General features: G+C 46.7%; 2 long non-coding RNA genes across 3 annotated transcripts; both read left to right on the top strand.

Moving 5' to 3' along the window:
- The first annotated feature begins 527 nt into the window (after positions 1-527).
- Positions 528-74473, top strand: LOC139235636 (uncharacterized). 2 transcript variants are annotated; one of them, XR_011588485.1, is made up of 5 exons: positions 528-770; positions 5190-5378; positions 43357-43545; positions 61129-61317; positions 73991-74473. It is a non-coding gene; the product is annotated as an uncharacterized lncRNA (long non-coding RNA). The 2 variants fall into 2 exon arrangements; XR_011588484.1 differs by lacking the exons at positions 61129-61317; positions 73991-74473 and adding an exon at positions 53932-53973.
- A 21955-nt stretch (positions 74474-96428) lies between these two features.
- Positions 96429-108911, top strand: LOC139235637 (uncharacterized). Its single transcript, XR_011588486.1, has 2 exons — positions 96429-97334; positions 107337-108911. It is a non-coding gene; the product is annotated as an uncharacterized lncRNA (long non-coding RNA).
- Positions 108912-121896: the final 12985 nt, after the last annotated feature.

Genomic DNA, 121896 nt, shown 5'->3' with positions numbered 1-121896 from the left:
TAAAGCCCCCTGTAAGCTGACCTATCAAACACTCCCATGGCAGGACAGCACAGGTTAAATACACAATTAAATGCACATTGTCCCATCAACTATTCCCAGGGCACTTGCAACGCAGGTTAGATGCAGAGTAAAGGTCCCTCTACATGGTCTCACCAGACATTCAAAGGCAGGTACAGCACGGGTTACATAATGATTAAATCTCCCTCTAGCCTGTCCCAAACTCTCCCAGGTTAGGTACTGCATTGGTTAGATAGAGTTAATCTCCCTGTAGCTGTCCCAAAAAGACTCTCAGGGCAGGTACAGCACGGGTGAGATACAGAGTGACGCTCCCCCTCGACTGTCCTGTCAAATGTTATTGAATGGGGAGCAGGCTCAGGGGTCCGGGTGGCCCACTCCTGCTCCTATTTCTCACGGACTTATGTATCCAGCATGCCCCGCGGGGGAGAATGTGCCGCACCCAGACTACAGGAGCTCAGTGCGCAGGCGCGGACTCTGGCTATGTTTGGAGCATGCGCGACGCGTGTAATGGCGGAGAAGACGTGTTTTCGACAGTCTCTTCAGAAGTGTCCTTTTCAGCCGGACTGAGGGAAGTAATGGACTAGCGGGAGCCGGCGAGGCTTCATAAACAACCGGTGCCCGCCACAAGCCCGGAATAATAACCGGAATATCGGCGGTTGCAGCTTCGGGGCTTTCTCCTGGTCACAGGCCCAGGCTAACGGCGGCCATGTTTGTGCAGGAAGGCAGGTTCAGCGCTCCACCATCGTGATTCAGTGAGTAGCACAGCGCATACGCGGCCATCTTGGTGCAGGAACAAAGTGAAGATGTCAGTGTCTGCAACTGAACCCAGCCAGAGTCAGCACCTTCAGGGGAGGGGAACCAGTGAGTGTAGAATAATTTTATTTTGCTTCGGTCTTCACAGTGGAAAACACAAAAACCATGCCAAAAATTGCTGGTCATAGGAATGTGGGAAGGGAAGACCTTGAGAAAATCACTATCACTAGGGGGTTAGTGCTGGACATGCTAATGGGACTCAAGGTAGACAAGTCCCCTGGTCCTGATGAAATGCATCCCAGGGTATTAAAAGAGATGGCGGAAGTTATAGCAGATGCATTCGTTATAATCTACCAAAATTCTCTGGACTCTAGGGAGGTGCCATCGGATTGGAAAGCAGCTAATGTAACGTCTCTGTTTAAAAAAGGGTGCAGACAAAAGTTATAGGCCGGTTAGTTTAACATCTGTAGTGGGGAAAATGCTTGAAGCTATCATTAAGGAAGAAATAGCGGGACATCTAGATAGGAATAGTGCAATCAAGCAGACGCAACATGGATTCATGAAGGGGAAATCATGTTTAACTAATTTACTGGAATTCTTTGAGGAGATAACGAGCATGGTGGATAGAGGTGTACCGATGGATGTGGTGTATTTAGATTTCCAAAAGGCATTCGATAAGGTACCACACAAAAGGTTACTGCAGAAGATAAAAGTACGTGGAGTCAGAGGAAATGTATTAGCATGGATAGAGAATTGGCTGGCTAACAGAAAGCAGAGAGTCGGGATAAATGGGTACTTTTCGGGTTGGAAATAGGTAGTTAGTGGTGTGCCACAGGGATCGGTGCTGGGACCACAACTGCTTACAATATACACAGATGACTTGGAAGAGGGAACAGAGTGTAGTGTAACAAAATTTGCAGATGACACAAAATTTGTGGGAAAGCGGGTTGTGTAGAGGACACAGAGAGGCTGCAAAGAGATTTAGATAGGTTAAGCAAATGGGCAAAGGTTTGGCAGATGTTGGAAAATTTGAGGTCATCCACCTTGGCGGGGGTGGGGGCGGCGGAAAAAACAGTAAAAGGGAATATTATTTGAATGGGGAGAAATTACAACATGCTGCAGTGCAGAGGGACCTGGGGGTCCTTGTGCATGAAACTCTTTTGGAGTTTACCTTTAAAACATAAAACATTAAACCGTGCCACCCGCCCTGGATGACACAGCAGACATTTACAAGGCCCTTTTTTTTTCTTTGTGGTTTTTTTTGTGTTCTTTTTTTTGGGCGCTAAAATCACATTTTTTCCAGTGCCCCCTATAAAAGGAGAGGGGGACACTAAAAGCACCGGCAATTAAAACAAATTAAACTTTAAAACATAAAATCAAATTAAAATTTGGTTGCCGGGCGTGATGATGCACTCCAGTCCCTCCGGTGCCCACCTCTCGCGGAAGGCCGCGAGCGTACCGGTGGACAGCGCGTGTCCTTGTGCATGAAACTCTTTTTGGAGTTCACCTGCAAAAACATAAAACATTAAACCGTGCCACCCGACCTGGGTGACACACCAGACATTTACAAGGCCCTTTTTTCCTTTTTTTGGTTTTTTTTTGTGTTTTTCGTTTTTTTTTTTGGGCGCTAAAATCACATTTTTCCAGTGCCCCCTATAAAAGGGAAGGGGACACTAAAAGCACCGGCAATTAAAACAAATTAAACTTTAAAACGTAAAATCAAATTAAAATTTGGTTGCCGGGCGTGATGATGCACTCCAGTCCCTCCGGTGCCCACCTCTCGCGGAAGGCCGCGAGCGTACCGGTGGACAGCGCATGTCCTTGTGCATGAAACTCTTTTGAGTTTACCTGCAAAACATAAAACATTAAGACCATGCCACCCGACCTGGGTGACACAGCAGACATTTTCAAGGCCCCTTTTTTTTTTAAATTTATTTTCTTTTTGGTTTTTTTGGGGCGCTAAAATCAAATTTTTCCAGTGCCCCCTATAAAAGGGGAGGGGGACACTAAAAGCACCGGCAATGAAAACAAATTAAACTTTAAAACGTAAAATCAAATTAAAATTTGGTTGCCGGGCGTGATGATGCACTCCAGTCCCTCCGGTGCCCACCTCTCGCGGAAGGCCGCGAGCGTACCGGTGGACAGCGCATGTCCTTGTGCATGAATCTCAAAAAGTTAGTTTGCAGGTGCAGCAGGTAACCAGGAAGGCGAATGGAATGTTGGCCTTCATTGCGACAGGGATGGAGTACAAAAGCAGGGAGGTCCTGCTGCAACTGTACAGGGTATTGGTGAGGCCGCACCTGGAGTACTGCGTGCAGTTTTGGTCACCTTACTTAAGGAAGGATATACTGGCTTTGGAAGAGGTACAGAGACGATTCACTCGGCTGATTCTGGAGATGAGGGGGTTACCTTATGATGATAGATTGAGTAGACTGGGTCTTTACTTGTTGGAGTTCAGAAGGATGAGGGGTGATCTCATAGAAACATTTAAAATAATGAAGGGGATCGACAGGATAGAGACAGAGAGGTTGTTTCCACTGGTTGGGGAGACTAGAACTAGGGGGCACACCTCAAAATACGGGGGAGCCAATTTAAAACCGAGTTGAGAAGGAATTTCTTCTCCCAGCGGGTTGTGAATCTGTGGAATTCTCTGCCCAAGGAAGCAGTTGAGGCAAGCTCATTGAATATATTCAAATCACAGATCGATAGATTTTTAACCAATAAGAGAATTAAGGGTTATGGGGAGCGGGCGGGTAAGTGGAGCTAATTCCACACCCAGATCAGCCGTGATCTTGTTGGGTGGCGGAGCAGGCTCGAGGGGCTACATGGCCTACTCCTGTTCTGAATTCTTATGTTCTTATTAATGTTGGGGAAGTCCAGAACCAGGGGTCACAGTCTAAGGATAAGGGGTTAGCCATTTAGGACCGAGATGAGGAGAAACTTCTTGACCCAGAGAGTGGTGAACCTGTGTAATTCTCTACCACAGAAAGTTGTTGAGGCCAAAACTAAATATATTCAAAAAGGAGTTTGATGTAGTCCTTACTACTAGGGGGATCAAGGGGTATGGCGAGAAAGCAGGAATGGGAATACTGAAGTTGCATTTTCAGCCGTGAACACATTGAATGGTGGTGCAGGCTCGAAGGGCCGAATGGCTGACTCCTGCACCTATTTTCGATGTTTCTATGTTTCGAGAACTGAACCGAGCCAGAGTCAGTACCTTCAGGGGAGGGGACAGAGTGGAACCAATGAATGCAGGTTGATTTCGGAGATGAAGGGGTTGACTTTTGAGGATTGGTTGAGTAGGTTGGGCCTATACACATTGGAGTTTAGAAGAATGAGGGGTGATCTTATTGAAACTTATAAGATAAGGAGGCGGCTCGACAAGGTGGATGCAGAGAGGATGTTTCCACATGGAGGAAACTATTACTAGGGGACATTGTCTTCAAAGAAGGGGCCGCCCATTTAAAACTGAGATGAGGAGGAATTTCTTCTCTCTGAGGGCTGTAAATCTGCAGAATTCTCTGCCCCAGAGAGCTGTGGAGGCTGTGTCATTGAATATATTTAAGGCGGAGATAGACAGGGCGAAGAGGTGTTCACAATCAGGAAGGCTTTAGATTGAGTCAGGGAACAGTGTGGTTCTGCTCACACAATCAGAGAATGGTTACAGCACGGAAGGCCATTCGGCCCGTCGAGCCCTTGCCGGCTCCCAGCTCGTCCCACTGCCCCGCCCTTTCCCCCGGCCCTGCAAATGTTTTCTTTCAGATACTTATCCATTTCCCTTTTGAAAGCTGTGATTGAGTCTGCCTCCACCACCCTTTCAGGCCGTGCTTTCCGGATCCTAAACACTCGCTGCATAACATAGATTTTTATTACGTTGCCTTTGGTTCTTCTACCAATCACCTTAAATCCGTCTCCTCTGGTTCTCGACCCCTCCACCAATGGGAACAGTATCTCTCTATCTACTCTATCCGGACCTCTCATAATTTTGAACACTTCTATCAATTCTCCTCTTAACCTTCTCTGCTCCAAGGAGAACAACCCCAGCTTCTCCAGTCAATCCACGGAACTGAAGTCCCTCATGTCGTGAATCATTCTTGTCAATCTTTTCTGCACCCTCTCTAAGGCCTTCACATCCTAATGTGCGGTGCCCAGAATTGGACACAATGCTCCAGTTGAGACCGAACCGGTGTTTTACAAAGGTTCATCATAACCTCCTTGCTTTTGTACTCTGTGATGCCCAGGATCCTGTAAGTTTTTTTTAACTGCTTTCTCAACCTGTCCTGCCACCTTCAGCGATTTGTCCACATATACCCGCAGGTCTCACTGTTCATGCACCCCTTTAGGATTGTACCCTTTAGTTTATATTGTCTCACCTCATTCATTTAATCATGCTTTTCTAATTTTATTTCTTAACTCAGATTCACGGCCTCATTTTATTTCTTCCTCTGAGCCTCTCAACTTAATGTGGCAGTGTAATGTTGGCGAGTGGTGTTTGATTGCCCTGGGAACCAACAGGAAGAGAGGTCAGAGGCCGGAGGGCCCAGGGAGCAGCGTGTTCTGCAACCAATCGCGGTGCTTGAGGGGTGGATCCTGAGTCAGCCTATCAGGTGAGTCTGTGTGAACCCTGTTAAACAATTCTTCTTTCAAAAGTTAAATCGCGATTTCTTTTGTCAACAAAGCTGTTTAACATTTGTCAGTATTTTGTTTCCCTGGAGTTCCTATTATGAGTTTCAGACACTTCAGTGCCAAGTGGACCTGGTGTTTAAAGGTCATTCATTTCCCTCTTGCCATGTCGCTGTTAGTTAAAGGGACAGAGATTGATTTCCTCGCATTATGCATCTTTAGTAGTTAACGTAACATCCTTCCTGTTGGTAGTGAGTTACATTCTGTGCTGGGCGAGATGGCTGGTGGCATCAGCCTTTAAAATACTCATTCTCTTGTTCAAATCTCTCCAGGGTCTCACCCTTCCCTATCTCTGTAACCTCCTCCAGCCCACCAACCCTCTTAATAGTTTGTTTTCTTTGGAACAGAGGAGGCTGAGAGGTGACCTTAATGAGGTGTATAAAATTATGAGGGGCCCAGATATAGTGGATAGGAAGGACCTATTTCCCTTCGCAGAGGGGTCAGCAACCAGCAGAACTTTTTAGCCAGTACGTAGCAAGCCCAACAAGAGAGGGGGAAGTTCTGGACTTAGTATTAGGGACTGAAGCTGGGCAGGTGGAAGGGATATCGATGGGACAGCATTTTGGTGCTAGTGATCATAATTCAGTTAGATTTAGGGTAGATATGGAAAAGGACAAAGATAGACCAGGAGTAAAAGTTCTCAATTGGGGAAAAGTCAATTTTACTAAGCTGAGATGTGGTTTAGCCAAAGTGGACTGGAAACAGCTACTTGAAATGGTGAGAGATTGGGAAATGTTGGTGTTCAGAGGGACCTTAGTGTCCTTGTACACGAATCACTGAAAGTTAATATGCAGATACAGTAAGCAACGAAGAAAGCAAATGGTATGTTGACCTTTATTACAAGAGGATTTGAGGACAAGAGTAAAGACGTCTTACTGCAATTACATAGGGCCCTGGTGAGACTACACCTGGAGTATTGTGTACAGTTTTGGCTGCTTACCAAAGGAAGGATGTACTTGCCATTGAGGATGGCAACGAAGGTTCACCAAACTGAATTCCTGGGATGGGAGGATTGTCCTATGAGGAGAGATTGAGTAGACTAGGTATGTATGCTCTAGAGTTTAGAAGAATGAGAGGTGATCTCATTGAAACATACAAAATTCTTACAAGGCTTGACAGGATCGATGCAGGGAGGATGTTTCCTCTGGCTGAGGAGTCGAGAACCAGGGGTCACAGTCTCAAAATAAGGGGTTGGCCATTTAGGACTGAGATGAGCAGAAACTTATTTACTCATTCATCTTTGTAATTCTCTACCCCAGAGGGCTGTGGAGGCTCTGTCTTTGAGTATATTCAAGACAGAGATTGATAGATTTTTGTACATTCGGGGAAATGAAAGGATATGGAATAGTGCAGGAAAGTGAAGTTGAGGTAGAAGATCAGCCGTGATCTCCTTGAATGGCAGAGCAGGCTCGAGGGGCCGAATGGCATACTCCTGCTCTGAAATCTTATGTTCTTATGTTGAAGTAAAATCAGTCTCAGAGCAGTGGGAGGCATTCAATGAGGAGATAATGAGGGTTCAGAGGAAGTATGTTTCCTTAAAGAAATAGGAGCAGGAGTAGGCCATAAGATCCCTCGAGCCTGCTCCGCCATTCAATAAGATCATGGCTGATCATCGACCTCGACTCCCCTTTCCTGCCTGATCTCCATATCCCTTGATTCACCTCGAGTCCAAAAATCTATCTATCTCAACCTTGAATAGACTGAGCATCCACAGCCCTCTGGGGGAGAGAATGACAAAGATTCACAACCCTCTGAATGAAGAAATTACTCCTCATCTCTGTCTTAAATGGCCTACCCCTTATCCTGAGACTGTGCACCCTAGTTCTAGACAGTCCAGCCAGGGGAATCAACCTCTCAGCATCTAATCTGTCAGTCCCCTTCAGAAACGTGTATGTTTCAATGAGATCACACCTCATTATTCCAAATTCACGAGTGTATAGGCACACTATCTCCATCAGACAGCCCTCTCCTCCCAGGAATCAATCTTGTGAACCTTTGTAGCACCGTCTCCAAGGCAAGTGTTTCGTCCTTAGATAAGGAGACCAAAACTGTGCCCAGTACTCCAGGTGTGGTCTCACCAAGGCCCTGTACAGTTGTAGCAAAACCTCCTTACTCTTATACTCCAACCCCTTGCAATAAAGGACAAACCATTTGCCTTCCTTATTGCTTGCGTACCTGCATGCTCACTTTCTGTGTGTCTTGCACGAGGACACCCCAAAACTCTGAGAACTCCGACGTATAAAAGTTTCTCATCATTTAAAAGATATTCTGTTTTTTTTTATTCTTCCTACCAAAGTGAATAACCTCACATTTCCTGACATTATACTCCATCTGCCACCTTACTGCCCACTCACATAGTCTACCTATATATACAGATATCTTGCAGACTCTTGTGTTCTCACAGCTTACTGTCCCAGCTAGTTTTGCATCATCAGCAAATTTGGATACATTACACTCGGTCCCTTCATCTAGTCATTAATCATAAAATCATCGAAATTTACAGCATGGCAGGAGACCATTTCAGCCCACCGTGTCCGTGCCGGCCGACAAACAACTATCCAGCTTAATGCCACTCTCCAGCTCTCGGTCCGTAGCCCTGTAGGTGATGGCACTTTAAGTGCACATCCAAGTATTTTTTAAATGTGGTAAGTGTTTCTGCCTCTACCACCCTTTCAGGCAGTGAGTTCCAGACCCCCACCATTCACTGGGTGAAGAAATGTCCCTTCGTATCTCCTCTAAATCAATTATTTTAAATCTATGCCCCTGGTTGTTGACCCCTCTGCCAAGGGAAACAGGTCCTTCCTAGCCACTCTATCCAGGCCCCTCATAATTTTATACACTTTCATCAGGTCTCCCCTCAGCTTCCTCTATTCCAAAGAAAACAGACCCAGCATCTCCAATCTTTCCTCGTAGCCAAAATTCTCCAGTCCAGGTAACATTCTTGTAAATCTCCTCTGCACCCTTTTCAGTACAATCACATCTTTCCTGTAATGTGGTGACCAGAACTGCACACAGTATTCCGGCTGCGGCCGAACCAGTTCAAGCATAACCTCCCAGCTCTTGTATTCCATGCCTCGACTAATAAAGGTAAGTATTCCATATGCCGCCTTAACCACCTTATCTACCTGGCCTGCAACCTTCAGGCATCTGTGGACCTACACTCCAAGGTCCCTTTGTTCCTCTACAATTTTCAGTGTCGTACCATTTAATGTGTAATCCCTTGCCTTGTTAGACCTCTCGAAATGCATTCCCTCACACTTTGCCGCATTGAATTCCATTTGCCACTTTACTGCCCCCCTGACCAGTACATTGATATCTTCCTACATTGTGCAGCTTTCTTCTTAATTCTCAACCACACAGCCTATTTTAGTGTTGCCTTCAAACTTCTTAATCACACCCGCAACATTCAAGTCCAAGTCATTTTGATATATATCACAAAAAACAAGGGACCCAGCACTGAGCCCTGCAGGACCCCACTGGAAGGAAGGTGGTGCAGGGGTCCCCTGCGGTCATCCCCCCGCAAAACAGATACACCGCTTTGAGTACTGTTGAGCGGGATGACTCATCAGGGGAGGGCAGCAGCAGCCAAGTTCATGCCACCGTGGCTGGCACTGCTGCACCGGAGGGCAGGAAAAAGAGTGGGAGAGCAATAGTGATCGGGGATTCAATTGTAAGGGGAATAGATAGGCGTTTCTGCAGCCGCAACCGAGACTCCAGGATGGTATGTTGCCTCCCTGGTGCAAGGGTCAAGGATGTCTCGGAGCGGGTGCAGGACATTCTGAAAAGGGAGAGTGAACAGCCAGTTGTCGTGGTGCACATTGGTACCAACGATAAAGGTTTTAAAAAAAAGCGATGTGGTCGTACAAGAAGAATTTAAGGAGCTAAATTAAAAAGTAGGACCTCAAAAGTAGTAATCTCGGGATTGCTACCAGTGCCACCTGCTAGTCAGAGTAGGAATCACAGGATAGCACAGATGAATACGTGGCTTGAGCAGTGGTGCAGCAGGAAGGGATTCAAATTCCTGCGGCATTGGAACCGGTTCTGGGGGAGGTGGGACCTGTACAAACCGGACGGTCTGCACCTGGGCAGGACCGGAACCAATGCCCTTGGGGGGAGTGTTTGGTGAGGAGTTAAACTAATATGGCAGGGGGATGGGAACTAGTGTAGGGAGACAGGGAAACAAAATGGAGACAGAAGCAAAAGACAGAAAGGAGATGAGTAAAAGTGGAGGGCAGAGAAACCCAAGGCAAAAAACAAATAGGGCCACTGTACAGCAAAATTGTAAAGTGTCAAAGTGTAATAAAAAGGCAAGCATGAAAGCTCGGTGCCTCAATGCGAGGGGTATTCGGAACCAGGAGAGGGCTCTGAGGTAGTTAGAGTGGGTGAGAGCTCAGATGAACAGGACCCCAAGAAAGAATGCAAAAGGCGGGAGGCAACAGAGCAGAGTAGCACTGGGGTAAGTGAAAACCACAAGGTGATAGGAAGGCACAATATGTATGAATATAAAGGGGCTGCATGAGGGGACAAAACTAAAAATCATGGTTTAAAAACTAGTATTAAAACACTCTATCTAAACGCAAGCAGCATTCGAAATAAAGTAAATGAGTTGACAGCACAAATTATTACAAATGGGTATGATTTGGTGGCCATTACAGAAACGTGGTTGCAGGGTGGCCAAGACTGGGAATTAAACATACAGGGGTATAGAAACATAGAAACATAGAAAATAGGTGCAGGAGTAGGCCAATCGGCCCTTCTAGCCTGCACCGCCATTCAATGAGTTCATGGCTGAACATTCAACTTCAGTACCCCATTCCTGCTTTCTCGCCATACCCCTTGATCCCCCTAGCAGTAAGGACCTCATCTAACTCCTTTTTGAATATATTTAGTGAATTGGCCTCAACAACTTTCTGTGGTAGAGAATTCCACAGGTTCACCACTCTCTGGGTGAAGAAGTTCCTCCGCATCTCGGTCCTAATGGCTTACTCCTTATCCTTAGACTGTGACCTCTGGTTCTGGACTTCCCCAACATTGGGAACATTCTTCCTGCATCTAACCTGTCCAACCCCGTCAGAATTTTAAATGTTTCTATGAGGTCCCCTCTCATTCTTCTGAACTCCAGTGAATACAAGCCCAGTTGATCCAGTCTTTCTTGATAGGTCAGTCCCGCCATCCCGGGAATCAGTCTGGTGAACCTTCGCTGCACTCCCTCAATAGCAAGAATGTCCTTCCTCAGGTTAGGAGACCAAAACTGTACACAATACTCCAGGTGTGGCCTCACCAATGCCCTGTACAACTGTAGCAACACCTCCCTGCCCCTGTACTCAAATCCCCTCGCTATGAAGGCCAACATGCCATTTGCTTTCTTAACCGCCTGCTGCACCTGCATGCCAACCTTCAATGACTGATGTACCATGACACCCAGGTCTCTTTGCACCTCCCCTTTTCCTAATCTGTCACCATTCAGATAATAGTCTGTCTCTCTGTTTTTACCACCAAAGTGGATAACCTCACATTTATCCACATTATACTTCATCTGCCATGCATTTGCCCACTCACCTAACCTATCCAAGTCGCTCTGCAGCCTCACAGCATCCTCCTCGCAGCTCACACTGCCACTCAACTTAGTGTCATCTGCAAATTTGGAGATACTACATTTAGTCCCCTCATCTAAATCATTAATGTACAGTGTAAACAGCTGGGGCCCCAGCACAGAACCTTGCGGTACCCCACTAGTCACTGCCTGCCATTCTGAAAAGTACCCATTTACTCCTACTCTTTGCTTCCTGTCTGACAACCAGTTCTCAATCCATGTCAGCACACTACCCCCAATCCCATGTGCTCTAACTTTGCACATCAATCTCTTGTGTGGGACCTTGTTGAACGCCTTCTGAAAGTCCAAATATACCACATCAACTGGTTCTCCCTTGTCCACTCTACTGGAAACATCCTCAAAAAATTCCAGAAGATTTGTCAAGCATGATTTCCCTTTCACAAATCCATGCTGACTTGGACCTATCATGTCACCTCTTTCCAAATGCACTGCTATGACAAATTTAATAATTGATTCCATCATTTTACCCACTACCGATGTCAGGCTGACCGGTCTATAATTCCCTGTTTTCTCTCTCCCTTTTTTTAAAAAGTGGGGTTACATTGGCTACCCTCCACTCTATAGGAACTGATCCAGAGTCAATGGAATGTTGGAAAATGACTGTCAATGCATCCACTATTTCCAAGGCCACCTCCTTAAGTACTCTGGGATGCAGTTCATCAGGCCCTGGGGATTTATCGGCCTTCAATCCCATCAATTTCCCCAACACAATTTCCCGGCTAATAAGGATTTCCCTCAGTTCCTCCTCCTTACTAGACCCCCCGACCCCTTTTATAACCGGAAGGTTGTTTGTGTCCTCCTTCGTGAATACCGAACCAAAGTACTTGTTCAATTGGTCTGCCATTTCTTTGTTCCCCGTTATGACTTCCCCTGATTCTGACTGCAGGGGACCTACGTTTGTCTTTACTAACCTTTTTCTCTTTACATATCTATAGAAAGTTTTGCAATCCGTCTTAATGTTCCCTGCAAGCTTTTTCTCATACTCCATTTTCCCTGTCCTAATCAAACCCTTTGTCCTCCTCTGCTGAGTTCTAAATTTCTCCCAGTCCCCAGGTTCGCTGCTATTTCTGGCCAATTTGTATGCCACTTCCTTGGCTTTAATACTATCCCTGATTTCCCTTGAAAGCCACGGTTGAGCCACCTTCCCTTTTTTATTTCTATGCCAGACAGGAATGTACAATTGTTGTAGTTCATCCATGCGGTCTCTAAATGTCTGCCATTGCCCATCCACAGTCAACCCCTTCAATATCATTCGCCAATCCATCCCAGCCAATTCACGCCTCATACCTTCAAAGTTCGCCTTCTTTAAGTTCTGGACCATGGTCTCTGAATTAACTGTTTCATTCTCCATCCTAATGAAGAATTCCACCATATTATGATCACTCTTCCCCAAGGGGCCTCGCACAATGAGATTGCTCATTAATCCTCTCTCATTACATAACACCCAGTCTAAGATGGCCTCCCCCCTAGTTGGTTCCTCGACATATTGGTCTAAAAAACCATCCCTTATGCACTCCAGGAAATCCTCCTCCACCGTATTGCTTCCAGTTTGGTTAGCCCAATCTATGTGCATATTAAAGTCACCCATTATAACTGCTGCACCTTTATTGCATGCACCCCTAATTTCCTGTTTGATGCCCTCCCGAACATCACTACTACTGTTTGGAGGTCTGTACACAACTCCCACTAACGTTTTTTGCCCTTTGGTGTTCTGTAGCTCTACCCATATAGATTCCACATCATCCAAGCTAATATCCTTCCTAACTATTGCCTTAATCTCCTCCTTAACCAGCAATGCTACCCCACCTCCTTTTCCTTTTATTCTATCCTTCCTGAATGTTGAATACCCCTGGATGTTGAGTTCCCAGCCCTGATCATCCTGGAGCCACGTCTCCGTAATCCCAATCACATCATATTTGTTAACATCTATTTGCACAATTAATTCATCCACCTTATTGCGGATACTCCTTGCATTAAGACACAAAGCCTTCAGGCTTGTTTTTTAACACCCTCTGTCCTTTTAGAATTTTGCTGTACAATGGCCCTTTTTGTTCTTTGCCTTGGGTTTCTCTGCCCTCCACTTTTCCTCATGTCCTTTCTGTCTTTTGCTTTTGCCTCCTTTTTGTTTCTCTCTATCTCCCTGCATTGGTTCCCATCCCCCTGCCATATTAGTTGAACTCCTCCCCAACAGCACTAGCAAACACTCTCCCGAGGACATTGGTTCCGATTCTGCCCAGGTGCAGACCGTCCGGATTGTTCTGGTCCCACCTCCCCCAGAACCGGTTCCAATGCCCCAGGAATTTGAATCCCTCCCTGCTGCACCATTGCTCAAGCCACGTATTCATCTGAGCTATCCTGCGATTCCTACTCTGACTAGCACGTGGCACTGGTAGCAATCCCGAGATTACTACTTTTGAGGTCCTACTTTTTAATTTAGCTCCTAGCTCCTTAAATTCATTTCGTAGGACCTCATCCCTTTTTTTACCTATGTCGTTGGTACCAACGTGCACCATGACAACTGGCTGTTCTCCCTCCCTTTTTAGAATGTCCTGCACCCGCTCCGAGACATCCTTGACCCTTGCACCAGGGAGGCAACATACCATCCTGGAGTCTCGGTTGTGGCCGCAGAAACGCCAATCTATTCCCCTTACAATTGAATCCCCTATCACTATCGCTCCCCCACTCTTTCCTGCCCTTCTGTGCAACAGAGCCAGTCACGGTGCCATGAACTTGGCTGCTGCTGCCCTCTCCTGATGAGTCATCCCCCTCAACAGTACTCAAAGCAGTGTATCTGTTTTGCAGTGGGATGACCACAGGGGACCCCTGCGCTACCTTCCTTGCACTACTCTTCCTGCTGGTCTTCCATTCCCTCGCTGGCTGTGGACCCTTCTCCTGCGGTAAGACCAACTCGCTCCACGTGCTACTCACGTCATTCTCAGCATCGTGGATGCTCCAGAGTGAATCCACCCTCAGCTCCAACTCCGCAACGCGGACCGTCAGGAGCCGGAGGTGGATACACTTCCCGCACATGTCGTCGTCAGGGACACTGGTGTTGTCCCCGAGTTCCCACATGGTACAGGAGGAGCATATCACGTGACCGAGCTGTCCTGCCATGACTTAACCCTTAGATACACTTAAATTGGCGACAGTTGTCTATCTTACAATTTGGAAAGATAGACAAGAAGGGAAAGGAGGTGGGGTAGCTCTGTTAATAAAGGATGATATCAGGGCAGTTGTGAGAGATGATATTGGCTCTAATGAACAAAATATTGAATCATTGTGGGTGGAGATTAGAGATAGTAAGGGGAAAAAGTCACTGGTGGGCGTAGTTTATAGGCCCCCAAATAATAACTTCACGGTGGGGCGGACAATAATCAAGGGAATAATGGAGGCATGTGCAAAAGGAACGGCAGTAATCATGGGGGATTTTAACCTACATATCGATTGGTCAAATCAAATCGCACGGGGTAGCCTTGAGGAGGAATTCATAGAATGCATACGGGATTGTTTCTGAGAACAGTATGTTACAGAACCGACAAGGGAGCAAGCTATCTTAGATCTGGTCCTGTGCAATGAGACAGGAATAATAAACGATCTCCTAGTAAAAGATCCTCTTGGAATGAGTGATCACAGTATGGTTGAATTTATAATACAGATTGAGGGTGAGGAAGTAGTGTGTCAAATGAGTGTACTGTGCTTAAACAAAGGGGACTACAGTGGGATGAGGGCAGAGTTGGCTAACGTAGACTGGAAACACAGACTAAATGGTGGCACAATTGAGGAACAGTGGAGGACTTTTAAGGAGCTATTTTATAGTGCTCAACAAAAATATATTCCAGTGAAAAAGAAGGGCGGTAAGGGAAGGGATAACCAGCCGTGGATAACCAAGGAAATAAAGGAGAGTATCAAATTAAAAACCAATTTGTATAAGGTGGCCAAGGTTAGTGAGAAACTAGAAGATTGCAAAAATTTTAAATGATAGCAATGAATGACTAAGAGAACAATAAAGAAAGGAAAGATAGATTACGAAAGTAAACTTGTGCAAAACATAAAAACAGATAGTAAAAGCTTTTACCGATATATAAAACGGAAAAGAGTGACTAAAGTAAATGTTGGTCCCTTAGAAGATCAGAAGGGGGATTTAATAATGGGAAATGTGGAAATTATTTTGCTTCGGTCTTCACAGTGGAAGACACAAAAACCATGCCAAAGATTGCTGGTCACGGGAATGTGGGAAGGGAAGATCTTGAGAGAATCACTATCACTAGGGGGCTAGTGCTGGACAGGCTAATGGGACTCAAGGTAGACAAGTCCCCTGGTCCTGATGAAATGCATCCCAGGGTATTAAAAGAGATGGCGGAAGTTACTGCAGATGCATTCGTTATAATCTACCAAAATTCTCTGGATTCTGGGGAGGTACCAGCGGATTGGAAAGCAGCTAATGTAATGCCTCTGTTTTTAAAAAAAAAAAAGGGGGCAGACAAAAGGCAGGTAACTATAGGCCGGTTATTTTAACATCTGTAGTGGGGAAAATGCTTGAAGCTATCATTAAGGAAGAAATAGCGGGACATCTAGATAGGAATAGTGCAATCAACCAGACACAACATGGATTCATGAAGGGGAAATCATGTTTAACTAATTTACTGGAATTCTTTGAGGATATTACGAGCATGGTGGATAGAGGTGTACCGATGGATGTGGTGTATTTAGATTTCCAAAAGGCATTCGATAAGGCGCCACACAAAAGGTTACTGCAGAAGATAAAGGTACGCGGAGTCAGAGGAAATGTATTAGCATGGATAGAGAATTGGCTGGCTAACAGAAAGCAGAGAGTCGGGATAAATGGGTCCTTTTCGGGTTGGAAATTGGTGGTTAGTGGTGTGCCACAGGGATCGGTGCTGGGACCACAACTGCTTACAATATACATAGATGACCTGGAAGAGGGGACAGGGTGTAGTGTAACAAAATTTGCAGATGACACAAAGATTAGTGGGAAAGCGGATTGTGTAGAGGACACAGAGAGGCTGCAAAGAGATTTAGATAGGTTAAGCGAATGGGCTAAGGTTTGGCAGATGGAATACAATGTCGGAAAATGTGAGGTCATCCACCTTGCGGGGGGGGGGAAAAAAACAGTAAAAAGGGAATATTATTTGAATGGGGAAAAATTACAACATGCTGCGTTGCAGAGGGACCTGGGGGTCCTTGTGCATGAAACTCTTTTGGAGCAAACAAAAACATTAAACCGTGGCCCCCCGATCTGGGGGACGCACCAAACATTTACAACGCCCACTTTTCGTATTTTTCCTTGTGCATGAAACTCATTTTGGAGTTTATCTGCAAAACAAAACACATTAAACCGTGCCACCCGACCTGGGTGACACACCAGACATTTACAAGGCCCTTTTTTTCTTTTTTTGGGGTTTTTTTGGGGGTTTTTTTTTTTTTTTTTTCCTTTTTTTGGTTTTTTTTTGGGCACTAAAATCACAATTTTTCCCCAGTGCCCCCTATAAAAGGGAAGGGGACACTAAAAACACCGGCAATTAATGAAACTCTTTTAAGTTAACCTGCACCGGCAATTAATGAATCCCAAAAAGTTAGTTTGCAGGTGCAGCAGGTAATCAGGAAGGCAAATGGAATGTTGGCCTTCATTGCGAGAGGGATGGAGTATAAAAGCAGGGAGGTCCTGCTGCAACTGTACAGGGTATTGGTGAGGCCGCACCTGGAGCACTGCGTGCAGTTTTGTTCATACTTAAGGAAGGATATACTGGCTTTGGAGGGGGTACAGAGTCGATTCACTAGGCTGATTCCGGAGATGAGGGGGTTACCTTATGATGATAGATTGAGTAGACTGGGTCTTTACTCGTTGGAGTTCAGAAGGATGAGGGGTGATCTTATAGAAACATTTAAAATAATGAAAGGAATAGACAAGATAGAGGCAGAGAGATTGTTTCCACTGGTCGGGGAGACTAGAACTAGGGGGCACAGCGTCAAAATACGGGGGAGCCAATTTAAAACCGAGTTGAGAAGGAATTTCTTCTCCAAGACATTGGTGAATCTGTGGAATTCTCTGCCCAAGGAAGCAGTTGAGGCTAGCTCATTGAATGTATTCAAATCACAGATAGATAGATTTTTAACCAATAAGGGAATTAAGGGTTTTGGGGAGCGGGCGGGTAAGTGGAGCTGAGTCCACGGCCGGATCAGCCATGATCTTATTGAATGGTGGAGCAGGCTCGAGGGGCTAGATGGTCTACTCCTGTTCCTAATTCTTATGTTATGAAACAGCCTTCCAGTCACAAAAACACCCATGTACCATTACCTTTTGCTTCCAGCCTGAGCCAATTTTGGATCCAATTTGTCAATTATCCCTGGATCCCATGGGCTTTTACTTTTGTGACCAGTCTGCCATGTGGGACTTTATCAAAAGCTTTGCTAAAATCCATATACACTACATCATACACACTACCCTCATCGACCCTCACGGTTACCTCCTCTCAAAATTCAATCAAGTTAGTCAGACCTGACCTTCCCTTAACAAATCCATGCTGACTGTCCTTAATTAATCCATGTCTTTCCAAATGAAGATTTATCCTGTCCCTCAGGATTTGTTTCCAATAATGTTCCCACCACTGAAGTTCCGGGGTGATGTCAGGAAGCACTTCCTCACACAAATGGTGAGAATCTGTTTCTCTTGGCTCAAGAGTCTAGAACTAAGGGTTATTGTCTCAGGATACGGGCTCGGCCATTCAGGACTGAGCTGATGAGAAATTTCTGCACTCAGAGGGTCGTGAATCTTTAGAATTCTCTTCCCCAGAGGACAGTGAATGCTGAGTCATTGAGTATATTCAGGGCTGAGAGAGAAAGCTGTTTGGACACTAAAGGAATCGAGGGATATGGGGATAGTGCGGGAAAGTGGAGCTGAAGTACAAGATCATCCTGGATCTTATTGAATGGTGCAGCAGGCTCGAGGGGCCGTATGGCCTACTCCTGCTCCTGTTTCTTATGTTCTTAAAGGTTGTGGAAATCTGGAACTCTGTTCCCCATAAAACTGAGGCTGGGGCCCAATTGAAAATTCCAAAACTGTGCTTGATAGATTCTTCTTGGGCAAGGGTATTAAGAGTGATGGAACCAAGGCAGGTAGACGGAGATAAGATACTGATCAGTCACGATCTAATTGAATGGTGGAACTATGACTCAGTCACACTGGGTGGTGCCTGTGAGAGATGCGGTAAACCCTCACCAACAGTTCTTGACTTCAGGATTTATAAGAACAAAATACACTCGGCACAGGGTTTTGGCTCAACCTTAAACTTGTATATTTATTGAACTTGCGTTATTCCCCAGTACACAACCTCCCTGAGATTCCGACCGGAATAACACCGAACCCATAATACAAACCCCCTCCACAAGGTTACCTGAAACCTAACAGGAAATATCACAGTTTAACACCCTTCCGCGATTCGACTGTGATTATAAAACGACTCGGACAAATTTTCCGACGGTTTGACTGAAACTTATAATCACCCACACAGCTGGTGGTTGTGGTGTGGATTGTAGGCCGGGACCAGGTGACCACCCTGCATCCTCCTTCACTGCACTGCCCTTGCTCCGAAGTGGTCCTCTTTTTATGGGGCTTCATAATCACAGCATCAAATATATTTCCTGCTGTTCCTCTGTCAACTCTTCCGATGGTTAATAACCTCTTGATCATCAGTGTATTCCACTCCTTGGCCCAGACAGGGGCACGATCAGTTCTCCTGCTGTGTAGTACAATGCAAACCTTCCTTGGGAACAGATCTGGCTCCACAGTTGAGGAATGTGTGAATGTCCCTCTTCCTTCTTGACGGGGAACAGGGACCATTGAAGGTGTGCATGGCCGGCGTCTGGTGCTATTGCCTGTGTTGATTGGATCGATGGCGGGTATCCTGTATCATTGTCTCTGAGGATGTCCTTCCTGTCTCTCAATGAGTCATCGTTTTGCTGCAATGTTTGAATGAACCCCTTGCTGTATAGCCCACCCTCTGGGTGTTTGTACTGAGGTTTGTTTTTTATTAATCCGTCCCACCGTCCGTGGGTTTTATATTCCATTCGACAGTCCATTTTACAGTTGGGGTGAGGGGAGGTGGGGAACAGATCCTACATGCCTTTATCCACTGAGCCATTGGGAGGAGGGTCCGGTGGCCTTGCTGGAAAATGTACGTGTGAGGCCTCAGATGACGACAGTGGAATAGCAGTCGACACTCACTGTCGAGGTTCACACATGGAGTTTGGGCACATGGGTCACATATTGGAGAGAAACTGGTGAGTGTAGAACTGAACCCAGCCTAAGTCAGCACCTTCAGGGGAGGGAAATCAGTGAGTGTAGAACTGAACCCAGCCAGAGTCAGTACCTTCAGGGGAGGAGAGGGAGGGGAACCAGTGAGTGTAGACCTGAACCCAGCCAGAGTCAGTACCTTCAGGGGAGGGGAACCAGTGAGTGTAGAGCTGAACCCAGCCAGAGTCAGTACCTTCAGGGGAGGGGAACCAGTGAGTGTAGAACTGAACCCAGCCAGAGTCAGCACCTTCAGGGGAGGGGAACCAGTGAGTGTAGAACTGAACCCAGCCAGAGTCAGTACCTTCAGGGGAGGGGAACCAGTGAGTGTAGAACTGAACCCAGCATAGGATATTAAGGGAATCAAGGGATATGGGGATAGTGCAGGAAAGTGGAGTTGTGGTAGAAAATCAGCCGTGATCTTATTGAATGTCGCAGCAAGCTCGAGGGGCCGTATGACCTACTCCTGCTCCTAGTTCTTATGCATGTTCTTGTGTTCAGTCACGACTGGATGTGGCAGGACTGCAGAGCTTTGATCTGATTCATTGATTGTGGGATTGCTTAGCCCTGTTTATACCATGCTGCTCTCGCTGTTTATTATGCATGTAGCCCTGTGTTGCAGCTTCTCCAGGCTGGTACCTCATTTCTCGGTACGCCTGGTGCTGCTCCTGGCATGCTCTTCTGCACTCCTAATTGAACCAGGCTTGATGGTAATGTTAGAGTGAGGGATATGCCAGACCATGAGGTTACAGATTGTGGTGGAATACAATGCTGCTGCTGCTGATGGCCCACAGCACCCTAAGGATGCCCCGTTTTCAGCTGCTAGATCTGTTCTGCATCTATCCCGTTTAGCACGGTGATGGTGCCACACAACACATTTGAGAGTGTGTTCGGTGTGACTTTGTCTCCACAATGACTGTGTCGGTGTTCACTGCTACCAATGCTGTCATAGACAGAGGCTGCTCCATGTGGGACAGGCTCGATGTACCTGATGGTCTTTACCTGTCCGATATTTTTCGTATCCGTGACAGGTAGATTGGTCAGGACCAGGTCAAGTAGGTTTTTTCCTCGTGTTGGTTCTCTCACCATCTGCTGCAGGCCCAGTCTGGCAGATATGTCCTTCAGGACTCGACCAGCTCAGTCAGTAGTGGTACTACCGAGTCACTCTTGGTGATGGACATTGAAGTTCCCCACCCAGAGTACATTCTGTGCCCTGGCTACCCTCAGTGCTTCTTCCAAGCTTAAACCAGTGTGAGTAATAGAATAGATTAGATTATAACGTGATATGTTTATACCTATAATTGTGAAACTATAAGAACTAACAGCAGGCAGGGTAGTTTCGGGATAATGAGAAAATTACTAAAGAAAAGAAACTGCTGGGAACCAGGGAAAGTGTCCTTCTAAATCACAGATTAGAGAAGTTCCAGCTGTCTTTTCCTCACTTCCTGCCCAAACCCAGCAGAGAAGACAAAGAAGAGTCCGGTGCCAGAGGTGGATCAGTGCAGGGTATAAAAGTGAGGGGAGACTGATGTAAGGGGGCAGTGGGGACTGGAGACACCGGAGATCAAGCTCAGGGCGCCCGAGGTTCCATCCAGTGGGCTGACCTGGTGTCAGTTACTGTGGACACGCGGGACTTGCATCTTTACTCTGATTGGTGGATCAGTATAAGATACGGTGGATGACGGAGAAACTGCTCATCTTATATTTCTTATTAAGGTATTAAAGTTGCTGACACTGGACTCTGGAACTTGCTCATTAATAAGAAAAGGGACTTTTACATCCCCAAATCTCTCTACCCCTCCACTCCTTTTAAAATGTTACCATTTAATGTACATTTCCTCCATTTTTCTTCCAAAATGTTTTGCATCAGATTTCTCTGCACTAAATTTCATCTGACATCCATCCAGCCCATTTACAAACCTGTGCATTCAGACTGAACTCACTTACAATCCTCTTCACAGAGCCCCACGCTCCCCATTTTTGGCGTCATCTGGAGATTTTGATCACACTGCAGGGCTGATCACCGATTTTTAAAATAATTTATTTATTATTTATTGTCCCTCTGGCCCCAATCTCGATAGCATGACAAAATAAAATTCACTTCCCCCAGTTTGGACTTTGAATTATTGGAACAAATTCTGAGGGACAGGATAAATCTTCATTCAGAAATACCCGGATTAATCAGGGACATTCAGTACGGATTTGTTAATGGAAGATCGTGTCTGACTAACCTGATTGCATTTTTTGAGGAGGTCACACGGAGGGTCGATGACGGTGTTGTGTTTGACGTTGTGTATATTGATTTTAACAAGGCTTTTGATAAGATCCCACATGGCAGACTGGTCATGAAAGTAATAGCTTATGGCATACAAGGCAAAGTGGCAACTTGGATCCAAAATTGGCTGAGGTAGGAAGCAAAGGTTAATGGTCAATGGGTGTTTTTGTGACTGGAAGGATGTTTCTGGTATAAATCAATGATTTAGATTTGAATGTAAAGGGTATGACTATGAAGTTTGCAGATGATACGAAAATTGGCCGTGTGGTTGATAATGAAGAAGAAAGCTGTAGACTGCAGGAAGGTATCAATGGACCTGTCAGGTGGGCAGAGCAGGGGCAAATGGAATTCAATCCGCAGAAGTGTGAGGTAATGCATTTGGTGAGGGCTAACAAGGAAAGGGAATACACAATAGATGGTAGGACACTGAGAAGTGTAGAGGAACAGGGGGACCTTGGCGTGCTTGTCCACAGATCCCTGAAGGTAGCAGGACAGGTCGATAAAGTGGTTAATGCGACATACGGGATACTAGACTTTATTAGCCGAGACATTGAATACAAGAGCTTGAACTGTATAAAACACTAGTTAGGCCACAGCTAGAATACTGCGTGCAATTCTGGTCATCACATTACAGAAAAGAGAGGGTATAGAAGAGATTTACCAGGGTGATGCCGGGACTAGAAAATTTTAGTTATCAGGAAAGATTGGATCGGCTGGGGTTATTTTCTTTGGAACAGAGGAGGCTGAGGGGAGACCTTATTGAGGTTTATAAAATTATGAGGGGCCTAGATGGAGTGGATAGGAGGGACCTATTCCCCTTAGCAGAGGGGTCAATAACTCGGGGCATAGATTTAAAGTAATTGGTCGAAACGTAGAAATTTACAGTGCAGGAGGCCATTTCGGCCCATCGTGTCCACGCCGACCGATAAAGAGCCGCACGGCCCTCGGTCAGCAGCCCTGAAGGTTACATATAAACCTATGAGCAAGGAACAATGGCGGAAAGGTAAAGAGCACCCGGGCCAACCAGTCCGCCTCACACAACTGCGACAGCCCTTACACTGAAACATTCCACACTCCACCCCAACCGGAGCCATGTGATCTCCTGGGAGAGGCAAAAACCAGATTAAAAACCCAGGCCAATTGGGGAAAAAAAATCTGAGAAAATTCCTCTCTGACCCATCCAGGCGATCGAAACGAGTCCTGGAGATCACCCTGGCCATATTCGATTCGCTGCAGTACTTACCATCGTATCTGCGCCAGCCAACAGGAGGTTATCCAGTCTAATCCCAATTACCAGCTCTAGGTCCGTAACCCTGCAGATTACGGCACTTCAAGTGTCCATCCAAGCACCTTTTAAATGTGGTGAGCGTTTCTGCATCCACCACCCTTCCAGGCAGTGAGTTCCAGACCCACAGAACCCTCTGCATGAAGAAGCCTCCACTCAAATCCCCTCTGAGCCTTCCACCAACCACCTTAAAACTATGTCCCCTCGTAATTGACCCCTCCACCAAGGGAAATAGACCCTTGCTATCCACGATATCCAGGCCTCTCAAAATGTTGTCACCTCAATGAGGTCTCCTCTCAGCCTCCACTGTTCCAATGAGAGCAAACCCAGCCTATCCAATCTGCCCTCACAGCTAAGATGCTGCATTCCAGGCAGCATCCTAGTAAATCTCTGCACCCTCTCTCGTACAATCACATCCTTCCGATAATACAGCAACCAGAACTCCAGCTGTGGCCTAACCAGAGTATTATACAATTGAAGCATAACCTCCGTGCTCTTGTATTCTGTGCTTCGGCCAATAAAGGCAAGCATTCTGTCTGCCTTCTTAACCACCTGATCCACCTGGCCTGCTACTTTCAGGGATCTATGGACAAACACTCCAAGGTCCGTTTGATCATCTACCGCTTAATATGTATCATCATCATCATCATTGGCAGTCCTTCGGGATCGAGGAAGACTTGCTTCCACTCTTAGCCTGAGTTCTTTGGTGGCTTTACAGTCCAATACAAGACCCACAGTTTCTGTCACAGGTGGGACAGATAGTGGTTGAGGGAAAGGGTGGGCAGGGAGCCTGGTTTGCCGCACGCTCCTTCTGCTGCCTGCGCTTGATTTTTGCATGCTCTCTGCGATGATACTCGAGGAGCTCAGCGCCCTCCCGAATGCACTTCCTCCACTTAGGGCGGTCTATGGCCAAGGACTCCCAGGTGTCATTGGGCATGTCGCACTTTATCAGGGAGGCTTAGAGGGTGTCCTTGTAACGTTTCCTCTGCCCGCCTTTGGCTTGTTTGCCGTGGACGAGTTCCGAGTGGAGCGCTTGCTTTGGGAGTCTCGTGTCTGGCATGCGAACTGTGTGGCCTGCCCAGCGGAGCTGATCAAGTGTGGTCAGTGCTTCAATGCTGGGGATGTTGGCTTGGACGAGGACGCTAATGTTTGTGCGTCTGTCCTCCCAGCGGATTTGCAGGATCTTGTGGAGACATTGCTGGTGGTATTTCTCCAGCGACTTGAGGTGTCTACTGTACATGGTCCACGTCTCTGAGCCATACAGGAGGGCGGGTATTACTACAGCCCTATAGACCATGAGCTTGGTCACAGTTTTGAGGGACTGATCTTCAAACATTAATGTGTGTACCCTTTCCTTATTAGCCCTCCCAAAGTGCATTACCTCACACTTCTCCGAATTAAATTCCATTTGCCACTGCTCTGCCCACCTGACCAGTAGATTGATATCCTCCTGCAGTCCATGACTTTCCTCTTCATTATCAACCGCACAGCCAATTTTAGTTTCATCAATAAATGTCTTAATCTTACTCCCTAGATTCAAATCTAGATCATTGATATATACCACAAAAAGCAAGGGACCCATGACTGAGCCCTGCAGAACCCCACTGGAAACATCCTTCCAGTCACAAAAACATCCATCAATCATTACCTTTTGCTTCCTACCTCAAAGACAATTTTGGATCCAACTTGCCACTTTGCTCTGGATCCCATGGGCTTTAACCTTCGTGACCGGTCTACCATGTGGGACCTTTTCAAAAGCTTTGCTAAAGGCCAAATACACTGCATTGTGTGCACTACCCTCATCGACCCTCTTGGTTGAATTTTTTGAGGAGGTAATCAGGTTAGTCAAACACAATCTTCCCTTAACAAATCTGTGCTGACTGTCCCGAATTAGTCCTTGCCTTTCCAAATGTAGATTTATCCCCTCACAGGATTTTTTCCAATAATTTCCCACCACTGAGGTTAGGCTGACAGGCCTGTAATTACTCGGCCTATCCCTTTCTCCCTTCTTAAACAAGGGTACCACATTAGCAGTCCTCTGGCACCATGCCCAAATCCAAATAGGACTGGAAAATGATGGTCAAGGGATCTGCGATTTCCTCTTTTGCTTCACTCAACAGCCTGGGATGCATTTCATCTGGGCCTGGGAAATTATCTACTTCCAAAGCTGCTAAACACCTTAATACTCCTCACTCACTGTTTATTTCATCCAGAATTTCACACTCCTCCTCGATAACAATATCTGCAATGCCCCTTTCCTTTGTGAAAACAAGACGCGAAGTATTCATTAAGAATCATAACAACATCTTCCGCCTCCACACAAAGATTACCTTCATGGTCTCTAATAGGCCCTACCCTTTCTTTAGTTATCCTCTTGCTCTTAATATATTTATAGAACTTCTTTGGGCTTTCCTTAAGTTTACTAACTGTTAAGTCCTGACTCTAATGTACTGACTTACACAAGACACATGCTGAAGTCAAGGTCACTCAGGACCTGCACCTTTAATTCCAGCTCTCCAGTGCTGCACTTGCCTGAAATCTCCCTTTATATACCTCAGTGGGACAGGTATGGAGTGTCTCCTGCAAGTGCACCCCTGGTGGTAAGGTATGCTTATTGTTACAGGTCATATCCAGTTACAGTCATGAATAGCATGGTAAGATATAGTTATATACAGTAATGTGAGATACATGACATCACCCTCCCCCAAGGTCTTATTGCCTTTATAGATTCAGTCTCTCGGGTGGTCTGCGCTCTCGCGTGGAGCGTCTTGTTGTGGTTCAGTTGTTTGCCTTGGTGCCTGTTTTTCGTTCGGTGTGATTGCTGGTATCTCGCCTGGGCTGTCTCTTGAGACTGCCCTTTCTTCAGGTTGTTCCACTTGTCTGTCCACCAGGTGTGGTGTAAGTTCCATGTTGTAGTCTGCCTCTGGTTCTTCAGTGTTATCAGTGAATCTACTTTTTACTTGGTCTACATGCCTACGCCAGGTTTGGCCATTGTCCATTTGTACAACCAGTAGCCTGTTTCCCTCTTTGTCTGTTACTGTCCCTGCAAGCCATTTGGGACCATAGTTTAGCACAAACACTTTGTCCCCTATTTCATTCCACCTCCCCTTCGAATTTCGGTCATGGTACTCAGTTAGCTTTTGCCGCTTAGCCTCAATAATTTCATGCATGTCTGGGAGGATTAACGAGAGCCTGGTCTTTAAGGTTTGTTTCATCAATAGTTGCGTGGGGGGAACCCCAGTCAAGGAATGCGGACGAGATCTGTATGCCAGCAGCAGTTGTGACAGGCGGCTCTGCAGCGTGGGACCTTGGATTATGAGCATGACTTGCTTAATGATCTGCACTGCTCGCTCTGCCTGGCCATTGGAGGCCGGCTTGAAAGGTGTATTCGTGAAAGGTGCCGTCGTAACGTGATTTATACCATGGTCAACTATAAAATTGTGAAATTCTGCGCTGGTGAAGCATGGACCATTATCACTGACCAATATGACAGGAATGCCCTGCATTGCAAACATGGTTCTAAGGCTCTCCACAGTGGTGGAGGTGGTGCTCGATTTTAAAATGGTGCACTCGATCCATTTTGAAAATGCATCAACGACTGCAAGGAACATTTTGCCAATGAATGGGCCCGCATACTCTACATGTACCCGCAACCACAGTTTGGTGGGCCTCCCTGGGGGCATTACTGAGTTGGGCACAAAAGGTGCACCGACGGACGCAGAGCTCCAATTCCGCGTCAATGCCAGGCCACCAGACATGAGATCTGGCTTTGGCCTTCATAAGGACGATTCCCGGGTGCTCGCGATGGAGCTCCTGGACAAATGCCTCCCTGCCTCGTAAGGGCATAACTACTCGGCTGCCCCACATCAGGCAGTCTGCCTGTAGTGAGAGTTCATGCATGCGCCTACGGAAGGGTTTGACCACCTCGGGGTAGGCATCGTGAGCCTCTGCCCAGTCACCGGTTAAAATGCATCTTTTAACTAGAGATAACGTGGGGTCGCTGGTCGTGCAGGCTCTGATTTGGCGAGCCATAATGGGCGAACCTGTGGATTCAAAGGCATTGATTGACATGATCATCTCACAGTCCTGTTTGTCGGACCCTTCTGTGGTCGCCGGGGTAGCCTGCTAAGCGTGTCGGCACAGTTGTCTGTGCCTGGTCTGTGCCTTATCATGTAGTCGTAAGCCGCTGAATGCGCGCCGAGGTGTTGCCGTTGATCGCCTTGCACTCGAATAGTAGGGACGTGAGAGGTTTGTGGTCGGTTTCTAACGCAAACTTGGCCTCAAAGGTATTGGTGCATCTTTTTGACACCGTACATGTACGCGAGCGCCTCCTTCTCAACCATACCGTACCCGCGCTCCGCCCGCGAAAGTGATCTGGAGGCATAAGCAACGGGCTGCAATTTACCCACATCATTGACATGCTGTAAAACGCACCCGACCCCGTAAGGACTAACTTTTTACATGTGTCAAAAAAGGCTAAAACACTCTTGGAACATAGACAGTTGCGTGCCTTATTGAAGCGTCTTGGGCGTCTCCCCAAAACCAATCGCACCCCTTTCTGAGTTGCACGTGGAGAGGCTCCAGCAGCGTGCTCAAGTTCTGCATAAAGTTCCCAAAGTAATTGAGTAGCCCGAGAAAGGTGCGCAGTTCCGAGACATTCTGGGGCCTGGGTGCCAGGCAAATAGCTTCGGTTTTGGATTCGGTTGGGCAGATTCCATCAGCGGCAATCCTTCTGCCCAAAATTTCAACCTCAGGCGTGAAAAACAGACACTTGGATTTCTTAACTCTTAGGCCTACCCGATCCAATCGACTTAGTACTTCCTCAAGATTGCGGAGGTGAGAGTCGGTGTCCCTGCCCGTGATGAGTATGTCATCTTGAAACACAACCATCCCCGGGATGGACTTGAGCAGACTTTCTATGCTGCACTGGAATATAGCAGCTGCTGACCTGATGTCGAATGGGCATCGATTGTACACAAAAAGGCCTCGATGTGTGTTGATGGTGGTGAGTAGCTTAGACTCTTCGGTCAGTTCTTGCGTCATATAAGCAGATGTGAGGTCAAGTTTCGAAAAAAGTTTTCCTCCAGCCAACGTGGCAAATAGGTCCTCCACTCTGGGCAGCGGGTATTGGTCCTGTAGGGAGACTCTGTTTATGGCAGACTTGTAATCCCCACAGATTCGCACGGATCCATCAAGCTTCATGATGGGGACGATGGGGCTTGCCCAGTCGCTGAATTCCACGGGAGAAATTATGTCTTCTCGCAGAAGCCGGTCCAGTTCTTTTTCAATCTTTTCCCTCATCACATAAGGCACAGCTCTAGCCTTGTGATGGACCGGTCTGGCATTCTGTGTGATGTAGATTCTAACTTTAGCCCCTTTGAAGGTGCCCACACCTGGCTGAAAGAGATGTTCAAAACAGCTTAGAACTGTTGAGCAGGAGGTCCGTTCCTCTGACGACATGGTGTGAACATCATCCCATTTCCAATTAAGTTCTGCTAGCCAACTTCTCCCCAACAGGTCTGGGAGATCCCCGGGGACAATCCACAAGGAAAGTCGGTGCACCGTCCATTTGTGTGTGACTGAGAGCATGGCGCTGCCAAGGACTGGGACGATTTCTTTAGTATAGATCCTTAGTTTGGTGTCGATCTTTGAGAGTTTTGGTCTGTTGCTTTTGTGCAGCCACAGCTGTTCAAATTGTTGAACGCTCATGAGGGATTGACTGGCCCCCGTGTCCAGTTCCATGTTGATGGGTATCCCGTTGAGTAGAACCCTCATCATAATTGGAGGCGTCTTGGTGTAAGAACAGTGGACGTTGATCATGTTAACCCGCTGTACCTCGGTGTCCCGTGCACTGTTCCAACCGTTTTCTGGTCCGCTTTCCGACTCTTCCGATTCGTATACCAGCCGAGCTGCTGTTTTTCTGCACATGCGAGCCAGATGCCCTGTGTAGTTGCAGTTTCTGCAAACGGCATGCTGAAATCAACACCCCCTGGTTGAGTGCCTGCCCCCACATCTCCAACACAGACCGTTTCCATTGTTTCTGAAGGATGAGCTGCATCTGGCTGATCTCCCTTGAGCTTCTCTCAATCTGTTGTTGATTGCTCGCATTGAGGGTTGATGAGGTGTGATCGGCCGTTCATGTGGCCCTTGATTTTGATGGCTTCTGGCGCCACTGTCTGCTGTTGAAAGCCTGCTCTCCTGCCTTTGTCTGTGTGTGGGGGTAGCGGTTTCACAATCTGAACCCCTTGTTCTGATGCCTCGTTGGTTGTCGTACCCGAAGTATAGATCAGCCTCCTTTCTTCTTTGTCTGCCAAGAACATCTGTGCGACCAGTGCTGCTGCCTCTAGAGTCAAGTTCTTAGTCTCTATAAACTTTTGGAATATGCCTGCGTGGCCTATTCCTTCAATAAAAAAGTCTCTCAGTACTTCTCTCCTTAGTTTATCGGGGAACTCACATGAACTAGCCAGCCTCTGAAGTTCCGCCACGAAGTCGGGTATGCTTTGGCCCACACAGCGTCTGTAGTTATAGAACCTGTGTCTGGCCATGTGTAGGCTGCTCGCTGGCTTCAGATGGTCTCTCACCAGTGTGCTCAACTCCTCAAACGACTTGCTTGCTGGTTTCTCAGGTGCAGGTCTTTCATTAAAGCGTATGTTTTCGAGCCACAGCTGGTCAAGAGATGGGCTCTTCTCTTGTCTGCCTTATCGTCGCCCAATCAGTCTTTGGTCACAAAGCTTTGCTGGAGCCTTTCTATAAAGTCATCCCAATTGTCTCCAGCATTGTATTTCTCATTTGAGCTGTTGGTAGCCATTCTGTGGATTCTGTGATCCTGTAACTCATCGCCACTGTTAAGTCCTGACTCTAATGTACTGACTTACACGAGACACAGGCTGAAGTCAAGGTCACTCAGGACCTGCACCTTTAATTCCAGCTCTCCAGTGCTGCACTTGCCTGAGACCTCCCTTTTTTTCCCACAGTGGGACAGGTATGGAGTGTCTCCTGCAAGTGCACCCCTGGTGGTAAGGTATGCTTATTGTTAAATGTCATATCCACACAGTCATGTATAGCATGGTAAGATAGTTATATACAGTAATGTGAGATACATGACACTAACCAAGTATTTTTCATGCTCTGTCTTAACATTCCTAATATCCTTTTTAATTTTACCTCTTAACTTTCTATATTCCTCCAAAGATTCTACAGTATTTAGCCGTTGGTGTATGACATAAGCTTCCCGTTTTTTCTTTATCCTCCCCTGTAAGTCCCTAGACATCCAGCGGGTTTTAGAATTGTTATTCCACCCTTTTTCTTTAAAGTCACATGTTTGGCCTGAGCCTTCCAGACCTCCTCCTTGAATGCCTCCCACTGTTCCGACACTGATTTACCTACAAGTAGCAGTTTCCAGTCCACTGTGGCGAAATCACTCCTCAACTTAGCAAAGTTAGCTTTTCCCCAATTTGGGACTTTTATTCGAGGCCTATCCTTGTCCTTATCCATAACTAACTTGAATCTGACTGAATTATGGTCACTGGCACCCAAGTGCTCTCCCACTAATACCCCTTCAACCTGCCCAGCTTCATTCCCCAAAACTAAATCCAAAACCGCCCCCTCTCGTGTTGGGCTTGTTACATACTGACTAAAAAAGTTCTCTTGAATGCAGTTTAAGAATTCCGTACCCTCTATACCCTTCGCACTATATTTGCCCCAATCAATATTAGGATAGTTAAACTCCCCTACTATTACTGCCCTATGGTTTTTATACTTCACAGCAATTTGCCGACATATTTGTTCCTCTATCTCCCTCCCACTGTTTGGGGATCTATAATACACGGCCAGCAGTGCGATCACCCATTTTTTTATTTTTAAATGCGACCCATGTGGCCTCATTTGATGATCTCTCTTAACTATCCCTCCTCACCGCTGTAATAGTTTCTTTAATCAATACCGCGAAACCCTTTTTACCCCCCTCTCTCTCTTGTCTAAAAATCCTGTAACCAGGAATATTGATCTGCCAAACCTGCCCCTCTTTCAGCCATGTCTCTGTAATGGCTATAATGTAATACTCCCAAGTATCTACCTGTGCTCTTAGCTCATCTGCCTTACTCGCTATACTCCTTGCATTAAAGTATATACCATTTAGCACAGGAAGCCCTCCTTGATTACTACTTACTAACCCTTGTTTCCTGTTTTACAGATTCGATTTCTAAATTCTTGCTATCCAATTTCTGCTTTACTTCCTTCCCTATTGAATGTTTTCTCAGGTTCCCAGCCCCCTGCCAAGCTCGTTTAAACTCTCCCCAACAGCACGAGCAAAGCTCCCCGCGAGGATATTGGTCCCGGCACTGTTGAGGTGCAACCCGTCCGGTTTGTACAGGTCCCATCTCCCCCAGAAATGGTCCCAATCCCTCAGGAATTTAAAGCCCTCCCTCCTACACCAATTCTCCAGCCACGCGTTCATTCTCTCTGTCCTTCTATTCTTGTACTCATTAGCACGTGGCACTGGTAGTAATCCGGAGATTACTACCTTTGAGGTCCTACTCTTTAATTTTCTTCCTAGCTCCCTAAATTCTGCCTGTAGAACCTCATCCCTCTTTCTACCTATGGTGCTGGTCCTGATGTGGACCATGGCCTCTAGCTGTTTACCCTCTTTCCCTCCCCCAGAATTCCCTGCGTCTGCTCTGTCACATCCCTGACCCTGGCACCACGGAGGCACCATACCATTCTGGAGTCACGTCTGCGGCCACAGAAATGCCTCTCTGCTCCCCTAACTACAGAAACCCCAATCACTACAGCTCTTTTATTCTTCGTCCTTCTCCCCTGTGCAGCTGAGCCACCCGTGGTGCCTTGGAATTGGCTCGAGCTGCACTCCCCAGAGGCACTCCCCAGAGGCTCAGAAGTGAATATCGGTTTGAAAGTGAGATGGACTCACGGGGGGACTCCTGCACTACCTGCCTAGCGTTCTTACTCTGTCTGGTGGTCACCCACTTCCCCTGTGCCTGCACGCTTTTAATCTGTGGGGTGACCACCTCCTAAAAGGTGCTATCCACGGAGCTCTCAGCCTCGCGGATGCAGCGTATTGACTCCAGCCGCCGCTCAAGCTCCGAAACATGGAGCTCGAGTAGTTGAAGCTGGAGACTCCTCCTACACAGTCACTGACACCAATTTCCTCCTGTCTGATAATAAACCCACCCCACAGTAACTGACACCAATCCCCTCCTGTCTGATATAAACCATCATCATCAAAGGCAGTCCCTTGGAGTCGAGGATGACTTGCTTCCACATTACAAATGAGGTCTCAGATGTCTGTTAAGTCCAATGCGGGGGCTACAGTCTCTGTCGCAGGTTGGACAGACGGTGGTTGAAAGTACGTTGGTTGAAGTGCCGGTTTGTTGAAGTGCTTGGGTTGTCGTGTGCTCCTTCCGCTGGGACCAATGACACAGGTTGAAAGAGGGGTGAGGTCCTGCAGGCAGAGTTTAGAGCCAGGAGAGAGATTAAAAAGCAGGACCTCAAAGCTAGTAATCTCTGGATTACTCCCGATGCCACGAGCGAGTGAGTACAGAAATAGGAGGATAGAGCAGATGAATATGTGGCTGGAGAGATGGTGCAGGCGGGAGGGCGTTAGTTTCCTGAGGCATTGGGACCGCTTCTGGGGGAGGTGGGACCGGTACAAGCTGGACGGGTTGCACCTCAACAGAGCCGGGACCAATATCCTTGCGGGGCGGGGGTTGCTAGTGCTGTTGGGGAGAGTTTAAACTCGCTTGGCAGGGAGATGGGAACCTGAGAATAGATTCAGTAGGGAGGGGAGTAAAGCTGGAATTAGAAAGCAAAATTAAAGAAAGTGAGTTTGAAGGAGAGAGGAAACAAGTGGGGAAAAAAGGGGAAAAAAACAATCTTAAAGGCACTTTGTCTAAATGCACGGAGCATTTGCAACAAAATAGATGAGTTGACGGTACAAATAAATACAAATGGGTATGATCTAATATCTATTACAGAGGCATGGTTGCAAGGTGACCAGGTCTGGAAATTAAATATTCAGGGGTACTTGACAATCCAGAAGGACAGACAGAAAGGAAAAGGAGGTGGGGCAGCTCTATTGATAAAGGATGGAATAATGAGAAACAATATTGGCTCAAATGATAAGGATTTTGAAACAGTTTTGGTGGAGATAAGGAATAATAAAGGGAAAAAGTCACTGGTGGGCGTAGTCTATAGGTCCCCTAACAGTAGCAACTGTGTTGGTTGGAGTATAAACCAGGAAATAGTGGGGGCTTGTAAAAAGGGAACAGCAATAAGCATGGGTGATTTTAACCTCCATATTGATTGGACAAATCAAATTGGTCAGGGTAGCCTTGAGGAAGAGTTCATAGAGTGCATAAGAGATGGGTTCTTTCAGCAGTATGTAATGGAACCAACCAGGGGGCAGGCTATCTTAGATCTGGTCCTGTGTAATGAGACAGGATTAATAAACAATCTCCTAGTAAAGGATCCCTTGGAATGAGTGATCAGAGCATGATCTGAATTTCAAATTCAGATGGTGGGTGAGAAAGTTGGATCTCTAACCAGCGTACTAATCTTAAATAAAGGAGACTATGTAGGTATGAGGGCAGAGTTGGCTAAAGTGGGCTGGGAAAATAGATTAAAGTGTAGGATGTTTGATGAACAGTGGTGTACATTTAAGGAGATATTGCACAACTCTCAAGAAAAATACATTCCAATGAGGAGAAAAAGGTGTAAAAGAAAAGAGATCCATCCGTGGCTAACTAAAGAAATAAAGGACGGTATCCAATTAAAAGGGCATACAAAGTGGCCAAAACTAGTGGGAGAACAGAAGATTGGGAACCTTTTAAAAGCCAGCAAAGAATGTATAAAAAATGTAAGAAAGGGAAGATAGACTATGAAAGTAAACTAGCACGAAATATAAAAACAGATAGCAAGAGTTTCGAAAGGTATATAAAAAGGAAAAGAGTGGCTAAAGTAAATGTTGGTTCCTTGGAGGACAACACCAAGGAATTAGTAATGGGGAACATGGAGATGGCAGAAACTCTGAACAGATATTTTGTATCGGTCTTTACGGTAGAGGACACAAACAATATTCCAACAGCGGATAGTCAAGGGGCTATAGCGGGGGAGGAACTTAACACAATCACAATCACTAAGAAGGTGGTGTTCATTAAGATAATGGGACTAAAGGCGGATAAATCCCCTGGACCTGATGGCTTGCATCCTAGGGTCTTAAGAGAAGTAATGGTAGGGATAGTGGATGCATTGGTTGTAATTTACCAAAATTCCCTGGATTGTGGGGAGGTCCCAGCAGATTGGAAAACTGCAAATGTAACCCCTCTATTTAAAAAAGGAGGCAGACAAAAAGCAGGAAACTATAGACCAGTTAGCCTAACATCTGTGTTTGGGAAAATGTTGGAGTCCATTATTAAAGAAGTAGTCGCAGGACATTTGGAAAAGCACAATTCAGTCAGGCAGTCACCATGGATTTATGAAGGGGAAGTCATGTTTGACAAATTTGTTGGAATTCTTGGAGGATGTAACAAACAGGGTGGATAAAGGGGAACCAGTGGATGTGATGTATTTGGTCTTCCAGAAGGCATTTGACAAGATGCCACATAAAAGGTTACGCACAAGATAAAATATCATGGGGTTGGGGGTAATATATTAGCATGGATAGAGGATTGGCTAACTAACAGAAAACAGAGTCAGGATAAATAGTTCATTCTCGGGTTGGCAATCAGTAACTAGTGGGGTGTCGCAGGGATCAGTGCTGGGACCCCTACTATTTACAATCTACATTAACGATGTGGAAGAAAGGGCCGAGGGTAACATAGACACATTTGCTGACGATACAAAGATGGGAGGAAAAGCAATATGTGAGGAGGACACAAAAAATCTGCAAAAGGACATACAGACTAAATGAGCGTGCAAAAATTTGGTAGATGGAGTATAATGTTGGAAAGTGTGAGGTCATGTGCTTTGGCAGAAAAATTCAAAGAGCAAGTTATTAATTAAATGGAGAAAAATTGTAAAGTGCTGCAGTACAGCGGGACCTGGAGGTACTTGTGCATGAAACACAAAAGGTTAATATGCAGGTACAGCAAGTGATCAGGAAGGCCAATGAAATCTTGGCCTTTATTGCAAAGGGGTTGGAGTATAAAAGCAGGGAAGTCTTGCTACAGTTATACAGGATATTGGTGAGGGCACACCTGGAATATTGCGTACGGTTTTGGTTTCCATATTTACGAAAGGATATATTTGCTTTGGTGGCAGTTTCTTCTCGGAGGGTTGTAAATCTGTGGAATTCGCTGCCTCAGAGAGCTGTGGAAGCTGGGTCATTGAATAAATTTAAGACAGAGATAGACAGTTTATTAATCAATAAGGGAATAAGTGGTTATGGGGAGAGGGCAGCGAAGTGGTCCTGAGTTCATGATCGGACCAGCCATGATCGTGTTGGGTTATGAAGCAGGCTCGAGTATGGCCTGCTCCTGCTCCTATTTCTTATGTTCATTTGTTCTTATGTTCATTTGTTCTTATGTTCGACACTGTCTCATCAGACACTTCCAGGGCAGGTACAGCAAGGGTAAGATATAGAGTAAAGCTCCCTCTACATTGTCCCATCAAACGCTAAACCTTGCCCCTAATGAGCAGTGCTCAGGGAGGTTGGTTGCTAGGTACTGCAGTGATGTCATTAAGCTAGTTTGAACAGCTAATAGTTACTCCAAACTAACTTAGGCCAGCATATCTGGCCACACAGAAAAACCTTGTGGGGAGTTGAGAAAGCACCGAGCACTAAACAAAGCACAAAAATAAACATTCAACAACAAATAAAAAATACAAGGAAGCTGAGAGGACCTGCACCTAGCACCAAGATTTACAAAGCACGAAACAAAGCACAAAAAGTAATGAGCAATTAATTAACAAATAAAAAATAGAAGGAATCCTGCATCTAAAGCACCGAGACCAAAGTAATTGATGGGACTGAAGGCCAATAAATCCCCGGGGACTGACAGTCTGAATTCCAGAGTATTTAAGGAAGTGGCCCGAGAAATAGTGGATGCATTGGTGATCATTTTCCAACAGTCTATCGACTCTGGATCAGTTCCTATGGACTGGAGGGTAGCCAATGTAACACCACTTTTTAAAAAAGGAGGGAGAGAGAAAACGGGTAATTATAGACCAGTTAGCCTGATATCAGTAGTGGGGAAAATGTTGGAATCAATTATTAAAGATGCATTTGGAAAGCAGTGACAGGATCGGTCCAAGTCAGCATGGATTTATGAAAGGGAAATCATGCTTGACAAACCTAGAATTTTTTGAGGATAGAAACATAGAAACATAGAAAATAGGTGCAGGAGTAGGCCATTCGGCCCTTCTAGCCTGCACTGCCATTCAATGAGTTCATGGCTGAACATTCAACATCAGTACCCTATTCCTGCTTTCTCGCCATACCCCTTGATCCCCCTAGCAGTAAGGACCTCATCTAACTCCTTTTTGAATATATTTAACTGGTAGCGTGGACAAGGGAGAACCAGTGGATGTGGTGTATCCAGACTTTCAAAAGGCTTTTGACAAGGTCCCACACAAGAGATTGGTGTGCAAAATTAAAGCACATTGTTTGGAGGGTAATGTACTGACATGGATAGAGAACTGGTTGGCAGACAGGAAGGAGAGAGTCGGGATAAACGGGTCCTTTTCAGAATGGCAGGCAGTGACTAGTGGAGTGCTGCAGGGCTCAGTGCTGGGACCCCAGCTATTTACAATATACATTAATGATTTAGATGAAGGAATTGAGTGTAATATCTCCAAGTTTGCAGATGACACTAAGCTAAGTGGCGGTGTGAGCTGTGAGGAGGGCTAAGAGGCTGCAAGGTGACTTGGATAGGTTAGGTGAGTGGGCAAACGCATGCCAGATGCAGTATAATGTGGATAAATGTGAGGTTATCCACTTTAATGGCAAAACCACAAAGGCAGAATATTATCTGAATGGCAGCAGATTAGGAAAAAGGGAGGTGCAACGAGACCTGGGTGTCAAGGTACATCAGTCATTGAAAGTTAGCATGCAGGTACAACAGGCGGTGAAGAAGGCAAATGGTATGTTGGCCTTCATAGCTGAGGGATTTGAGTATTGGAGCAGGGAGGTCTTACTGCAGTTGTACAGGGCCTGAGTGAGGCCTCACCTGGAATATTGTGTTCAGTTTTGGTCTCCTAATCTGAGGAAGGACATTCTTGCTATTGAGGGATTGAAGCAAAGGTTTACCAGACTGATTCCTGGGATGGCAGGACTGACATATGAGGAGAGACTGGATCGACTGGGACTGTATTCACTGGAGTTTAGAAGGATGAGAGAGGATCTCATAGAAACACATAAAATTCTTTCGGGACTGGACAGGTTAGATGCAGGAAGAATGTTCCCGATGTTGGGGAAGTCTAGAACCAGGGGACATAAGGGGTAAGCCATTTAGGACTGAGATGAGGAGAAACTTCTTCACTCAGAGAGTTGTTAACCTGTAGAATTCTCTACCGCAGAGAGTTGTTGATGACAGTTCATTGGATACATTCAAGAGGGAGTTAGATATGGCCCTTACGGCTAAAGGGATCAAAGGGTATGGAGAGAAAGCAGGAAAGGGTACTGAGGTGAATGATCAGCCATGATCTTATTGAATGGTGGTGCAGGCTCGAATGGCCTACTCCTGCATCTATTTTCTATGTTTCTATGTAATAAGCAATCAATCAATAACAAATAAAAAGGTCGGAGAATCGGTTCTTTCTCACTGTGTTGATCTGCTCCTGGTGATATACCCTCAACCTCCTACTGACTGCAACTCAACTTGCATGTATGTCCAGTCAAAACTCAGAGAAAGCTCAGAATCTCTTTAGTGAACTTAAACTGGGGTCTCAAGAGATCTCTTACAACCCAGAGCGCGAAATGAAAAATGGACCACAATCAATCAATAAATGAATAAACACACAAAAAATAGAAGTCCTACCTTCAGCGGGCCGCCGATGAGGGAGCCCATTGGGCCAGGGATAGTGGCAGCGCGCTTCGGGCCCCTCCCACACAGCCTGCAGAGCACACGCAGAGATTCTGGGGGCGAGGAGCTACTGCACATGCATGCATACTCTAGCGGGAGCTGGTGAGCGGTCCCTTTAAATCTGCTGCACAGTGTCTCTTCCAGCGGTGGGAGCTGGTGAGCACCCTACGCGGGACCCTGCGATTGATGCGTGACCGTGCGGCCGCCCACCTTCGGGGGAACATTGGTGGGCGGCCCTCAACAGCTCAGCAAAACTTGTTCAGTGGCCCTCCAGCCCAAATAATGGCCCACCCCTGCAATAAACCATCTTTAACCGTCTTCTGCCTCCTGACGTAGCTGGAAAAGCTTTTGCAATGATTACCATAATTGAGCACTCTCTTCTTTTCCAAAGATCTCTGAGCTTCTCTTATGGCTGCTTTTGTCTCCCTCAGTTGGGGGTGATATTTCTCTCTATTCTTCTGTAAACTGAATTGATCTGGATCTGAACTGGGTTCAATGTGAAATAGTTCAGGGAATCAGGCATCATTCACCCCTAGGCCTACGCTGGACGGTTCCTTAGTAGAGAATCAGAGTGGTTACAGCACAGAAGGAGGCCATTTGGCCCATCAAGTCTGTGCCGGTTCTTTGCAAGGGCCCTTCAGCTAGTCCCACTTCCCGCCCTTTCCCCGTAGCTCTGCAAATCTTTTTCTTTCAGGTACTTACACAATTCCCTTTTGAAAGCCGCGATTGAGTCTGCCTCCACCATCCTCTCAGGCAGTGCATACCAGATCCTAACCAGTAAGGATTCCTCTGGTACCGCGCCGTATATTTGTCAGGATACCGAAACCCAGCTTTCTTACACTCCACTCCTGGAGGTCCCACTCCCTGAGCTTACAACCTTCAGCTGGGTCAGCGGAGTTCCACAGTGGAATGAACATGGTTCAGTCCTGGATGTGATTAACAGCAGCAACAGCAGAATCCAAACCCTGCAGTCACTTGTGAACTCGCTGGTGTCTCAGCAGGCTGAATGATCGAGTGAATCCCTTCCCACACATGGAGCAAGTGAACGGCCTCTCCCTGGTCTGATCTCGCTGGTGTCTCAGAAGGTGGTAATTGTTGTGCGTGTATACACCCTGTACACTCAATGTACAGTTACATAAGACCTATGAATGTATCTTCACACTGTATACAATATGCCTGTACCACCAGAGGGTGCAACAGGTGGAGACCTAGAGGTCACCTGCACACCGCAGGTATAAAAGGGAGCCCACCTTACTGTCACCTCATTCAGGAGCTGCAATAAAAGGACTAAGGTCACAACAGTGCAAGTGCAATACCTTACCTCGTGAAGTCATTACTAGAGTGCTGGCAAACACAACAGTAATTACTGTTGAATCTGTTTCCACACATGGAGCAGGTGAACGGCCACTCCACAGTGTGAGTGTGCTGGTGTGCCAGCAATTCCTTTTTGCTTTTAAAGCTCTTCTCACAGGCAGAACATTTAAAAGGTCTCACATTGGTGTGAACAAGTTGGTGTCTCAATCGGTGGGTTGAAGAAATGAATCCTGACCCACACACGGAGCAGGTGAAGGTCTCTCTCCCCAGTGTGAACTCGCTGGTGTGTTAGCAGCTCACATGACCGAGTGAATCTCTTACCACACACGGAGCAGCTGAACAGCCTCCCCCCGTGTGATTGTGTTGATGAGTTTCCAGCTCAGACGGGTAATTGAATCCTTTCCCACAGTCCCCACATTTTCACGGTTTCTCCCCAGTGTGACTGCGTTTGTGTTTCGCCAGGCCACAGGATTGGCTGAATCCTCGTCCACACACACAACACGTGTACGGTTTCTCCCCGCTGTCAACTCTGCTTTTTGCTTCCATGTTATGTTTGATGATATTCAGGTCCCGATGAATAGACTGGTCGATCTTGATGTGACGTTGGAGTTAAATTTCCCGTCTACAAGTCCTCCCCTTCTAATAACCTGTACAATGAATATAAAACAGATAAAAGGGAGTGAGAGAGAACCCAGAAAAACACAAAGGCTTGTTGTAAAATTGAGCTTAATAAATCGGGGAATTTGTGGGGCAGGCTCTAGAAAAACAGTCACCATGAAAGCTGCCGGATTGTCACTATAATCCCAACTGGCGCACTAATGTCCTCCAGCGATATGGGGATCGGGCAGGAGAGTCAAGTTGAGGTCGAAGATCAGCCATGGTCGTATTGACCGGTGGAGAAGGCTCGAAGGACCATATGGCTGACTCCTGCTCCTAATTCTTATGTTCTGATGGAAGGGAACCTGCCACCCAACCTGTCCCATGGCTTTTACCACCCAGAAGGAAAAGGGCAGCAGGTGAATGGGAACAGCATCATCTGCAAGTTCCCCTCCAAGTCACACACCATCCGGACTTGGTCATATATCGCGGTTCCTTCATCGTCACTGGGTCAAAATCTTGGAACTGGCTCCCTAACAGCACTGTGGGAGTGCCTTCACCACACGGACTGCAGCGGTTCAAGTAGGTGACTCCCCACCACCTTCTCCAGTGTAATTAGGAATGGCCAATAAATGCCGGCCTTGGCAGCGACGGCCACAGCCCGGAACAAATTTAAAAATCTGTAAATGTTCAATGGATTAAAAGTCTCTCCAGAATTACTTGTTCCTGAAACACTTTACATTGTGAGGACAATCTAATCTCCCCCAGAACCCACCTCCCCGGGGACCCCGCACGGGCCCAGAGCCCACCTCCCCGGGGGCCCCACTCGGGGAAAGGCCGGAAGCCCACAGCGATTGCGTGTGAAGCCCGCGGCCCCCCGGGGTTTATTAATCCGCTCCCTCCCTCCGCCCATCTCTCAGCCGCTGCCTCAGACAAAGCCGCCCCACTGCGCATGCTCGGTTCACGCTGCCCGGATGATTGACGGCGGCTCGGGCCAATAGGAAGAGCAGGGTCAGGGCTGGTAGACCGAGCGGGCGGAGGGTCCTCCAAGCAATCAGAGTGTGCGAGAGGCGGGGCTTGCGGCCCCACAGTGGGCGGAGCTGGAAGACCGTGCTGGAGGCGAGTTCTCCAACCAATCGGAGTGTACGAGGGGCGGGGCTGAGCCCGGATATCCCGCACTGAGCATGTGCGGGAGGCGGGGACGACAGTTGGTGGAGCCCGGATGATGTCGGTTGTCGGCGCGGGGCAGAAATTGGAGCCTCGCGTGGGGCTGGTGAGCGTCATAAACACCTGGTGTAGGGCCCAGGGCCAATCACAGCCCAGAGGCTGACCCCGGGCTTGATCCGCGGTGACAGGCCCGGGGTCAGCGGGGTCACCGGCCGCCAGCTGGGATTTGGGAAGGAGGAAAAATGGGAGGCATTCTAAAGCAAATGGTGCAATTTACAGGTGAACACAAAGCTGTGAGGGGCAGGGTCCGCTGATCAATCTGTTCCAGCATTAATAGCAGTATAGAGTACAACAAGCAAGTTCTGGTCAACCTTTATCACTCACTAGTTACACTCAGATATTGAGGGTTGGCCTCAATTCTGGGACATCAATAATAACTTTCAAAACCAGCAATGTTCAAAGGGAACATTTTCTGGTGTTTTGGGGCAGGTGCAGGGAGTGGGACTTTCAGTGAGTCGGACAGGTTCGATGGGCCGAATGGCCTCATTCTGTGCCGTATGATTCCCTGAAATGGTGAGAGTCAGGGAGTGAGTGGTCAGGGAGAGCCCATCACCAAAACAGAGATATTACAGATATATAGGGAGGGTCAGAGTGTATAAAGAGGTGACGGGAGCAGACACCCAGAGTCAGTACCTTCAGCGAAGGGGAACCAGTGAGTGTCGAACTGAACCCAGCCAGAGTCAGCACCTTCAGGGGAGGGGAACCAGTGAGTGAGAACTGAACCCAACCAGAGTCAGTACCTTCAGGGGAGGGGAACCATTGAGTGTAGAACTGAACCCAGCCAAAGCCAGTACCTTCAGCGGAGGAGAGACGGGAACCAGTGAGTGTAGAACTGAACAAAGCCAGAGTCAGTGCTTTCAGGGAGGAGGCACAGAGGTTTCGGGAGGGAGGTCCAGAGCTTGGGGCCTCGGCAACAGAAGACAAGGCCACCAATGGTTGGGCGATTCTAATCAGGGATGCTCAGGAGGGCAGAATTAGAGGAGCGCAGACATCTCTGGGGGTTGTGTGGCTGGAGGAGATTACAGAGATACGGAGGGGCGAGGCCATGGAGGGATTTGTAAACAAGGATGAGAATTTTGAAATCGAAGCGTTGCTTAACCCGGAGCCAATGTAGGTCAGTGAGCACAGGGGGTGATGGGTGAACGAGACTTGGTGCGAGTTAGGACACGGGCAGCCGAGTTTTGGATGAGGTGAAGATTACGTGGGGTAGAATGTGGGAGGCCAGCCAGGAGTATGTTGGAATAGTCAAGTCAAGAGGTAACCGAGGAATGGATGAGGGTTTCAGCAGAGGGTGAGCTGAGGCAGGGGTGGAGACGGCCGATGTTACGAAGGTGGAAATAGGCGGTCTTGGTTTTCTGGGGATATGTGGTCGCAGCATTCTGGATAAGATCATCCGCCATTTTCATAGAATGAAAGCGCAGGAGGCCATTCGGCCCATTGTGCCTGTGCTGGCTCTATGGTCGAGCTATCCAGTTAGTTCCACTCCCCTGCTCTTTCCCCATAGCTCTGCAAATATTGTCCCTTTAGTATTTATCCAATTCACTTTTGAAAGCTACTATTGAATCTGCTTCCACTGCCCTATTAGGCAGTGCATTCCAGATTGCAACAACTCACTGCTTATACAATGGTTCCTCATGTCGCCTCTGCTTCTTTTGCCAATCACCTGAACTCTGTGTCCTCTGGTTACCGACCCTTCTGCCACTGGAAAGTGTTTCTCCTTATTCACTCTATCAAAACCCTTCATGATTTTGAACACTCTATAATATCTCCTCTTAACATTTTCTGTTCCAAGGAGAATTACCGCAGCTTCTCCAGTATCTCCACATAACTAAAGTCCCTCCTCCTTCGTACCATTCGAGTAAATCTCTTCTGGTCCCTCTCGAAGGTATAGATACCCTTCTGAAAGTGTGGTGCCCAGAATTGAGCACAATGTGTCAGCTGAGGCCTAACCAGTGTTTTATTAAGGTTGAGCAGAACTAAACATCAAATGCTGCTATTTGTGTGATGGGATTTAGACGGGCGAGGTTTATCCAGTCAGTTGGATGTGAGCTGAAACATGTGCACTTGGAGCAGGGAGCCAGGGACACGCTGTGTAACTGGGCACAGACACTCTGCACAGCCCACATGTCACTTGTTTCCCACTTGACCCAGAAGGATGTATTAAATGCAACAATTCATTTGATTTGACTTTAAATAGTTTTGTTGATAAATTTAATTATGTTTCTGTAATTTTATTTCTTAACTCAGATTCACGACCCCATTTTATTTCTTCCTCTGAGCCTCTCAACTTAATGTGGCAGCGTAATGTTGGCGAGTGGTGATTGATTGCCCTGGGAACCAACAGGAAGAGAGCTCAGAGGCCGGAGGGCCCAGGGAGCAGCGTGTTCCACAACCAATCACGGTGCTTGAGGGGTGGATCCTGAGTCGGCCTATCAGGTGAGTCTGTGTGAACCCCTCTTAAACTATTCATCTTTTAAAGTTAAATCGAGATTTCTTTTGTCAGCAAAACAGTTTAACATTTGTCAGTATTTTGTTTCCCTGGAGTTCCTATTATAAGTTTCAGACACTTCAGTGCCAAGTGACCAGGTGTTTAAAGGTCATTCATTTCCCTCATGTCGCTGTTAGTTAAAGATACAGAGATTGATTTCCCCTCATTATGCATCTTTTGTAAGGAAACAAAAATCCTTTCTGTTAGCAGTGAGTCACATTCTGCACTGGGGGAGACGGCTGGTGGCTTTAAAATTCTCATCCTCTTGTTCAAATCCCTCCAAGGCCTCGCCCCTCCCTATCTCTGTAACTTCCTCCAGCCCGCCGATCCTCTTAATAAGGAGAAACAATTTTCAGTGTCAGAAAGTTCAGTGACCAGAGGCACAGATTGAATGTGATTGGCAAATGAACCAGATGCTACATGAGGGGACTAATGAAGCAGCGAGATGTTCTGGCCTGGAACACACTGCCTGTTAGGGTGGTGGAAGCAGATTCACTTGTAACTTTCGAAAGAGATAAACATGAGTTGAAAAAATTTTCAGCGTTATGGGGCAAGAGTAGGACAGGAGTCCCCTGAGTGCATCTCGCTCGCTAACCGGTTTTCAGTTCTGGATACTGATGAGGGCGATGGTTTCTCTGGGGAGTGCAGCCAGAGCCATGTCCACGACACCGTGGGTGGCTCAGCTGCACAGGGCGGGGAGGAAGAAGCGTGGAAGAGCAATAGTGGGAGTGGATTTGATAGTTAGGGGAACAAACAAGCGCTTCTGCAGGCACAGACTTGATTCCAGGATGGTATGTTGCCTCCCTGGTGCCAGGGTCAAGGATGTCACTGAGCGGCTGCAGGACATTGGTGAGGGGGGAGGATGAACATCCAGAGGTTGTGGTCCATATCGTGACCAATGACATCGGTAGAAAGAGGGATGAGATCCTGCAGGCAGATTTTAGGGAGCTAGGAAAGAGATTAAAAAACAGGACCTCAAAGGTAGTAATGTCCGGATTACTCCCGGTGCTCCGTGCTGGTGAGTACAGAAATAAGAGGATAGAGCAGATGAATGCCTGGCTGGTGTTTGGTGCAGGAGGGAGGGCTTTAGATTCCTGAGGCATTGAGAGCGTTTCTGGGGGAGGTGGGACCAGTACAAGCCGGACAGGTTGCACCTCAACAGGACCGGACAATATCCTCACTGGGGTTTTGCTAGTGTTTGGAAGGCAGAGGAAACAAAGGCTAGAAAATAGACAATAAGGGAGTTTGGCAGCGCTAAATGCCAGTGCCAGTGCGTTTCAATGAGATCACCTCTCATTTGTCTAAACTCCAGAGAGTATAGGCCCATTCTACACAAACTCTCATCATAAGACAGCCCTCTCATCACAGGAATCAATCTAGAAATACTTCAATGCCAATGCAAGGAGTCTTGGGATTAAGGCAGATAAGCTGAGGGCACAGACAGACATGTGGGGGTATGATATTGTAACTATTAGTGAAACACGGCTAAAAGTACTGCAGGAATGGCAGCTCAACATTTCTGGTTGCAGGGTTTTAAGAGGAGATAGAGACGGGGATAAAAAATGGAGGGCGCATCGCAGTGTTGATTAAAGAAACAATTCCAGCTGTGGGGAGGAATGATATGTTCGAAGGATCGTCAAATGAGGCCACATGGGAGAAGTGAAGAACAAAAAAGGGGCAATCACACTGCTGGGGATGTACTATAGACCCCCAAACAGTCAGAGGGAGACAGAAGAGCAAATATGTCGGCACATTTCTGATGCATGCAAAAATAATAGGGCAGTAATAGTCGGGGATTTCAACCACCCAAATATTAACTGGGATAGAATTAATACGAAAGATATAGAAGGAGCATAATTCTTAAAATGCATTCAGGAGAACTTTTTTTTTAGCCATTACGTAGCAAGCCCAACAAGAGATGGGGTGGTTCTGGACTTCGGTTTAATGAATGAAGCTTGGGCAGGTGGAAGGGGTATCAGTGGGAGAGCATTTTGGTGCTGGTGATCATAATTCAGTTAGATTTAGGGTAGTTATGGAAAAGGACAAAGATGGACCAGGAATGAAAGTTCTCAATTGGGGTAAAGTTAATTTTACGAAGCAGAGATGTGATTTAACCAAAGTGGACTGGAAACAGCTACTTGAAGGTAAATTCGTGTCAGAGCAGTGGGAGGCATTCAAGGAGGAGATAGCGAGGGTTCAGAGCAAGTATGTTCCCTTAAGATAAAGGGTGGGACTAATAAATCTAGAGCCGCTTAGATGTCAATATTAGAATATCAGAGATAGGAGCAGGAGTAGGTCATACGGCCCCTCGAGCCTGCTCCGCCATTCAAAAACATCATCGCCCTCAACTCCACTTTCCCACCTGATCTCCATATCCCTTGATTCCCCGAGAGTCCAAAAATCTATCTATCTCAGCCTTGAATAGACTGAGCATCCACAGCCCTCTGGGGCAGAGAATTCCAAAGATTCGCAAGCCTCAGTGAAGAAATTTCTCATCTCTGTCTTAAATGGTCTCCCCCTTAATTTGAGCCCCCGAGTTCTAGTCACTCCAGCCCAGGGGAATTGACCTCTCAGCATCTACCCTGTCAATACCCTTCAGAATCTTGTATGTTTCAATGAGATCCCCTCTCATTCTTCTAAACTCCAGAGAGTATTGGTCCATTCTACACAATCTCTCAATCGTAAGACAGCTCTCTCATCCCAGGAATCAATCTTGTGAACCTCCATTGCACCATCTCCAAGGCAAGTATATCTTTCCTTAGATAAGGAGACCGAAACTGCCCAGTACTCCAGGTGTGGTCTCACCAAGGCCCTGTACAATTGTAGCAATAGATCCTGACTCTTGTACTCCACCCCCTTACTGCTTGCTGTACCTGCATGCTCGCTTTCTGTGTTTCTTGCACAAGGACACCCAAATCTCTCTCAACACCAACATTTAAAGTTTCTCACCATTTAAAAGATATTCTGTTTTTCTATTCTTCCTACCAAAGTGAATAACCTCACATTTCCTGACATTATACTCAATCTGCCACCTTACTGCCCATTCACATCGTCTATCTATCTATCTTTGCACTCTTGTGTTCTGCTCACAGCTTACTGTCTCACCCAGCTTTGTATCGTCAGCAAATACTACACTCTGTCCCTTTAGGTCATTAATATAGATTGTAAATAGCTGAGGCCCCAGCACTGATCCTTGCTGCACCCCAATAGTTACAGCCTGCTGGAAGCCCTGCCCCTCACGCACTCCAATTGGTTGGAGGACCAACCGCCCATTCTGTCCTCCAGCCCCGCCCCACTCTTCCTATTGGTGGGGAGCTGCCGTCAATCACCCGGGCAGTGTGAGCTGAGCATGTGCAGGCGGCGGTGGCAGACGCTGACGCAGGAGGTGAGCGAGCTCCAGGGAGCGGGTTAAAGAAACGCTGGGGGCAACAACACCGAGTGCAGCCCCGGGCCTGGATATAAACCGGGGAACATTCTCCCCACACCGGGGGGGATATAAACCGGGGAACATTCTCCCCACACCGGGGGGGGGGATATAAACCGGGGAACATTCTCCCCACACCGGGGGGGGGATATAAACCGGGGAACATTCTCCCCACACCGGGGGGATATAAAACGGGGAACATTCTCCCCACACCGGGGGGCGATATAAACCGGGGAACATTCTCCCCACACCGGGGGGGGATATAAACCAGGGAACATTCTCCCCACACCGGGGGGAGGGATATAAACCGGGGAACATTCTCCCCACACCGGGGGGGGATATAAACCAGGGAACATTCTCCCCACACCGGGGGGAGGGATATCAACCGGGGAACATTCTCCCCACACCGGGCGTGGGGATATAAACCGGGGAACATTCTCCCCACACCGGCGGGGGGGGAAGGGAGGATTTCAACTGGGGAACATTCTCCCCACACCGGGGGGGGGGATATAAACCGGGGAACATTCTCCCCAAACCGGGGGGGGTTTATAAACCGGGGAACATTCTCACCACACCGGGGGGGGGGGGATATAAACCGGGGAACATTCTCCCCACACCGGGGGGGGGGGGGGGTGATATAAACCGGGGAACATTCTCCCCACACCGGGGGGGGCATATAAACCGGGGAACATTCTCCCCACACCGGGGGGGGGGGGGAGGGAGGATTTCAACCGGGGAACATTCTCCCCACACCGGGGGAGGGGATATAAACCGGGGAACATTCTCCCCACACCGGGGGGGATATAAACCGGGGAACATTCTCCCCCTGCCTGCCGGGTCCTGGGTCCGCTCCAGCCCGAAGGAACGGTCAGTGCATGCGCTGTGTCTGCGTTAAACTCTCAGGGAGCGTCTGTAAATTAACGAGAAATAGTGATGGACCAGGGAGCGTCTGTAAATGAAGGAGCAATGGTGACTGAGCAGGGAGTGTCTGTAAAGAATTCTAGAATCACAGAATATTACAGCACAGAAGGGGGCCATTCGGCCCATCGAGTCTGCGCCGATACTTTCGGGGAGCAATCCGGTTATCCCGCTTCCCCCGCTCTTTCCCCAAATCCCTGCAATATCATTCTGCTTCAAGTCTTTGTCCAATTCACTTTTGAAGGCTACTATTGACTCTGTCTCCACCGCTCCGTCAGGCAGTGCATTCCAAACCCTAACCACTCCTTGTGGGAAAATGGTTTTCCTCATGTGACCTCTGTTTTTGCCAATCACCTCAAATCTGTGCCCTCTGGTTATCAGCCGATAGAAACAGTTTCTCTATTTATTCTATCTCATCTTCATGATTTTTAACACCTCTATCAAATCTCGTCTTAGCCTTCTCTGCTCCAAGGAGAACAATCCCAGCTTCTCCAGTCTCCACATAAATGAAGTTCCTCATCCCTGGCACCATTCCAGTAAATCTCTTCTGTCCCCTCTCCAAAGCCTTTGTGTCCTTCCTGAAGTGTGCCCAGAATTGGGCCCAATCCTCCAGCTGGGCTCGAGCGAGTGTTTTATATAGATTTAGCATAACTTCCCGGCTTTAGTACTCTGTGCCTCAATTTATAAAGCCCAGGATCCTTTAAGCTTTATTAACAGCTTTGTTAACCTGTCCTGCGATCTTCAAAGATTTCTTAAAATCTTTAAATATTTCAAAAAATGTAGCAGAAATGGAGAGTGGTCAGGGAGCGTCTGTAAAGGAAGGAGAAATGGAGAGTGGTCAGGGAGCGTCTGTAAAGGAAGGAGAAATGGTGACTGGGCACGAAGCCTCAGTTTTAAAATTCCCATCCTTGTTTTCAAATCCCTCTGTGGCCTCGCCCCTCCCTATCTCTGTCACCTCCTCCAGCCCTACAACCCTCCAGGATTTCTGGCCTCCTGCACATTCCTGGTTTTAATCACACCACCATTGGTGGCCATGCCATCAGCTGCCTAGGCCCTAAGCTCCAAAATTCCCTCCCTCCTCCTTTAACACCCTAAGAACGTAAGAAATGGGAGCAGGAGTAGGCCATTTGGCCCCTCGAGCCTGCTCCACCATTCCATAAGATTATAGCTGATCTGATCATGGACTCCACTCCACTTCCCTGCCCGCTCCCCATAACCCTTTACTCCCTTATCGTTCAAAAATCTGTCGATCTCCACCTTAAATATATTCAATGCCCCAGCCTCCACAGCTCTCTGGGGCAGAGATTTACAGATTTACAACCCTCTGAGAGAAGAAATTTCTCCTCATCTCAGTGCTAAATCGAAGGCCCCTTATTCTAAGACGATGTCCTCTAGTTTTAGTTTCGCCTATGAGTGCAAATATCCTCTCTGAATCCACCTTATCGAGCCCCCTCATTATCTTGTATGTTTCAATAAGATCACCTCTTATTCTTCTGAACTCCAATGAGTATAGGCCCAACCTATTCAACCTATCTTCATAAGACAACCTCCTCATATCCGGAATCAACCTAGTGAACCTTCTCTGACAGCCTCCAATGCAAGTATATCCCTCCTTAAATAAGGAGACTAAAACTGTACACAGTACTCCCGGTGTGGCCTCACCAATATCCTGTACCGTTGTAGCAGGACTTCTCTGCTTTTATACTCTATCCCCCTTGCAATAAAGGCCAACATTCCATTTGCCTTCCTGATTACATGCTGTACCTACATACTAACTTTTTGTGTTCCATGCACAAGGACCCCCAGGTCTCTCTGTACTGCAGCACTTTGCAATTTTTCTTCATTTAAATTATAATTTGCTTTTCTATTATTTCAGCCAAAAGTGGATAATCTCACAGTTTCCCACATTATACTCCATCTGCAAAATTTTTGCCCACTCACTGAGCCTTTGCAGATTTTTTGTGTCCTCCTCACAATTTGCTTTCCCACCCATCTTTGTATCATCAGCAAACTTGGCTACATTACACTCTGTCCCTTCATCCAAATCATTAATATGGATTGTAAATAGTTGAGGACCCAGCACCGATCCCTGCGGCACCCCACTAGTCACTGTTTGCCAACTGGAAAAAGACCCATTTACTCTGACTGTGTTTTCTGTTAGTTCGCCAATCCTCTATCCATGCTAATATATTACCCCCAACCCAGTGAGCTTTTATCTTGTGCAGTAACCTCTTATGTGGCACCTTATCGAATGCCTTCTGGAAATCCAAATACACCACATCCACTGGTTCCCCCTTATCCATCCTGCTCGTTACATCCTCAAAGAACTCCAGCAAATTTGTCAAACCTGATTTCCCTTTCATAAAACCATGCTGACTCTGCTTGATTGAATCATGCTTTTCCAAATGTCCCATTACTGCTTCCTTAATAATGGACTCCAGCTTTTTCCCAACGACAGATGTTAGGGTAACTGGTCTATAGTTTCCTGCTTTTTGTCAGTCTCCTTTTTTAAATAGGGGCGTTACATTTGTGGTTTTCCAATCTGCTGGGACCGCCCCAGAATCCAGGGAATTTTGGTAGATTACAACCAATGCATCCACTATCTCTGCAGCCATTTCTCTTCAGACCCTGGGATGTAAGGCATCAGGTCCAGGGGACTTGTCCGCCTTTAGTCCCATTATTTTACCTAGTACCACTTCATTAGTGATAGTGATTGTATTAAGTTCCTCCCTACCTGTAGCCCCTTGGTTATCCACTATTGGGATGTTTTTAGTGTCTTCTACCGTGAAGACCGACACAAAATATTTGTTCAACGTCTCTGCCATTTCCCTGTTCTCCATTATTAATTCCCCAGTCTCATCCTCCAGGGGACCAACATTTACTTGAGCCACTCTTTTCCTTTTTAACCCTCTTTAAAATGTGCCTCTTTGACCCTTGGAGTCAAATTCTATCTGATAATGCTCCTGTGAAGCACCAGGGGCCATTTTATAGTGTTATTTCAAGGCTGAGATAGATATATTTTTGGTGTTTTGGGGAATCGAGGGATATGGAGATCGGGCGGGAAAGTGAAGTTGAGGTTGATGATCAGTCATGATGTTATTGAATGGTGGAGCAGGCTCGAGGGGCCGTATGGCCTACTCCTGCTCATAACTCTTATGTTCTTAAAGGTGCTATATAAATGAAAGTTGTTGTCGATAAAGGAAGGAGAAATGTGATGGGTCAGGGAGAGCATTTGATCAGGACTGGGAGATATGGCAGATGGACAGCTTATAGGGAGCGATAGAGTGAGGGAAAGGAGAGAGAGAGACCATGTACACAAGAAATGAACTGTAAAGTTGGGTGGGGAAGAGGAGGTGGGGAAGTGACAGCAGACAAAAGGAGGCACAATGGGAGAAGGTAGAGTAATAAAAGACATATAGAAAATAAAAAGACTTGCATTTATTTCGCACCTTTCACCACCACCAGATGCCCCAAAGCGCTTTACAGTCAATTAAGTTCTTTTTGAAGTGTAGTCACTATCGTAATGTAGGAAACGCAGCAACCAATTTACAATGTGATAATGACCAGATAATCTGCTTTACTGATGTTAAGGAAAAATATTGGCCAGGACATCGGGGATAACTCCCCTGTTCTGCTTGAAATAGTGCAATGGGACCTTTTACATCCACCTGAGGGAGCAGACGGGGCCTCGGTTTAACATCTTATCCAAAAGACAGCACCTCCGACAGTACAGCAGTCCCTCAGCACTGCACTGGAGCATCAGCCGAGATTTTTGTGTTCATGTCTCTGGAGTGCGACATCAACCCACAACCTTGTGACCCAGAGGCAAGTGTGTTACCCACTGAGTCACAGCTGACACAAATACTGACATAGTTAGAGCAGGTTAGCTCAGTTTGAGATGTTAGATGATGCATTTATCAATGCTTAGATATTTTGTCTATTCCTCAAAATCAGTAACATTTTGGAACGTTCAGGTCAAGGTTCACAGATTAACAATAAGAAATAGGAGCAGAAGTCGGCCATTGGATCCCTCGAGCCTGCTCTGTCATTCAATAAAATCATGGCTGATGTGATCTTGCCCTCAAGTCCACTTTCCTGCCTGCTCCCCATAACTCTTGACTCCCCTATATTTCAAAAATCTGTCTATCTCCGCTTTAAATATATTGACTGACTCAGCCTCTACAGCTCTCTGGGGTAGAGAATTCCAAAGATTCACGACCCTCAGAGAAGAAATTCCTCCGCATCTCCGTTTTAAAAGGGCGATCCCTTATTCTGAAACTATGCACCCTCGTTCTAGATTTGCCCACAAGGGGAAACATCCTCTCTGCATCTACCCTGTCAAGCCCCCTCAGAATCTTACACGTTTCAATAAGTTCACCTCTCATTCTTTGAAACTCCAATGAGTACAGGCCCAACCTGCTCAAGCTTACTTCATAAGACAACCCCTTCATCTCAGGAATCAACCTCGTGAGCCTTCTCTGAACTGCTCCCAATGCAAGTATATCCCTCCTTAAATAAGGAGACCAAAACTATACGCAGTACTCCAGGTGTGGTCTCACGAACACCCTGTACATTTGCAGCAAGACTTCTCTACTTTTATACTCCATTCCCCTTCAATAAAGGCCAACATTGCATTTGCCTTCCTGATTACTTGCTGTACCTGCATGCTAACTTTTTGTGTTTCATGCACAAGAACCTCCAGATCCCTCTGTACCGCAGCATTGTATAGTCTCCATTTAAATAATAGTTTGCTTTTTTATTCTTCCTACCAAAGTGCATAACCTCACATTTTCCCACATTATACTCCATCTGCCAAATTTTTGCCTACTCACTGAGCCTGTCCAGAACCCTTTGCAGATTCTTTGTGTCCTCCTCACAATTTGCTTTCCCACCTATCTTTGTATCAGCAGCATGTTTGGCTGCAGTGCACTCCGTCCCTTCATCCAAGTCATTAACACAGATTGTAAATAGTTGAGGCCCCAGCACTGATCCTTGTGGCACCCCACTAGTTACAGTTTGCCAAACTGAAAATTACCCATTTATCCTGACTCTCTGTTTTCTGTTAGTTCGCCAATCCTACATCTATGCTAATATATTACCCCAACCCTGTGAGCTCTTATATTGTGCAGTAACCTTTTATCTGTCACCTTATCGAATACCTTCTGGAAATGCAAATACACAACTGCTACTGGTTCCTCTTCATCCACCCTGCTCGTTACATCCTCAAAGAATTCGAGCAAATTTGTCAAACGTGATTTCCCTTTAATAAAACCACGCCGTCTCTGCTTGACTATTATGATTTTCTAAATGTCCTGCTACTATTTCATTAATAATGGACTCCAGCATTTTCCAAATGATAAATGTTCGGCTAACTGCTCTATAGTTTCCTGCTTTCTCCCTCCCTTGTTGAATAGGGGTGTTACATTTGAGGTTTTCCAATCCACTGGGACCTTGCCAGAATCCAGGGAATTTTGGTCGATTCCAACCAATCCATCCACTTTCTCTGCAGCCACTTCTTTTAAGACCCCAGGATGCAGGCCATCAGGTCCAGGGGACGTCCACCTTTAGTCCCAATAGTTTGTCTAGTACTTTTTCTCTCGTGATAGTGATTGTTTTAAGTTCCTCACTCCCTGTGACCCCTTGATTATCTATTATTATTGGGATGTTTTTAGTGTCTTCCACCGTGAAGACCATACAAAATATTTGTTTAAAGTCTCTGCCATTTCCCTGTTTTTCATTATTAATTCCCCGTCTCATCCTCCAAGGGGCCAACGTTTATTTTAGCTATCTCTTCCTTTTTATATATCTGTAGAAGCTGTGACTGTATTTATATTTCTTGTCAGTTTACTCTCAATCTATCTTCTCCCTCTTTATGATTTTTTATTAAGTCAATACTTAAAATCACACAGCAGAAGGAAAGAATGTTCCATAGAAACTAGAATTGTCTTTTCTGAATTTCGATCCTGTACTTACAGTGATGACTTTTGTAAAGTCCTTTTGCAGGGTGTTAGAAGGGGAGGATTTGAAGGAGGGAAACTCAAAATAAACATCACGTCAAGATCTGATAGAGTCACTCGATTCATCAGGACTTGAATATCATCGGCCTTTGAATGTGGAAGGAGAAATGTTAGTTTATTCTGTCTGTGGGGAAAGATTACAATCATCAGTGTGACTGTAAAAGCACTGAGACACACACCCGAGTGAGAGTGTATCAGTGCACTGATTGTGGAAAGAGCTTTAACCAGTTACATAGCCTGAAAAACCATCGCACCATTCACCGCGGGGAGAATCTGTAAACGTGTTGTTTGTGTGGAGGAGGCTTCAACTGATCGTCCAACCTGGAGAGACGGAAGCACACTCGCACCACGGAGAAACCGTGGAAATGTGGAGACTGTGGGAAGGGATTCAGCTGCCCGTCTGCACTGGAAATTCATCAACACATGCACACCGGGGAGAGGCCGTTCACCTGCTCCGTGTGTGGGAAACCATTCATTCAGTCATCCGAACTGCTGAAACACCAGCTTGTTCACACCGGGGAGAGGCCATTTACCTGCTCAGAGTGTGGGAAGCGATTCACTGGGTCATCCAACCTGCTCAAACACCAGCGAGTTCACACCGGGGAGAGGCCATTCACCTGCTCTGAATGTGGGAAAGGATTCACTCAGTCATCCGACCTGCTGGCACACCAGCGAGTTCACACTGGGGAGAGGCTGTTCACCTGCTCTGAGTGTGGGAAGGGATTCGCTCGGTCATCAAACCTGCTGAAACACCAGCGAGTTCACAAGTGACTGCAGTGGTTGGATTCTGCTATCATTGCTGCTGTTAATCACATCCCGACTGAATCATGTCTATTCCAACAGTTGAAGTTTGTTTCTGATGATAATAACCCCTATTACTGGGCTGGAATACAATATTTTGATGTTTCAATAACAGAGTGTGTCGATAGTTAATGTTCCAAGATAAGAGGAGACTAATTGATGTCCTGTTATTGAGTGCACCATTTTGGGGCCTTTCCTCCTTTCTAACTCTGGATTATTTCAGTTCTCATACCTTTGGTTACTCTCGTGGAAAAGTGCCAGTTCCCCATACGTTCCAGAGTGCCTCTCCGAGCCTTGGTATTGAGAGAACGTGTCGATAACATGCCTGGGATCACTGAACACAAAACCCAGTCTGTGAATCACTTTCAGATACTGGACTTAGCATGTGCCCCACAGCATCTCTCTCACCTTCGATGTGTGAATGGAGCATCACGCCTGCAAACCTGGGTTCAATTTAAATTTGAATCCACTCAGGAAATGTATTTAAGAAAATACAGATCACATCAAATAATTGGCAACGTTTTCGAGTCAACAAGATGAACAAGTAAATACATCCCGGCCCAATATTCCAGCTCTACATTCACAGGAGAAAGTCTGTTATCAAACTCCTCGAGTAGACAGAATAGAGAACAATGCTAACTCTAAGAATATCTAGCATCTGTTGTAAATATCTTTCAAATCCCAACTGATGCAATCTGGTTTTCCTTTCAGTTGAAGTGAATGGAAGATGTGAGGGGTGTTGGCATCGGGAACTCGGTTAATTCAGCTTCTGAAAGGTGTTCATGTTTAGTTCATTCCATATCGGGGAAAATGTGGTTGTTATCATTGGAGAGAAATTTCACTGAGCAACAGTTGGTGTTTCCAACCAACTGGCCGTGGATATTTTCATCATAGAATGTTTAGATTAGAAATATTGTGTTAGAATAAGAAAAGTTCAGAAACGAGTGATTTGTGCTTGCCACAGGAAGACCAGTGTTTTACGTGCTTCTAACATTGTTGATGTATGTTGAAGAAAATGCAGACTTGTGTCTCTGGACTATGCCGTAGCCAAAGACGACCAAATTAGGCAATGCCAGTTCCCGTTGGATAAGAGGTTGATGGCATAGCAAAAGATTCAGCAGTTAAAACAAAATTATCTCCAGTTATCTGCAAACATCGAATGTCGCAGCATGCTGACAAAGTTGGACTTAAGAATTTAAAGTATTGAGTTAAATTATTGGGATCCATTGTTATAGAATTGAATTGTTATAGAATGGAAAAGTAGTGAAGTTATGCTAAACTTGTATCGAACCTTGGTTAGACTTTGTGTGTGCAATTCTGGTCACCATATTCTAAAAAGGATACGGAGGCACTGGAGAGGGTGCAGAGAAGATTTACAGTATGATACCAGAAAGGCGAGCGTATACCTATCGGGAAAGGATGGACAGGCCGGGTTTCTCTCCTCTTGAAAAAAGAAGGCTGAGGGGTGAGCTAATGTCTTTAAAATGATGAAAGGTTTTGATAGAGTAGACACAGTGTTTCCACTTGTGGGGACCAGCATAATTAGAGGCCATCAACATAAGATAGTCACCAAGAAATCAAATCGGGAATTCAGAAGAAACCTCTACCCAGAGAGTGGTGAGAATGTGGAACTCACTGCCACAGGGAGGGGTTGAAGTGAATAGTATCGATGCATTTAAGGGGAGGCTAGACAAGTATATGAGGGAGAAGGGAATCGAGGGTTATGTGGATATAGTTAGATGAGGAAAGAACGGAGGAGGCTCGAGTGGAGCATAAACGCCGGCATGGACTGGTTGGGCCGAATGGCCTGTTTCTGTGCCGTATATCCAATGTAATCCTATTGTCCACGATACACTGCTCGAAGGGGAAGATCAATGACTTGCATCCAAACGCAATTGTTACTTTTGTCTTCTTTGTAAAATGACAAAGTCTGGGCATAATTTGTTTATGTAATTAAAAAACATTTTCTAAATATATATATTATATATTGCTAAGCGTTGCTGGTCAAACACATGGGAAGGAAAATTTAGCTGAAAATTGTGATAATTAAGTTTTATTTTTGAAAAAGTCCGGTCTCTCTGGTTCTGTCCAAACTATGTATTCAGAAATAAGTTTTTGGGGGTGACTGTTATGCTAAAGGTAACTAATATCCTTCCTCTTGTAGACTGGATTGCTCTCTAGCATATTTTGGAGAATAAAAGGTCCAAGAAGAGGTTCGGTTATATAAAATTAAACAAAGAAACTGGGTCAAAACTTGGTGGGAATGTTTGATCGATGTTTTAAAGACAGTATGATACATAGAAACATCGAAAATAGGTGCAGGAGTAGGCCATTCGGCCTTTCGGCCCTTCTAGCCTGCACCGCCATTCAATGAGTTCATGGCTGAACATGCAACTTCAGTACCCCATTCCTGCTTTAATGATAATATTGTGTTAGACAGTAAAGTTCCTCCGGGCTCATGAATGAAATGGTGAACACTGTATAAAATTTAATGAGAGGAAATGAGTGAGGATATAAGAGGAAAACAGGAAAGTTACACCTTGTGAAAATATAGTTACAAGGTTCGATTGGGATATGACTTGGCCAACTTAGAATTAAAAAAAAACCAAAACTTTTGTCAGCAACTAGAATTAAATCAAGGCATCAGCAGTTGAAACCACATGCTGTGTTATCGTTATCCTGTGACATAGTTACACAAAGGTCAGAAAGGGGAAGATAAAGGACGACAGTTTGTAAGGCAGACTCAGAATGACCTAAAATAAGGGAAACTGCAATCGGACAACTATGGCTGACAGAGATAAGCGCAGATCTAAAACCTATGGCCTTGCGATATGTAAAGAATTTATTGTTTTTAACTTAATCAACTAACCTGAGATCCTGAGAGACTTTGTAACAATGTGACTTATTCCTGCAACTAACTGATGACATTAATTTCATTACACTTAATACACGGAGCCTGTTTACTTGTGTGTATAAATATGTGCGATATCTTGTGTTGGGGGAATGACCAGCTCATCCGGTGATTGAGCAGCTGCTACCCCTTTCGCAAGTAAATAAAAGTGCGACAAGCGAAGAAAGTGCGAGAGGAAGGCGAATGGAATGTTGGCCTTCATTGCGAGAGGGATGGAGTACAAAAGCAGGGAGGTCCTTCTGCAACTGTATAGGGTATTGGTGAGGCCGCACCTGGAGTACTGCGTGCAGTTTTGGTCACCTTACTTAAGGAAGGATATACGAGCTTTGGAGGGGGTACAGAGACGATTCACTCGGCTGATTCCGGAGATGAGGGGGTTACCTTATGATGATAGATTGAGTAGACTGGGTCTTTACTCGTTGGGAGTTCAGAAGGATGAGGGGTGATCTTATAGAAACATTTAAAATCATGAAAGGGATAGACAAGATAGAGGCAGAGAGGTTGTTTCCACTGGTAGGGGAGACTAGAACTAGGGGGCACAGCCTCAAAATACGGGGGAGCCAATTTAAAACCGAGTTGAGAAGGAATTTCTTCTCCCAGAGGGTTGTGAATCTGTGGAATTCTCTGCCCAAGGAAGCAGTTGAGGCTGGCTCATTGAATGTATTCAAATCACAGATAGATAGATTTTTAATCAATAAGGGAATTAAGGGTTATAGGGAGCGGGCGGGTAAGTGGAGCTGAGTCCATGGCCAGATCAGCCATGATCTTATTGAATGGTGGAGCAGGCTCGAGGGGCTAGATGGCCTACTCCTGTTCCTAATTCTTATGTTCTTAATTGTCTGAGTCTAACTCGGGGTCGAGGAAATTACAACACCGCACGGGCCCAGGGCCCAGAGCCCACCTCCCCGGGGGCCCTGCATGGGCCCAGAGCCCACCTCCCCAGGGGCCCACTCGGGGAAAGGCCGGAGCTGCAGGTTGTTGTTCGGGGCCTGAGGCCCACAGCGGGTGTGTGTGAAGCGGATAATGCGGAGTGTTGTCTCTCGGGCGGGCGGGGCCTGGGCCCGCACTCGGTGTGTGTGAAGCCCGCGGACCCCCGGGGTTTATTAACCCGCTCCCTCCCTCCGCCCATCTCTCAGCCGCTGCCTCAGAAACAGCCGCCTCACCGCGCATGCTCAGCTCACACTGCCTGGGTGATTGACGAGCTGGCGGTGGGTCATCCAACCAATCAGAGTGTGCGAGAGGCGGGGCTTGCGGCCCCACAATGGGCGGAGCTGGAAGACCGAGCTGGAGATGAGTTCTCCAACCAATCAGAGTGTGTGAGGGACGGGGCTGAGCCCGGATCTCCCGCACTGAGCATGTGCGGGCGGCGGCGGCGACAGTTGGTGGAGCCCGGATGATGTCGGTTGTCGGCGCGGGGCAGGAATTGGAGCCGCGCGGGGAGCTGGTGAGCGTCATAAACACCTGGTGTAGAACCCAGGGCCAATCACAGCCCAGAGGCTGACCCCGGGCTTGACCCGCGGTGACAGGCCCGGGTCAGCGGGGTCACCGGCCGCCAGCTGGGATTTGGGAAGGCGGAAAAATGGAAGGCATTCTAAAGCAAATGGTGCAATTTACAGGTGAACACAAAGCTGTGAGGGGGCAGGGTCCGCTGATCAATCTGTTCCAGCATTAATAGCAGTATAGAGTACAACAAGCAAGTTCTGGTCAACCTTTATCACTCACTAGTTAGACCTCAGATATTTAGGGTTGGCCTCAATTCTGGGACATCAATAATAACTTTCAAAACCAGCAATGTTCAAAGGGAACATTTTCTGGTGTTTTGGGGCAGGTGCAGTGAGTGGGTCTTTCAGTGAGTCGGACAGGCTCGATGGGCCAAATGGCCTCATTCTGTGCCGTATGATTCCCTGAAATGGTGAGAGTCAGGGAGTGAGTGGTCAGGGAGAGCCCATCACCAAAACAGGGAGATATTACAGATATATAGGGAGGGTCAGAATGTATAAAGTGGTGACGGGAGCACAGACACCCAGAGTCAGTACCTTAAGGGGAGGGGAACCAGTGAGTGTAGAACTGAACCCAGCCAGAGTCAGTACTTTCAGGGATGAGGCACAGACAGTTTAGGGAGGGAGTTCCAGAGCTTGGGGCCTCAGCAACAGAAGACAAGGCCACAAATGGTTGAGCGATTATAATCAGGGATGCTCAGGAGGGCAGAATTAGAGGGGCGCAGACATCTCTGCGGGTTGTGGGGCTGGAGGAGATTACAGAGATACAGAGGGGCAAGGCCATGCAGGGATTTGTAAACCAGGATGAGAATTTTGAAATCGAAGCGTTGCTTAACCGGGAGCCAATGTTGGTCAGTGAGCACTGGAGGTGATGGGTGAACGAGACTTGGTGCGAGTTAGGATGAGGTGAAGATTACGTGGGGTAGAATGTGGGAGGCCAACCAGGAGTGTGTTGGAATAGTCAAGTCAAGAGGTAACCGAGGAATGGATGAGGGTTTCAGCAGAGGGTGAGCTGAGGCAGGGATGGAGATGGCCGATATTACACAGGTGGAAATAGGCGGTCTTGGTTTTCTGGGGATATGTGGTCGCAGCATTCTGGATAAGATCATCCGTCTTTTTAATAGAATGAATGTGTAGGAGGCCATTCGGCCCATCGCCTGTGCTGGCTCTATGGAAGAGCTATCCAGTTAGTTCCACTCCCCTGCTCTTTCCCCATAGCTCTGCAAATATTGTCCCTTTAGTATTTATCCAATTCACTTTTGAAAGCCACTATTGAATCTGCTTCCACCGCCCTATCAGGCAGTGCATTCCAGATTGCAACAACTCGCTGCTTATACAATGGTTCCTCATGTCGCCTCTGCTTCTTTTGCCAATCACCTGAACTCTGTGTCCTCTGGTTACCGACCCTTCTGCCACTGGAAAGTGTTTCTCCTTATTTAGTCTATTAAAACCGTTCATGATTTTGAACACTCTATCAAATCTCCTCTTAACCTTTTCTGTTCCAAGGAGAATTACCGCAGCTTCTCCAGTATCTCCACATAACTGAAGTCCCTCCTCCTTCGTACCATTCTAGTAAATCTCTTCTGGTCCCTCTCTAAGGTGTAGATCCCCTTCTGAAAGTGTGGTGCCCAGAATTGAGCACCATGTGTCAGCTGAGGCCTAACCAGTGTTTTATAAAGGTTGAGCATAACTAAACATCAAATGCTGCTATTTGTGTGATGGGGTTTAGATGGGCGACGTTTATCCAGTCAGTTGGATGTGAGCTGAAACATGTGCACTTGGAGCGGGGAGCCAGGGACACGCTGTGTAACCGGGCACAGACACTCTGCACGGCCCACACATCACTTGTTTCCCACTTGGCCCAGAAGGATGTATTAAATGCAACAATTAATTTAATTTTACTTTAAATAGTTTTGTTTATAAATTTAATTATGCTTCTTTAATTTTATTTCTGAACTCAGATTCACGGCCCCATTTTATTTCTTCCTCTGAGCCTCTCAACATAATCTGGCAGCGTAATGTTGGCGAGTGATGATTGATTGCCCTGGGAACCAACAGGAAGAGAGGTCAGAGGCCGGAGGGCCGAGCGAGCAGCGTGTTCTGCAACCAATCGCGGTGCTTGAGGGGTGGATCCTGAGTCGGCCTGTCAGGTGAGTCTGTGTGAACCCATGTGAAACAATTTATCTTTTAAAGTTAAATCCAGATTTCTTTTGTCAGCAAAACAGTTTAACATTTATCAGTATTTTATTTCCCTGGAGTTCCTATTATGAGTTTCAGACACTTCAGTGCCAAGTGGACCAGGTGTTTAAAGGTCATTCATTTCCCTCATGTCGTTGTTAGTTAAAGATACAGAGATTGATTTCCCTCCATTATGCATCTTTTGTAAGTAAACAAAAATCCTTTCTGTTAGCAGTGAGTCACATTCTGCACTGGGGGAGACGGCTGGTGGCTTCAGGCTTTAAAATTCTCATCCTCTTGTTCAAATCCCTCCAAGGCCTCGCCCCTCCCGATCTCTGTAACCTCCTCCAGCCCTCCAATCCTCTTAATAAGGAGAAACAATTTTCAGTGTCAGAAAGATCAGTGACCAGAGGCACAGATTGAATGTGATTGGCAAATGAACCAGATGCTACATGAGGGGACTAATGAAGCAGCGAGATGTTCTGGCCTGGAACACACTGCCTGTTCGGGTGGTGGAAGCAGATTCACTTGGAACTTTAGAAAAAGATAAACATGAGTTTTAAAAATTTTCAGCGTTATGGGGCAAGAGTAGGACAGGAGTCCCCTGAGTGCATCTCGCTCGCTAACCGGTTTTCAGTTCTGGATACTGATGAGGGCGATGGTTTCTCTGGTGAGTGCAGCCAGAGCCATGTCCACGACACCGTGGGTGGCTCAGCTGCACAGGGCGGGGAGGAAGAAGAGTGGAAGAGCAATAGTGGTGGTGGATTTGATAGTTAGGGGAACAAACAAGTGCTTCTGCAGGCACAGACATGATTCCAGGATGGTATGTTGCCTCCTGGTGCCAGGTTCAAAGATGTCACTGAGCGGCTGCAGGACATTGTTGAGGGGGGAGGATGAACATCCAGAGGTTGTGGTCCATATCGGGACCAATGACATCGGTAGAAAGAGGAATGAGATCCTGCAGGCAGATTTTCGGCAGCTAGGAAAGAGATTAAAAAAACAGGACCTCAAAGGTAGTAATGTCTGGATTACTCCCGGTGCCACGTGCTGGTGAGTACAGAAATAAGAGGATAGAGCAGATGAATGCATGGCTGGAGTTTGGTGCAGGAGGGAGGGCTTTAGACTCCTGAGGCATTGGGAGCGTTTCTGGGGGAGGTGGGACCAGTACAAGCCGGACAGGTTGCACCTCAACAGGACCGGACAATATCCTCACTGGATAGAGAGAGGGGGGACAGTGTGGATAGAGAGAGGGGGGACAGTGTGGATAGAGAGGGGGGACAGTGTGGATAGAGAGGGGGGACAGTGTGGATAGAGAGGGGGGACAGTGTGGATAGAGAGGGGGGACAGTGTGGATAGAGAGGGGGGGACCGTGTGGACAGAGAGAGGGGGGGACCGTGTGGACAGAGAGAGGGGGGGACCGTGTGGACAGAGAGAGGGGGGGACCGTGTGGACAGAGAGAGGGGGGGACCGTGTGGACAGAGAGAGGGGGGGACCGTGTGGACAGAGAGAGGGGGGGACCGTGTGGACAGAGAGAGGGGGGGACCGTGTGGACAGAGAGAGGGGGGGACCGTGTGGACAGAGAGAGGGGGGGACCGTGTGGACAGAGAGAGGGGGGGACCGTGTGGACAGAGAGAGGGGGGGACCGTGTGGACAGAGAGAGGGGGGGACCGTGTGGACAGAGAGAGGGGGGGACCGTGTGGACAGAGAGAGGGGGGGACCGTGTGGACAGAGAGAGGGGGGGACCGTGTGGACAGAGAGAGGGGGGGACCGTGTGGACAGAGAGAGGGGGGGACCGTGTGGACAGAGAGAGGGGGGGACCGTGTGGACAGAGAGAGGGGGGGACCGTGTGGACAGAGAGAGGGGGGGACCGTGTGGACAGAGAGAGGGGGGGACCGTGTGGACAGAGAGAGGGGGGGACCGTGTGGACAGAGAGAGGGGGGGACCGTGTGGACAGAGAGAGGGGGGGACCGTGTGGACAGAGAGAGGGGGGGACCGTGTGGACAGAGAGAGGGGGGGACCGTGTGGACAGAGAGAGGGGGGGACCGTGTGGACAGAGAGAGGGGGGGACCGTGTGGACAGAGAGAGGGGGGGACCGTGTGGACAGAGAGAGGGGGGGACCGTGTGGACAGAGAGAGGGGGGGACCGTGTGGACAGAGAGAGGGGGGGACCGTGTGGACAGAGAGAGGGGGGGACCGTGTGGACAGAGAGAGGGGGGGACCGTGTGGACAGAGAGAGGGGGGGACCGTGTGGACAGAGAGAGGGGGGGACCGTGTGGACAGAGAGAGGGGGGGACCGTGTGGACAGAGAGAGGGGGGGACCGTGTGGACAGAGAGAGGGGGGGACCGTGTGGACAGAGAGAGGGGGGGACCGTGTGGACAGAGAGAGGGGGGGACCGTGTGGACAGAGAGAGGGGGGGACCGTGTGGACAGAGAGAGGGGGGGACCGTGTGGACAGAGAGAGGGGGGGACCGTGTGGACAGAGAGAGGGGGGGACCGTGTGGACAGAGAGAGGGGGGGACCGTGTGGACAGAGAGAGGGGGGGACCGTGTGGACAGAGAGAGGGGGGGACCGTGTGGACAGAGAGAGGGGGGGACCGTGTGGACAGAGAGAGGGGGGGACCGTGTGGACAGAGAGAGGGGGGGACCGTGTGGACAGAGAGAGGGGGGGACCGTGTGGACAGAGAGAGGGGGGGACCGTGTGGACAGAGAGAGGGGGGGACCGTGTGGACAGAGAGAGGGGGGGACCGTGTGGACAGAGAGAGGGGGGGACCGTGTGGACAGAGAGAGGGGGGGACCGTGTGGACAGAGAGAGGGGGGGACCGTGTGGACAGAGAGAGGGGGGGACCGTGTGGACAGAGAGAGGGGGGGACCGTGTGGACAGAGAGAGGGGGGGACCGTGTGGACAGAGAGAGGGGGGGACCGTGTGGACAGAGAGAGGGGGGGACCGTGTGGACAGAGAGAGGGGGGGACCGTGTGGACAGAGAGAGGGGGGGACCGTGTGGACAGAGAGAGGGGGGGACCGTGTGGACAGAGAGAGGGGGGGACCGTGTGGACAGAGAGAGGGGGGGACCGTGTGGACAGAGAGAGGGGGGGACCGTGTGGACAGAGAGAGGGGGGGACCGTGTGGACAGAGAGAGGGGGGGACCGTGTGGACAGAGAGAGGGGGGGACCGTGTGGACAGAGAGAGGGGGGGACCGTGTGGACAGAGAGAGGGGGGGACCGTGTGGACAGAGAGAGGGGGGGACCGTGTGGACAGAGAGAGGGGGGGACCGTGTGGACAGAGAGAGGGGGGGACCGTGTGGACAGAGAGAGGGGGGGACCGTGTGGACAGAGAGAGGGGGGGACCGTGTGGACAGAGAGAGGGGGGGACCGTGTGGACAGAGAGAGGGGGGGACCGTGTGGACAGAGAGAGGGGGGGACCGTGTGGACAGAGAGAGGGGGGGACCGTGTGGACAGAGAGAGGGGGGGACCGTGTGGACAGAGAGAGGGGGGGACCGTGTGGACAGAGAGAGGGGGGGACCGTGTGGACAGAGAGAGGGGGGGACCGTGTGGACAGAGAGAGGGGGGGACCGTGTGGACAGAGAGAGGGGGGGACCGTGTGGACAGAGAGAGGGGGGGACAGTGTGGACAGAGAGAGGGGGGGACAGTGTGGACAGAGAGAGGGGGGGACAGTGTGGACAGAGAGAGGGGGGGACAGTGTGGACAGAGAGAGGGGGGGACAGTGTGGACAGAGAGAGGGGGACAGTGTGGACAGAGAGAGGGGGGACAGTGTGGACAGAGAGAGGGGGGACAGTGTGGACAGAGAGAGGGGGGACAGTGTGGACAGAGAGAGGGGGGCACAGTGTGGACAGAGAGAGGGGGGACAGTGTGGACAGAGAGAGAGGGGACAGTCGGTATCGTGTTTGGAAGGCAGAGGAAACAAAAGCTAGAAAATAGACAATAGGGGAGTTTGGCAGCGCTAAATGCCAGTGCCAGTGTGTTTCAATGAGATCACCTCTCATTCGTCTAAACTCCAGAGAGTATAGGCCCATTCTACACAAACTCTCATCAGAAGACAGCCCTCTCATCACAGGAATCAATCTAGAAATACTTCAATGCCAATGCAAGGAGTCTAGGGATTAAGGCAGATAAGCTGAGGGCACAGACAGACATGTGGGGGTATGATATTGTAACTATTAGTGAAACACGGCTAAAAGTACTGCAGGAATGGCAGCTCAACATTCCTGGTTACAGGGTTTTAAGACGAGATAGAGACGGGGATAAAAAACGGCGGGCGCATCGCAGTGTTGATTAAAGAAACAATTCCAGCTGTGGAGAGGGATGTTATGTTCGAAGGATCAACAAATGAGGTTACATGGGAGAAATGAAGAACAAAAAAGGGGCGATCACACTGCTGGGGATGGACTATAGACCCCCAAACAGTCAGAGGGTGCCAGAAGAGCAAATATGTCGGCACATTTCTGCTACGTGGAAAAATAATAGGTGCGGGAATTTAACTACCCAAATGTTAACTGGGATAGAATTAGTATGAAAGATATAGAAGGAGCAGAATTCTTAAATGCATTCAGGAGAACTTTTTTAGCCATTACGTAGCAAGCCCAACAAGAGATGGGGTGATTCTGGACTTAGGTTTAATGAATGAAGCTTGGGCAGGTGGAAGGGGTATCAGTGGGAGAGCATTTTGGTGCTGGTGATCATAATTCAGTTAGATTTAGGGTAGTTATGGAAAAGGACAAAGATGGACCAGGAATAAAAGTTCTCAATTGGGGTAAAGCTAATTTTACTAAGCAGAGATGTGATTTAACCAAAGTGGACTGGAAACAGCTACTTGAAGGTAAATTAGTGTCGGAGCAGTGGGAGACATTCAAGGAGGAGATAGCGAGGGTTCAGAGCAAGTATGTTCCCTTAAGATAAAGGGTGGGACTAATAAATCTAGAGCCCCTTAGATGTCAATATTAGAATATCAGAGATAGGAGCAGGAGTAGATCATACGGCCCCTCGAGCCTGCTCCACCATTCAATAACATCATCGCCTTCAACTCCACTTTCCCACCTGATCTCCATAATCCCTTGATTTCCCGAGAGTCCAAAAATCTATCTATCTCAGCCTTGAATAGACTGAGCATCCACAGCCCTCTGGGGCAGAGAATTCCAAAGATTCACAACCCTCTGAGTGAAGAAATTTCTTATCTCTGTCTTAAATGACCTCCCCCTTATCTTGAGCTCCCGAGTTCTAGTCACTCCAGCCCGGGGGAATCGAGCTCTCAGCATCTATCCTGTCAATACCCTTCAGAATCTTGTATGTTTCAATGAGATCACCTCTCATTCTTCCAAACTCCAGAGAGTATCGGTCCATTCTACACAATCTCTCATCGTAAGACAGCTCTCTCATCCCAGGAATCAATCTTGTGAACCTCCATTGCACCATCTCCAAGGCAAGTATATCTTTCCTTTGATAAGGAGACTGAAACTGCCCAGTACTCCAGGTGTGGTCTCACCAAGGCCCTGTACAATTGTAGCAATAGATCCTTACTCTTATACTCCACCCCCTTACTGCTTGCTGTACCTGCATGTTCACTTTCTGTGTTTCTTGCACAAGGACACCCAAATCTCTCTCGACACCAACATTTAAAGTTTCTCACCATTTAAAAGATATTCTGTTTTTCTATTCTTCCTACCAAAGTGAATAACCTCACATTTCCTGACATTATACTCAATCTGCCACCTTACTGCCCATTCACATCGTCTATCTATATATCTTTGCACTCTTGTGTTCTGCTCACAGCTTACTGTCTCACCGAGCTTTGTATCGTCAGCAAATATTACACTGGGTCCCTTTAGGTCATTAATATAGATTGTAAATAGCTGAGGCCCCAGCACTGATCCTTGCTGCACCCCACTAGTTGCAGCCTACCGGAAGCCCTGCCCCTCACACACTCCAATTGGTTGGAGGACCAACCGCCCATTTGGTCTTCCAGCCCCGCATCGCTCTTCCTATTGGTGGGGAGCTTCCGTCAATCACCCGGGCAGTGTGAGCTGAGCATGTGCAGGCGGCGGTGGCAGACGCTGACGCAGGAGGTCAGCGAGATCCAGGGAGCGGGTTAAAGAAACGCTGGGGACAACAACACCGAGTGCAGCCCCGGGCCCAGATATAAACCGGGGAACATTCTCCCCACACCGGGGGGGGGGATATAAACCGGGGAACATTCTCTCCACACCGGGGGGGCGGGGGATTTAAACCGGGGAACATTCTCCACTCACCGGGGGGGACCCGGATGTAAACCGGGGAACATTCTCCCCACACCGGGAGTGGGGAATATAAACCGGGGAACATTCTCCCCACACCGGGAGTGGGGGGATATAAACCGGGGAACATTCTCCCCACACCGGGAGTGGGGGTGATATAAACCGGGGAACATTCTCCCCACTCCAGGAGTGGGGGTGATATAAACCGGGGAACATTCTCCCCACACCGGGGGGGGGGATATCAACCGGGGAACATTCTCCCCCTGCCTGCCGGGTCCTGGGTCCACTCCAGCCCGAAGGAGCGGTCAGTGCATGCGCTGTGTCTGTGTCTGCATCAAACTCTCGGAGCGTCTGTAAATCAACGAGAAATAGTAATGGACCAGGGAGCATCTGCAAATGAAGGAGCAATGGTGACTGAGCAGGGAGCATCTGTAAAGAATTCTAGATTCACAGAATATTCCAGCACAGAAGGGGGCCATTCGGCCCATCGAGTCTGCGCCGATACTTTCGGGGAGCAATCCGGTTATTCCGCTTCCCCAGCTCTTTCCCCAAATCCCTGCAATATCATTCTGCTTCAAGTGTTTGTCCAATTCACTTTTGAAGGCTACTATTGACTCTGTCTCCACCGCTCCATTAGGAATTGCATTCCAAACCCTAACCACTCCTTGTGTGAAAATGGTTTTCCTCATGTGACCTCTGTTTTTGCCAATCGCCTCAAATCTGTGCATTCTGGTTATCAGCCGTTAGAAACAGTTGCTCTATTTATTCTATCGCATCTTCATGATTTTTAACACCTCGATCAAATCTCGTCTTAACCTTCTCTGCTCCAAGGAGAACAATCCCAGCTTCTCCAGTCTCCACATAAATGAAGTTCCTCATCCCTCGCACCATTCCAGTAAATCTCTTCTGTCCCCTCTCCAAAGCCTTTGTGTCCTTCCTGAAGTGTGCCCAGAATTGGACCCAATCCTCCAGCTGGGGTCGAGCTAGTGTTTTATATAGATTTAGCATAACTTCCCGGCTTTAGTACTCTGTGCCTCAATTTATCAAGCCCAGGATCCTTTAAGCTTTATTAACAGCTTTGTTAACCTGTCCTGCGATCTTCAAAGATTTATTAAAATCTTTAAATATTTCAAAAAATGTAGAAGAAATGGTGAGTGATCAGGGAGCGTCTGTAAAGGAAGGAGAAATGGAGAGTGGTGAGGGAGCGTCTGTAAAGGAAGGAGAAATGGAGAGTGGTCAAGGAGCGTCTGCAAAGGAAGGAGAAATGATGACTGGGCACGAAGCCTCAATTTTAAAATTCTCATCCTTGTTTTCAAATCCCTCCATGGCCTCGCCCCTCCCTACCTCTGTAACTTCCTCCAGCCCTACAACCCTCCAGGATCTCTGGCCTCCTGCACATTCCTGGTTTTAATCACACCACCATTGCTGGCCATGCCTTCAGCTGCCTAGGCCCTAAGCTCCAAAATTCCCTCCCTCCTCCTTTAACACCCTAAGAACGTAAGAAATAGGAGCAGGAGTAGGACATTTGGCCCCTCGAGCCTGCTCCGCCATTCCATAAGATTATGGCTGATCTGATCATGGACTCAGCTCCACTTCCCTGCCTGCTCCCCATAACCCTTTACTCCCTTATCGTTCAAAAATCTGTCTTTCTCCACCTTAAATATATTCAATGACCCAGCCTCCACAGCTCTCTGGGGCAGAGAATTTCACAGATTTACAACCCTCTAAAAGAAGAAATTTCTCTTCATCTCAGTGCTAAATGGAAGGCCCCTTATGCTAAGACGATGTCCTTTAGTTTTAGTTTCGCCTATGAGTGCAAATATCCTCTCTGCATCCACCTTATCGAGCCCCCTCATTATCTTGTATGTTTCAATAAGATCACCTCTTATTCTTCTGAACTCCAATGAGTATAGGCCCAACCTATTCAACCTATCTTCATAAGACAACCCCCTCATATCCGGAATCAACCTAGTGAACCTTCTCTGACAGCCTCCAATGCAAGTATATCCCTCCTTAAATAAGCAGACTAAAATTGTACACAGTACTCCAGGTTTGGCCTCACCAATTCCTGTACAGTTGTAGCAGGACTTCTCTGCTTTTATACTCTATCCCCCTTGCAATAAAGGTCAACATTCCATTTGCCTTCCTGATTACATGCTGAACCTACATGCTAACTTTTTGTGTTCCATGCACAAGGACCCCCAGGTCTCTCTGTACTGCAGCACTTTGCAATTTTTCTTCATTTAAATTATAATTTGCTTTTCTATTATTTCTGCCAAAGTGGATATTCTCACAGTTTCCCACATTATACTCCATCTGCCAAATTTTTGCCCACTCATTGAGTCTTTGCAGATTTTTTGTGTCCTCCTCACAATTTGCTTTCCCACCCACCTTTGTATCATCAGCAAACTTGGCTACATTATACTCTGTCCCTTCATCCAAGTCATTAATATGGATTGTAAATAGTTGAGGACCCAGCACCGATCCCTGCGGCACCCCACTAGTCACTGTTTGTCAACTGGAAAATGACCCATTTATCCCGATTCTGTGTTTTCTGTTAGTTAGTCAATCCTCTATCCATGCTAATATATTGCCCCTAACCCAGTGAGCTTTTATCTTGTGCAGTAACCTCTTATGTGGCACCTTATCGAATGCCTTCTGGAAATCCAAATACACCACATTCACTGGTTCCCCCTTATCCATCCTGCTCATTACATCCTCAAAGAACTCCAGCAAATTTGTCAAACCTGATTTCCCTTTCATAAAACCATGCTGACTCTGCTTGATTGAATCATGCTTTTCCAAATGTCCCATTACTGCTTCCTTAATAATGGACTCCAACATTTTCCCAACGACAGATGTTAGGGTAACTGGTCTATAGTTTCCTGCTTTTTGTCTGCCTCCTTTTTTAAATAGGGGCGTTACATTTGTGGTTTTCCAATCTGTTGGGACCGTACCAGAATCCAGGGAATTTTGGTGGATTACATCCAATGCATCCATTATCTCTGCAGCCATTTCTCTTAAGACCCTGGGATGTAAGGCATCAGGTCCAGGGGACTTGTCCGCCTTTAGTCCCATTATTTTACCTAGTACCACTTCATTAGTGATAGTGATTGTATTAAGTTCCTCCCTACCTGTTGCCCCTTGATTATCCACTATTGGGATGTTTTTAGTGTCTTCTACCGTGATGACCGATACAAAATATTTGTTCAACGTCTCTGCCATTTCCCTGTTCTCCATTATTAATTCCCCAGTCTCATCCTCCAGGGGACCAACATTTACTTGAGCCACTCTTTTCCTTTTTAACCCTCTATAAAATGTGCCTCTTTGACTCTCGGTGTCCAATTCTATCTGATAATGTTCCTGTGAAGCACCAGGGGCCATTTTACAGAGTTATTTCAAGGCTGAGATAGATACATTTTTGGTGTTTGGGGAATCGAGGGATATGGAGATCGGGCGGGAAAGTGGAGTTGATGTTGATGATCAGCCATGATGTTATTGAATGGTGGAGCGGGCTCGAGGGGCCGTATGGCTTATTCCTGCTCATAACTCTTATGTTCTTAAAGGCCCTATATAAATGAAAGTTGTTGTTGTCTATAAAGGAAGGAGAAATGGTGATGGGTCATGGAGAGTATTTGATCAGGACTGGGATATATGGCAGATGGACAGCTTATAGGGAGCGATAGAGTGAGGGAAAGAAGAGAGAGAGAGAGACCATGTACACAAGAAATGAACTGTAAAGTTGGGTGGGGAAGAGGAGTTGGGGAAGTGACAGCAGACAAAAGGAGGCACAATGGGAGAAGGTAGAGTAATAAAAGACATATAGAAAATAAAAAGACTTGCATTTATTTCGCACCTTTCACCACCACCAGATGCCCCAAAGCGCTTTACAGTCAATTAAGTTATTTTTGAAGTGTAGTCACTATCGTAATGTAGGAAACGCAGCAACCAATTTACAATGTGATCATGACCAGATAATCTGCTTCACTGATGTTAAGCGAAAATATTGGCCAGGACATCGGGGGTAACTCCCCTGTTCTGCTTGAAATAGTGCAATGGGACCTTTTACGTCCACCTGAAGGAGCAGACAGGGCCTCGGTTTGACATCTTATCCAATAGACAGCACCCCCGACAGTACAGCAGTCCCTCAGCACTGCACTGGAGCATCAGCCGAGAGTTTTGTGTTCATGTCTCTGGAGTGCGACATCAACCCACAACCTTGTGACCCAGAGGCAAGTGTGTTACCCACTGAGTCACAGCTGACACAAATACTGACATAGTTAGAGCAGGTTAGCTCAGTTTGAGATGTTAGATGATGCACTTAGATATTTTGTCTATTCCTCAAAAGCAGTAACATTTTGGAACGTTCAGGTCAAGGTTCACAGATTAACAATAAGAAATAGGAGCAGGAGTAGGCCATTTGATCCCTCGAGCCTGCTCTGCCATTCAATAAAATCATGGCTGATCTGACCTTGACCTCAACTCCACTTTCCTGCCTGCTCCCCATAACTCTTGACTCCCTTATAATTCAAAAATCTGTCTATCTCCGCTTTAAATATATTGACTGACTCAGCCTCTACAGCTCTCTGGGGTAGAGAATTCCAAAGATTCACCACCCTCAGAGAAGAAATTCCTCCGCATCTCCGTTTTAAATGGGCGACCCCTTATTCTGAAACTATGCACCCTCGTTCTAGATTCCCCCACGAGGGGAAACATCCTCTCTGCATCTACCCTGTCAAGCCCCCTCAGAATCTTACACGTTTCAATAAGATCACCTCTCATTCTTCGAAACTCCAATGAGTACAGGCCCAACCTGCTCAAGCTTACTTCATAAGACAACCCCTTCATCTCAGGAATCAACCTCGTGAACCTTCTCTGAACTGCCTCCAATGCAAGTATAGCCCTCCTTAAATAAGGAGACCAAAATTGTACGCAGTACTCCAGATGTGGTCCCACGAACACCCTGTACAGTTGTAGCAAGACTTCTCTACTTTTATACTCCATTCCCCTTCAATAAAGGCCAACATTGCATTTGCCTTCCTGATTACTTGCTGTACCTGCATGCTAACTTTTTGTGTTTCATGCACAAGGACCTCCAGATCTCTCTGTACCGCAGCATTTTGTAGTCTCCATTTAAATAATAATTTGCTTTTTTATTCTTCCTACCAAAGTGCATAACCTCACATTTTCCCTCATTATATTCCATCTGCCAAATTTTTACCCACTCACTGAGTCTGTCTATAACCCTTTGCAGATACTTTGTGTCCTCCTCACAACTTGCTTTCCCACCTATCTTTGTATCAGCAGCATATTTGGCCGCAGTGCACTCCGTCCTTTCATCCAAGTCATTAATATAGATTGTAAATAGTTGCGGCCCCAGCACTGATCCCTGTGGCACCCCACTAGTTACAGTTTGCCAACCTGAAAATGACCCATTTATCCCGACTCTCTGTTTTCTGTTAGTTAGCCAATCCTACATCTATGCTAATATATTACCCCCAACCCTGTGAGCTCTTATATTGTGCAGTAACCTTTTATCTGGCACCTTATCGAATGCCTTGTGGAAATCCAAATATACAACTGCTACTGGTTCCTCTTCATCCACCCTGCTCGTTACATCCTCAACGAACTCGAGCAAGTTTGTCAAACGTGATTTCCCTTTCATAAAACCATGCCGTCTCTGCTTGACTATTATGATTTTCTTAATGTCCTGCAACTATTTCTTTAATATTGGCCTCCAGAATTTTCCCAATGATAGATGTTAGGCTAACTGCTCTATAGTTTCCTGCTTTCTCTCTCCCTCCCTCCCTTGTTGAATAGGGGTGTTGCATTTGAGGTTTTCCAATCCACTGGGACCTTGCCAGAATCCAGGGAATTTTGGTAGATTACAACCAATCCATCCACTTTCTCTGCAGCCACTTCTTTTAAGACCCTAGGATGCAGGCCATCAGGTCCAGGGGACATCCACCTTTAGTCCCAATAGTTTGTCTAGTACTTTTTCTCTCGTGATAGTGATTGTTTTAAGTTCCTCACTCCCTGTGACCCCTTGATTATCTATTATTATTGGGATGCTTTTAGTGTCTTCCACCGTGAAGACCATACAAAATATTTGTTTAAAGTCTCTCCATTTCCCTGTTTCCCATTATTAATTCCCGTCTCATCCGCTAAGGGACCAACGTTTATTTTAGCTATCTCTTCCTTTTTATATATCTGTAGAAGCTCTGACTGTATTTATATTTCTTGCCAGTTTACTCTGTCTATCTTCTCCCTCTTTATTATTTTTATGAAGTCAATACTTAAAACCACACAGCAGAAGGAAAGAATGTTCCATAGAAACTAGAATTGTCTCTTCTGAATTTCGATCCTGTACTTAGTGATGACTTTTGTAAACTCCTTTTGCAGGATGTTAGAAGGGGAGGATTTGAAGGAGGGAAACTCAAACTAAACATCACGTCAAGATCTGATAGAGTCACTCGATTCATCAGGACTTGAATATCATCGGCCTTTGAATGTGGAAGGAGAAATGTTTGTTTATTCTGTCTATGGGGAAAGATTACAAACATCAGTGTGACTGAAAAAGCAGAGACACACACACCCGAGTGAGAGTGTTTCAGTGCACTGATTGTGGAAAGAGCTTTAACCAGTTACACAGCCTGAAAAACCCTCGAACCATTCACAGTGGGGAGAAACTGTAAACGTGTTGTGTGTGGAGGAGGCTTCAACTGATCATCCAACCTGGAGAGACGGAAGCACACCCGCACCACGGAGAAACCGTGGAAATGTGGGGACTGTGGGAAGGGATTTAGCTACCCATCTACGCTGCAAATTCATCAACACATTCACAGTGGGGAGAGGCCGTTCACCTGCCCCGTGTGTGGGAAGCGATTCACTCAGTCATCCAGCCTGGTGAAACACCAGCTTGTTCACACTGGGGAGAGGCCGTTCACCTGCTCTGAATGTGGGAAAGGATTCACTCAGTCATCCGACCTGGTGGCACATCAGCGAGTTCACACTGGGGAGAGGCCGTTCACCTGCCCCGTGTGTGGGAAGCGATTCATTCAGTCATCCTACCTGCTGAAACACCAGCGAGTTCACACCGGGGAGAAGCCATTCACCTGCTCAAAGTGTGGGAAGGGATTCACTTGGTCATCCACCCTGCAGAAACACCACCGAGTTCACACCGGGGAGAGGCCATTCATCTGCTCAGAGTGTGGGAAGCAATTCACTCAGTCATCCAGCCTGGTGAAACACCAGCTTGTTCACACTGGAGAGAGGCCATTCACCTGCTCTGAATGTGGGAAAGGATTCACGCAGTCATCCGACCTGCTGGCACACCAGCGAGTTCACACTGGGGAGAGGCCGTTCGCCTGCTCTGAGTGTGGGAAGCGATTCACTCAGTCATCCAGCCTGCTGACACACCAGCGGGTTCACACTGGGGAGAGGCTGTACACCTGTTCAGAGTGTGGGAAGGGATTCACGTGGCCATCCCACCTGCTGACACACCAGCGAGTTCACACTGGGGAGAGGCCGTTTACCTGCTCGGAGTGTGGGAAGGGATTCATTGTGTCATCCCGCCTGCTAACGCACCAGCGAGTTCACACTGGGGAGATGCCGTTCACCTGCTCTGAGTGTGGGAAGGGATTCACTGTGTCATCCAGCCTGTTGAGACACCAGCGAGTTCACACTGGGGAGAGGCCGTTCTCCTGCTCTGATTGTGGGAAGGGATTCACTCGGTCATCCCACCTGCTGAGACACCAGCAAGTTCACAAGTGACTGCAGTGGTTCGATTCTGCTATCATTGCTGCTGTTAATCACATCCCGACTGAATCGTGTCCATTCCGACAGTTGAAGTTTGTTTCTGATGATAATAGCCCCTATAACTGGGCTGGAATATAATATTTTGATGTTTCAATAACAGAGTGTGTCGACATTTAATGTTCCAAGATAAGAGGAGACTAATTGATGTCCTGTTACTGACTGCACCATTTTGGGGCCTTTTCTCCTTTCTAACTCTGAATTATTTCAGTTCTCATACCTTTGGTTACTCTCGTGGACTAGTTCAAGTTCCCCATATCTTCCAGAGTGCCTCTCCTCCCCTTGGTATTGAGGGAAGGTGTCGGTAACATGCCCGGGATCACTAAACACAAAACCCAGTCTGTGAATCACTTTCAGATACTGGACTTAGTGTGTGCCCCACAGCATCTCTCTCACCTTCGATGTGTGAATGGAGCATCACGCCTGCAAACCTGGGTTCAATTTAAATTAGAATCCATTCAGGAAATGTATTTAAGAAAATACAGGTCACATCAAATAATTGGCAACGGTTTAGAGTCAACAAGATGAACAAGTAAATACATCCTGGCCCAATATTCCAGCTCTACATTCACAGGAGAAAGTCTGTTATCAAACTCCTCGAGTAGACAGAATAAAGAACAATGCTAACTCTAAGAATATCTAGCATCTGTTGTAAATATCTTTCAAATCCCAACTGATGCAATCTGGCGTTTTCCTTTCAGTTGAAGTGAATGGAAGATGAGAGGGGTGTTGGCATCGGGAACTCGGTTAATTCAGCTTCATGTTTAGTTCATTCCATATCGGGGAAAATGTGGTTGTTATCATTAGAGAGAGATTTCACTGAACAACAGTTGGTGTTTGCAACCAACTGGCCGTGGATATTTTCATCATAGAATGTTTAGATTAGAAATATTATGTTAGAATAAGAAAAGTTCAGAGACTTGTGGTTTGTGCTTGCCACAGGAAGACCAGTGTTTTACGTGCTTCAAACATTGTTGATGTATGGGAAGAAAATGCAGACTTGTGTCTCTGGACTATGCCGTAGCCAAAGACTACCATATCAGACAATGCCAGTTCCAGTTGGATAAGATGTTGATGGCATTGCAAAAGATCCAGCAGTTAAAACAAAATTATCTCCAGTTATCTGCAGACATCGAATGTCGCAGCATACTGACAAAGTTGGACTTAAGAATTTAAAGTATTGAGTTAAATTATTGGGATCGATTGTTATCGAATGGAAAAGTAGTGAAGTTATGCTAAACTTGTATCGAACCTCGGTTAGACTTTGTGTGTGCAATTCTGGTCACCATATTATAAAAAGGATATGGAGGCACTGGAGAGGGTGCACAGATGATTTACAAGGATGATACCAGAAAGGCGAGCGTATACCTATCGGGAAAGGATGGACAGGCCAGGTACTTTTCTCTTGAAAAAAGAAGGCTAAGGGGTGACATAATGTCTCTAAAATGATGAAAGGTTTTGATAGAGTAGATACAGTGTTTCCACTTGTGGGGACCAGCATAATTAGAGGCCATCAACATAAGATAGTCACCAAGAAATCAAATAGGGAATTCAGAAGAAACCTCTACCCAGAGAGTGGTGAGAATGTGGAACTCGCTGCCACAGGGAGTGGTTGAAGCGAATAGTATCGATGCATTTAAGGGGAGGCTAGACAATTATATGAGGGAGAAGGGAATCGAGGGTTATGTGGATATAGTTAGATGAGGAAAGAAGGGAGGAGGCTCGAGTGGAGCATAAACGCTGGTTGGGCCGAATGGCCTGTTTCTGTGTCGTATATCCGATGTAATCCTATTGTCCAAGTCACACTGCTCGAAGGGGAAGATAAATGACTTGCATCCAAACGCAATTGTTACTTTTGTCTTCTTTGTAAAATGACAAAGTCTGGGCATAATTTGTTTGTGAAATTAAAACTGATTATATATATATATATATTGCTAAGCGTCGCTGGTCAAACACACGGGAAGGAAAATTTAGCTGAAAATTGAGATAATTAAGTTTTATTTTTGAAAAAATCCTGTCTCTGTGGCTCAGGAGAGTGAGAACACTTTTTAAACCATCAAGGCCGTGACACATTCTCCATAGAGAAACCGACTTTGAAATAATCAGGATAGAGTTAAACACACTGCTACCTGTCAGAGGCATTAGAATTAACAGTAGTGAGAATGCTGACCAAATTAAGATTTCCTTACAGCTGGAATGGTCGTCAGTTTCAAGGCCTCCACTAAGTAATGAACAAAGAAAGCTTGTCAAGAGGCTAAAAACAAAAAAAGTCAGCCTGTCTGTGTCTGGACAAGGTGGCCATGGCTGTGTGCAGATTAGCTACAAGCTGAAGGTGGGAGATAAGGAGGCCAGACCTCACAGGCTCCATAACAAAACATGGATCCAAGTGAGAGGCCATCTCCAATAGGAAGCAGAGCACCTCAAAAGGGTTAGTTTTGGAATCCGTGATAAACCGAGGTATAGACCCTCAAAAGCATAATTTTGGTGGAAATAGAGAAAGAACCGTAAAGCCTGCTCCTTGGGAAGATTGGGAGACCAGGAAGACTCCCCTGAACCAGGTGGGTTGGGACACACTCTGACCCCAAACACTAAATTAATAGTGTTCACTTAAAGAGTTAGTATCACACCAGGACAATAAGTAATTCAAGAACATTATAAAGTACTTCAATACAAACTTAAAAGGTAATGACAGGTTATTTTAAGTAAGAAATGTCGTATGTTGATCAGTAATGTTAACTATTGGTTTGCCAAGTACAAACGCTGATAGTGATCATCATATGTGGAACTTAAATAAAATGACATCCCACCTCACAAAAAGAACTCGACCTGTCCCATCCAGTAAAAGAACCCACATTTTAATGGACGAGAAGTAACTGAATCAGGAAATGTATTATATAACAATGTGTGTTTTTAAATTGTTAATTGAAATCAAAAGTTTTAAACATGAGCTTGAATCTATCAAGTAGATTATGTGAAAGGAGATATTCACAATTAATAGACAAAATGGGAAGAGAATTAGTCAAGAATGTGTTAGTAAAGAATAGAAAACAGGAACCAAGGGATGAAGAAGATGGGGAACACGAGAATCAGTTTAAATCACAAGGAAAGTGAGAGCTGACAGGATAGGAGCCACAGCAAGGTTAGCAGGAGTAAACAGAATAGATATAGAAAGTGAATGGGAACACGATGTGTCTTACTGGTGGTATTGTGTGTAGCCTCTGTGACATTTATGATGAATGTGGTACAGAAGGGACTGGACAAGAGAGAGAGTAATCAAATCCCTTTGTTTATTCATGAAGAACAACTGAGAAAATGGTTTAGGGGAACCAAGTCATAGGCTTTGATGTGATGCAGCCAATAGGAATGGGGATTTTGTCCCCTAGGGAAGGAGAAAGAAGTGAAGATATTAGACCAGTGGGATTGGTCTAGCCTTTGCTAAGGAAAAATGGAAATGAAACGAAACCTTGGCCGGTGTATAGGGTAGAATCGTTTGCAAGGGTGGAAGACTGAGTTAGGTCCGATCCATAAACAGTATGAGGAATATCCAAGATATCCGATTGAGAGGGGAGGAACTTGGATAGCACCAGATATACAGTATTGTACTCTGAAAGGGACAACATGGGTTTGTAGATGTTCCAGCTTGTGGGTTCACCCTCAACAAAGAATCTCCAGAATGGCAGATTGAAATAAGTAAATTGGGCAAAGGCCAAACTAATACCGTGTATAAAGGAAAAGGACACTATTGTGTGACTACTACTGTCACGTATATGACTGTGGGTTCAACCCTATGCCCCATACTAGAACATCACTTTAGCTTGATTCCACCGAGGAACACATGTATTGGTGCTAAACGTTGGTTCTGGTACATCATCATAACGCAACTTATCTGCAGACAAGACTGCCTCTGGAGGATGAAGCCATTCGTGCTATTCCACATATAGGACACGATATTCTCCCTGTTTCTGGCTTTAAAGGTCATAATTCAGCGAATTAGGTCATCCCAGAAACACACAGTGCAAATCATATAGAGGAAGAGAGAGACAAAACGGGCAATCCCAATACTTGCGAATCAGGAATGGTGGAAAGTAGTATCTAGTTAGATTGTTCCAGCTGGGATTGGTGATGGCACGGATAATAGCTTCAGGGATTCTGGTCATTGCATTATGCTGTAAGGACGTCAATAAGGGACATTGAAAATATAAGGAAAGGGAAGGACGCTGAGAGGAAACTAGGATTAGTAAAGACAAAGAAAGATATAAAACACTTTGTCAACAGGTAATGTAACCCATAAAAAAACCTGTGGGACAGGTTGACACGTGGACCCTGGTTAATTCAGCTTCTGAAAGGGGTTTATGTTTCATTCATTCGATAGAGGGAAAAATGTGGTTCGTATTAGGCAGAGAGAGACAGATTTCACTTAGCAACAGCTGGTGTTTGCGACCAACCAGGCTTCGATATTCATAATAGAATGGATTAGAAATATTGTTAGGATAAGAAAGTCCAGAGCTCGTGGTTTATGATCACCGTGGCCAGGCCGCAATGCTTCTAAATTGTGTTGCTGATGTAAACTTGTGTCTCTGGACTATGCAGTAGCCAGAGACTACAATATTAGGCAAAGCCGGCTCCAGTTTGATAAGAAAACAGTCCATAAATGTAAGCTTTTTCCTTTGTTCATTAGCGTGGAGATACCCGTGCCTGGTTACACGTGTTCCATCTGTGACTATACTCCACTTGTAAATTGATTATAAACAGAAGACTGAATTCGTTACTACTCAAGTGAACAAACAGAAGTTTGTTTTAAATCAACACTTGGTTCTTTTTTTTTAAGTTTGGAACTTCAAAACTTCCTTAGGAATTAAAAATCCATTAAAACAGCAGAAATCATTTGTAAAGCTATCATTATTAACCTTGAATAAAACATAGCTTAGTTAATTTCAATAACTCCAATTTAATTCGGAGCTATATTTTATTAACTAAACACAATCCAGAACAGATAAAATAAAACAAAATAGCACATGCTTACAGAACACAGTAAATTACATCATTGTTACCTTCAGGTGCTTTTAAGGAAAGATAAACTTGCTATGGAGGGAGTGCAATGAAGATTCACCAGACTGATTCCTGGGATGGGGGGATTGTCCTATGAGAGATTGAGTATACTAGGCCTATATTCTCTAGCGTTTAGAAGAATGAGAGGTGAGAGGCGACACCCACATCCCATGAACAAATTTTTAAAAAGAGATGTGAGATGTTTAAATTTGATCAAGGACACCAGCCAAATTAATAGAGACACTCCCTGTCCTTCAGGACCTGTGTCCAGGGGAGAAGCTGATGGGTTTATCTGATCATCTTTGGGTTAAATGTTGTGCTCTTTGAGCTGAGCAGCTCATGCCAGCATCAAACACTCTCCAGTCGGGCACAGCACGAGTTAGATACAGAGTGAATCCGACACAGATACTGAGGGACAGGGAGTGTCCGGGACACTGACATTTCTCACTCAATAAGGTATAAATTGATCCTGTACCTCTCCCCATTAATCCTGGGCTCCACACGGGTCGCACCCTGCTCCTGTTTCCCTTCCTGTAACAGCACTGAGCTCAACCCAGCCCATAATGGTTGCTAGACACTGCAGTGATATCATAAAGCAGAGCCATTCAGCCCAGCTGGTCCTCTTCTTGTCCCTTTAAAGGTGGAGAGCTGGGACATCCTGTCTCCCCCTGTTCATATTGAGAATCCCCGGGGAAGGCCCAGAGTGTGGAACACAACCAAGGGGGAAAGAGGAGGAGCGAAGGGGAGATAAATCAAGGAATGGGGACTGAGGGCCACCAAGCTTCAGTTTTAGAGCCTGAAGACTTCAGGAGGGATCAGTGAGTTCTGTAGTTTCAGGATCCAGGGAGAGAACAAGGAGCAGATGGGGAGACTGGTGTGGATTCCAGCACAGTGAGGATGTAGGGGGAGGGAGATTGTGGCGGACCGTGTATTAGGGGTGTAGGAGAGACAAGAGAGGAAAGGTCAGAGGAGCAAATACTGCAGCAGTGTCCATCAATAGTGAGAGAGAGAAGGTGGGGGTCAGAGTGGGCCCTGGACAGGCCGGGAAACTCTTTGTTTGCTGTGACCAGCTTTCCTTCTGTCACAAATAGCCTCCTGTAGCCCAGTGACACAAACAGCCCATTAAACGCCACCAATGTCCTTTGGTCTGGTGAGGTCTCCCTTTGTGAAACATCGGCTGTTGTTAAAGCTTTTCATTCTGACTTGCTTACAGTGAGACAATATCCACTGTCCCTTTTATTCCATGGGCTTCATCTTTGCTGGTATTGGTAACACACCCGGAATCACTAAACACAAAACCCAGTCTGTGTATCACTTTCAGCTACTGGACTTAGTGTGTGCCCCACAGAATCTCTCTCACCTTCAATGTGTGAATAGAGCATCACGCCTGCAAAGCTGGTTTAAGTTTATATCCAGGCAGCAAATCTATTTAAGAAAAGCCTGTCGGCCGATGAGACACTGTTCAGGTGCCAGTGTGCTGCTGGTTTGTCCGGCATTTTGTCTGTAATGGAAAATAACTGAACATTTTTCCCAGTGTAACCTTTGCTGTAATGAAATGTGTCTTTTAATAAGCCTCACATACTTGCTCATGTCTGCTGCAATTGTGTCGAAAGAGGATGTGTAAAGTGATGGTGTTTGTATGGAGATGTGAAACAAGGAAACGGTATGTGTGTGTGACAGTGACACAGCCTTGTGGTCACAGGCAGAACCATGCACCGATATCCTTGTGGTTATGGTTTGAGCAGGGTCAGTTCATGAATGCTCAAGCTCACAGGTGCCAGGGATTGGGAGCAGAGGCAGTAAATAAAATCTAAATGTAAATTCCGATGTAGTTTATCTTCATTTATTCCTATTTTAATAGCTTTTGCTGAATGTGGCCCATGCCAAGTGCCAGAATATTGGATCAGGCCCACCATAGAAAATGAGTTTGACACCTTGAGGTAGACAATGTCAACCGGATTCCCCCATCCACCAATCTAACAACTTCTTTACAAACTCAAGCTAGTTTGTAAGACATAACCATGTTTACCGGAATCCGTGTTCAGTATCTATAATGGCCCCTTCCCTTTCCCCATGATCGAAAACAGCATCTCTCAGGAGATCCCTTCAAGCACCTTCCCGGTGATCGAGGTCACGTTGATGGGCCTTCAGTTCCCGAGCTCTGACTTGTTCCCAATTTGGAAAATGGGAACTACATGTGCTACCTTCTAATCTCAGGGAACAACCCATGACTCTACTGAGCTGTTGGAGATATGGGCAAGGGGCTGACAGAGCACCCGTCCCATCTCCTTAAACACCGTGTGTGGATATCATCCGCACCTTACACGTCAAGGTTAACCCGCACGGCGACTTTGCTGACAGTGAAGAGAGATGAGAAAGACCAAAGTGCCATTTGCCCCTCTTAGTGTGACCCTGAAGGACTGTGTCCAGGCTGAAGTTCTCCCCCATACGATCCTCCCCCCAGATTGTCCTCACTGAGCTCCAGCCAGGTGATGCTAAACACTCAGGTGGGAAAGACAAAAATCTACAGCAATGTGTTGAAAGCAACACTAATTTATTTGTCTATATCCCAAATATTAAACTCCAGTCCACTTACATGAGTTATTAGCATCAGCAGAAACAAACCCTAACTGTCAGAATGAACATGGTTCAGTCGGGATGTGATTAACAGCAGCAATAAGAGCAGATTCCAAACCCTGCAGTCACTTGTGAACTTGCTGGTGTCTCAGTCGGTGCAATGACTGAAGATACTCAGAGCAGGTGAACGGCCTCTCCCAGGTGTGAACTCGCTGGTGTTTCAGCAGGTTGGATGACTCATTGAATCCCTTCCCACACTCAGAGCAGGTGAACGGCCTCTTCCCGGTGTGAACTCGCTGGTGTGTTTCCAGTTGCGACGGGTAGTTGAAACGTTTCCCACAGTCCCCACATTTACACAATTTCTCCCCAGTGTGACTGCACTTGTGTCTCTCCAGGTTGGATGATAGGCTGAAGCATTGTCCACACACACAGCACGTGTACCGTTTCTCCCCGCTGTGAACGGTGCTTTTTGCTTCCATGGTCAAAGGCCGATGATATTCCATTCCTCATGTATCGAGTGGCTCAGTCAGATCTTTATGTGATGTTTGGTTTGAGCCTCCAGTTGACAAATCGTAAAGTGAATTTCAGACAGGAAAAAGGGTGGGTGAGAGAGAATCCACAAAAACACAAAGGCAGGTTGAGAAATTGAACTTAATGAACTTGGTCATTTGTGGGGCCAGCACTAGAAATAGTAACCATGAAAGCTGCCAGTTTGTGGTAAAAACCCAACTGGTTCATTAATGTCCTTCAGAAAAGGGAACCCACCTGCATTGACAGCCCCACATGGGGAATTGTTGGTCCCACTGTGCCCAGAATTACTGGGGGTGAAACCCAGCAGCTTCTCCATCTCCACTCCAGCTCAAACTGATGCAACAAACAGACCCACACAGGAGGCCAGGTATCCAAAGCATCTTTCTAACATTTGCAGCATAGTTGAGAGGCGATCTACTCCAAATTGCCCTAGATTTGGAGATTTGAGAATCTAGATTTTGCTTTGTACCGGAATCCAGGTCACCGATTGGAGCAGGGGCAGGCCCAGGTACAGCAGGCGATGAGGCAAGCAGCAGAAGAGTGGTGAGGTCAGGGTGGAGTAGCGCTGAGAGATTGGGGCCCACAAGAGGCGAGAGATTGGGGCCAAGGAGAAGCGATAGTTCAGGGCAGAGAGATTGGGGCCAAGGAGAAGCGATAGTTCGGGGCGCAGAGATTGGGGCCAAGGAGAGGCGAGAGTTCGGGGCCCAGGAGTGGCAAGGGCCCAGGGACAGAATGGGCCAGACCACACTTCGATCTATGGGCAGTAGGAGCATATGCAGCAGAGCTTGGTCTCCAGTCGTCTTAATTAACCCTTGCCACTGGACCAAGACCTCGCTCTGTCCAGCCCATGTGGTGGTTGGTGTGCAATGGACACACGTTAAAAGAATCAACGCACAGGCATCTCCTACCCTTCAATATGTAGTTCGGGACCTGGAATATCAGGTCTCATGTTGAAACATCTGTGAACTCATCCCTTTTTGGTGTGGAAGTGGGTCATCCTCGATTCAAGGGACTGCCTAATACTATACGGTACAGGAGGCCAGGGAGTGACTTCCGCATCCAGCACCCACCCTGATACCGAGCGGCTGGGAATTGCTGGGCCTGCTGTATAAATGCAAGTAGTTGTTTTCATGGTTTGGGGGAGGGGCTGCCCCCGGGGTTTGCTGGTGCCGGGCCCGGCTCTCTGACTCGGTGTTGCCCGGGGCCTGAGAGCCACACTCAGTGTTGCCCGGCGCCGTGCTCGCTCCGCTCAGTCCCTGGGAGCCTCTCCACACAGGGAGGTGCTCTCTGGGAACCAGCCCTTCCCCCGCGTTGCCTCCCTGCTGATGGAGATAGGGCGTATTCCCCCGGGCGGAGCACTCTGGGTACAATCATTCGCCATTGTCAGGGAGTGGTACAGCACAGAAGGCCATGCGGCCCATCCTGTCTGTGCCGGATCTTTGGTGGAGCTGTTGAATGAATCTCACTGCTCTGCTCTTTACCCATAGCGCGGTATATTTTTCCCGGCAAGTATTTATCCAATTCGCTTTTAAAAGTTACTATTGAATCTGCTTCCACCACCCTTTCAGACACTGCATTCTGGATCATAACAAATCGCTGGGTAACAAATGATCCCACATCTCAGCTCTCGTCATTTTGCCAATCATCGGAAGTCTGACTCCTCTGGTTACCTACCTTAATGCCACTGGAAAGACTTTCCATATTTACTCTTTCTTCTAAATCATTCATAATTTTGCACATCTCCATCAAATCTTTTACCCTTTCCTGCTTTCTGGAGAAAACTTCACCAGGCTCTCCACATCACGGAAGTCCCACATCCCTGGCACCGTTCCTTCTGCACCTTCTCTAAAAGCTTGGCATCATTCCGAAAGTTTGGAGCCCAAACTTGAACACAATTCTCCAGCTGAGGCCTAACCAGTTTTATATAAACATTTAGCAAACTAAACATCAAATGCTGATATTTCTCTGATGGGGTTTAAAGGGCGAGGTCCATCCAGTCAGTTGGATGTGTCAATGAGACTGCGAACCTAAATAAGCACATTTGTAGTGGAGAGCCAGGGACATGCTGTGTAACTGGGTACAAACACTCCTGCACTCCCCACACATCACTTGTTTCTCATTTGGCATGAAAGTAACGTGTTAGTTGCAACAATTCATTTGATTTGATCTCAAATAGTTTAGTATAGAAATTTAATTATGTTTCTATGATATTTTTCCCCAACTCAGATTCAAGGCCTCAATTTTTCTCTTCGACTGTGTACAGTCACAGGATTCCATCTCTGCGACTGTACATTGCGATTCCAACCCTGGGACTGTATGTGGGGATTCTAACCCTAGGAGAGTATGTGGGCATTCTAACCCTGGGGGAAGAGTATATGGGGATTCTAACCCTGGCACTGTACAGAGGGATTCTAACCCTGGGAGAGTACATGGGCATTCTAACCCTGGGAGAGTACATGCGGATTCTAAACCTGGGAGTACATGGGGATTCTAACCCTGGCATTGTACATGGGGATTCTAACCCTGGCACTGCACACGGGAATTCTAACCCTGGAACTGTACACAGGGATTCTAACCATGGAACTGTATATCGTGTCCAGGCGCTCGGGCCCCCTTCGAAGACGACCAGGCCTCTACTTCCCCGCAGTACTCCAGGTGTGGTCCAGCCAGGCAGCGCCCATGGAATAGTATCAAGGGAGGTAGCTTAGTACTGACTTTCATTTTAAACTTTAAATCAACTTGGGAAACTTATAAATAACTTGGGAAAACTTTTTAAAAACTCCACAAGAAACTTTTAAAACTTCTGAAAAAATTTAACCAACGTGGACGAACATTCAAGAATTCTTTTCTTTTAAAATGTTTTTTATTGAGGAATTGAATACTGTACCCCAATCTAACTAGAAAATAGTTTGGTGTGTTTTATTAGCATCATTTTCAGTCATTTGAAACCAGGTTGCACACGACGATGCCTGGCGAGCAGGTGTGCCTCTGACCAGGTGACCTGGACATCAGCCCCCTGCCTCCTGCATCCCTCCATTTATTTATTTATTTGTCTATATCCAAATATTAAACTCCAGTCAAGTTACAGGAGTTATCAGCAGAAACAAACCCCAATTGTCAGAATGAACATGGTTCAGTCAGGATGTGATTAACAGCAGATTCCAGCCCCTGCAGTCAGTTGTGAACTCGCTGGTGTCTCAGCAGGGAGGATAACTGAGTGAATCCCTTACTACACACAGAGCAAGTGAACGGCCTCTCCACAGTGTGAACTCGCTGGTGTGTCAGCAGGTCGGATGACAGAAAGAATCCCTTCCCACACATGGAGCAGGTGAACGGCCTCTCCCCCATGTGAACTCGCTGGTGAACGACAAGGTTGGATGACCCAGTGAATCCCTTCCCACACATGGGGCAGGTAAACGGCCTCTCCCCAGCGTGACTGCGTCGATGAATTTCCAGATCTGATGGTGATCTGAATCCCTTCCCACAGTCCCCACATTTCCACGGTTTCTCCATGGTGCGGGTATTCTTGTGACTCTCCATGGTTGGACGATCATTTGAAGCCTCGCCCACGCACAGAACACGTTTACAGTTTCTCCGCGCTGTGAATGGAGCGATGTTTCTTCAGGCTGTATAACTGGTTAAAGCTCTTTCCACAGGCAGTGCCATGGAACACTCACTCGGGTGTGTGTGTGTCTCAGTGCCTTTCCAGTCACACTGATATTTGCAATATTTTCTCTCAGGCAGGACAGACAAACATTTCTCCTTCCACTTTCAAAGGCTGATGATATTCAGGTCCTGATGAATCGATTGACTCCGTCAGATCTTGACGCGATGTTTGGTTTGTGTTTCCTGTCTGAAAATCTCCCCTTCTAATACGCTGTAAAAGGAGATAACAAAACTCATCACTGTCAGTACAAGATACAAATTCAGAATAGACACATCTAGGGGCCAAGTTTCGACAGGAGTTGCTCCTATTGTTTTGGAGTATCCTATAAATCACAATTCTCCACGTTTAGTTTGTTCCTCTTTCAGTCAGTTAGTTCAGTTTCTTTTTCCAGCCACCTGCACCATTTTGGCCAGTTAAGCAAGTTTAGACAGCGAAAAGTTACTCCAAACTAACTTAGGCCTGAGTCAATGCCCACTTTTGTTCGCTCAGAAAAACCTTGTGGACACTTTAGAAATCAGGCGCCGGTAGCCAGAGATGGCGGGTGGGGGAGGGGTTGTGGAGGGAAGGGAAGTTAGAGGATTTTCCAAAGCATTAAACACTTCACTTATAAAAATAAAGAACCATCATCAATAATAAATGATCAATAACTCAATCAATAAATAAAATTTAAAAATAAATTAAAAATCAATCAATAAATAAAAAATTTTAAGTTGCTACCTCACCTACTGCAGCACCTCTCCGTTCCGGAGCACTGCGAGCCCTCCAGCAGCACACACAGCCCTGCCTGCCTCATTACATTTTCAAGGTTGAAGAGTTCGGGCGGCGCGGGCCGCCGGGGATGTGGTTGGGTGGGGCCCGCCGAAGAGATGGTCGGGTGGGGCCCGCCGAAGAGATGGTCGGGCGGCCCTATCGCGGAGCTGGTGTTTGGCCGGGCCGGCAGGGAGGCCTCGAGGTAAGAGCAGTGTCGGCAAGGCGAGGCCCGAGGTTAGGCAGCGGCGAGGCGAGGCAGGCAGACCACTCGGCCCGGGCTAGGGGCAGCGAACATCGCGTCGTTCCTTCGGCCAGGGATAGGGTCGCCCGGAGCCACGACACGCTGGGAGGGCCAGGAGCTACTGTGTACACACGCAGACTCCACTGCACACACGGGCAGCTGCTGACACTCTGTTTGGTGCATGGCTGTAGCTCCGCCCCCCGCTGCTTCTCTTGTGCTCAGTCCAAAGCAGGCCAGATCACCGTGGAGAATCCCGAGGTAAGTATAAGGCTCACTTTTCCTTCGAGAAAGTCGGCGGACCTCTCGGAGGTGCACCGTTCTATGGGTCAGTCGAAACTTGGCCCCCTAGTTTCCATGGAACATTCTTTCCTCTCTTGTTCTTCCAAAGCTGTAAATCCCTGTCCCACACATTGTCCCTCCTGCTGTGCTGAAATCCAAATCAACACACAACTCTAAACTGTTTCTCCTCCACTCCCAGTTTTCACCACCAATTCTGACTGGGTTCAGAAATACACTCGCTGGTACACTTCCTTCTCCTATAGGAGTGGATTCTGACTGGGTTCACTTGTACACTCACTGGTTCCCCTCCCATGTGTGTGGTGATTCTGGTTATTCTCAGTTCTATACTCACTGGTTCCCCTCCCTCTCCTCCCCTGAAGGTACTGACTCTGGCTGGGTTCAGTTCCACACTCACCAGTTTCTCTCCAATATGTGTCCCATGTGCCCGATCTCCATGTGTGAACCTTGACAGTGACTGTCGACAGGCTATTCCACTGTCCTCACCTGAGCCCTCACACATGCATTTTCCAGCAGGATCACTGGACCCTCCTCACAATGGCTCAGTTTCTAAACAATAAGGTGATAAGTGGTTATGGGGAGGGAACAGAAGAACATAAGAAATAGGAGCAGGAGTAGGCTATAGGGCCCCTCGAGCCTGCTCCGCCATTTAATAAGATCATGACTGATCCGATCATGGACTCAGCTCCACTTACCGGCCTGCTCCCCATAACCTCTTATCGTTTAAGAAACTGTCTATTTCTGTCTTAAATTTATTCAATGTCCCAGCTTCAACAGCTCTCTGAGGCAGCAAATTCCACAGATTTACAACCGTCTGAGAGAAGAAATTTCTCCTCATCTCTGTTTTAAATGGGCGGCCCCATATTCTAAGATCATGCCCTCTAGTTCTAGTCTCACCTATCAGTAGAAACATCCTCTCTGCATCCACCTTGTCAAAACCCCTCATAATCTTATACGTTTCGATAAGATCACCTCTCATTCTTCTGAATTCCAATGTGTAGAGGCCCAACATATTCAACCTTTCCTCATAAGTCAACCCCCTCATCACCGGAATCAACTTTGTGAACCTTCGCTGAACTGCCTCCAAAGCAAGTATATCCTTTCATAAATATGGAAACCAAAACTGCACGCAATATTCCAAGTGTGGCCTCACCAATACCCTGTACAACTGTAGCAAGACTTCCCAGCTTTTATACTCCATCCCCTTTGTAATAAAGGCCAAGATTCCATTGGCCTTCCTGATCACTTGCTGTACCTGCATACTGATCTTTTGTGTTTCATGCACAAGTCCCCCCAGGTCCTGCTGTACAGTAGCACTTGGCAATCTTTCTCCATTTTAAATAATAATTTGCTCTGTGATTTTTTTTTCTGCTAAAGTGCATGACCTCACACTTTCCAACATTATACTCCATCTGCCAAGTTTTTGCCAACTCACTTAGCCTGTCAATGTTGTTTTGCAGATTTTGTGTGTCCTCCTCACACTTTGCATTTCCTCCCATCTTTGTATCATCAGCAAACTTGGCTACACTACACTCGGTCCCTTCTTCCAAGTCGTTAATATAGATTGTAAATAGTTGGGGTCCCAGCACTGATCCCTGCAGCAACCCGCTAGTTACTGATTGCCAAACTGAGAATGAACCATTTATCCCGACTCAATATTTCCTTATAAGTCAACCCTCTCATCTCCGGAATCAACCTCCTCTCAACTGCCTCTCCTTTCCTACCCTGAAGATGCTGAATCTATCTGGGTTTAGATCTGCACTCACTGGTTCCCCTCCCTCCCCTGAAGGTACTGACTCTGGCTGGGTTCAGTTCTACACTCACTGGTTCCCCTCCCCTGAAGGTACTGACTCTAGCTGGGTTCAGTTCTATATTCACTGGTTCCCCTCCCGTGAAGGTGCTGACTCTGGCTGGGTTCAGTTCTACACTCACTGGTTCCCCTCCCCTGAAGGTACTGACTCTGGCTGGGTTCAGTTCTACACTCACTGGTTCCCCTCCCCTGAAGGTGCTGACTCTGGCTGGGTTCAGTTCTACACTCACTGGTTCCCCTCCCGTGAAGGTGCTGACTCTGGCTGGGTTCAGTTCTACACTCACTGGTTCCCCTCCCGTGAAGGTGCTGACTCTGGCTGGGTTCAGTTCTATACTCACTGGTTCCCCTCCCCTGAAGGTACTGACTCTGCCTGGGTTCAGTTGTATACTCAGTGGTTCCCCTCCCTCCCATCTGCCCCGTCCCTGAAGGTGCTAACTCTGGCTGTGTTCAATTCCACACTCACTGTTTCCCCTCCCTCCCCTCTCCAGCAGGCAGAGTTTAGAGAGCTAGGAGAGAGATTAAAAAGCAGGACCTCAAAAGGTAGTAATCTCCGAATTCCTCCCGATGTCACGAGCTAGTGACTACAGAAACAGGAGGATAGAGCAGATGAATACCTGGCTGGAGAGATGGTGCAGGCGGGAGGGCGTTACTTTCCTGAGGCACTGGGACCGCTTCTGGGGGAGGTGGGACATGGACAAACCAGACAGGTTACACGTCAACAGAGCCAGGACCAATATCCTCACGGGGGGTTTGCTCGTGCTGTTGGGGAAAGTTTAAACTAGCTTGGCAGGGGGATTGGAACCTGAAAACAGATTCAGTAGGAAGGGGAGTAAAGCTAGAATTAGAAAGCAAAAATAAAGAAAGTGAGTTTGAAGGAGAGAGGATACAAGCAGGAAAAAAGTGTAAAAAAACAAACTTAAAGGCACACCTAGCATTTGTAACAAAATAGATGAGTTGACGGCACAAATAGATATAAATGGGTATGATCCGATAGCCATTACAGAGGCGTGGTTGCAAGGTGACCAGGTCTGGGAATTAAATATTCAGCGCTACTGGACAATCCGGAAGGAGAGACAGAAAGGAAAAGGAGGTGGGGTAGCTCTATTGATAAAGGATGGAATCACTGCAATTGTAAGAAACGATATTGGCTCAAATGATCAGGATGTTGAAATGGTTTGGGTGGAGATAAGGAACAATAAGTGGAAAAAGTCACTGGTGGGTGTCGACTATAGGCCTCCTAACAATAGCTACTCTGTTGGTCAGCACATAAACCAGGAAATAGTGGGGGCTTGTAAAAAGGGAACAGCAATAATGATGGGTGATTTTAACCTCCATATTGATTGGACAAATCAAATTGGTCAGGGTAGCCTTGAGGAGCAGTTCATAGAGTGCATAAGGGATGGGTTCCTTCAGCAGTATATAATGGAACCAACTAGGGGGCAGGCTATCTTAGATCTGGTCCTGTGTAATGAGACAGGATTAATAAGCAATCTCCAAGTAAAGGATCTCTTGGAATGAGTGATCATAGCATGATCTGAATTTGAAATTCAGATGGTGGGTGAGAAAGTTAGATCTCTAACCAGCGTACTAATCTGAAATAAAGGAGATTATGTTGGTATGAGGGCAGAATTGGGTAAAGTGGACTGGGAAAATAGATTAAAGTGTAGGACGGTTGATGAACAGTGGTGTACATTTAAGGAGATATTGCACAACGCTGAAGAAAAATATATTCCAGTGAGGAGGAAAGGGTGTAAAAGAAAAGATAGCCATCCGTGGCTAACTAAAGAAATAAAGGACGGTATCCAATTAAAAACAAGGGCATACAAAGTGGCCAAAACTAGTGAGAGGACAGAAGACTGGGAAGCTTTTAAAAGCCAGCAAAGAATGACTAAAGAAAATGATGAAGATAGACTATGAAAGTAAACTAGCACAAAATATAAAAACAGATAGCAAGAGTTTCTATAGGTATATAAAAAGGAAAAGAGTGGCTAAAGTAAATGTTGGTCCCTGAGAGGACGAGACCGGGGAATTAGTAATGGGGAACATGGAGATGGCAGAAACTCTGAACAAATATATTCTATCAGTCTTTACGGCCGAGGACACTAACAATATCCCAACAGTGGACAGTCAAGGGGCTACAGGGGGGAGGAACTTAACACAATCACTAAGAAGGTGGTACTCAGTAAGATAATGGGACTAAAGGCGGATAAATCCCCTGGAGCCGATGGCTTGCATCCTAGGGTCTTAAGAGAAGTCGCAGCAGGGACAGTGGATGCATTGGTTGTAATTTACCAAAATTCCCTGGATTCTGGGGAGGTCCCAGCGATTGAAAAACTGCAAATGTAACGTCCTTATTTAAAAAAGGAGGCAGAAAAAAAGCAGGAAACTATGGACCAGTTAGCCTAACATCTGTGGTTGGGAAAATGTTGGAGTCCATCATTAAAGAAGCAGTAGCAGGATATTTGGAAAAACACAATTCGGTCAGGCAGAGTCAGCATGGATTTATGAAGGGGAAGGCATGTTTGACAAATTTGCTGGAATTCTTTGAGGATGTAACAAACAGGGTGGATAAAGGGGAACCAGTGAGTGTGGTGTATTTGGACTTCCAGAAGGCATTTGACAAGGTGCCACGTAAAAGATTACTGCACAAGATAAAAGTTCACAGGGTTGGGGGTAATATATCAGCAAGGTTAGAGCATTGGCTAACTAACAGAAAACAGAGAGTCGGATAAATGGTTCATTCTCTGGTTGGCAACCAGTAACTAGTGGGTTGCTGCAGGGATCAGTGCTGGGACCCCAACTATTTACATTCTATATTAAAGAACTTGGAAGAAGGGACTGAATGTAATGTTGCCGAGTTTGCTGACGATACAAAGATGGGAGGAAAAGCAATATGTGAGTACACATAAAATCTGCAAAAGGACAGAGACAAGCTAAGTGAATGGGAAAACATTTGGCAGATGGAGTATAATAATAGAAAGTGTGAGGTCATGCACTTTGGCAGAAAAAAAATCAAAGAGCAAGTTATTATTTAAATGGAGAAAGATTGCAAAGTGCTGCAGTACAACGGGACCTGGGGGTACTTGTGCATGAAACACAAAAGGATAGTATGCAGGTACAGCAAGTGATCAGGAAAGCGAATAGAATCTTGGTCTTCCTGATCCATGTTTATGAAAGGATATACTTGCTTTGGAGGCAGTTCAGAGAAGGTTTCGGGGATGAGGGGGATGACTTATGAGGAAAGGTTGAGTAGTTTGGGCCTCTACCCATTGGAATTCAGAAGAATGAGAGGTGATCTTATCGAAACGTATAAGATTATGAGGGGGCGGGACAAGGTGGATGCAGAGAGGATGATGGGGGAGACTCGAAGTCGCGGGCATAATCTTAGAATAAGGGGCCACCCATTTAAAACTGAGATGAGGAGGAATGTCTTCTCTCAAAGGGTTGTAAATCTGTGGAATTTGCTGCCTCAGAGAGCTGTGAAAGTTGGGTCATAGAAACATAGAAAATAGTTGCAGGAGTGGGCCATTCGGTGTTTTTGTGACTGGAAGGCTGTTTCCAGTGGGGTTCTGCAGGGCTCAGTGCTGGGTCCCTTGTTTTTTGTGGTATATATCAATGACTTGGACTTCAATGTTGGGGGTATGATTAAGAAGTTTGCAGGTGACACTAAAATAGGCTGTGTGGTTGAGAATTAAGAAGAAAACTACACACTGCAGGAAACTATAAATGTACTGGTCAGGTGGGCAGTAAAGTGGCAAATGGAATTTAATCCAGATAAGAGTGAGGTAAAGCATTTGGGGAGGTCTAACAAGGCAAGGGATTACACATTAAATGCTACAACACTGAAAATTGTAGAGGAAGAAAGGGACCTTGGAGTGTAGATCCCTGAAAGTGGCAGGCCAGGTAGATAAGGTGGTTAAGAAGACATATGGAATACTTGCCTTTATTATTCGAGGCATGGAATACAAGAGCTAGGAGGTTATGCTTGAACTGGTTAGGCCGCAGTTGGAATACTGTGTGCAGTTCTGGTCATCACATTACAGGAAAGATGTGATTGTACTGGAAAGGGTACAGAGGAGATTTACAAGAATGTTGCCTGAACTGGAGAATTTTGGCTATGAGGAAAGATTGGAGATGCAGATTCCATTTTCTTTGGATCAGAGGACACTGAGGGGAGACCTGATGAAATTATGAGGGGCCTGGATAGAGTGGATAGGAAGGACCTGTTTCCCTTGGCAGAGTGGTCAATAACAAGGAGGCACAGATTTGAAGTAATTGGTTCAGAGGAGATACGAAGGGAAACTTCTTCATCCAGAGGTTTGTGGGGGTCTGGAACTCACTGCCTGAAAGGGTGGTAGAGGCAGAAACACTCAGCACATTTGAAAAATACTTGGATGTGCACTTCAAGTGTCATCACCTACAGGGCTACGGACCGAGAGCTGGAGAATGGGATTAGGCTGGATAGCTGTTTGTCGGCCGGCACGGACACGGTGGGCTGAAATGGTCTCCTGCCATGCTGTAAATTTCGATGATTTTATGATTTATGACCTAGATGAAGGGACCGAGTCTAATGTATCCAAATTTGCTTATGATACAAAACTAGGTGGGACAGTAAGCTGTGAGAACACAAGAGTCTGCAAGATAGATATATATAAATAGACTATGTGAGTGGGCAGTAAGGTGGCAGATGGAGTATAATGTAGGAAAATGTGAGGTTATTCACTTTGGTAGGAACAACAGAAGAACAGAGTATCTTTTAAATTATGAGAAACTTTTAAACGTTGGTGTTTAGAGAGATTTGGGGTGCCCTTGTGCAAGACACACGGAAAGTGAGCATGCAGGTACGCAAGCAATAAGGAAGGCAAATGGTTTGTCCTTTATTGCAAGGGGTTAGAGTATAAGATTAAGGAGGTCTTGCTACAATTGTACAGGGCCTTGGTGAGACCACACCTGGAGTACTGGGCACAGTTTTGGTCTCCTTATCGAAGGACGGAACCACTTGCCTTGGAGACGGTGCAACAAAGGTTCACAAGATTGATTCCTGGGCTGTCTTATGATGAGATAGTGTGTCGAATGGGCCTATACACTCTCGAGTTTAGAATAATGAGAGGTGATCTCATTGAAACATACAAGGTTCTGAAGGGGATTGACAGGTTAGATGCTAAGAGGTTGATTTGCCTGGCTGGACTGGCTAGAACTAGGGGGCACAGTCTCAGGATAAGTGGTAGGCCATTTAAGACAGAGATGAGGAGGAATTTCTTCATTCAGAGGGTTGTGAATCTTTGGCAATCTCTCCCCCAGAGGGCTGTGGATGCTCAGTCTATTTAAGGTTGAGATAGATAGATTTTTGTATATTAAGGGAATCAAGGGATATGGAGATCAGGCGGGAAAGTGGAGTTGAGGGCGATGATCAGCCATGATCTCATTGAATGGCCGTGCAGGCTCGAGGGACCTTATGGCCTCGTTCTGCCTCTATTTCTTATGTTGATATCCAGGGGGCTCTAGATTTATTAGTCCTTTTTCTTGAAGGTAACATACTTCCTCTGAACCCTCATTATCTCCTCATTGAATGCCTCCCACTGCTCTGAGACTGATTTAACTTCAACAAAAGAACATAAGATTTCAGAGCAGGAGTATGCCATTCGGCGCCTCGAGCCTGCTCTGCCATTCAATGAGATCATGGCTGATTTTCTACCTCAACTTCACTTTCCTGCACTATTCCATATCCCTTGATTCCCTTAATTTACAAAAATCTATCGATCTCTGTCTTAAATATGCTCAAAGGCAGAGCCTCCACAGCCCTCTGGGGTAGAGAATTACAAAGATTAATGAGTGAATAAGTTTCTGCTCATCTCAGTCCTAAATGGCCAACCCCTTATTTTGAGACTGTGACTCCTGGTTCTAGACTCCTCAGCCAGCGGAAACATCCTCCCTGCATCTATCCTGTCATGCCTAGTAAGAATTTTGTATGTTTCAATGAGATCATCTCTCATTCTTCTAAACTCTAGAGAATACATGCCTAGTCTACTCAATCTCTCCTCATAGGACAATCCTCCCACCCCAGGTGTGGAAGAAAGAATCTATGAATCTATGGCTTATGGAAAAGGGAAGGGTTAAATTCTGTTTTTTGATATGCTTAAAGAAATAATAGGACTAGAAAAATAGCCACGCTTTTTAGCCTTGAAACTTAGAGATGCAATTAAATGACCATCTGGTATTAAAAGGGAGTCTCCTTTTGATTCTGCTTATTAGACTGTGAACAGAGAAAAACTATGCAAGGACAGATAGAGTGTGCATCTTCCGAGACAGCCTTTGTACTCGTTGGACTAATGAATAAGATTCCTCTTCTATTTCTGGATTCAATTTCTGTATAAAGATAAGTGCAATTTGCTTGTATGTCAGAGTTTTGCCTTGGTACGGTCCAAGCAGGCTCTCCGAGATATATCTTGCTTTTTAAAATAAATTCTCTCGAAGTGCAGTTCTGAAAGTCTCCGCCTGAGTTAATTTAAACTAAATATTTCCTCGACAGATTCTGGCGTAGTCCGGCAGGATCTCTGATAACGAGATCCAAAAGAACTAAATTTAACTATTAAAGAGAGAAAAGAGGAATTTTAAAGGACCTTCCTAGCTAAAAGAAGGAAGGTGCCTAGGCCGTCCTAGCAAAAGGGGGACGGGCCGCCAAGATCCCCTAGGGGGTGAGGCATAAGGTAGCTACCACTAAGAAGCTAAAATAACAAAAAGGCAAAATGAGACCCCGAGCTGAGCGGAAAAGAGACCACCGGTGAGCGCTTTGTAAATTATTGTATATTTTGTAGGATTGTCCTAACTCTCATTTCAGAAAAGACCGCGAGACGTTGCACCCGGAAGAATGGGAAACGGCTCTAGTTGAGCAGGGCGCTCGCGCCCAGCTCCTAGAAAAGGAAAGACGGACGACCTCTCAACTGAAAGAATGAAAGTACATCCTAAGACTGAGAAAAGAATCAGTAAGGTAGTAAAGCAACGAGAGAAGGTAGGAGATCCCATTGTGCCGCCCGGCTCACCGACGGACACTGTAATTAAAGAAACAGGAGACGACAGATACGCGGTAACGTTTAGTAGCGATTTGTACGGTTGGTCTGATGGGGATTGGCCATATGGAGAAGTTTTAAATTGTCCTTAATTGAGGAATGGAGACAGACCACCAAAGATGGGGCGGGGGACCCCACTTGGGATAAAGATTATATGGAGAATTGTTTTAAAAAATGGACAGAGGTGGCAAAGAGGCACCAGCCCCTAAAAAAAAAAGGAGGAGGAGAGTAAGGAGAAGCCCCCTCCCTCTTACAGCCCCCCAAGTGCCCCGGTTATGACCGCTTCCCCTGTCGGCTTATACCCCCGTCTTCCAACCACCAAGCCAGATGATTGGCAGGAGATTATAGAAATAGTGGCCGCTCAGCTGGATCAGGCCTCTAGGCGACGAGAAAATCCACAAAACCCACTAGAAAATGAAAACGGGGCAGGTGGAGGAGCCGATGGAGGAGACCCGGGAGCATCTGGGTCAGGGGACGCCAGAGCCTCTGGACAAGAGGGCATAGATCACAGATATGGGGTAGAAACAAGAGGGCAAGCGGCTCAAAGAGAAGCCGCTGACTCTACTTCCCAAACCCCGTCAGCCAAAATCCTAGGGTAATGATAGGAACTACGGCAGTTTTAAAACCATGGTCCCCTGGAGAAGCCAGAGATATGATATCAGCCGCCCCTAATCCTGTTAAGAAGCCAGTAGCCTTTCACAACTGGCTTGAGCAAACCTGTACCATTTATAACCCCCTCCCCGGAGATGTGAAATTATTACTGCAGGCAGCATATGGGTCCTCTTGGCAAGGGGTAAAAGATATGTTCCCTATACCCGCCGGCGAAAATGGAGATTGGCGGGAAAATAATGACATAGAAGGAAATGAGTCCCGGGAACATTGGTTACAGCACCGGGGCAAGGATGCCATATTAAAGGGAGCTAAAAAGCATGGAGATATAGGGGAAGTCACCCGCTGCTTGCAGAAAACAGAAGAATCGATGATAGATTTTGCAGGCAGATGGAAAAATAGTTGGGACGAGCATGCAGGAATACCAATGGATCAAAATGAACCTTTGGCAGTGCAAACCTTGTTAAATTTATTGTTGCCACAACAAGCAAGAACATACAAAATTAAGGTCTTGGACTGGCAAGGAAAAAGTTGGAAAGAAACGATCACAGTCTTGGCCAACATGGATAGGGAGGGACTATTTACCTATAAGGAAAACAAGGCTAAAACAGCAGGTCAGTACTATCAGCAAAAAGGAAGAGGACAAGCGCAGAATAATAGAGGAGGATATGGGGGACGAGGACGAGGAAGAGGGAGAGGACAGTGGCCCCAAAGAGACCGCTCACAAGATGAGTGTAGAAATTGCGGAAGAAAAGGGCATTGGGCTCACGATTGCAGGTGCCCCCCGAAACAGGGTGGAGGATTGAAAGGGGGTTTCCCCGAACCTCCACCTCCCTTGGCCCCTCAGTTTTCGTTCTCTAACCCCAACCCGCACCAATCAGCATAGGGATGCCCCGGAGGCTTAGTGGTACAGGCGCCAGCCCTCCGCCTATCAGCGGACATAGAAGAAAACCCTCTGGCAGTAGTAAAAGTAGGAGACACTTATGTGAAGTTCCTGGTGGATACCGGTGCTACTATGTCTTCTGTACCATCCTCTGTGGGACTACCTGTAAGCAACACCACCGTCTTAAGTATGGGTGTGGCCGGTATCCCCATGAAAGAATTTTTATCGGAACCTACCAAATTGATAATTGAAGGACAATCGGTTAATGATGAGACTTTGATAGTCTCTAAAACAACACCGCTCCCTTTATTGGGAAGACAGACTTTGTGCAAACTAGGAGCCACAATTTATTGCACAAAGGAAGGAATGTACATGGAGCTCCCTCCAAATAAAATTCATCAGTTCTTTAATGGGATTAAAGAAGAGAGAAGGGAGGATAACAAAGAAAAGGCTGCCCTCTATTGTTGGCAATTGATTGCCAACTTCTATTCCCCCTTGATACATGAAGTTATACAAAACTTAAAAGCTAAATGTATATAATTTTGACAAGCTTTGAGGCAGTTCAGCTTCACTGTACAGCCTGGTACACTCGCCAAAAAGCTGAAACTTACCAGTGTTTGGTACAATCCTTTTTAAATAGAGAAGAAATAGTAGAAGCTACGCCCCGCATTTATTTTGGACCAGAAGGATTGGGGGTAGCCATCGATTTGACACCCTTACAGCAACAGCGGTTTAGAGAAGCGAACTCGACACCCCATCTGACTTTGGCTGTAAAACCGCCAGCGAAACCTGAAGATATAGGAGGCGGGAGCTCGGAGCAGCGCGAGTCCGGGGTCGGCGAGAGGCCTATAAAGGCCAGCGGGAGTCGAGCAGTCAGTCGAGGAGGCGGGAGCTCGGAGCAGCGCGAGTCCGGGGTCGGCGAGAGGCCTATAAAGGCCAGCGGGAGTCGAGCAGTCAGTCGAGGAGGCGGGAGCTCGGAGCAGCGCGAGTCCAGGGTCGGCGAGAGGCCTATAAAGGCCAGCGGGAGTCGAGCAGTCAGTCGACGAGGCGGGAGCTCGGAGCAGCGCGAGTCCAGGGTCGGCGAGAGGCGTACCGGTGCAGCTACAGGGAGAAGGCAAAAAACAAAGGTGACGTCACAGCCTAGGGGGTAAGTGATTGGCTGGTGATTGGTGAGTAGTTTTTCTTTTTCTTCTTATATTGGTCAGTAACTTTTAACATTGTTATTACCAGTTTAAGTGTATCTAAGGGTTAAGTCATGGCAGGAGAGCTCGGTCGGGTGTTATGCTCCTCCTGTACCATGTGGGAACTCAGGGACGCTTCCGGTGTCCCTGACGACTACGTGTGTGAGAAGTGTATCCGCCTCCAGCTCCTGACGGTCCGCGTTGCGGAATTGGAGCTGAGGGTGGATTCACTCTGGAGCATCCACGATGCTGAGAATGACGTGAGTATCACGTGTAGTGAGTTGGTCTTACCGCAGGGAAAGGGTCCACAGCCAGATAGGGAATGGAAGACCAACAGGAAGAGTAGAGCAAGGAAGGTAGTGCAGGGGTCCCCTGCGGTCATCCCCCTGCAAAACAGATACACCGCTTTGGGTACTGTTGAGGGGAATGACTCATCAGGGGAGGGCAGCAGCAGCCAAGTTCATGGCACCGTGGCTGGCTCTGCTGCACAGGAGGGCAAGAAAAAGAGTGGGAGAGCGATAGTGATAGGGGATTCAATTGTGAGGGGAATAGATAGGCGTTTCTGCGGCCGCAACCGAGACTCCAGGATGGTATGTTGCCTCCCTGGTGCAAGGGTCAAGGATGTCTCGGAGCGGGTGCAGGACATTCTGAAATGGGAGGGAGAACAGCCAGTTGTCGTGGTGCACATTGGTACCAACGACATAGGCAAAAAAAGGGATGAGGTCCTACGAAACGAATTTAAGGAGCTAGGAGCTAAATTAAAAAGTAGGACCTCAAAAGTAGTAATCTCGGGATTGCTACCAGTGCCACGTGATAGTCAGAGTAGGAATCGCAGGATAGCGCAGATGAATACGTGGCTTGAGCAGTGGTGCAGCAGGGAGGGATTCAAATTCCTGGGGCATTGGGACCGGTTCTGGGGGAGGTGGGACCAGTACAAACCGGACGGTCTGCACCTGGGCAGGACTGGAACCAATGTCCTAGGGGGAGTGTTTGCTAGTGCTGTTGGGGAGGATTTAAACTAATATGGCAGGGGGATGGGAACCAATGCAGGGAGACAGAGGGAAACAAAAAGGAGCCAAAAGCAAAAGACAGAAAGGAGATGAGGAAAAGTGTAGGGCAGAGAAACCCAAGGCAAAGAACAAAAAGGGCCACTGTACAGCAAAATTCTAAAAGGACAAAGGGTGTTAATAAAACAAGCCTGAAGGCTTTGTGTCTTAATGCAAGGAGTATCCGCAATAAGGTGGATGAATTAATTGTGCAAATAGATGTTAACAAATATGATGTGATTGGGATTACGGAGACGTGGCTCCAGGATGATCAGGGCTGGGAACTCAACATTCAGGGGTATTCAACATTCAGGAAGGATAGAATAAAAGGAAAAGGAGGTGGGGTAGCATTGCTGGTTAAAGAGGAGATTAATGCAATAGTTAGGAAAGACATTAGCTTGGATGATGTGGAATCTATATGGGTAGAGCTGCAGAACACCAAAGGGCAAAAAACGTTAGTAGGAGTTGTGTACAGACCTCCAAACAGTAGTAGGGATGTTGGGGAGGGCATCAAACAGGAAATTAGGGGTGCATGCAATAAAGGTGTAGCAGTTATAATGGGTGACTTTAATATGCACATAGATTGGGCTAGCCAAACTGGAAGCAATACGGTGGAGGAGGATTTCCTGGAGTGCATAAGGGATGGTTATCTAGACCAATATGTTGAGGAACCAACTAGGGGGGAGGCCATCTTAGACTGGGTGTTGTGTAATGAGAGAGGATTAATTAGCAATCTCATTGTGCGAGGCCCCTTGGGGAAGAGTGACCATAATATGGTGGAATTCTGCATTAGGATGGAGAATGAAACAGTAATTTCAGAGACCATGGTCCAGAACTTAAAGAAGGGTAACTTTGAAGGTATGAGGCGTGAATTGGCTAGGATAGATTGGCGAATGATACTTAGGGGGTTGACTGTGGATGGGCAATGGCAGACATTTAGAGACCGCATGGATGAAGTACAACAATTGTACATTCCTGTCTGGCGTAAAAATAAAAAGGGGAAGGTGGCTCAACCGTGGCTATCTAGGGAAATCAGGGATAGTATTAAAGCCAAGGAAGTGGCATACAAATTGGCCAGAAATAGCAGCGAACCTGGGGACTGGGAGAAATTTAGAACTCAGCAGAGGAGGACAAAGGGTTTGATTAGGACAGGGAAAATGGAGTACGAGAAGAAGCTTGCAGGGAACATTAAGGCGGATTGCAAAAGTTTCTATAGGTATGTAAAGAGAAAAAGGTTGGTGAAGACAAACGTAGGTCCCCTGCAGTCAGAATCAGGGGAAGTCATAACGGGGAACAAAGAAATGGCGGATCAATTGAACAAGTACTTTGGTTCGGTATTCACTAAGGAGGATACAAACAACCTTCCGGATATAAAAGGGGTCAGAGGGTCTAGTAAGGAAGAGGAACTGAGGGAAATCTTTATTAGTCGGGAAATTGTGTTGGGGAAATTGATGGGATTGAAGGCCGATAAATCCCCAGGGCCTGATGGCCTGCATCCTAGAGTACTTAAGGAGGTGGCCTTGGAAATAGCGGATGCATTGACAGTCATTTTCCAACATTCCATTGACTCTGGATCAGTTCCTATGGAGTGGAGGGTAGCCAATGTAACCCCACTTTTTAAAAAAGGAGGGAGAGAGAAAACAGGGAATTATAGACCGGTCAGCCTGACCTCAGTAGTGGGTAAAATGATGGAATCAATTATTAAGGATGTCATAGCAGTGCATCTGGAAAATGGTGACATGATAGGTCGAAGTCAGCATGGATTTGTGAAAGGGAAATCATGCTTGACAAATCTTCTGGAATTTTTTGAGGATGTTTCCAGTAAAGTGGACAAAGGAGAACCAGTTGATGTGGTATATTTGGACTTTCAGAAGGCTTTCGACAAGGTCCCACACAAGAGATTAATGTGCAAAGTTAAAGCACATGGGATTGGGGGTAGTGTGCTGACGTGGATTGAGAACTGGTTGTCAGACAGGAAGCAAAGAGTAGGAGTAAACGGGTACTTTTCAGAATGGCAGGCAGTGACTAGTGGAGTGCCGCAAGGTTCTGTGCTGGGGCCCCAGCTGTTTACATTGTACATTAATGATTTAGACGAGGGGATTAAATGCAGTATCTCCAAATTTGCGGATGATACTAAGTTGGGTGGCAGTGTGAGCTGCGAGGAGGATGCTATTAGGCTGCAGAGTGACTTGGATAGGTTAGGTGAGTGGGCAAATGCATGGCAGATGAAGTATAATGTGGATAAATGTGAGGTTATCCACTTTGGTGGTAAAAACAGAGAGACAGACTATTATCTGAATGGTGACAGATTAGGAAAAGGGAAGGTGCAACGAGACCTGGGTGTCATGGTACATCAGTCATTGAAGGTTGGCATGCAGGTACAGCAGGCGGTTAAGAAAGCAAATGGCATGTTGGCCTTCATAGCGAGGGGATTTGAATACAGGGGCAGGGAGGTGTTGCTACAGTTGTACAGGGCCTTGGTGAGGCCACACCTGGAGTATTGTGTACAGTTTTGGTCTCCTAACTTGAGGAAGGACATTCTTGCTATTGAGGGAGTGCAGCGAAGGTTCACCAGACTGATTCCCGGGATGGCGGGACTGACCTATCAAGAAAGATTGGATCAATTGGGCTTGTATTCACTGGAGTTCAGAAGAATGAGAGGGGACCTCATAGAAACGTTTAAAATTCTGACGGGTTTAGACAGGTTAGATGCAGAAAGAATGTTCCCAATGTTGGGGAGGTCCAGAACCAGGGGTCACAGTCTGAGGATAAGGGGTAAGCCATTTAGGACCGAGATGAGGAGAAACTTCTTCACCCAGAGAGTGGTGAACCTGTGGAATTCTCTACCACAGAAAGTAGTTGAGGCCAATTCACTAAATATATTCAAAAGGGAGTTAGATGAAGTCCTTACTACTCGGGGGATCAAGGGTTATGGCGAGAAAGCAGGAAGGGGGTACTGAAGTTTCATGTTCAGCCATGAACTCATTGAATGGCGGTGCAGGCTAGAAGGGCTGAATGGCCTGCTCCTGCACCTATTTTCTATGTTTCTATGTTTCTATATAGGTCCGATGATTGTAGGAATAGAAAGAGAAAAACAGCAACACGGCTATCAACCTTGGGCAGTAATAAAATTGCCAAGTGTTCAGATAGACTTTATCACCCACAATAGGGGGATTCTCCAGTGGAAAGGTAAAAATCATGCCTCCACTTTTGAAAAACAGCAACCCCCGGAACAACCAAGCCCTAAGCTGCCAATGGCATTGAATCAAGTATCAAGTAACTTTGGGCAAAGCATAAGAATCATCTTGGGCAAGTACATTCTGCAGTACCCCATCGGGTACAATTAATAAAGAACGCCGTGTTACCAAGCATTAGGCAATACAGACTGCCCCCAGAGGCAGAAAATGGGATAGAGCCAGTCATTTCTGCATTGTTGGAACAAGGAGTTTTAGAAAAGACACAGAGCCCGTGTAACACTCCGATACTGCCCATACCAAAGGTTAATAGGCCGAATGAATGGAGATTTGTGCAAGATTTGAGAGCTATTAATAAGATAGTAGTCCCTATCACCCCTGTGGTACCGGACACCAACATTATACTATCTGCTATACCACCAACAGCAACTGTCTTTACTGTAATAGACCTGTGTTCAGCTTTTTTCTCCATCCCGTTAAATCAAGAGAGTCAGTATCTGTTTGCTTTCACCCACAAGAAGCAGCAGTACACATGGACCAGGTTGCCCCAAGGATACACCGAAAGCCCCGCAGTATATGCAGCAGCAGTAAAAAGAGACCTCGAAGACTGTTCATTATCAGACCAGTCTATACTGCTGCAGTATGCGGACGATTTGCTTGTGGCTTCCAGCCACGGATACAGGTGCATGCAAGATTCCCTGAAACTGTTACAGCACCTATGTGAAAGAGGGCACCGAGTGTCATTACAAAAGTTACAATTTTGTCAGACTCAAGTCCAGTACCTGGGTTTTTACATATCTCAAGGGCAGAGGCAGCTAGGACCAGAAAGAATTCAGACAATTCAAAGGGCCACCATACCAAAGACAAAGAAGGATATCTTGTCATTTTTGGGGATGGTTGGATACTGTAGACAATGGATCCCCGATTATCGAGAATGAGATGCGGTCCTAAGATCAGCTGCCCTAAATGATGCCCCACCCAAGGTGGAGTGGACCCCAGAGAGAGAGGAGGCATTTAAACAGTTAAAAAAAGCCATTACTGATGCTCCGGCGTTGGGACTTCCGAATTATGGTAAACCCTTTCAGATGCATGTGAATGAAAAAGAAGGATTTGCAACAGCAGTACTAACCCAAGAACATGGTGGGGGAAATAGACCAGTTGCTTATTATTCGGTTTTACTGCCTCCAGTAGTATGTCTACGTGCTGTAGCTGCTACTGCGGTCATGGTGGAGAAGTCGGTACCTATTGTCTTGGATCATCCATGTACTGTCATTACAGCCCATGCTGTGTTATTACTTTTGAATTCAGCTGCCACACAACACTTTACAGCGTCTCGAAGAACAGGTTATGAAGTATTACTGCTGTCACACCCTAACTATACCTTTCGACGTGCACCGGTAGTGAACCCAGCCACCTTTCTTCCTACTAAAGAAGTAGAGGATCCAGACCAGCATGATTGTCTGTTAACGGTGGAAGTAGCCACCTTACCAAGACCAGATTTGCTCACAGAGCCCATGGACAATCCTGATCTTATTCTCTATACGGATGGATCATCACATAGGCCGTCGGATGATTTGTTTTTGGCAGGCTATGCTATTGTAAATCCCCACGAAACTGTTGAAGCATTCGCCCTGCCTCCCGGAACCTCGGCTCAGGCTGCTGAATTGTTTGCCCTCACTAGAGCTTGTATAATAGCTAAAGATCATACTGCTAATATCTATACTGATTCTAGATATGCATTCGGTGTGGTCCATGATTTTGGACAACTGTGGAAAAACAGAGGCTTTATCACCTCTGGTGGAAAGCATATTAAGCACTCTCAACTGGTGCTTAATCTATTAGACGCTATTCAGTTGCCAAGTAAGGTAGCCGTTATCAAACGTGCAGCTCACACAACCGGTGAGGATGAAGTATCAGTAGGAAATAGGAGGGCTGACGAAGCAGCCAAACAGGCCGCTTCGGCACAGGCAGACTGCCTTCAAGCAGTCTCAGTTTCCCCTCCACAGACACTAGACATCTAACAACTTAAAACAGCCCAACAACAAGTTACCATGCAGGAAGGAAGAACTTGGGAAAACCAGGGTTGTTTTCTAAAAAACGACATTTGGTATCACCCTGATGGGCGAACTGTTTGCCCTAGATCTCTATTTTTGCCCCTGTCTCGCCTAGCACACGGTCAGGCTCACATGGGCAAAGAAGGGATGATACATGCTATTAATGCACAGTGGTATGCACCAGGAATAACAGTAGTAATTGAGAAAGTTGCTAGAACATGCTAAATTTGTCAACAAAATAACAGAGGTAAAACACCTGCTGAATATGATCATCTACCCCAACCAAGTATGCCCTTTGAAAATTTGCAAATTGACTTTGTCCACATGCCTCCAGTATCAGGTCTTAAGTATCTATTAGTCATAGTAGATATGTTCACAAGGTGGGTAGAAGCGTATGCCACTAGGAAAGACGATGCCCGAACAGTAGTAAAAATTCTATTTAAAGAAATAGTACCAAGATATGGGATACCTATGGGAATCAACTGTGACAGGGGAACCCACTTCACCGAAAAAATAGTGCAAAACCTTGCAGAAGCGTTAGGGTTCCAGTGGAAGTTACATATACCATATCAGCCACAGTCCTCGGGAATGGTAGAAAGAGTAAATGGGATAATAAAATCTACCCTTACCAAGGTATGTCAGGAGACTGGACTGAAGTGGCCAGAAGCCTTACCATTAGTATTGTATACAATGAGAAACCAGAAAAACCGAAACACTGATTTAACACCACATGAAGACTTATTGGGAAGACCAATGCCTACTGGCGTAAAACCACCACTGGCAGATGAAAAAATAGCATTAATTTGGAATGATGAAAAATCACTAAAGTATGCTCAGGTCATGTGTGAAATAGCAAGAAGTCTGCATGAACAAATAAAGCAGACACAGGTGCCCCCGTCAGAAGGAAATATGCACCCTTTCAGACCTGGAGATCAAGTGTTAGTAAAAACATTAAATAAAGAATCCTTTTCTCCTAGGTGGAAAGGACCGTATCAGATAATTCTCACAACAGAACCGCTTTGAAGTTGGAAAAGCACCCGAACTGGGTTCATGCAACCCGCTGTAAATATTATTTCCCCGACGAATTACAGCCGAAGGAAAAGGCATTGAACCAGGACATACTATGGTCGCCCGACTAAGAAAACAGCCATCTTCTCGCTGAAGAACTGTACCTGCTCTTGTATTAAATATTTGGACTTGAAAATATTGCCCAAAATTCACGGACGGATGTCAGAGCTCATTTGTGTGCCAGTTTGGGCCTTTATTATTTGGGTCACTGTTACTATCGTGTGGACGTGTTGTTATTGTAACAACTTAATTCAAGAGTGGTATAGAAACAAACAAGAAAGGGAAGATGGGAAGGGACTCTTGGCTAAAAGAATATGACACATCACCAGAGGGGATGTGCTAGGTGGCCATTCGGAATGGTATGTCCCTATCAGACCGCCATATATGAACCATGCTCACTGCAGCACTCCATTGGAGTATGTAAATGGGAATTAAAGCCAACAAATTGCACTGAAATAACGGAAATAGGACAGAATGAGATCTGTGTGACAGGAAATAAACCTGTCTATCTGGATGGTATTTTGTATAAACCCCCCATTAATAAATGCGTGAGAAGAGTCTACACCCTGTATGACCCTGAAATAAAAAGAACTTATACCTTTGGGCAGTGGAAAAATGTAGAAAATTATCTGTCTATGCACAAGATTGAACCCTTACCCCCTGTAATTAATTTGACCAAACTGCACAATTTGATACGTAATGACAAGAAAATTGAGGAAGTTCTGTCAAAGCAAGGCAGAGACATCCACCAATTTAGAGTCGAAATGAGTTACAAGAAGGGGCAACTAGTGAGAATCGCAGACGAAGTCACCTCTTTGACAGTACACCACTGGTGGGATGTGTTTACCGGATGGTCCCCAAAAGCTACAGCAGTACTGAAGCTTGCTCTACACCCCATAGTAATCGTAGGCGTGGTTATGCTTGTATTATTAATAATCCTTTGCGGAATGTGGATAAAATTTAAAAATGTAATTAGTCAAGTAATAAACCCTATTTTGCTCAAGAAGAGAATATAGGAAATTGTGTTGATCTAAAAAATAAAAGGATCAACAAGGAGGGAATTGTGGAAGAAAGAATCTATGAATCTATGGCTTATGGAAAAGGGAAGGGTTAAATTCTGTTTTTTGATATGCTTAAAGAAATAATAGGACTAGAAAAATAGCCATGCTTTTTAGCCTTGAAACTTAGAGATGCAATTAAATGACCATCTGGTATTAAAAGGGAGTCTCCTTTTGATTCTGCTTATTAGACTGTGAACAGAGAAAAACTATGCAAGGACAGATAGAGTGTGCACCTCCCGAGACGGCCTTTGTACTCGTGGGACTAATGAATAAGATTCCTCTTCTATTTCTGTATTCAATTTCTGTATAAAGATAAGTGCAATTTGCTTGTACGTCAGAGTTTTGCCTTGGTATGGTCCAAGCAGGCTCTCCGAGATATATCTTGCTTTTTAAAATAAATTCTCTCGAAGTGCAGTTCTGAAAGTCTCCGCCTGAGTTAATTTAAGCTAAATATTTCCTCGACACCAGGAATTCAGTTTGTTGAACCTTCGTTGCCATCCTCAACGCCAAGTACATCCTTCCTTTGGTAAGCAGCCAAAACTGTACACAATACTCCAGCTGCAATCTCACCAGGGCCCTATATAATTGCAGTAAGACGTCTTTATTCCTGTACTCAAATCCTCTTGTAATAAAGGCCAACATACCATTTGCTTTCTTTGTTGCTTGCTGTACCTGCATATTAACTTTCAGTGATTCGTGTACAAGGACACCAAGGTCCCTCTGAACACCAACATTTCCCAATCTCTCACCATTTCAAATAGCTGTTTCCAGTCCACTTTGGCTAAATCACATCTCAGCTTAGTAAAATTGGCTTTTCCCCAATTGAGAACTTTTATTCCTGGTCTATCTTTGTCCTTTTCCATAACTACCCTAAATCAAACTGAATTATAATCACAAGCACCAAAATGCTCTCCCACTGATACCCCTTCCACCTGCCCAGCTTCAGTCCCTAATGCGAAGTCCAGAACTTCCCCCTCTCTTGTTGGGCTTGCTACGTACTGGCTAAAAAGTTCTGCTGGTTGCTGACCCCTCTGTGAAGGGAAATAGGTCCTTCCTATCCACTCTATCTGGGCCCCTCATAATTTTATACACCTCATTAAGGTCTCCCCTCAGCCTCCTTTGTTCCAAAGAAATCAAACTATTAAGAGGGTTGGTGGGCTGGAGGAGGTTACAGAGATATGGATGGGTGAGACCCTGGAGAGATCTGAACAAGAGAATGCGTATTTTAAAGGCTGATGCCACCAGCCATCTCACCCAGCACAGAATGTAACTCACTACTAACAGGAAGGATGTTACTTTAACTACTACGAATGCATAATGCGGGGAAATCAATCTCTGTCCCTTTAACTAACAGCGTCATGGAAAGAGGGAAATGAATGACCTTTAAACACCTGATTAACTTGGCACTGAAGTGTCAGAAACTCATAATAGGAACTCCAGGAAAACAAAATACTGAGCAATGTTACATTGTTTTGTTAACAAAAGAAATCTTGATTTAACTTTTAAAAGATAAATTGTTTAACAAGGGTTCACACAGACTCGCCCGACAGGCCGACTCAGGATCCACCTCTCAAGCACCGCGATTGGTTGCAGAACTCGCTGCTCCCTGGGCACTCCGGCCTCTGACCTCTCTTCCTGTTGGTTCCCAGGGCAATCAATCACTACTCGCCAATATTACGCTGCCAGATTAAGTTGAGGGGCTTGGAGGAAGAAATAAAACAAGATCGTGAACCTGAGTGAAGAAATAAAATTAGAGAAGCATGAGGATATAAACAAGGATCGACAATATAAACTGAAGGGTACAATCCGAAAGGGGGTGCATGAACAGTGAGACCTGCGGGTATATGTGCACAAATCACTGAAGGTGACAGGACAGGTTGAGAAAGCAGTTTAAAAAGCTTACAGGTTGCTGGGCATCACAGAGTACAAAAGCAAGGAAGTTATGATGAACCTTTGTAAAACACTGGTTCGGTCTCAACTGGAGCATTGTGTCCAATTCTGGGCACTGCACATTAGGATGTGAAGGCCTCAGAGAGGGTGCAGAAAAGATGGACAAGAACGATTCATGAGATGAGGGACTTCGGTTACATGGATTGACTGGAGAAGCTGGGGTTGTTCCCCTTGGAGCAGAGAAGGTTGAGAGCAGAATTGGTAGAAGTGTTCAAAATCATTAGGGGTCCGGATAGAGTAGATAGAGAGCTACTGTTCCCACTGGCAGAAGGGTAGAGAATCAGAGGAGATGGATTTGAGGTGAATGGCAAAAGAACCAAAGGTGACATCAGAAAATCTATTTTACGTCGCTAGTGGTTAGGATCCGGAAAGCACGGCCTGAAAGGGTGGTGGAGGAAGACTCAATCACAGCTTTCAAAAAAAAAAGTTGGATAAGTATCTGAAAGAAAACATTTGCAGGACTGGGGGAAAGGGAGGGGCAGTGGGACTAGCTGGGAGCAGGCAAGGGTTCGATGGGCCGAACGGCCTTCCATGCTGTAACCATTCTCTGATTGTGTGAGCAGAACCACTCTGTTCCCTGACTCAATCTAAAGCCTTCCTGATTGTGAGCACCTGTTAAACCTGCCCTGCACCTTCACTGCTCCAAGGAGAACCACCCCAGATGCTGCAACCATCATCTTATTGAATGGCGGCAGGCTCGAGGGGCCAAAGGGCCGACTCATCTCCTATTTCTGATATTCTCATGTATTCATGTCACTGGTCCCCATCCTGCACCTGCTCCCTGCAGTAAGATGGCCGCCGCGCATGCTTCCTGCCCTGCAGCGGGACAATGGAAAGCATTGTGACGTCGAGGAAGCCCCGCCCCTGTTGCTCCCCGCCCCCCGTGGCGGGCGGACCCGTGCTGCCCAAATATGGCGGCCGAACTCCCGGCAAACCCCGACAGTAACCAAGGCCCGTCCCCGTCCGAAGGTGCCCCACCCGCCGACTCGGCGGCAAATCTCACCGCCCGCACGTGTCCATGAGAAGGTGAGTCCTCAGGGAGGCTGAGCGCGCTGCCCGGGCTGCTCAGCCATCCTCCACGTGGGGCAAAACATCGTCTGTCCGCAGCTAATCTCCCACAATAGGCTGGCCCCACGCCTGCGCACAACTCCGCCTCGCCTCACCTGGGCCCCGAGCTCAAAGGCTGCGAGCGGAGCCCACCAACAAACCCCCCAACCGCCCGCAACACTCAGCCCACAGCCAATGGCGAGGCGGCGCGGGGCACCAGCCCACCCAGCGCGCTGCTCCGCACCAATCAGTGGCGGGGGGCGGGGCCGCGGCACCAATCAATCACTGGTCCCTGGAGGGACTGACTCTGGCTGGGTTCAGTTCTACACTCACTGGTTCCCCTCCCCTGAAGGTACTGACTCTGGCTGGGTTCAGTTCTACACTCACTGGTTCCCCTCCCCTGAAGGTACTGACTCTGGCTGGGTTCAGTTCCAGACACATTCATCATTCACTTTGTTCCTGCACCAAGATGGCCGCCGTCAGCCTGGGCCTGTGACCGGGAGAAAGCCCCGAAGCTGCAACCGCCGATATTCCGGTTATTATTCCAGGCTTGCGGCGAGCACCGGTTGTTTATGAAGACTCCACGACTCCCTGCTGGTCGATTACTCCCCTCCGCCCCGCCGAAATGGACATTCTCAGGAACCACTCAAAAACATGTCTCCTCCGCCATTACATGCACCGCGCATGCTCCAAACACAGCCTGGGCCCCCGCCTGCGCACTGTGCTCCTGTAGTCTGGGTGCGGCACATTCTCCCCCGCGGGGCATGCTGGGTACATAGGACCATGAGAAATCAGAGCAGGAGTGGGCGAGATACTGCACGGTTATTTACAGAGTAAAGCTCCCTCGATGCTGTCCTAAAGAATCCCAGGGCAGGTAAAGCACGGGTTAGTTACAATTTAAAGCTTGCTGTACGCTGACTCATCAAACATTCCCAGGGCAGGTACAGCACATGTTAAATACACAGCAAGGATCCATCTGCACTGTCCCACCAGGTATTTCCAGGGTATGCACAGCACAGGTTAGATACAGATTAAAGCTCCCTCTGCACTGTCCCAAGAAACAATCCCAGGGCAGGTACAGCACAACTATTTTGTTGTTGACCTGTAAATCAAATGCATCCTGATTAAAGGAGGGAGGGGAACAATAACCGACAAAATAAACCAATTAAACTTTGGACAGTAAACTTAAATCAAATTAAAATTTGGTTGCTGGAGGTGATGATGCACTCCAGTCCCTCCGGTGCCGACCTCTTACAGAAGGCTGCAGGCGTACTGGTGGCAGGTACAGCACATGTCAGATACAGAGTAAAGCTCCCTCTACAGTGACCTATCAAACACTCCCAGGGCAGGTACAGTACGGGTTAGATACAGAGTAAAGCTCCCTCTACACTGTCCCATCAAACACTGCCAGGGTATGTACAGCACATGTTAGATACAGAGTAAAGCTCCATCTACAGTGACGAATCAAACACTCCCAGGTCAGGTACAGCGCCGGTTAGATACGGAGTAAAGCTCCCTCTACACTGTCCCATTAAACACTCCCAGTGCAGGTACAGCATGGGTTAGATACAGAGTGAAGCTCCGTCTACACTTCCAATCAAACACTCCCAGGGCAAGTACAGCATAATTTAGGTGCAGGGTAAGCTTCTCTCTAAACAGCCAATCCAAAAATGCACAGGACAGGCATAACACAGGTTAGGTACACATCATCATCATCACAGGCAGTCCATCAGAATCGAGGAAGACTTGCTTACACTTGAAAGGTGAGTTCTTACATGACTAAACAATCCAGTACGGGAATTACAGTCTCTGTCACAGGTGGGGCAGCCAGTCGTTCAATGACAGGGTGGGTGGGACTGGTTTGCCGCATGCTCCGACGCTTGGTTTCGGCATGCTCTCGGCGATGAGAGTCAAGAGCCCTCCCGGATGCACTTCCTCAACTTAGGGCGGACGTTTGTCAGGGACTCCCAGGTGTCGGGGGTTGTTGAATTTTATCAAGGAGGCTTTGAGGGTGTCGTTGAAAGGTTTCCTCTGCCCACTGTAGGCTCGCTTGCCATGTAGGAGTTCCGAGTAGAGCCTTGCTTTGGGAGTCTTGTGTCAGGCATATGAACAATGTGTCGAGCCAGGGTATCCTTGGAGATTGAGCATGCAGTGTCCACCGGTAGACTCGTAGCCTTCCATGAGAGGTGAGCACCAGAGAGATTGGAGTGCATCATTCCAGAGGGAACAGAATTGTAATTTTAATTCATTTGATTTGATTTGACAAAAGTTACCTTTATGTTGAATTGTTAATTTGTGTTTTTGGTTCCCCCCAAAAAAACAAGGGGGCACTTTAATGAAAGTTTCTGGAGTGTGACCCCCCTCCACCCTTTAATCAGAGGAACCTGATTATTGTTCTACTTAAAATAGTTGTGAACAATGTGGCCCACCCAATGCAGCTGGTCGAGTGTGCTCAGTGCTTCGATGCTGGGGATGTTAGCCTGATCGAGGAAACACCAGGACTGGTTTGATGAGAATTACCAAGAGATGCGAGAGCTAATTAATCACAAGCACAGGGTATTTCGAACCTAAAACAACAACCCAACTCGGGAGCAGCAAAGCAGCATTACAGACGGCTTAAGGCCGAGGTCCAAGAAAAAACCTGTGACCGAAAGCAAAGATGGTGGGTGGAGAGATCACAGGAGTTTCAGCAGCTGGCGATGGATTCTTCATCGCAGTTAAGGCCACCTATGGCACAAGCACCCAAGGCACCGCCCTACTGCTGGCCAAGAATGGGGAAATACTCATCAAGGACACTGAGGCAGTCAGGACCCGCTGGAAGGAACACTTCAAAGATGTCCTTAACCGAGACTCTGCCTTTGACTCGAGTATCCTCGACTCCATCCTACAGCATGCTACCCGCCACCATCTCAGCAAAACCTCAGCCCTGCACGAGATAGAAAAGGCCATCTGCCAGCTCAAGAACAACAAGGCAATGGTAGCGGATGGAATCCCCGCTGAGGCACTAAAGTATGGTGGAGAGGCAATATTGGCATGAATGCATGACCTCATCTCTCTCATCTGGAAGGAGGAGAGCAGGCCTGGAGATCTCAGAGATGCAGTAATCGTGACCATCTTTAACAAAAGGGACAAGTCCGACTGTGGCAATTACAGATGAGTCTCCCTGTTACCAGCCACTGGGAAAGACCTTGCTAGAATCCTCCTCAACCGTCTTCCCCTGTGGCTGAGGAGCTCCTCCTGGAGTCACAATGTGGATTTCGTGCTCTACGGAGTACAACGGACATAGAGTACATACAGATTAAAGCTCCCTCTACACTGTCCCATCAGATATTCCCAGGGCAAGTACAACATGGGTTATGTTATGTATGCAACCCTATGTAACCAGCAATCTACCGCCATCAGAGGGCATATCAGTTGGAGTCCCAAGGGATCCCAGCATCCCTTGGGAGCACTGTATATAAGCAGGCCTCCCATGCTGTATGTGCAATCTGGAGTTAGATAAAAGAGACCAAGATCACACTTACTCACGTCTACAGTACTCAATCACGTTACTTTATTCTGGACATAACAATTGGCGACGAGATAATGAACCATCATGCGAAAATGCAGAGAACTGTTGATATCCTGGAGACATTCTCAGAAGGGGACGATTGGGAGGTCTTCATGCAGCGATTCGACTAATACCTCATGGCCAACGAGCTGGCAGGGAATGTGAATGCTGCCAAACAAACGGCGATCCTCCTCACTTTCTGTGGGGCAACAACCTATGGCCTCATGAAAAATGTTCTTGCTCCAATGAAACCAACAACCAAATCCTATGAAGAACTGTGTACGCTGGTACAGGAGCACCTAAATCCGAAGGAAAGCATTTGATGGCAAGGTATCGATTTTACACATGTCAACGGTCTGAAGGCGAGGAAGTGGCGAGCTACGTCGGCGAAATAAGGCACCTTCCAGGACATTGCGAATTTGATGGATGCCTGGAGTAAATGCTGAGAGATTTTTTGTGTTTGGCATTGGCCATGAGGATATCTTTCGCAAAATATTGACTGTTGAAACACCGCACCCGAGCAAAGCCATAACGATAGCCTCGGCATTTATTTCCACCAGCGACAACACCAAACAGATTTCGCAGCATACAGATGTTTCGGCAAGTACTATACACAAAGTAACATCGTTTTCAGGCAGGAATGCATATGGCACAATGTACACGCCTGCAGCTGCATGATAGATGGCTCAGAGTCTGTCATCAAGCATTAATGCGAGGCAGTTAACAGCTTGTTGGCACTGCGGAGGTGATCCTCGAGCCCATTAATGCAGCTTCAAACACTATGTGTTCAAAGGCTGTGGAACAATGGGACACCTCCAGCGAATGTGCAGATGAGCTGCAAACACTGCAATGCACCACATTGCAGTGGAAGACCGATCCATGGTGGATCAAACTGAACTAGAGACTCAAAGCGAAGAGGCAGAAGTGTATGTGGTACACACCTTCATCAGGAAATGTCCACCGATCACGTTAAATGTTGAACTGAACGGAATTCCAGTATCCATGGAATTGGACATGGGTGCGAGTCAGTCCATCATGGGAAAAGGGCCTTCGACAGGCCCAAGCTGAGCCCCATTCACACCAAACTGAAAACTTACACTAAAGAGCTGATCCCTGTAATTGTCAACACAGTATTAAAAGTCTCTTATGATGGAACCGTACACGAACTACCACTAAGGATAGTGTTAGTAGATGGCCCCACACTATTCGGCAGAAGCTGGCTGAGAAAAATACGCTGGAACTGAGATGGCATCTGAGCGCTTTCATCCATCGATGATGCCTCATGTGCCCAGCATCTGAGCAAGTTTCCATCGTTGTTTGAGCCAGAGATCAGAAGTTTCTTGAGGGTGAAGGTGCAGATCCACTTGATTCCCGGTACATGACCCATCCATCACAAGGCAAGGACAGTGACATATATGATGCGAGAGAAAGTGGAGATCGAGTTAGACCGGCTGCAATGAGAGGGCATCATCGCACTGGTGGAGTTCAACGAGTGCAATTCTACATTTCGAAAATGCTTCCTCCCGCGTGACAGGCGGGGATACTCAAGACTATACTAATGAGTTACTGACGGGTGTAGATTTTGAGACAGCAGGAATCGAGCTGTGAAAAGAACTGGACACCATGAGAAAGAGACAGACACATTGAGAGACAGACACAAAAAGAGAAACAGGGAGAGACAGACAGCGAGCGAGAGAAATAGAGAGAGATCAAGTGTGAGACTGAGAGGGATAGGCAGACTGAGTGAGACAAAGACTCAAACACACACATACACAGAGATGTGTGTGTGTGTGTGTGCTCCATAAAGAGAGGGAGGCAAATATTAATGGAAAACCAGAGACAAAGACAAAGTAATGGACAAAGAAAGCGACAAAGAGAGAAGAGATAGTGAGAGAGAAGATAGAGAGAGAGAGACAGAGATAAAAACAGAAAATGATGGAAATACTCAACAGGTTAGAGACAGGATCGAACAGAGACAGACAAAGAGAGACAGGCAGGCAGAGACATAGACTGACAGTAATGATGGGAAAGAGAGAGACAGTCAGACAGAGAGACTGAGAGAATCCCATTGCAACAGAACTGGACACTGTGAGAAAGACACGGGCAGATTGAGAGACCGAGACAAACAGAGAAACAGGAAGAGACAGAATGAGTGAGGGAGACAAAGACTCAAACACGCAAACACATGCACAGATCTCTAAAGAGACAGAGGTAGAGAGTGAGGCAGAGACTGAGAGACACAGATACATTTCACGATTCCATTTCTTTATCGGTTCAGAATGTCATAGAATTACAGTAAAATGCAGATTCAACAGATTCTTACTGCAGTTGTACAGGGCCTTGGTGAGGCCTCACCTGGAATATTGTGTTTAGTTTTGGTCTCCTAATCTGAGGAAGGACGTTCTTGCTATTGAGGGAGTCCAGATTGATTCCCGGGATGGCTGGACTGTCATATGAGGAGAGACTGGATCAACTGGGTTTTTATACATTGGAGTTTAGAAGGATGAGAGGGGATTTCATAGAAACATAAAGATTCTGGCGGGACGGGACAGGTCAGATGCGGGTAGCTTGTTCGCGATGTTGGGGAAGTCCAGAACCAGGGGACACAGCCTTAGCACAGCCATGTCTCCGTGGTGCCAATTATATCATATTCATTCATTGCTGCCTGTGCAGTTAATTCATCCACCTTATTACGAATACTCCTCGCATTGAGGCACAGAGCCTTCAGGCTTGTCTTTTTAACACACTTTGTCCCTTTAGACTTTTGCTGTAATGTGGCCCTTTTTGAAAGGAATGACAAGGGTGTATGCGGTTACAGGAGGATGTGAGGGGAAACAAACATAATACGAGGGGAAGAGTACATCCACGATGGACCAGTATGAGATCAAAAAGAATGGAACTATAAGGGGAATATCTTTATCCGTGTGCCGGAGAGGAGGAAGCCTAACTATAGGTCCTCATCCAATGGGAGACGGGAGCAAGGATAGATGCGGGTTTGACAATACTACGGAAGGATGCGTCATTGGAAAAAACCCTGCCCAAACCTACATTACACCTATCAAGGGCAAGGAGAATATTGTGTGGTAACTAGCCTGGGAACTTACATTACTCCAAGACTGTCGGTGGCAGCGGGAAGAGCACGCATGACATGCCAGGAAGACAGTGACATGAAATATAAACGATGAGATTAAGCAAGATATTGATGTTTACATGGAAGAGCAAGCAGAATCAATTCCCCTGTTACTTGAAGATTTAACTTAGCTCAAGAAATAACATAAAAAAATATTAAGAGCTGAAGAAGAAAGCAGAAGAACTGGACAGTGAAATAAAGGATAAGCTGAAAAACCCGCCTTGGTACTTGAGATTATACATCCCTGGATAAGGATCCTTTCCCATACCCTAGTGGCAGTACAGATAGTAATAGCCTTGAGTTGGTTGATGATGTTATGTAACAAGTGCAAAGACAGGCGAGGCTTACTCGAGCAAAGTTATAAGATCGGGATTAGAATTATATCCCATGTGTTAGTCCTAGTGCAGCTGATAGTGGTGTTGATGCTACTGGGAGACTGTACAGGCAGATACAAGAGACGCAGAAAGAAGAGATTGGCCAAGACCCGTAACCAAGAACGCAGAAAGCCTTTGCTAGATCTAAAGAGGGTTAATCAAACAAAAAGACGGCATGAATACCTGATCTGAGTCGTGAGTGTCCCAATCCTATCGCCTGATCAACGAAATGAAGGCGGGAGACATAGGAATCAGGACAGGATAAGGCAGGGAAAGGAAAATTGTTGTTCTTGGTGGGATATTTTTAAGGTCTGATCACCTAAAGCCTACGCAGTCCTCAAATTGATGTGGCATTCAATTGTGGTAATAATGGTAGTGGAAGGGACATGTATCGTGATCCAACTATATCTGATATGTAAGATCAGAGAGATATACAACCACGTGGTTCTAGCCGAACAGCAAACAGCCTTGTTAATTATGTAATGTAGGCATGATATGGAGGCGAGTGACTTTGTAACGCGTTAGGAAAACAACCAAGACCCCCGAGCTTATGCACTGTCTGTACAAAAAGAAATATAAGTGGCGTGCCCATATCCCAGGGAAATGGTCAGGGGTAGTATGTAAAAACTCCGCAAAAGATGGAACTACGAGCGATCCCAGGGATATGGACTTGATATCACCATTTCCAGCAGATGGCTCAGAACATATATGTGGTCAGCTGATTATTTCTAAATAATCAGGGACCAACAGGAGGGACTGAAAGGGCAGATTAAAAATTGTAATTACAATTAATAATAATAATTGTGATGTTTTAACATGGAGTTAACAGGTTTTTAAAATGGATCCCACAGCCTGTTTTTCAGACTGTGGGAAGCATGTGTGGGATGCCTTCCACAGAGGAGCAGATGTTCCAATCCATAGACCAAAGGCCTTGGGAGCTGGGCACGGACACAGATAACATAGAATTTGAATTGTATAACAAAATAAGAGTTAAATGAAAGAATCATAACAACATGTATTTGGAATTGCCAATTAAGGCATATAGAAGCCAGATTGGAGAAAGCGCTGTACCAATCAATCATGTATTAATCAATCAGCATGTATTAATTGTAACTTGCGTAATTACTTAATGCTATAATCTGAAACTGTATAAAGTAAGATGTCTCTGGCAGTATCTTCGAGCATTCCTTCAAGGATAGCTCCCCTGCCGGCTTGTATTAATAAAACCTGCATTTACTTCAAGGCTAACAGAATCCTAGTGGTGGTTTGAAGTTAACCCTAACAACGTTAGAGAGATAGGGAGAGCTGTAGGGGCTCGAAGAGGTTAGAGAGATAGGGAGGGGTGTAGGGCTGGATGAGGTTACGGAGATAGGGAGGGGTGTAGGGCTGGAGGAGGTTACAAAGATAGGGAGAGGTGTATGGGCTGGAGGAGGTTACAGAGATAGGGAGGGGTGTAGGGACTGGAGGAGGTTACAGAGATAGGGAGGGGTGTAGGGACTGGAGGAGGTTACAGAGATAGGGAGGGGTGTAGGAGCTGGAGGAGGTTACAGAGATATGGAGGGGTGTAGGGACTGGAGGAGGTTACAGAGATAGGGAGGGGTGTAGTGGCTGGAGGAGGTTACAGAGATAGGGAGGGGCGGGGCCATCGAGGGGTGTGAACAGGAGGCTGAGAATTTTAAAATCAGCGCCTCGCTGGGGGCGGGCGCGGAGAAGTGCAGGAACACAACTCCCTCACTACCTACCCTGCACTAACCCCCATCATCTGTTAAATCACCGGGAGTTCCAGCGACACCCCTCCCCCTCACTCTTGGTATTTATCCACTCACTGCCTCACTCAAATCTTATCTCGCATTGACAGTCCGTGTGAGTGCTCTCGTTGTCCCAGAATTGCTCCCCGTGGACACCGACTGACCTTCCCCGTGCCTCCGCCACCCTCTTCCTGTTCCATGATGGCCGACAAATTCAGGTTGTGTTCCAGTCAGCAAGCAAAAGATCGGGGCTGGGTGGTGGAGGGGTCATATAAATTAAAACACGTGGCGGCCGGAGGAAGAGGTTTGCGGGACCGTGTCCGGCCCGCGGGCCGTATGTTTGACACCTCTGATCTGCGCTGTCAAGCCCTGTAAGAATTTTGTATGTTTTAAAATGAGATCACCTCTCATTCTTCTATCCTGTATAGAATATAGGCTTAGTCTACTCAATCTCTCCTCACAGGACAATCCCCCATCCCAGGAATTAGTTTGGTGAACCTTCGTTACCATCCTCAATAGTAAGTACATCCTTCCTGAGGTAAGCAATCAAAACTGTACACAATACTCCAGCTGTAGTCTCACCAGGGTCCTATATAATTGCAGTAAGATGTCTAGGAGCAAGTTATTATTTAAATGGAGAAAGATTGCAAAGTGCCGCAGTACAGCAGGCCCTGGGGTTACTTGTGCATGAAACACAAAAGGATAGTATGCAGGTACAGCAAGTGATCAGGAAGGTCAATGGTATCTTGACCTTTATTGCAAAGGGGATGGAGTATCAAAGTGGGGAAGTCTTGCTCCAGCTATATCAGGTTTTGGTGAGGCCACACCTGGAATACTGCATGCAGTTTTGTTTTCCATATTTACGAAAGGATATAATTGCTTTGGAGGCAGTTCAGAGAAGGTTCACTCGGTTGATATAAGGGATCAGCAGGTTGACTTATGACGACAGGTTGAGTAGTTTGGGCCTCGAGACATTGGAATTAAGAAGAATGAGAGGTGATCTTATCGAAACATATAAGATTATAAGGGGGCTTGACAAGGTGGATGCAGAGCTGATCTTTCCACTGATGGGGGGAGACTCGAACTCGGGGGCATGATCTTAGAAGAAGGGGCCACCCATTTAAAACAGATGAGGAGGAATTTCTTCTCTCAGAGGGTTGTAAATCTGTCGAACTCGCTGCCTCAGAGAGCTGTGGAAGCTGGGACATTGAATAAATTTAGGACAGAAATAGTTTCTTAAATGATAAGAGGATAAGGGGTTATGGAGAGCGGGCAGGCAAGTGGAGCTGAGTCTATGATCAGATCAGCCATGATCTTATTGAATGACGGAGCAGGCTCGAGGGGTATGGCCTACTCCAGTTCCTATTTCTTATGTTCCTTTTCTTATGTTTACTATTATCCTCAACTCCTCTTGCAATAAAGGCCAACATACCATTTGTTTTCTTAATTGCTTGCTGTGCCTGCATATTAACTTTCAGTGATTCGTGTGCAAGGACACAACGGTCCCTCTGAACACCAACATTTCCCAATCTCTCACCATTTCAAGTAACTGTTTCCAGTCCACTTTGGCTAAACCACATCTCAGTTTAGTAAAATTGGCTTTTCCCCA

This window comes from Pristiophorus japonicus, chromosome 23, assembly GCF_044704955.1.
Source record: "Pristiophorus japonicus isolate sPriJap1 chromosome 23, sPriJap1.hap1, whole genome shotgun sequence".
Taxonomy (NCBI): Eukaryota; Metazoa; Chordata; class Chondrichthyes; family Pristiophoridae; genus Pristiophorus; species Pristiophorus japonicus.
Note: the sequence above shows the minus strand (reverse complement) of the source record. Positions and strands in the feature narration are given on the sequence as shown.